General features: G+C 38.7%; 2 protein-coding genes and 2 non-coding genes across 5 annotated transcripts; 2 read left to right on the forward strand and 2 right to left on the reverse strand.

Annotated features, from left to right (window-relative positions):
• Window positions 1-47,561: 47,561 nt before the first annotated feature.
• On the reverse strand, window positions 47,562-47,666 carry LOC111762011 (small nucleolar RNA U13). The gene has a single exon (XR_002795229.1). It is a non-coding gene; the product is annotated as a small nucleolar RNA U13 (small nucleolar RNA).
• Window positions 47,667-69,517: 21,851 nt separating this feature from the next.
• On the forward strand, window positions 69,518-74,497 carry LYZ (lysozyme). The gene is made up of 4 exons (XM_004483849.3): window positions 69,518-69,699; window positions 70,912-71,076; window positions 73,693-73,771; window positions 74,285-74,497. Exons 1-4 carry the CDS (start codon window positions 69,564-69,566, stop codon window positions 74,349-74,351), a joined length of 447 nt encoding a protein of 148 aa, XP_004483906.1. The 5' UTR covers window positions 69,518-69,563; the 3' UTR covers window positions 74,352-74,497.
• Window positions 74,498-85,441: 10,944 nt separating this feature from the next.
• LOC111762012 (small nucleolar RNA U13) lies at window positions 85,442-85,548 on the reverse strand. Its single transcript, XR_002795230.1, has one exon. It is a non-coding gene; the product is annotated as a small nucleolar RNA U13 (small nucleolar RNA).
• Window positions 85,549-89,169: 3,621 nt separating this feature from the next.
• YEATS4 (YEATS domain containing 4) lies at window positions 89,170-120,953 on the forward strand. 2 transcript variants are annotated; one of them, XM_071218939.1, is made up of 6 exons: window positions 89,170-89,493; window positions 98,442-98,508; window positions 98,613-98,707; window positions 107,598-107,690; window positions 107,774-107,861; window positions 117,784-120,953. In XM_071218939.1, the coding sequence occupies exons 1-6, from the start codon at window positions 89,443-89,445 to the stop codon at window positions 117,813-117,815; spliced, it is 426 nt and encodes a 141-aa protein (XP_071075040.1). In that variant the 5' UTR covers window positions 89,170-89,442; the 3' UTR covers window positions 117,816-120,953. The 2 variants fall into 2 exon arrangements, with proteins under 2 accessions (XP_071075040.1, XP_071075039.1); XM_071218938.1 differs by having other exon boundaries at window positions 89,173-89,493; window positions 120,310-120,953.
• The last annotated feature ends 943 nt before the right edge of the window (window positions 120,954-121,896 follow it).

Here is a 121,896-nt window from a genome sequence, read left to right on the forward strand (position 1 = left end):
TTCTTGTTAGTCTAACTAAACATTTGTCAATTTTAATAATCTTCTCAAATAACCAGGATTTGGTTTGTTAAAATTTTCTAGTGTTTTTAATTCTCAATTTCATTTAGTTCTGTTGTAATCTTTGTTATTTCCTTCTTTCTATTTCCTTTGGAGTTAGTTTGTTGTTCTTTTTCTAGTTCCTCCAGGTATGCAATTAGGTCTTTGATTTTGGTTCTTTCTTCTTTTTGAATATGAGCCTATAAATTTCACTCTTGGCACTGCTTTAGCTGAATCCCATTGATTTTGATATGTTTTGTTCTCATTTTCACTCATTTCAAGGTAGTTACTGATTTCTCTTGAAATTTCCTCCTTGACCCACTGATTGTTTAAGAGTGCGTTGTTTAACTTCCATATCTTTGTGCCTATTCTAGTTCCCTGCCTCTTATTAATTTCAACTAGGCTAAATTGAAACTTAGCCTAGTAATATGTGTTACTTATGAGTTACTGCCTGAAGACCTCCTTTTTACTCAAATGTGGCCGGTCTCTAAGCCAAACTCAGCATATAGGTTCACTGCTTGCACTCCCCAGCCCTGGTGTGGGACAGGACTCCTGGGGATGGGCCTCCCTGGTTCTGAGGGATTACTACAGAGTGCAACTAGTGATGCATTTGGAAAAAGACCTTGACCAAAAGGGGAAAATATTAAATACAAAAGAGTCGTTATGACTAAGAGATTTCAAAATGAGTTGGGAGATCATTCCAGAGGTCATGTCTCAAGAGGGTCTCACTGACTGCCACAGTAAACAATGCCTCAAGCAGGGGTGCTCCTGGGGGCTCTAGAGACTTCTGGACACTGGGCAGGGCAGGCAACCCCAGGAAATTGGCAGCCCATTGGTAAGACTTACTTAGAATATGTGTTAACCTATCTCCCCAACATAACAGGGTTAGACTCATTTGAAATTTTCCTACACATGGTTCTTCTGCCCCTTTTATTTGAACCAAACATTCCAAGATAAATTTACTCTGATTCTGCTCAAACTCTTCCAAAATTCTGAAGGTAAGTGAATTCTCCCTAAGTCATCATATGGTTTGAGACCAACCATACCAAAGCCAGATAAGGATATCAAGAGAAAAGATAACCACAAGCCAATAGACCTTACAAATATACATGCTAAAATTCCCAACAAAATGCTAGCTAACTGACTCCCCAAAGCATATGAAAAGAATTATACACCATTATCAAGTAGGATTTATGCCGGGTAAGCAAGGTTGGTTTAGCATAAGAAAAGTAATTGATGTAATAAGTCACATTAGCACAATAAAGGGAAAAATAAACATGGTCATATTTATTGGTGCAGAAAAGGCATTTTTAAAAAAGCCAGCTCCCCTTCTTGATATAAACGCTTAGGATACTAGGAATAGATGGAAACTTCCTCACCATAATGGAGGGAATATGTGAAAACCCCACAGTTAAAAATCCCACATTATCATGAAAAATTGAAAGCTTTGCCACTAAGATGAGGAAAAGACAAGGATGTCTGCTGTTACCACTGTTATTCAATATTACACTGGAAGTTCCTACCATAGTAATTAGGCAAGGAAAAGAAAGAAAAGGCATATAAATTAGAAAGGAAGAAAAAAAAACTTTCTCTTTTTGGAGATGACATGTTCCTCTATACATGGAAAATCCTGATGTGGGACAGACTCCTAGGGAATATGTGAATGCTCATTTTGCCAGAGTGGGTTATATCATTGGGTAGAGACCCATATAATGAGGGTGAAGGTATACCCACATCCTAGGAAGGACTGATGCCATCAAATAGAGGGAACTGTATCTGTCAAGAGAAATGGTGGCTCCCAGGGCATTAGGGCAGTTGAGCATGTCAAGCCCTCATACTGTTGCAAGTATCTCTGAACACGGCTCTTCAAGAAATGAAGATTGACTGTCACTGTGGGCCCTAAGGGGAGGGGGAAATAGATATTGAATAGATGGAACCAATGTAACTGTGTGGGCAATAGAAGTGTTTCACAAGAGTACGCAAGGATGGATATAAAACATGTAATATTACACCAAAAACATATAGGGGCCGACAGACCTAATAATGTAAATCATAATGTAAAACAAAGGATAACTAAAAATTTAGAAAATTGTATAGCCTAAAGTATAAACCACAATGTAAACACAAATGTTACCTTGTTTGAAAGCTATTGTCTCAATATCTGTACATCAGTTTCAGTAAATATGGTATGAATATGTTCAAAGATTATTGCTGTGGAAGGGAAAAGGTTTTATATTGGATATGTGGGAGTACTGTATATTGTATATCTGAATTACTGTGATCTAAAACTCTTGTGAAGATAAGCTTAATAATTAGAAAAAAGAAAAGAAAAAGATAGGATGTAGAATTTCTCCAAATTAATATGTATTCTATATCTAACCTTTAAACTCATCACTATATTCCATTTTACTATTAAGGGAACCTGGCATTATATTGGACTTCACTTTTCAGGAAGTTTTGGATCACAGAGTGGTTCAACAATGGCAGTAGAGGAATACTGGTATGGGATGTTATTGACAGGGGACATATGGTTGACAGGGAGTTATACAGGGCATGTGTCCAGGGTGCATGGAAATGTTTGGATATATTCATAGTGGAAACAATTAAAAACAACAGCTGGGGGGTGCTGGGTTCCTGGCCGGGGGGCTCTGTCATGGTCCCTAGAGGAGCAGCAGCAGTCCCCCAGGTGCAACAGCAAGGACCAGGAAGGAATGAGGGTCCAACAGTGAGCCCTGATACTAATGACTATGCTTGTGAGCCTGTGCACCTGAAATAAGAACAAGGCCTAGAGCAGCACTGTGCCTAAGAGTTCCCTCCTGACAGCCTCTGTGTTACTCAAATGTGGCCAGTCTCTAACCCAAACTCGGCATGTAAATGCACTGCCTTCCCCCCAGAGTGGGACATGACTCCCGGGGATGAGCCTCCCTGGCACTGAGGGATCACTACCAAGTACCAGCTGATGACGTAACTAGAAAATGACCTTGAATAAAAGGCTCAACTTGGACCAGCAGAATATCCCTGTCTACATATAATAACAGGAGTTAAAAATGCTTTTTGACCTAAATCAAGGGGGAAATGGAAAGGACAAATGAGTTTATATGGCTATGAGTCTCTAAAAAAAAGTCTGGAGGTTATCAGAGGGGTTGCCCTTATGCACACCTGAGCAGAGTCTCAGAGACAGATAAAGTAGATACAATCCCAGGTATTGGTTCTTCTGAGGGCTAAAGAGACCCACAGGTTTTATGGTCATGGCAGATGGAGTTCACTGCCATGTCAGTTGGCCCTTCTTTGGAGTTAGTGTTTCTGCATGATGGAGCTGGACTCAGATGTGATCTCTTTTCACAAGTCTTTCCTGTTACTTTACTAGAATTGTAGTTGGTGCTGGGGTTTAAGATATATGTAGGGGATCTGAATCTCTGGACTGACCATGTGATAGCCAGGCCCTGAGCCTCAACAGACTTCAGCTCTTACACTCTGGTTTATTGGACTTATCCCACTCAACTAACATGGAGTTGAAGAATGTCAACCACCACACCATGGAGCCAAGAGTGCCTACAACTGAAAGCAGGAGGATTGCATCCAGTATCCATGTGGAATCTAAGCCCCCTCTTGACATAGATGTGGAATGGACACAACCAAGCCAAGGTCCACAGGATGGAGGAATACAGTAAGGATTAGAGTGGACTTACTGATATTCTATTCATGAACTATTGTGGTTAGTAATCGACAAAATGTGGCATTGGTGCGGAAAAAGTGGCCATGGTGGCTGCTGGGTGTGGGGAATGGGAGGAAGAGGTGAGATGTGGAGGCATTTTCGGGACTTGGAGTTGTCCTGGATGGTGCTGCAGGGACAATTACCGGTCATTGTAGATCCTCCCATGGCCCAGTGGATGGAATGTGGGAGAGTGTGGGCTATGATGTGGACCATTGACCATGAGGTGCAGTGATGCCCAGAGATGTATTCACCAAATGCAATGGATGTGTCATGATGATGGGGGAGAGTGCTGCTGTGGGGGAAGTGGGGTTGGGGGGGGTGTATGGGGACCTCATGTTTTTTGAATGTAGTATTTTTTAAAAATCAATTTTAAAAATTTAATTTAATTTAATTAAAAAAAAAAAAAGAAAAAGAAAAGACCAAGGGAAAAAAAAAAAGAAAGAAAATCCTGAAAATTCCACAGCAAAGCTTCTAAAGCAAACAAATGAAATCAGCAAAGTGGTAAGGTACAAGATCAACACCCCAAAAGCAGTAGTGTTTATATACACAATCAGTGAACAATTAGTAGAAATCAAGACAAAAATTCCATTCACAATAGCAACTAAAAGAATCAAATAGCTACGAATTAATCTAACCAAGGATGTAAAGGATTTATTCACTGAAACCAAAAAATCAAAGAAAATCTAAATATTAATAAATGGAAGAACGTTCTGTAGCAAATTATGAGTTCAGAAATAGACCCTCACATCTATGGCCAATTGCATTTTTTTTTCAAGATATGTTTTATTTATTTAATTCTCCCCACCCCCTCATTGTTTCCACTTGCTCTGTGCTGTGTCTTTAGGAAACACTAGGAACTGAATCCAGGACCTCCAATGTGGGAGGGAGGAGTCTAATCACTTTAGCCACCTCTGTTCCCTGCTTTGTTGTGTCTCTTATTGTTTTTCCTTCTTATGTATCTTGTTGCAGCATCATCTTGTTATGTCAGCTTGCCGCACCTGCCTGTCACATCAGCTTGTTGCCTTGCTCGTTTTTTCTTTAGGAGAAACTGGGAACCTCTGCTCCCTGCTTAGTTATGTCTCTCATTATGTTTTTCTTCTTGTGTCTCTTGTTGATCATCTTGTGTCAACTTGCCACGCTTGCCTGTCATGCCAGCTCAGTCTACTTTAGAAGGCACTGGGAACCAACCATAGACCTCCCATGTGGCAGGTGGAGGCTCAGTCAACTGAGCCATATCTGCTTCCCCCATTGATTTTTTTTTTAAGATTTATTTATTTATGTAATCCCCCCCCCCCCCCCCCCCCGTTGTCTGTTCTCTGTGTCTATTTGCTATGTCTTGTTTCTTTGTCCGCTTCTGTTGTCGTCAGCGGCACAGGAAGTGTGGGCGGCGCCATTCCTGGGCAGGCTGCACTTTCTTTCGCGCTGGGCGGCTCTCCTTACCCCCATTGATTTTTTATGAGACTGTCAAGACCACTCAATTGGGAAAGAATGATCTCTTCAACAAATGGTGCTGGGAAATCTGGATATCCATTTGTTTAAAAAATTAAAAATTAAAAAGAAGACTTCTCCTCACACTTTGTATAAAAATCAACTGAAGATAGACCAAAGACTTAAATACAAGAGTCAGAATTATCAAACTCCCAGAAGAAAATATATGGAAGCATTTTTAGGCACTTGCATTCGACAATGGTTTCTTATATTGTACACCCAAAGCACACAAACAACAAGAGAAAAAATAGATAAATGGACTTGGTCACGTTTTCTGGGTAGCTGTCATTAGGTCAATTCTCTAATCATAATCCACTATATAAATCTCCTCTCAAGGCTTCAGACATAACTAAAATTTTGTCAATTTCATCTAGTTACATAGCTGTCATCCTAGGCTCTTTCTTTCTGCATCATCTTGGGATTCTCTTATTCTCTCCCCATGCTTGATACTTATTGTTTTTTATATTCATTATTTCCTCTTTCTTGGCTTATTCCCTCATTTTCTTGGATCATGTTTCCAAGATTTTCCCGAGAAAAGGGTGCATGAAAGGTACACTGTTTTGGGATTTTGAATATCTGGAATTGCCTTCATTCTATTCACACACTTGGTTAATATGTAGCTGAGTATAGAACACTACGTTGGAAGTAACTTTCCTACAGAAATTTGAAGATGGTACTCCAATGAACCCTAGATTCCAATGTTACTATTGATCAATCTAGAGCAACTTTCATTCCTGAATCTTTCTGATTTCGAAGTTTGTAGGTTCTTGCCCTTATCCCTACAATTCTGAAAGTTCACAGTGATGTGCCTTGTCATAAATCTATTTTCTTCTTTATACTGGGGACTCGGTGGGATCTTTCAGCTTGTAGAGAAACATGTCATTCAACTCCGGAAAATTTTCTTGAATCATCTACTAACGATTACTTGTCTTTCATTTATTTTGTTCATTCTGGAACTTGTGGACTGGTCCTCTGATGGTCTTATCTTTTCTGTCTTATTTCCCATCCTTGTGCTTTTGATCAAAGTTTTGAGAGATTTATTCAGTTTATCTTCCAATATTTTATTAAGGTTTTTCATTATGTTATAATAATTTCTCTTTCTATAGCTTTTGTTCTCTGAATGTTCCATTTTCATTTCTTGTATAACATTTGTTATATTTTATTAGGGTATGCTAATGATTATGCTTTGCATCATTTTTAGTTTTCTACTCCCTATTTCCTTCAAGTTATCATTTTGTGTTTATTTATTTTGAATTATATAAATCATATTCCAGACTTTTCTCAGATGTCTGGTAATCCTTGTTCAACGACTTCAATTTAGATTTAACTTGAAATTCCAAGTGTATATGTGAATTTGACCAATACGTACGTTGCCATAGGATGATAAAGCTGGTTTTAGAGAGTTTCATTGAGGATCATTACAAAACTCTTCTGAGGCTAGTCAGCATCCTCAAACAAGCCTATCCCTGTTTGCTTCCTGAAAAAGAAGACCTGGTTGCCAGCATGTAAAGATCTAAATGAGGTGGTGGTCTCAGCAGCTGGTAGGCAAGTTTAGTTATTCTCCTTTTTTTCTGTATGGTATTCCTCATTCAACTCAGTCCAATGTTTCCTCAGTGCAGAAATCAGTTTTATTCTTTGCTTTATTCTTTAGAGTAGATAAGGGGCTATTGCTGGTCTTTATGGACATTGATGTTTCTAAAGCAAACTTTAAGCCAATTCTTCATAAGCTAGATCCTCCTTCCCTCATGTCCAGACATCCATAAATCACAGATTTTTGAGGCTTGGGGTTGGGCTGGTAGTGTTCTGCAATATAAACTGCGTCGTTCATTAGCACTGCCAGCTGAGCTCTCAGGTCTGCCCTTTATTGCTTTCCATTTGCATTCCAAATTTCACATTTTTCTTGCTCTGGGTGTTGTCATCATCATGGAGATGTAAGACATCCCCTGGAAAAGTCTCCCCTCAGAGTCAACTAATAAAAGGACAAATCCCACTTGCTTGGAACTCTAAAGTATTATAAAGTCTAAAGACAGATTCTACAAATGCTTAAGTGGAGAAAATGAAAAAATGAAAGCTAGAATCAGGTATGAGATTTACGACTGGGACTCACAAGTCTGGACCCTCTGTCACATAGAGGCTATATGGCCCAGGTACCTTCCATGGTAAATGGAGACCATAGAACTACTCACAGCAGCAAATTAGAATGCCACACTTAGCCAAGCACAAGGATTCATGTCCATAGAACCCCAGGGTGGAACACAACAGCTGAGGAGTACCATAACAAAGTGCCCCACCAGGTACAGGGGGACTAGTGACTGTACCGGAATTGTTGGCAAGAGGTGCACACATTCAATCCATTCTCTGTTTACTGGACTGCCTAAGCACAAAATGGACCTTTCTGGATTAACCTCATTTGGCTCACAGGGTGGGTTACCCTGCTGGGAAAAAAACAGAGGTGGAAAACCTCACCAGTTAAAAAGGGAGGGAAAATGAACTGTTATTAGACAGGATGGATCTCAGAACAGAAAAGCTTAATGAAAAGGGGGTTCTAAATGAGGGAGAGAATTTAAACCAATAATCAGAGCTGGGGGAAAATTTCTACATAAAAGCAAACAGAACACATCAAGATTCCAAGAGAAGGAAAAGAGGAAAGGAAACTATCTCTCATAAGTGAAACAATTGAAAGTAAAGGGCAGTCTTAAAAAGAGTACCAGAGTGTATCCATGGCAAGAATCAGGTGCAGAAGACCTGAGAAAACCTGAACAGTTAAACACAGGTGACTCTAAAGTCCAGAATAAGTTGGACCAAGTATGAAAGAAGAACCTTACACAAAGCCAATCAACAATAAACCCCTGGACAAGAGGGAGAAACTGACCTTTAGCATTAGCACATCAAAATAATTAGATGTCTAGACATTTTAACTGAGGGTTAAGAATTAACAAATAATTATGATTACTAAATGCTTATATAGATGCCTTTATATAACTAACAGTCAAAATTAATACCTGAAATTACTACCGCTGTCTAAACCAGTCTCACCCCTGTTTATGGTTACTCTAGACTTGGCCTTACCCTTATATATACTGGCTATTGCAATGGTCATTCTAAACTGGTCTTACCCTTGTTTAGAGACTTAACCTTACCGTGTGTATACTTACTATTTTGATGATAATTCTAGACTGACCTTACCCTTGTTTATGGTTATTCCAAAACCAGCCTCAATCATGGGTATGTTTATTATTGTGATAATAACCACTCCACCCTCCTCTGTTAATGTCCATGTGAAACACCTTGTAACTGTCCTACATTCTGTATCCCCCTATCCCAGAACTTTTTGACCTACTAGGGTTTGGTACCCACCCCCATCCTGTTCACATCTTAATGTTTATTAATGAAGGAAGCTGTGCCAGCTCCACCCCAATTACTCATTAGCATCCTGATATTATAAAATATCAAAATTACTGCAGTTCTGAGAGGCAGTTCTGGGCCATTAAAAGGAGCACTGTGCTCCTTTGCTTGCACAAACTCTTTCTATCTTTTAATCACTGACATCTCAGAAATTGGTCTTAAACATACATTGGGGAAGCAGATGTGGCTTACATGATTGAGCTCCCACATGTGACATGGGAGGTCCCCCATTTGGTCCCTGGTGGCTCTTAAAGAAGACAGTGAGTTGGTGTGACGGTCAGGAGCTACCAAGCTGATGCAACAAGAAATACAGGAAGGAAATCATAGTGAGAGACACAACAAAACATGGAGTGGAGTTTCCCAGTGCCTCCTGAAGAGGACAAACAAGACAGCGAGCTGTTGCAACAGGTGGGCCTGGAAGCTGATGCAACAAGATGACTCAACAAGAGACACAAGAAGGAAATCACAAGAGACACAGTGAAGCAGAGAACGGAGAAGGCTCAAGCAATTGAGCACCTTCCTCCCATACCAGAGGTCCCAGGTATGGTTCCCAGTGCCTCCTAAAGAAACAAGGAAGATGAACAGATACAGCAAGTGCAAACAATGAGATGATAGGGGAGAAGAAATAAATAAATCCTTTCATAAAACAAAGTGCATCGGGAGGAAAAGAACCAACTTTAGTTCAGTTTCATGGGTGAATTGGGCATTGAGGTGTATGTGTACAAACAGGGTCACCATGACAATGACCTCTAAGGATTCAGTATACTCATGGATGATGCTCAGGATAGGCCCCTAGACATCTGTGACAGGTGCCATGGTCAGTCCCCTGGAAACAAGGAGGAAAGGCTCTGTCAGCCCTCCAAGAAGCAGACCTGAGAGCTTGGGTACCCCCACCCGCTATGGCCATCCACATGCCCACTGCTGAGCACCATCAATAAGCAGGACTCCCCATCTCCCAAAGAAGCAGCTCTGCCAGCTAGAGCAGGCACTCTCTGCACCCAAGATCTTGGCAAAGCATCCTGGATAGGAGAGCATCATGGGAGAAGCATGAAATGACTTTCTGAGAAAGTGGTGAAACTACTTCATTCTTTTTTTTGCCCTCCTGCATTTTCCTACATCCTCAGGTACAGTTTGGGGTATGGATGCCTCTCTCCACACAAAAGCACTGTGTTGTATAAGGCTGAGAACTTGGTTCTTACCCAGTTCTTACACCCCACTCCCATCCCTTTTTTCTACTTTTCAGATGGTATCGCAGTTACCTGTTGGGTCAGAGAGACATGTGTGAGATATGCATTTTAAAAGGTCCCAATAAAAGGCTGGGACTGTGTCCTTATTCTTGGTGATAGAGTGGATTTTTCCCTCTGATTTTAGTTGAAGAGAACCTGCTATGTTCCATCTAGGAGGTGACAGATCTCAGCTCTGTATGAAGAAGGAAGTCACAGAGGCCCAGGGATAATCACTCTTGCCAGGGCCTGCAGAGCTAGAATTGGATTAATCATTTGAGAGGTTAAGAGCTGATGGGCAGTTGCGTGGTAGTCACAATAAGTGTGTTGATCTTTCAAATTCCAGGTGACAAGATTGATGTGCATCTTTGAAGGGTTTCTGTCCAGCAGGCACTGGCTGGCTACAGACTGGCTCAGGTATGGAGGAGTCTATACTACCTTCTCTTTGGCTTTTCTTTTAAAAAGCAAACAACAAAAGCAAGCTAAAAGCGAGAACCCTACCAGTGGGCAGGCAAGAATTCTGTTCTGTCAAAGGGAATTAGCTAATTCCCAAGGCTAATTCCCAAGTTGACCGTCAAAGAGGATGGCTGGGGAAGCAGACTTGGCCCAATGGATAGGGCGTCAGCCTACTACATGGGAGGTCTGCTGTTCAAACCCTGGGTCCCCTTGACCTGTGTGGAGCTGGCCCATGTACAGTGCTGACACGCGCAAGGAGTGCCGTGCCATGCAGTGGTGTCCCCCGTGTAGAGGAGCCCCATGGTGGGGAGTGCTCCCCGTAAGAAGAGCCGCCCAGGGCGAAAGAAATGGCAGCCTGCCCAAGAATGATGCTGCACACACGGAGAGCTGACACAACAAGATGATGCAACGAAAAGAAACACAGATTTCCCGTGCCGCTGATAAGGATAGAAGCGATCACAGAAGAACACAAAGCGAATGGACACAGAGAGCAGACAACTGGGGGAGGGGGAAGGGAAGAGAAATAAATTAAAAAATAAATCTTAAGGAAAAAAAAAGAGCATGGCTGCAGTCGAACTATGTGAATGCTGGGTGGGGCGAGCAGGAGACCCTAAACCTTGTGGATCGGTGAGGGAGTGGTTTCTGCATCTCTGCCCTTTTGCCTGGACCCACAGGTGCCAGTGACCTCCGTTATCCCAAGCACATAGCCTTTGGACTTCCACGTCTCACTGATTTATGTGAACAAACTAATAGAGGAGACTATGGACAACACCATAGACAGGCTTTCATAAATATTTCCTTTTGATTCTGAGCAAGTTTTGTTGTGTTTTTTAACTGACCACTTGGAAGAAATACCTTAGTTATCTGTGGTTTCCATGTCCTTTAACTGTCCTCCCCCTCCCCTTTTTAATGGGATAATTCCTTTTTCTGTAGCCTATGTGGAGTCTAAGTGGCCCAGGGAGAAGGCGAAGGCAGCCGGTGAAGGACACTAGGATCCTTGCCACTGCAGGGTGGCTTCAGATAACAAGCTGAGCTTTGGTAGAAACAACCCAAATGGAGAAAACAAATGGCTGAAACTAGCATTCCCTGTCCACACCCTGTTGATAAGGAGTGGTTGGTTCTTTGATCCTTGGAGGATCATATTAAGACTAGGCATTGAGGTTATGGTAAGAAAGGAAAATATATAATACATATACAAAAATAGAGCAAATCCAAGGCTATGAAAGTGAACAAGGATCTATTTCAGATTTCACAAAACCAAACTCTATGTTGAACAAAGTGATACTTGAATGCAATGACTTTTTGAATAACCTCTTTGTCCATTGAATATGAGCCCCAAGCTCTGTTTTCCTGTCAATATACTTTGAAGCAGCCGTTTTGCTCATGTTAGCCATAACGTTTGGAGCAAATACGGGCCTCTGAAGGTAACTTATTTTACACAATTACTGTTTACTGAGCAAATGTCTGACTGCGTACTTGGATGTATTCAACAGCATTGTCAACAGCAGTCCCGTGTTTGCCAGCAACCCTGTGCACTAAGCGGAGGTTTTGCACTACCCGTCACTGCAATTTGCAAACCTCTGGGTCCTGGTCCCTGTAAATGGCAAAGTACTCTGAACATGTCTGCCTCCTTTGGCTGCTCCTGGTCCTCAGTATCAGCCCCCAGGTGGTGTCCCCAGCCATTTGGGACAGAAGACAAAGGTACAATTTCAGACAGAAACTCAATTGGATCTTTAGCGGCAAGCTCAGACTAGCTGTTTCCCAGGCGTCAGCCTTGCCCAGAATTGCCAGGAAGGCTTGGCAGGTGACACAGGGCTTACCTCAATCTGCTGAGGTCCAATGCACAATCTTGGTTGTAGCCAGAGTAGGGTGAGAGCAAGTCGGCAGCCAGCAGGTGCACTTCCTTCCACTGTTTTTTTCCCTTAATCCCAAACAACTCACTGAAGTGTCTCAAAGGAGCACAAGTTTTACAAAAATGAATCTTTAACTGATCAAATGAATGAACTCTGGCCCCCTTAAAGTTTCCTTTCCCAATTAGAGAAGGGACTGGTCTGTATATTAACTGTTGGGTTCACTGCAGTACCTTACCCTAGAGGCATGAGAAGAAGAAAATGCAACTGATGGAACTGGGTTTGATTCCAGAGGTCACAGTCTGTCCTCTGTGTCAGGCGAGAGTGATGGCAATAGGAGTCGAAGAAAGAGTTTGGAGGCCAGGGAGAGTTGACTGACCTGGTTTTCCAGGTGAATGAGAAGGCAGGCCTTGGTCAACTACAGTCGGAAGATGCAAACGCTAACACATTCCTGTCTGAGGCGCATTACCATTTGTCAGTTATTATGAATATGTGTGTTTTAAGCAATCAGAGTTTTCTGGGCAGCCTCAGGGACACATTTCCTGGGCTATGATTGTTCTGAAGACAGAGTGGCCCTACCCACTGTAAGAACCCCAAATCCACCTGCTTTTTTCCCTGATAGCACTATGTTCTTTTGTCCTTCTTCCTCAGACTTCAGGGAATTGCACCTCAAAATGCAAGTGCTTTTTCCTCATCTACACCCAGACTGTAGCACAGCCATTGAGGACAGCATCCTTGACCAACCAGGGCCCAAGGGCAAGCTGCTGATCCACCCTTCATCCTGAGGCATTTTCCCCTAAACTAATGTCTGTCAAGGCTACTGTTTGGAATACTTTGTAAATCCCACAACAGTTTAAAATCAGAACCAAAAAAAGGCAGAAATAAGTTTTATCAGATGCCCCAGAACTAAAACATGACATCTAAAAGGAAGCAAGCCCTCCTGAGAGACTCGTTTTGTTGATCAGATAGAACGGGGATGACTGGTTAGCTTTGGGATTTAATACACAAACTATGAATTGAGTGGCCCACCTTGTGCCCAGCACTGAGTTGGATGCTCAGTGTAATGGAAGAGAAATGCGTAAGAAAAAGCCCCTGCCATCTCAAAGTTATAGTAGGGAAGACAAAACATACCCTTGTGAAATAACTGACAGTATAAATAAGGTAGGTTCAGAACACATTGATGTGGGCTATGGGTGGAAGGCTCTTTGTCTCTTCAGAGATAACCTAAGCTGAAGGCTGTGGGTGTGGAATGGTAAGAGGCTGCAGACCTGCCCTTAGGAACAATGGCAACAGGCTCCAGTCCCAGGAAACAGTTTAACAATGCAAGGGCTATAAACTTTAAGTATTTAGAGGAAATGCAAAAAGTAAATATGCTAAAAGCTTATCTAGAATATCTGGAGTCCATGCTAAAAGCTTACCTAAGATGTGGAAGATATATATGCTAATTGAAGCATATTGAGAACTGAAACAAAGGGACCATTTGGCCTTTCCTCTCTGTATAAAAGACTTTTGAAAATCTTGTTCGGCTTGGGATTCAAACAGAAAGCTCCCGAGTCCGGCTGGTCATCAATAAACCATTTTTCCTTCTCAAAATCATTCCTGAGTTCTGGCCTCTCTATACTCAAATAATTGAACTTCTCTCAAATTCTACAACATTTTTGGCGACCCAGATGGGACAACAAAGGAAGGCCAGAGACAGTAGCATTTTGCTGCCCCTTCCAAATCCCCGAGGAAGCCGGGAGGACTCGGGTGAACCCCAAATCTGGGTGCCCCTGGATTAAATTTAATCCAGAAAAGATGTGGGCTCCACCAGAATCTTCCTGACAAAATTCGAGGGCAATGGAAAGTCTGAAGAGAAAGATTCTGGGAACGAAAAAGAACTCCGAATTTGGAAGAAGGTAAGACTCCCCAGGTGAGCACAGTCTGGAAGGCCCTAGCTTTAATTGCTAGGAAGGGGAGGCTGATCACCTCCCAAGAGAACCCTAGTAGCCCCAGAAGGCTGGGGGGAAGCCGTTCTCTCTAGGCTTGGAAAAAAGAGAAAAACCGGGGAAAAGCCCTGGTGTTTTGGGTTTGTCTAACTGCATGTTAGAATCTGGTACTGGTCTTATATCCACTAAAGGAGTGGAGTCTCGATTTTAATAGGAAGGGCTATTTATAAGTTCAAGTCCTAATGTCCTGGAAATTGGTCTAGATTAAAGAAAACAAAACTTGGTTACAGGAAAATGGATCGGCTTTTCTGGTGGAGCTTGGTCTGGGTGTAAAGTTTAAACAGTGGAAAAGTCTAGCTGAAATCTTTTGTTATGGTGCTAATTTGTGAATGAATTCACTTTATACCAAATGTTAAGTGTTCTGAGGTTTGTGATGGCTGTGGGGGCAGCCATAGTGAAAATAAATATATAAACTTGTGGGTCAAATTAGTGACCTTTGTGCTTCTGTCTGTGTCAGCTCAATGCTAGTGTTGGAGTTGTGTCCTTATGTAAAGTAGAATTACAGCTGAGCTGGAGCCCTCCCTTGCCATTGGCAAGGGGGTAAAATGATTCTGGGGCAAAAGCTGAGGAGTCTGAATGTTTGCGGAGTCTAGATGTTTGTGCATGCTCTGCTGTCTTGTCTCTGGTCTGGCCCTTTGCCGGGGCTTGGAGGCCATCTGTGTCTGCGCCAAGCACCCAAGTTTGTTGGGAATGTCCCAGTCAGGGTGGCTGGGTTCCTGGGAGAGTTGCCAAATTTGAGTAGGTTCTGTCTGCCCATTTTGGCTGAAAGCTGGAAAGGGGGGAGTGACTTGCCCCTTTCCAGTGAGTCCACCCTTCTATTCATAAGCCGCATTCCTGTTTGTTGTGCACCCGACTGCCTAGAAGGGGGGGAAGTGAAGGGGGTGAAAAGCAGAATCAGAATAAATGCAGTAAAGTTCCCTCCTTAGGGTGTCAAAGCCAAAATACCTTTGCTTTCTGCCCAGGTTCTTAGAAGGTATTGTAGTAACTTTAAGTAAGAGAATGTGTTCTGTGAAGGTAAAATTTGTCTTAAGGGTATAAATAATTATAAAAGTTTTACAAAGCATTGTTTAAATTAAGGTATTTAAATGGCTAATTGCAGAAAGTCATTATTTAACAAAACTGAATTGATAATAATAACAATAAAAGGCAATTTTATAACAAACTTATTCGGCAGCCAATCTCCCCTGCCAACTTGCTTCCAAAAAAACTGTTTCTGGTATTACATGCTACTAAGTATTTAAAGTGAAGAAAAGTTCATTATTTTAACAAGCTTGTTTAGTATTAATGATAATTATATGTTGTAAGAAGTTTGCCTGGTAACTTAGTATGTGGGATATATGGAGTGTGTTTTTATTGTTAAGGAAACAGAAGATGATTTTGTCCTAAGATAAAATGATTGATTATTGGAAAGAGTAGAGTGTGGGACAGAACCTGAATGAATACTGAAAGTGTAGAAGGTTTGTGGAAGGAAAATTTTTATGATTAAAATTGAGTAAGATCAATATACAAAGAAAATCTTTTATCAATAGCTTCTTGTGCTTTAACCTCATTATTTCCACAGTGTTTAAAGAAGAGTCTTACCTCTTTTAAAAGAACATTTATGTTCTAGAAATCAAATCCTGAAAAGTAGCTTTTTATTTCAAACTAACTGCAAGAGATTTATTCTTTTACTTTAAAGGAAAAATTAAAGTAATGGTTAAGTTCATTTAATATGTTATAAGTCGAATGAAAGGTATTTAAAGGTGTTATAAAATTAATAGGTTTTTAAAAAAATTAATAAAAACTGTAACTAAGAGTTAAAATCATTTATAAATGCATTTATATTATAAAACAGTAGAAAGACAATAACTGAAATTATAGCTGGGTGAATTCAGCCTGAAACTATTATTTAAGTGTAAATTCTAAACTAACCTTTCCTTTGTTTATGGTTACTTCAAGGCTAACCTCACCCTTTGCCTTTGCCTATGGTTATTTCATAATTGAGAAGAACTGGGACATCACTGTCTCCTCTCCTGGTATTAGTATTCAAGTGTAACCTAAATAAATGGCTGCCTGATAGAATAAGGTTAAATGACCACTGGAGTTTTATTATCTCCAAAATCAAAAAGGGGGGTGGAGGGGGAGAAGTCTCCTGCCTTGACGGTCAGTGTTCCTAAGAGTGGCAATTCATGAGAGAAAGCAGTCTTTCTCCCTGAGGCTTCAAATAGCCTCAGTAAATATATATAAAATTAATCTTGTTGCTTATCCAAAATTCTGCTAAATTCAAAGTAAAATATAAAGTTCTGAAACAAAAAAATGGTGCTAAGGCATTGAGAACATTTTGGTTATTACAGTCCATTAAGTAAGAAAGAAAATTCTTGTGGTAAACTGCATGGTCATAGTGCAAATTAAGAAGAGTTTCAAGAGTCTTTGAAATGTTTGCAGTCACACTTGTTTTGTAAAGATTAGAAGTTTAAAGTAATTAAAGTTATGTTTTTGTCTCAAACTATTTATATCTGCCTATTTGCTCAAATTGTTGAAGTTAAATATGCAGTTATATAAGTAATATGTATTTCTAGACCCCTAATTAATTAAGCTAAACAGTATATAAAATAATGCAAATTATAAGTAATATCAATGAGTTGTGTTTGTGTCTAACTCTTTGTGTCTGCCCATTTTAAAAAAATGCTCAATGTATGTCTTCATACATCAGGATAATATCAAATTAACAAATAAAAATTCTTAAAAGAAGTCTATTCAAATTGTTAAAAATTAAATATGCAGTTATATTTATAAATATTCTTAAAGCCCAAATTAAACTAAGCAGGATGAAAAAGTCATAGAAATCTGATTATGGAAACAATTGGGAAAGAGCCTCCTCTTTGCAAGAGCTTTTAAGGCAAGACTAGGTGTGGCAGATTAAACCTATCTACTAGGCTAGGGAATTAAGAATCAGTTTGCCTGGTAATTTCCCAGTTTAAACCTTTGTCAGCCATAAAATGCAAAAAAAAAACACAAAACACAAAGATTAAGTTAACTTTCACACAAGAAAAATGTTGATGTAACCTGGCGGCCTGCTGCCTCAGTCTCCCACTCCCGGGTTGGACAGCAGTGGAGGAGACCAGTTTAGGCCAGTCCTATGGGCAGTGGAAGGATGCCCAAGAAGGAGCTAACTAAGTTGGTGCCATTTCAGCACTAAATTCTATTCCTTATTTGACAAAGGGAAGCAGGTAAAAACTAAAATAGTTGGAATGTGATAGAAGAAGCAGTTAAATCAAACTTTTGCGTGGGAAAGTTAAATCTCAGATAAGCTGTAACTTCTGAAGTATCCAATCTATGGAAAAACAGGAAGAGCTTGCATGCTAGGCTTAGAGGTATAAATTGTGTCATTTTTCTTTGTTCATGGCACCAGCCATATCTGGCTCTGCACCCCTTCTTGCAAGATTAAGAATAAATTATTTTCTTCTCCACAATCTGGTGAGCCTTATTTTCTTCCAGAAGATTTCTTTCCAACAAAATAAAAGTAATTAGTGGCTCTATTAACAAATTTCAGTAAGTAAAAGAAAGCCCATAAAAACTATAGAGAGATCTTTCCTGGGTTATGATTTTTAAAAAATTAAGTAATTGTGTAATGTGTTTTAAAACCTGGTAGTCAGTATGCATGTGTTTTAAAACCTGGTAGTCAGTATGCTTTTAAATTAATAATTTTCATAACTTAAAGAAAAGAAGTTTTTAGCTTCCTATAAGGGAAAAAGAGAACATTCCTTGCATAAACTATTATGGTTTCAATTTTATTTAACTTGAGTGTAATCTCCCATAGTTAATTTATAAACTAAATTAACATTATGTACGAAATCTTTAGAGTAATGAAAATTGTAAGTTCACATTAGTGAAATTAGGCTAAAGGAAAAAAATTGTAGATATGCTCTCTTAAATAAAGAGTGAATTTCTTTCATTGGTAATTGTACTTTAGTAAGTTTATTTAAACATGAGGTGGCTAGTCAATGTAGTTATAGTCAATTATAAAGAGTTTGTAAAACATCTTCCAAACTGAAAATGTTTAAATAGTTCTAGTTGTAGAAGTCATTGTTAACTAAAAAAACTTAGATTAGTATTGGTAGCAGAAATAACTTCATGATAATAAACCTGTCTAAAGGCCACTGCAAAGTACACATTTAAGTAAATAGTAATAAAAAGTTGTCTTGATTCTATTAGAAATATTCTGTTTTCATTTTAACAATGAAAAATAATATTTTTCCTCTATTACTAAAGTAAAGTACCTACTGTTATCTTCATAGTAAAATTGTGTAAGTAAACAGTCATTTGATATATGTGTTGCATTAAGTTGTTTAAAATATATATATAAAAACAAGGAATAAACTTTAACATTGTCAAACTCTTGTGCATTCAAACCAGGCCTTGAATACATTACAGGTGGCCTCTCCATGTGAGTTATTGGCTAGGCTGGTCACTGACCCCTCAATTAAAATATGCGCTATATCAGTCTCTGGTTCTGCTCCTGAAGTCGATAGAAACTATATTGCAGTTTCAAGCTCCTGCAGCAGCCAATAATGACTTGGTACAGCCAAGTGTACAATGGATATCGCCTCCAGACTGGCACTGTTCCATAGTGCCAGAGAGCACTATGCACCAGGCTAGTGGAATACTGGAAAATCTCTCTAAGATGAAGGATGCTGCAACTTGCTCACTGCGTTGAAGAACATGCTAAGTGGAGCCATGATACCAGGATACTGTAAGTGAAACTTAAACACAATTGGCATTATGGCCTGCTCTCATGGAGAGATAACATGTAAAGTATTACAAACCTGAAACTCAAAACTAATAATTGCAACTCTGAATCCTTATGCATTAAGTAATACATTAGGTAATATTAAGTGCTGTACTTTTATCCTGTACTAAATATATGTCTAATAATTGTAATGTTATCTTTTCTATTTTAGATCAAGTGCAGAAGTATATTAGACATGTTAAATTCCTGGTAAAATCATTTTCTAAACAGTTAATAACATGTCTATAGAATAAGGTGGCAGTCTCAGCCAGTCTCAGTCAACTTCTATATTCTGCTGTACTCTGCTGTGTAGCAAAGGTGAGGCTTGCTTGCTGATAGTGAGTCACCTATTGAACAAGTCAAAATTGCTAGAAATTGTACAATGAAAACCAAGGTGTAAAAATCTTTATTCTGTAGTTCTGATCACTCCCACAGGTGAAAACTAAGAGTATTTCCAAATTAGTGTTCTAATCCTGAGTGAAGCCAGTTGCCCAAGGAGTGCCAGTTCACCAGGAGCATCTGACAGAGCGAATGAGTGTCAATCATTGAACAGCTTGGAATGTGTCTTCAGACAAAGCTAAGTGTCTGTTGCAATTTCTCTCTAAAGATAGATAACTTAAAAATATATATATATGCTGTTCCCACCAGCTTTTAAGGAGTGCCATCTTTATAGGCATCTAACCTTGTCTACCTCTGTAATCCAATGTGTCCTCTTTTAAAAATGGGTATTCCAAATTTTTAATTAAGTTTGTTTCTTTCAGAGTGAACATCTTACTAACCATATGAAAACTTCAACTTCGTACAGAATGCCAGATCCATCTTCCTCCAGTTAGAATATATTAAGAGTTTTACACCTTATTAGGCAATAACTACAGCCCATGGCCAGCAGGAAGCAGTTACAGAAAAGAAATCGCCTCCCTTCAGCACCCCTTTTAAATTAAAGGTGTAAACTTTTTAAGAGTAAAATAAAAGTAATAGATGGATCTGGAACCTGACTGGAAATCCACGTGAGTGCCAGTGGCAGCAGAATAACTGCAGGAGGCCCCTGCCCAAGATTCTGCTGTCCAGAATGAAAAGTTCTAAACTTCTAAAAACAGTCCTAGATGCTGTACTAAAGACTGATAAATAATCAATCAAAACAACAAACAGCCATCCACCTCATAGCTCCAACAATAATTATGCCAAAGCTTAACAAGTTAAACTTTGGCAAAAGGGGGGGAATGATGTGGGCTATGGGTGGAAGGCTCTTTGTCTCTTCAGAGATAACCTAAGCTGAAGGCTGTGGGTGTAGAATAGTAAGAGGCTGCAGTCCTGCCCTTAGGGACAATGGCAACAGGCTCCAGTCCCAGGAAACAGTTTAACAATGCAAGGGCTATAAACTTTAAGTATTTAGAAAAAATGCAAAAAGTAAATATGCTAAAAGCTTATCTAAAATATCTAGAGTCCATACTAAAAGCTTACCTAAGATGTGGAAGATATATATGCTAATTGAAGCCTATTGAGAACTGAAACAAAGGGACCATTTGGCCTTTCCTCTCTGTATAAAAGACTTTTGAAAATCTTGTTCGGGGCTCGGGATTCAAACAGAAAGCTCCCGAGTCCGGCCGGCCGTCAATAAACCATTTTTCCTTCTCAAAATCATTCCTGAGTCCTGGCCTCTCTATACTCAAATAATTGAACTTCTCTCAAATTCTACAACAACATGAGTGAGTACTACAGAGTTGAAGACTCTCAATTAATGGGAGGTAGTTTGAGGTCTTTATGCCAGGCAAGGACCCTCAGAACTGATTTTCAGGCAGAGATGATGCAACCAGTGTACTGTCACCATGAGCTATTGTGGGGCAGTGAATGTTTCTCTGTTCATTTTACCCTCTGCTTAAGCGCATCCCCTTAGAAGTTAGACGTGCATCTTCATCAGCTGTAAGTCCCAGGTGGAAGACCATGAGATGGTACAGCCGCTACCTTTGCCAAGGAAGGGGATGTGAAATTGGACTAATAAGTACTTTACTAACCATCTCGATTTGCTTAAGCTTCCATTTTATCCAGTGAATGATAAAGAAGAAACAGAGGGTAACTAAAGTAGGCTGACATACCAAGAATCCTTTGCAGCACTGATAAAAAAAACCATGCCCCAGCTGGGGAAGAAAAACTGTAACAAAAAGTTCAAGTTGACACTGGCAAAGTCCGCTCATCATCACCAGATGGCCAGGACCTTACATCAACATCCCGCCTGCTAATTAACAAACTCAGCCTCAAGGACACCCTGTAGCACACGCGGCACACAGAACATGCATACTATGCAGAGATCATGTCCTCTTTATCCATCCCCCACACCTTCCCCTTTGTTTCAAGCAGCCATATAAGCTGCTTCCCCAGCTCACACCTTTGAGCAGAAACCTCTTTTGGTGCTGCTCCTACATTAATGCAACTTTAGCTCAAAAAACATGCTCTGCACTTCCCTTTTCAGTCTGTTTTATTATTAGCAGAACAGGAGATACGCCTTCCCAGAAAGACTTCTTTTTGGGCTAATAGCCTTGAAAAGAGGAAAGGCACGTAAACATTTTTATTTCCATGGGATACTTGGCTTTACCACACCAAAGCCAAGAAGTATGTGTGCATAGGATGCAAAAGAAGAATTAGCCCAAACCTGAGTTTCAGGCAGGTTTCCTGGAGTAGGTCATTCTAAACTGAGCTTGTCAAGTGGAAGGTGGAAAGGGAATTCTAGGCAAACATTTATTCAGCACAAAAAAAAGCGTGGGAGACCTAAAACAAGAAAGTATGTGTATTGTGTCTAAAACTGAAAGCAATTTAATCTTTCTAGATATTTGCATTCTGGGAATTGATAGGAGATGAAGCTAGAGAGGTAAGCTGGTAATAAAAAGATGTTCATCTATAGACAGAGAAAAGCACAACATACTCCAAACAGAATAAATCTTAATAAACCCACTCCAAGGCTTCTCTAATATATAATTCTATCTTTTAATTCCTGTAAGAGTCAGAATATGATTTTGTAAGAGTAAGTCTTATTTCCTAACAGTGGGCACTCAGAATATAAAGAGCTGATCTGAGACAAAAACAATATAGAGAGAGGAAACGGAGGGACATGGGATCAGAGACCAAGCATGCTATTGAGGCTAACCTGGTATCTTTTCAATTTACTTGGTTATAGACATAGGTCGTATGATACAAATCCCAAGATAACCACAAAGAAAATACTTTAACAATATGCAGAAATAGAAATGAGAAAGGCATCTGTCAGTTGCATCACGAAAGATTAACTACACAGAAGAGGAGGCTACAATAATGGAAAAGAGAGGGAAAAAATAGGACATTAAAAAAAAAGTGACTGAGGTATTGCCTTTACAATAATACAAGTGAATTCTAACAAACCCCCCAATGAAAAGAAAAAGATTGGCAAAGTGAATTTTTTTAAAAAGCATGACCCAACTTTATTTTTGTTAACAAGAGACTCACTTAAACCAAAAGACAAAACAGGTTGAAAGTGAAAGGATGGAAAAAGATAATCCATACAAATCAACCAAAAGAGAGCTGAGGTAGCTCTACTAATATAAGACAAAATAGACTTTAAGTTAAAAGGTGTTATAAGAGACAAAGAAGGACACTATATATTATTATAATAATATATTAAATTGGTCAATCCATCAAGAAAAAATAACAATCATAAGTATTTTACACCTAACCATCGTGTCCCAAAATACATGAGGTAAATACTGACAAATCTGAAGGGAGAAATAGACATCTCTACAATAATAGTTGGAGTCCTCAATACACCACTTTCATCAATAGATTGAACATCCAGACTGAAGATCAATAAGGAAACAGAGATCTTGAATAATTTGATAAATGTTATTCAAGACCTAGACCTAACAGACATATACAGAACGTTGTATTCCCAAAACACATGATATACGTTCTTCTCTCTTGTGTATGGTTCATTCTCCAGGATAGACCATATGTTGTGTTGCCGAACAAGTCTCAATACATGTTAAAAGATTGAAATTAGGGAGCAGGTGGTTGAGCGTCTGCTTCCCATGTACTAGGTCGTATGTTCAATGCCCAGTACCTTCTAAAAACAAAACAAACAACAATAAAAACAACTCTCACTGGAGAGTAGATGTAGCTCAGTGTCTGAGCACCTGCTTCCCATGTGCGAGGTCCTGGGTTCAATCCCCACCACTGCAAAAAAAAAAAAGATTGAAATTATATGAAGCATCCCTCCTTCAGCCTCCGAGGCCTCTGCTGGAATCAGGCACTGGCACCCAACAAGCCCTTTAAGCTGTCTGTCTCCTCCAATCATTTTGAAGGCCAAAGGTAAGTTCTCTCCAGATCTGAGTGCTGGTTTTTTTTCCTTTTAATGATAGAAGAATATAAAATAGTGAATGCACATTGGACAATTACATGAAAATGAATGTTATCAAAGATCATGAATCATTTTAAGCTATATAAAATGTTCAACCAATGTTAACCCAAATGTCCATCAAGATGAAAGGACAAACAAACTGTGGTATATATATACATATACTATGCAATATTACTCAGGGATAACATGGATGAATCTTGAAGACCTTATGTTGAGTGAAGTAAACCAGGCAGTGAAGGACAAATATTACATGATCTCACTGATATATATGACTTCAACAAATTGAGCAGACTCACAGAGCTAGAGTCTGGAAGATAGGTGAACAAGAGACAGAAAGACAGTAGAAGGTGGTGAGTCGATAACCATATGGGCAAAATCTAAAGTGTGTGGTTGGGCAGTGGATGGGCATGAGAGTGGTGCAGTGATGTGAGTGGGTTCGGCAGTGCTGGTCTGTGAGAGAGGGTAGGATGGAGGGACTAGGTTGAACTAACCATGGAACTGGGGAGAGGGTTGGAGGAAGGAGCAGGTGAACTGGGGATTTTCAGGTCTGTGGTTAATGTTCCTTTGGCAAATACGGCAGAGGAGGGTTACTGGTGTAGGGCATTGGGTGTGGGGGGATATGCAGGACAGGGTGCACCTGGGGCATGCATCTATAGAATATGTACGTGCTCATCTTGTCATAGTATATTATCTCAGTGGGTGGAGATCCATACAATAACAAGAAAACACCAAACTCCCATCCTAGGGAGTCCAGCTATGTTCTCAATTAGAGGGACAAGAATCCCTCAAGGACATAGGCAGTGCCTAATAAAAGAAAACAGACTGATATGTCAAGCCCTCAGTATTACTGCAAGTAACTATGAATTTTATTTTTCACAAATTGAACCTTAGTGTAAGCATAGGTTCTGAGAGGAGGGTGAAGGAAGAATAGAATTAACGGAACATAGGGCATTTTTAGGGTATTAGAATTGTTCAGCATGATCTTGCAAAAATGGATACAGGCCACTTCAAATTTCATCAAAATCTACAAAAGTGTATGATCCAAAATGTAAGTCATAATGTAAACCATTGACCATGGTTAGTAGCAACACTTCAATATTTGCACATCAATTTTAATAAATGTACCATCTGCACATAAAATGTTATTAACTGGGAAGAGTGGAAAGGGGAGGGTGTTGGTTATATGGGAATCACCTGTATTTTCCTATGTGACTTTTCTATAACCTAAAGCTTCTTTGAAGATGAAATGAAAAAAGTAAGACAGTGGAAGAATATAAGGAAGAAATTGTCACTGTACATACAACCAACAGATCTTATAGTGATGAAAGACAGAATGCCTAAAAAAATTTCCATTCCAAATTTATTTTTTGTATTTTGTTATTTTTAAAACTATCATTATTTCATTTTCTTTTTAATTTTATTTGCTTATGTTGGCTCCATTTTTGGAGAGATTTTGGATCACAGAAGGATGACAACTGTGGCAGGGGAAGATCACTGGTGCAGGGTGTCAGTGATGGGGGATGTGTGAGGAAGAGTGCACCTGCGGCATGCCTCTAAAGCATATGAATATGTTAGATTTCATTTATGCAATCTAAACTTTCTTTAAAAATAAAATTAATTTTTAAAAATATTCATTGGTGTTTTTTCTTTATTGCTGCTCAAATTCACAATAAAATAGAAGAAACCTCCTGTTTTGGAAACAATGTATGCTTCCAGTTTTTCCTAAGCCATATCTTTAAGCAATGTCATTTTGTTGCTGGATTTCTGCAGCATAGTGCATTCTGCAGAAATGAATTTCAAAAGCACGTTGGATGAGTTAGGCCAGTAATTTATTAAGGTAGGGAGGGACAAGAAATGGGAGAAAATAACACATCGTGGGTCCTAGACAGAAAGGAAGGGGCTGAAAAGTGATAAAGCAAGCTGATTTACAGACTACAGTTCCCCATTATAGATTATAAATGCCCAGGTTTTACTTGTGTGGCCACATGGCAGAGGAAAAATGTCGAGAGCGGTGCACAGCAGGCAGGAACAGGAGTCAAAGGCGAGACAGTGAGTTCAGGCCTTGTGCCTGCTTTTTGAACCATTAATTTTTCTGCCCCTTTGCTAATGTCAGGGGAGGCATCCCAGCTGTTTACTGTTTTAATTGATTACCCCACTCATCAATCCCCCTGGAGGGCCAATGATAAAGTCCTTGGGGGAATATCTGGGGCTTCTCCTGGCTTCTGGAAGAAATCTTGTTCTGAATGGCAGAATCTTGGGGGGGTGGGGGGGTTCCAGCAGCCATCTTGGGATTATTGGTGTCCCCGTGGACTTCTTGCCAGGTTCCAGATCCATCCATTGATTCCCTATCTTACTAGCTGGCTTCAATTTCATCATTTCTTATTGGTAATTTTAAAGATATCAATATATCAGTCACCAAAAAAAAAGCTTTTAAAACCAGTGTACTAATGAAAGGGAACCTCACAGATTCTCTGGGTTCTTACCCAGCACAAAAACTGAAATCTGCACTGTTGGAGAAAAATGGTGCTTACTGGGACACGGAGACCAATATGAGCATAGGCAGAGAAAGAATTTATTGAGAAGGTATCCCAACGGAAGGGGTCTGAAGAACAGACTTCAGCCCCCCCACCAGCATGGTGGGGGTCTGAAGAGAGACTTCAGCCCACTCCTGGAAGGGGGGAATTTGAATTTATATAGAACTTTCCTAGGCGGGGAAATGATAGTTGGTGGGAGGGGGTTGAGGGACCATTAGGAAGCCCTAGTGGTGAACATTTTTCCTGATAGTGACTAGAAGATAGTGGGCTAGGGAGTTATGGTTTCTTGGAATGTTGCAGGAGCAGATGTTTCTTTGTTCTGTAGGAATTTTATCTCCCTCTGATATGTAGGTAGGGAAGGTTTCCATTTCCCTTTACTCCCGTCTCTATGTGGTTTCTTTGTTTCCTGTGGGGAAGCGCCATGCCCTTGGACGCATAGGCTTATGGGGAATGGGGTTAGCCTTTCCCCAGTGCATATCAGGGGAACCTGAGCTACAGCTTGTTAATTAATGCAAACCTCTAACATACACTGAGATTGATCATACAAGGGAAAAAGTTTATTAAGAAACCAGAGGAGGACAGGAGAGCAAGTCTGAACAAAGGAGGCAAGGTTTTCATTAGAGCTAGACAAAGAGAGGAGGGGTCAGGGCCATCATTGGGCAAGCCCACCTGAAAACTGGGGTCTGCAAAGTGGACATCAGAGAAGGGGAAGAAAGGTGAGCTCAGAGTTGCTGTTTTTGCCGATTTTAATTGTGCTCATTGGAGTGTCCTTGGTTTCCAGGTTTCTGGTTTATAAGGTTTCAGATGAAGGGAGAAGGAAAACAGGAGCTGGTGAGGAAGTGAAAAACAGAAACCTGCTGAGAAGTGAAAGTCAAGAATTTGCTAGGGGAGTGAACAATAAGAACTTGCCTTGGTGACTAAAGATAATTTCATCAATAAGCAACAGTGAACAGCTACATGTGATAGAGATCACATGAGCAAATTCAAATATCTATATTTGTTAGCTAAATCTAAAATTAAGGCTATGATATAACATATATGTTATATGGCTACTTTAATATATGTCATAGTACTGTTTTTGCTCTGTCTCTCTCTTTCTCACTAATAAACAGTTTTGCTTTCCATATAGCTCAAAGGGTGAAGTCCCAAAATCATTAGGAGAAGGAGGAAGTTAACAGATGTTAAATCCTGGAAACCTTTTGCCTAGTCAACACAGAGTTCTGGCTGCTCAGTCAGCATGAAGGCTCTCCTCATTCTAGGGCTTCTCCTCCTTTCTGCCACTGTCCAGGGTAGAACTTTTGAAAGGTGTCAATTGGCTACAGTAGAATCAACCTGTCAAACTGTAAGCTTGCTCTCTTTTTTACTTCCAGGTAGTTATCCAGAAGGGGAAACGATATTAGAAGAGGAGGACAATAAAAAAGGGCCTTTGAGTGAATGGAATTTTTTTTTTAATTTGAGGGTCTGCATACTTACCGTGGTTAAAAAGATCAATTTGTTCCTATATAATCAGAAATACCAGATGCAGAAAAGGGGTATTGAAAGGCAAAATTCCTACCATTCTAAGTACAATAGGACCTTTTGTACTCCTCTAGTTTCACTGAATTTGCCAAGTGCCTCAGTCTCACTGATACACAGAGGCTGAATAAAGATACATTTGAGGGCCTGGAATATCTCTGTCAAGTCCTCAATACTTGAATCGAGCCATTTCCCATTTAGAAACCTGAGCACCTAGAGTGACAAGTACTTTATTTTATTCCCTCCCATGGTATGGGAATTTTAACTGTAAAGTTTTAAAAATTCTGTTGAACTCCCCATACAAAGGGCAGTAGGAACACATTTCCCCTCTGTAAATGTGTTAGATAAGAATCCCAGTAATTGAACATGAAATGATGTCTTATTATTCTCATTACCTGCTGGATTAACTATTTTTCCTTTTCCTCCACATAATTCAAGGTGAGCCACTTTATACTTTAGTCCATGTTTATCAACATAATCACTGTATTTCTCAGAATTAATTAGGGTGAAACAAAGATTTTGGGGAACTCATATAAAAATGAAATAATGTGGAATATTTAGTGCATACAATACTGGGTAAATACTGCAAGCTTGATAGGTACATTTTTAAATGATAAATTCCTAATAAAGATTAGTCTTAGAATATTCTTTTGTATAAACCCAGTTAATTTTCAAATACATAGTACTATATAATAATCTAAGATCATTGAATAAAAATGAGAAACTAAAAAAAAAAATCATTGTAGATTTATAACCTCCAATACTTATTTTGTACATATTCCTTAAGAATATATATCAATCATATATATGAAAATAAAGCAGTATCATTCACATATGATGTCCCCACATACAAATCTGTAAACAAATTATATTTTACAAAAATGAAATTTTATAAAATGTTCTGCTTTAACAATATGCCTTTTATGCATCAAAATTATTTCCATGACAACAAATATACATATCTGTCTTATTTTAAAAGCATGACTAGAATTCCACTATATGAATATTCCATACATTATTATTCACACCTACACATTTTTTCCATTTTTCCCTTTTATAGATTGGTATGAAAAACTTTGTACATATATCTTTGTGTGCATTTCTGGTTTTTTTCTTTCACTTTTTTATTTTTTAAAAGATACTTCAATTACATGTGTGCATTTCTTTTTACCAAATTTTTAATATAAATTCCTAGAAATGAAATTGCTAAGTAAAAAATTACTAGGCAAGTGTTTTTTATACCTCCTTGTATAAAAGGGTCTTTCCTTTATACATAATAATTCCAGAACTTCTTAATTATTATTATTTAATAATATATTACTTAATAATTCCAGAACTTCCAATTACTTCATTAAATAATAAACAGAATGCTTTATTTCATGCCCAATGTGATGGAATATTCTTGCCCAATATTCAGAGATACTTGGAATTTTGGAAAATAATTCCTAATATTCCTACATCAGCCTACTGAAGTAAAGCTGACTAAACCTAAACTTATAATAAAATTTCTAAGAAAATTGTTTTCATTACTCACTACTTTCTCAGTTTTGCTGCAAGATGACATCACACTGTGAAGTGTGCAAAGGGGGTTGTTCAGGGATATATAAGGCATTAGAGCATGGTATGTTTCCAAGTGTGAAAGAGGAAACTATTTTACCCTAGTGTTGATAAGTGCAGTGAGATGGATTTTCTAAGCCAAAAGTATGATACTGAAAACTAAATACTGCAATTTTAGATTTATGCTAAACAATGTAGTACATCTATATTTGAGGAAACAATCTCCCTTAACCACATCTGAATTTCACTCTCTTCCTTGCCAATTTACTTTAGAGGATTTCTGAAGATTTTAAGCTTTTCAACACTGTATCTTGTCGTATGTTGAAATTACTTTTAGAACAAGGAAATATGGAGTGCAGGTTGTAGTTGCTGTTGTAAGTGCATGTAATTCAACAGACAGGTTCAGTATCCTGGTGCACTTGTGAGGGCTTTGGGGAACACTGGAGTCCTTTTATATCTTACTTAATAAGGTATGGGCTTATGTATAACCTAGGCCCTATTGTTGATAAAATATATATTCCCTGAAAGAATTTGAAGTAGGTATACTACAGCGAAAATATTTTAACCTTTCTGCTGTTTGTTTTGCCTTTCTCTGTGTGGAGAAACCATTGTGAGAATATCTCACTCAGTATGTCCAAGACTGTGGAGTTTAACTGCATCACATTTTTACCTCTTTTCCACATAGGGAGTAGTAGTTAAATGACAGGTCACAATACCCTTTTTTCCCCTTGAGATAAATAAAGTTTTTACAGAAGGAGGAGAAAAATATGGTCTGTCTTCTCAGAGGCTTATGTTTATTAATGTATTCATTATTTCATATTAAACCTATAGCATTTTTCAGGTTGTTAATAGAACTAACACTGGTGAAAATATATCTAAAATCTTGGATATCAAATACATCCTCAATATATTCAGTTCTTAATCATAGAAATAACCTAGACTTAATCATGAATATTACAGGTACTCTCCAATAATAGGTAAAAATGTAACAAAAGACTGTCATTAAAAAATTCCTGGCAGGGCAAGATGGCGTCTGAGTGAGTACACCCTTGTCATCTCTCCTGCAAAGGACCAGTTGAGTGGGGATGGAATCGTGCTGGAGAAGGCTGTTTCAGGAACGTACAAAGCAGGTGTCTGGACATTGATCTGGAGAGACTGCAATAAAGGTAGAGCTTGCTCAAGGTAAAACTGTGGATTTCTAACACTAAGCTGGAAGCTGTGGAAAGGCAAACCCTGCTCCCTAGGGTTGAGGGCCCCAGCGTTCCCTGAAAACTGCCAGTCGCACTGCAGCATTCCTGAGCCCCGTGTTCCCCAGACATGTGATCCCCAAGCCCATGTTCCCTGAACCCCCATAAATCACATTACCCAGATACACATACCCTGAATCCACATTCTCTTAGACTTCAGTTCCAGAATCCCAGCACTCCCTGAACTCTGGAGTGAGAGGGTTTTGGTGGGGGACGCAGAGGGGCCGGAGGAGTGCAGGTTCAATTTTCTGGTCCCCCCGTTTTTTTCAGCTTGGAGGAGCATACAAGCTGACCTGGGGAGAGCCTAGGAAGAGAGGAGAGGTGAATCTGCTGAGAGAGCCAGATTTACCTAAATTCCCAGGGAAGGAAACTTGGTCTGGGAGAAGGTGGAGTCAGAAAATTAACTAGCCCCTCTGCAGCACACCTAATGGAGAGGGACAGTAGGAGGTGATTTGCAGACTTCCAATAGCATATTTAGGTTTCCTGGCAAGGTGTGAGTGGTCTCTCTCAAGAAACTAAGAGTCATTATTTTCTGTGCTGAGTTGGTCCATCAGGGTCCCATTTGAATCTCTGACAGGGGCCTTTACACAGCCTTCCTGCTGCTCTGGGAGAGAGAGAAGTAAGGAAGGGAGAAAGGGGGAAGGTCAGACTCTAAGCAGTTTATTCAATTGCAAAGAGGATTCTTTGCTTGAGGCCTTGTCTGGTCTTTTTTGTTGGTTTGTTTTCTTATTTTTCCTTCCTCTTTATCCCCCCATGGCCCTTTGTTTTGTTTTGTTTTGTTTTGCTTGCTTTTTTTTCTTTTCCCTCTTTTTTTTTTTTTCCATCTTTTTTCTTTTTTATATTAGGTGCTGCAGGCAGTGTATCTTATTTGCTGTGCTTCCTCATCCTCAATTTTCTATTTTCTGTGTGTACTGGTTTTGCCTACCAATGCTATCCCCTTTCCTTTACGTCTTTCTACCCTAGATTGTGTATTTTTCTGTTACATTTCACCTCTCTTTGTTTAGCCCCAGTTTTTCTTTTTATTTCTAATACCTCTAATCTGTTTTCTCATTTCATTCACTTTATAGTATTGTCCTTTATTTTCTCTTTCCCTCTCTCCTGAACACACTGGCCTTTTAATACATATTATATTCCTCCCCATATTCAGTTTACTAGCTCATTATAGGTACTCTACTTTTTTACTGTTACAACTCTACACAGCTTACATGAGTTTAATTCCATTCTCCTAAATTTCATATGGTTCTTCTGCTAATATTTACTATTATACTTTTTCCTTTCTTACCCCTTTTGCCTTCTCTGGCCCTAATATTTTCCTTCAAGGGAACTTAGATACAACAAGGAAATAGAATAAGAAGAACAAAGTGACAAAGAGAAGACTTAACACACAAACAAAAACAACACCTAAATAAACCCCAAGACCAGACAAAGAAGCTAATCAACTGAATAAACCCATCGAAATAAAATGATGACTAGACAGCAATAAAAAATTACAAACAATAACAATAATCAGGAAAACATGGCCCAATCCAATGAAGGAGGACCTGAACAAGGAGAACTAATCAAAGCTCTCAAAACAAATATCATAGACCAATTTAACGAAGTGAAGGAAGAGATTAAGAATATTAAGAAAACACTTGGAGAACATACAGAAGAAATTGTGATCACACACACAAAAATAATGGATATGATAGTGATGAATGGTGCAATCCAAGAAATCAAAAATACATTCTCAGCAAATATAAGCAGATTTGAAGAGGCAGAGGAAAGAATTAGTGATGTGGAAGATAGTACATCTGAAATCAGATTGTAGAATTGATTGATAAAAAGATAGAAAAAATCCAGCAGGGACTTAGGGACCTGAATAACAATGCAAAATGCACAAACATGCATTATATGCATCCCAGAAGGAGAAGAGAAGGGAAAGGGGATAGCAGAGGTGTTGGAGGAAACAATGGCTGGAAACTTCAAAACCCATTGAGGGACATAAAAGCACAATGCGCCCCAAACAGCATAAATCCCAATAGGCCTACACAAAGACATACTCTTGTCAAATTATCCAATGCTGAAGACAATGAGAAAAAGGTAAAAGCAGAAAGAGAAAAGAGAACCATCACATACAAAAGAGGTTCCATAAGATTAAGTGCTGACTTCTCATCTGAAACCATGGAGGCAAGAAGGCAGTGGTATGACATAGTCAATTACTAAAAGAAAAGAACTTCCAACCAAGAATACTCTATCCAGCAAAGCTAGCATTCAAAAATGATGGAGAGTTCAAAATATTCACAGATAAACAGAAATTAAAAGAGTATGCCAGCAAAAAAACCTGCCCTTCAAGAAATGCTAAAGAAAATGCTGCAGGAGAAAAGAGAAAAACAGAGGGACAGAGTTGGAAGAGAATGTAAGAACAACTAAAAAGACAAGAAGAGAAGAAAAATCAAACAAAATGACAAACACAAATAAAAATAAAATAAGGCTAATATAAATAATTCCTTGAAAGTAATAACACTGAATGTCAATGGATTAAACTCACCTGGTAAGAGACACAGATTGGAAGATTGAATAAGGAAATGTGACCCATCTATATGCTGAATACAAGAAACACATCTTAGACCCACAGATTCAAGGAGATTGAAAGTGAACAGTTGGAAAACAATATTACAGGCAAACAATAACCAAAAAGGGCAGGAGTGGCTATATCAATATCAGACAAAATAAACTTTAAATGCAAAACTATTGTGAGAGACAAAGATGGATACTACATATAAGTGAAAGGGATAATCTTTCAAGAAGAAAGAACAATCATCAATATTTATTCCCCTAACAAGGGTGCTTCTAAAATGTGAGGCAAACCCTGGAATAAATAAGTGACAGAATAGATGCCTCTACAATTATAGTGGGGGACTTTAATACACCACTATCACCATTGGACAGAACATCTCAACAGAGAATCAATAAAGAAACAAAGACTTTGAAAAACATATTGGACATATACAGAACATTACACCCAAATACTCAGGATATACATTCTTCTCAAGCGCACATGGATCATTCTCCAAGACAGACCACATGCTAGTCTCATTGAATTCAGAAATATTGAAATCATACTAAATAACTTCTCTGACCACAGTAGAATGAAGCTGGAAATCTGCAAGGGCCAGAGACCCAGATTTGGCAACAAGATATGGAAGTTAAACAACACACTCTTAGAAAAACAGTGGGTGAAGGAGGAAATTTTGAAAGAAATCAATAACTACCTTGAAACTAATGAAAATGATAACACAACATATCAAAACTTATAGGATGCAGCAAAAGCTGTACTGAGAGGGAAATTCAAAGCCATAAATTCATACATTAAAAAAGAAGAGGGAAGCGGATGTGGCTCAACTGATGGAGTATCTGTCTACTATATGGGAGGTCCAGGGTTCAAACCCAGGTCCTCCTGACCCATGTGGTGAACTGGCCCATGTGCAGCACTGCTGCACACAAGCAGTGCTGTCATGCAGGGGTGTCCCCCACATAGAGGAGCTCCATGCACAAGGAGTGCACCCTGCATTGAGCTGCCATGTGTGAAAAAAAGCGCAGCCTGCCCAGGAGTGGTGTCGCACACAGGGAGAGCTAACACAGCAAGATGACGCAACAAAAAGAGACACAGATTCCTGGTGCCACCGAGAATGCAAGAGGACACAGATGAACACACAGTGAATGGACACAAGAAAGCAGACAACAGGGGTGTGTGTGTGGGTGGGGGGAGGAGAAATAAATAAAAAAAGAAAAAGGGCTAAAATTGAAGAACTAACTGCACACTTGGAGGAATTAGTAAAAAAAAACAACAAACTAACCACAAAGGAAGAAGAAAATAAGAAATAACAAAGATCAGAACAGAACTAAATGAAATAGAAAATAAGAAAGTGCTCAAAAAATAAAAAAAGCAAAGAGCTTGTTCTTTGAGAAGATCAATAAAATTGATAAACCCTTGGCTAGATGTCTAACAAAGAAAAAAGGAGAGGAGATGCAACTACACAAAATAAGAAATGAGAAAGGGGATTTCACCACTGACCCCACAGAAATAAAGACTATCATAAGAGGATACTGTGAAAAATTATATTCCAACAAGAAGGACAATTTAGAGGAAATGGACAAATGCCTAGAAACACATAAGCACCCTACATTGATGAAAGAAGAAATTGACGATCTCAACAACCCAATCACAAGTAAAGAGATAGAATCAGTCATTAAAAACCTCCCAATTAAGAAGAGCCCTGAGCCAGATGACTTCACATGTGAATTCCACCAAACATTCCAGAAAGAACTATCACCAATCTTGCTTAAACTCTTCAAAAACATCAAAATAGAAGCAACTTTGCCTAACTCATTCTATGATGCCAACACTACCCTAATACCAAAGCCAAACAAAGACACCACAAGAAAGGAAAATAACAGACCAATCTCTCTAATGAACCAAGAAGCAAAAATCCTCAGAAAATACTTGCTAATCATATTCAACAACACATTAAATGCATTATACACCATTACCAAGAGGGTTTCATTCCTGGTATGCAAGGATGATTCAACAAAAGAAAATCAATTAATGTAATATACCATATAAACAGATTGAAGGGGGGAAAAATCACATGATCATATCTATAGATGCAGAAAAAAGCATTAAACAAAACACAGGACCATTTGTTGATAAAAACACTGCAAAAAAATTGGAATTGAAGGAAACTTTCAGAACATGATAAAAGGTATATATGAAAAACCCACAGCTAACATCATTTACAATGGTGAAATCCTAAAATCTTTCCCTCAAAGATCAGGAACAAGACAAGGATGCCCACTATCACCTCTCTGTTTCACATTGTGTTAGAAGTAATTGCTCAAGCACTGAGGCAAGAACCAGATATAAAAGTCACCCAAATTGGAAAGGAAGAAGTCAAAATTTCACTATTTGCAGATGACATGATCCTACACATATAAAGCCCTGAGAAGTCTACAACAAAGCTTCTAGAACTTATAAATGAATTCAGTAAAGTCACGGGTTATAAGATCAGTGTGAAAAAATCAGGAGCATTTCTGTACAGCAATAATGAGTAATCTGAGGAGGTAGTCAAGAAACAAATACCATTTATAATAGTAAATTGAAAAATCAAATACCTAGGAATATATTTGACTAAAGATGTAAAAGATTTATACATGGAAAACTACACAACACTGTTCAGGGAAATCAAAGAAAACCTAAGTAAGTGGAAGAATATTCCCTGTTCTTGGATAGGAAGACTAAATATAACTAAGATGCCTATCCTACCAAACCTCATCTACAGATTCAATGCAATCCCAATTAAAATCACCACAGCATTTTTTAATAAATAAATCTAACTATCAGATTTATTTGGAAAGGAAAGAGGCTTCAAATAGCCAAAGACATATTGAAAAAGAAAACTGAAACTGGAGGTTTCACACTATCTGACTTCAAAACATATTACAGGGAAGCTCATTTGGCTCAACAGATAGAGCATCTGCCCACCACACAGGAGATCCAGGGTTCAAACCCAGGGCCTCCTTACCCATGTGATGACCTGGCCCATGCACAGTGCCGATGTGCACAAGGAGTGCCGTGCCACACAGGGGTGTCCCCTGTGTAGGGGAGCCCCATATGCAAGGAATGCACCCTGTAAGGAGAGCCACCCAGTACAAAAAAAGTGCGGCCTGCCCACGAGTGGTGCTGCACACATGGAGAGCTGATGCAGCAAGATGACACAACAAAAAGAGACACAGATTCCTGGTGCCACTGACAAGAGTATAAGCGGAAACAGAAGAACATATAGCAAATGGACACAGAGAGCAGACAAGTGGAGGGGGGAGGGCGGGGAAGGGGTGAGAAATAAATTAAAAAATGAAATCTTTTTTTAAAAACATACTACAAAGCTACAGTAGTGAAAATGGCATGGTATTGGCACAAGGATAGACACACTGACAAATGGGACTGAATTGAGAGTTCTGATATAGATCCTCATATATACAGTCATCTGATATTCAACAAGGCCACCAAGCCTACTCAATTAGGAGAGAATGGCCTCTTCAACAAGTGGTGCCTGGAGAATTCAATATCCATATGCAAAAGAATGAAAGAGAATTACCATCTTACACTTTATACAAAAATCAACTCAAAATAGATTAAAGACCTTAATATAAGAGCCAAGACCATAAAGAGCATGATTAACAATGTTGGGAAACATCTACAGGACCTTACAATAGGAAATTGCTTCATGAACTTCACACCCAAAGCACGAGCAGCAAAATAACAAGTAGATAAATGTGTCTTCGTCAAAATTAAAGCCCTTTGCACCTCAAAGAAGTTTATCCAGAAAGTGAAAAGACAACCTACACAATGGGAGTAAATATTTGGTAATCATATATCTGATAGGAGATTAATATCCTGCGTATATAAAGAACTCCTATAACTCAAAAATAAAAGGACAGGCAGCAGACTTGGCCCAGTGGTTAGGGCATCCATCTACCACATGGGAGGTCCGTGGTTCAAACCCCAGGCCTCCTTGACCCGTGTGGAGCTGGCCCATGGGCAGTGCTGGTACACACAAGGAGTGCCATGCCACGCAAGGGTGACCCCCACGTAGGGGAGCCCCACATGCAAGGAGTGCGCCCTCTAAGGAGAGCCGCCCAGCATGAAAGAAAGTGCAGCCTGCCCAGGAATGGTGCCGCACACATGGAGAGCTGACACAAGATGATGCAACAAAAAGAAACACAGATTCCCATACCACTGACAAGAGCAGAAGCAGACAAAGAAGTTGCAGCAAATAGACACAGAGAACTGACAACGGGGGTGGGGGAAAAGGAGAAAAATAAATAAACAAATAAATCTTTTAAAATAAATAAATAAAATGACAAACAACCCATTTAAAAATGGGCAAGAGATTTGAACAGATGCTTCTCCAAAGAAGAACTACAAATGGCTAAAAAGCACATTTTAAAAAATGCTCAAGATCACTAGCTATTAGGCAAATACAAATCAAAACTACAATGAGATACCATCTCACTGCCATAAGACTGGCAGTGATCAAGAAAACAGAAGACTACAAGTTCTGGAGAGAATGTGGAGGAATGGGAACACTCATCCACTGCTGTGGGAATGCAGAAGGATCCAGCCATTCTGGAGGACAGTTTGGCACTCTCTCAAAAATCTAGCTATAGATTTGCCATATGACCCAGCAATTCCACTGCTGGCTATATATATATACCCAGAACTGAAAACAAGGACACAAACTGATGTATGCACACCAATGTTCATAGCAGCTTCATTCACTATTGCCAAAAGTTGGAATCAACTCAAATGCCCATCAACAGATGAATGGATAAATAAAATGTGGTATATACATACAATGGAATACTACTCAGCTTTAAGAAGGAATACAGTACAAACACATGGGATAACATGGATGAATCTTGAGGACCTTACATTGAGTGAAGCAAGCCAGGCATTGAAGAACAAATCCTACATGCTCTCTCTGATATGAAGTAAGCAAACCAAGCTGTGTCAGAGAGCTAGAGACTGGATGATAGACTTAAAGGAAGTTGCGGGGGAGAGGAAGCTTGTGAGCTAATGCCTACATGGGTGAAATCTATGATAAATTGGACGCAAGTATTTGTACAGGGAAGGGATAAGATCGGGGCATAGGGATAACTTTGGGTGGGGCTTTGTGGGCTTTAGGGGAGCTAGGGTTGGGTGGATGGGTCACATGGCCCAAGGAATTGGGGGGAGGGCTGGGGGGAACAGTTGAACATGGGAGATTGTCAGGTATGTAGTTGAAACTATAATGTTGAGAAAACTCTTCAGAAAATATAATAAGAAAGGATTACCTATTTAAGGTGCTTAAGGGGAAGCATCTGGCACAGAGGCAGGCTTCTAGGGAGTGTGTGAGTGCTCATTTTGTCATGGTGTGATATATCATTGGGTGGAGACCCATACAATGAGTGTGAAGATGTACCCACATCCTGGGGAGGCCTGATGCTCTCAGACAGAGAGAATTTTGTCTCTTTAGAGAATTGGTGGTTCCCAATGGGTTAGAGCAGTCTAGTATGTGGAGCCCTCAGCATTGTTACGAGTATCTGTGAATTTGGTCCTTCAAGTAGTGAAGATTGATTGTCACTGTGGGCCCTGAGGGAAGGGGTAAAGAGGTATAGAATAGATGGAAGTGGGTTAACGGGGGCAATGGAAGTGTTCCACAAGAGTATGTAATGATGGATATAGGATATGTTAAATTACACCAAAAATGTTTAAAAGTCTATAGGCTAAAATGGAAACCATAATGAATAACATAAGTTAACTAAAATTTTAGAAAATTGAACAGCCTAAAATATAAGCCATAATGTAAACCAAAATGGAGCCATGTTTGGTAGCCTATGCTTCAATATCTGTACATCAGCTATAAGCAAATATAACATGAATATGTAAAAAGATCCTTGCTGGGGAAGGGGGAAAGGGGTTTGATGTTGAAAATATAAGAGTCTCCTATATTGTATATGTGAATTACTGTGATCTAAATCTTCTTTGATAACATTAAAAATTAGAAAAAAATGAAGAAAGAAAGGATGTAGACACTGAAGAAGAAATGAAAGAAATTGCCTTGCCCTGTACATACAGGGCAAGATCTATTGCAGTGATGAAAGGTAAAATGTCAAAAACAAAGTTGTATAAAATTTTTCATTTTTTAATGCCCCAATTTATTTTTACTCTATTTAAGTTTTTCAAAATGAGTATGAATTCCATTTCTGATCTTTAAACCCACCACTATATTTCATTTTCCTATTAATTGACTTTGGCAATATAATAGGCTTCATTTTTTAAGAAGTTTTGGACCACAGAGAGGTTCAACTATGGCAGGGGAGGAACACTGGTATGGGGTGTTATTGATGGAGGGCACATAGTTGGGAGGGAGTTCTCCAGGGCATGAATATAGGATATATAAAAATGTTCAGATATATGTTGGGTATTTTCATATTAGTTACAGTTACAAACAACAACTGAGGGAGTGCTGAGTTCCTAGCCAGGGGACCTCTGTCACATTCCCCAATGGAAGAGCATCAATCTCCCAAGTGCAATGGCAAAGACCAATGAAGAAGGATGGTCCAATGATGAGTTCTTGATACTGATGACTATGCTTATGAGCCTGTGCTCAAAATATGAACTAGTACTAGAGTTGCAGGGTGCCTAAGAGTTACCCCCTGAGAGCCTCCATGTTGCTCCAATTTGGCCACTCTCTAAGCCAAACTGAGCATGTAAATGCATTACCTTCACCCCAGCCTGGGACATGACTCCCAGGCATGAGCCTCCCAGGCACTGAGGGATATCTACCAATCACTAACTTGTGATGCAACTAGAAAGAGTCCTTGAATAAAAACTCAGACCAACAGAATATCTCAGCCTACACATAGGATCATGTGTTAAAAACTGCTTTTTGACCTTGGATAAAAGGGGGAAATGGCAAAGACAAATGAGTTTATATAGCTAAGAATCTTCAAAAAAGAGTCAGGAGGTCATCAGAGGGGACACACTTACACACACCTCAGCAGGATCCCAGAGACAGACAAAGTAGATACAACCCCAGGTACTGGTGCTCCTGTGGGCTACAGAGACACACATGTTCTGTGGTCATGGCAGATGGCTCTGGAGTTCAGTACCATGTCAGTAGGCCCTACTTTGGAGTTTGTGTTCCTGAATGTGATGGAGTTGGACTTAGATGTCACCTTTCTACACATGCCTCTTCTGTCACTTTTACTGAAACTGTGGTTGGTGCCAAGATTGGTGTATACTCAGGAAATCTGAATCTCTGGACTGGCCATGTGCCAGCTGGGCCCTAAGCCTCAGCAGAGCAGCAACTCCTACTCTCTGGCTCCTTGGACTTACCCAGGTCAGCTAACAGGGAGGTGAAGATGGTCAACCACCACACCACCAAGGAACCAAGAGTGCCTACAACTGCAAGCAGAATTACATCCATCATCCATGTGGGATCTAAGTCCCCTCTTGATATAGAGGTGGTGAGGACATCACCATCCCAGGGTCCACAGGATGGAGGAATAAAATATGGATGAGAGTGGACTTACTGATATTCTACTATAGAACTATCATGACTAGTAATGGAAGAAATTGTAGTATTGATGTGGAGAAAGTGGCCATGGTAGTTGCTGAGGTCAGAGAAAGGAAAGATGAGATGTGATATGGAGGCATTTTGGGGACTTGGAGTTCTCCTAAATGATATTGCAGGGACAGATGCTGGACATTATATATCTTGCCATAACCCACTGAATGTACTGGGGGAGAGTGTAAACTTCAATGTAAACTATTATCCATGTGGTGCAGCAAGGCTCCAAAATGTATTCACCAAACGCAATGAATGTGCCACAGTGATGAAAGAGGTTGTTGATGTGGTAGGAGTGTGGTGGGGGGTGTGGGGTATATGGAAACCTCTTGTATTTTTTAATGTAACATTTTTTGTGATCTATGTATCTTCAAAAAATACAATAAAAAATGATGGGGGTGGGAGGTGGGGAGTGGGGTTTATGGGAACCTCTTAATTTTTTTAATATAGTGTTTTGTGTGATCTATTAACTTTAAAAAAAGATAATTACAAAATTAAATTTTCAAAAAACATTATGGAATAATAAAATATAATTTTTTTAAAAATTCCTCTTGGGAAGCTATATGGCTCAAAAAGCTCCCACCTACCACATGCAAGGTCCCAGGTTTGGGTCCCAGTACCTCCTAAAGAAGACCAGCAAAACTGTAAGCTGATGTGATGGGTTGGCATGGCAAGCTGATGCAACAAGATGATGCAACAAGAGACACAAGAAGGAAAACATAATGACAGACACAGCAAAGTAGGGAGCAGAAGTGGCTCAAGTGATTAAGCACCTTCCTCCCACATGGGAGATCGCAGGTTTGGTCCCTGTTGCCTCCTAAAAAGAAGACGAGCACACAGCAAACAGACACAGCAAATACAAACAAAGAGGGGTTGAGGAGAAATAAATAAATAAATCTTTAAAAGAAAAAATTCCTCCTCCAAATATTCCAGCTGTTTAGTCATATGATATGATGCCTTCATCATTTTCAAAGTAGTAATGAGGACCCCTCTTTGTTGTGTAATATAAATTTTAAAAAGAGCTGGATGCCAAATAGCTAAAAGTGCAGATGATCAATTAAGATTTTGGTTTTCATAAAATGTGTAATCTAGGTTTAAATATTTTCTTAGTTATCTTGATTTTATACCTCTATGAAGGTAGACTCATGGTTTATATATCAATCTATAATAGTCCTTCAAGAACTCTCTTATGCATCTTGCTGATAATGAAGGAAAACAAAGATTTAGATGAGCTCCTACTATTCCTTATTTTATTAATTTAGATTCATGCATCATGACTGAGCTCTGAGGAAGATGAATTTGCAAGTATTGAAATCGTGGCTAACTAACTATAGGTATGAAATTAGGCATGTTGTAAAAAAGGCAAACATCATTAAAGACTTTACAACTCATACTTGTCATTCTTTGTTTAAGATCCATCTAGTGTCTCTGAAGGAAATATATATACATATTTTTAAAGATTTGGCATTTAATATCTCCTATATCCTCACCTGTATCCAAATAACTGGACATAGCCCGAGAAAAATTCACAAGCCTCCTGACAAGACTCACTTTACATTTATAACTGCAAACTATGTCAAATGAACCCTAAAGCTCTGCTGGCCATGTCAGTCACTGCTCAGCAATCCTTCTGTCTTGGTGCCCCCACTCTCCAAAATTACCTTTTTAATACCCTTCCTCTCTCTTCAAAGCCTCGGCATCCCCACTGGACTCCCCACCCTCAACCACAACCTCTACTCTCAAAAGGTGAACTGGCCTCATAGTACATTGAGAAAATAGAAGAAACCTCATTCAAAGCTCTCGCCCCCTCACTGCCAAAGAAGCCAGCATGCTCTCCCCACCTGGGCCCATTCCCCGTGTTCCCTGTCATCTGAGCAAGGTCCATAGGTGGTGTCTCCACTCATGCCCTCAATCCCTTCGCTAACTATGAAAATTAGGTTGAATGTTTCCTTTATCCTGGGTTGTTCCCTCTTTGCCGGATCATTCCTATAAGTGGACATACTGCTCCAGTAACCTCTCAACTTCCTTTGACCCTCCAACCCTCCAACTACAACTGCATTCTCTGCTTCCTTTTACAGCAAGATTTCTGGGAGGAGATGTCTCAAAAGCCAAGTCCACTCCCTCACCTCCCATTCTGTTTTTGCTCATCTAACTTGGCTTTTATCCTCACTCAACTAACACTGCTCTTTTGACTTCTCCCATGACTCTTTGTTGCCAAATCCAGTGATCATCTGTTCTTATTTGATCTCCCAACAACATTTAGCAAGTGAACTACTTCATAGCTCTAGAAAATTTTTCTTTCTCAGCCTCTTCTGCCGTACATCATACTTCAGTAACTGCTCCTTTTTAGTATACCCTGCTGGTTCTTTTCTGCCATTTAATCTCTAAATTTGGGAGTACCCGAGGGCTCAAGCCTATAACCATTTGTCATACCAGATATTTTACTTATTTAATAATCTTTGGTTTCTCTCCCCTTGATGAAATGTAACTTCCCAGAGGACAGGAATTTTTTTCCTATTTTTAAAAACATTGAAATCATCTAACCTATTTATAAATTTTGCAAGTACAGTACAAACACCCTTTCTTTTTCAGAACCATTTTATTTTATTTTTTTATTTTTTTTTAAAGATTTATTTATTTTAATTTAATTACCCTCCCTCCCCCGGTTGTCTGTTCTCTGTGTCTATTTGCTGTGTCTTGTTTCTTTGTCCGCTTCTGTTGTCCTCAGCTGCACTGGAAGTGTGGGCGGCGCCATTCCTGGGCAGGCTGCACTTTCTTTCGCACTGGGCGGCTCTCCTTACGGGTTGCACTCCTTGCGGGTGGACTCCCCTACGTGGGGGACACCCCTGTGTGGCAGGGCACTCCTTGCGCGCATCAGCACTGCGCATGGGCCAGCTGCACACGGGTCAAGGATGCCTGGGGTTTGAACCGCGGACCTCCCATGTGGTAGACGGATGCCCTAACTACTGGGCCAAGTCCGTTTCCCCCAGAACCATTTTAGAGTAAGCTGCCAATATGGTGCCCCATCACCCCTGAACAATTCGGTGTGTAATTCTTAAGATGTTCTATATAGCAACATTGTGCCTGGGAATTTCCTCCTGTCAGCCTTCATGTTACTCAAATGTGGCCAGTCTCGAAGCCAAACTCAGCATGTAAATGCAATGCCTTCCCCCCAGCATGGGACATGACACCCGGGGATGAGCCTCCCTGGCAACGAGGGACCACTATCAACTACCAACTGATGATGCAACTGGAAAATGACCTTATACGGAAGGTTCAATGCGGATCAGCAGAATAGCCACGTCTACATAAAATACCATGACTTTAAAATGCTGTTTGACCTAAAGTAAGGGGGAAATGGAAAGGAGAAATGAGTTTATATGGCTACGAGTTTCTAAAAAAGAGTCTGGAGGCTGGCAGAAGGATTGCCCTCATGCACAACTGAGCAGAGTCAGAGAGACAGATAAAGCAGATACAACCCCCAGATATTGGTTCCTTTGAGGGCTAAAGAGACCCATGGGAGTTATGGTCATGGCCGATGGGATTAACTACCAGGGCAGATGGCCCCTCTTTGGAAATGGTGTTTATGTGTGATGAATCTGGACTCAGATGGGATCTCCCTTCATAAGACTTTCATGCTAATGTGCTGGAGGTGCAGTTAATGTTGGGGTTTAAGATATATTTAGGGGATTTGAATCTCTGGACTGACAATGTGATAGCCAGGTCCTGAGCCTCAATAGACTCCAGCACCTACAATCTGATCTATTGGACTTACCACACTCAGCTAAGATGGAGTTGAAGAAGGACAACCACCACACCATGGAGCCTAGAGTGATTACAACTGAAAATGGGAGGATTGCATCCAGCATCCATGTGGAATCTGAGCCTCCTCTTGACATAGAGGTGCAATGGACACAACCAATCCAATGTCCACATAGAAGAGGTGGCATTGGATTGGGAAAAGTGGACATGGTGGACGATGGGTATGGGGAAAGGCAGGAAGAGATGAGAGGTGGAGGCGTCTTTGGGACATGGAGCTGCCCTGGATGGTGCTTCAGAGGTAATCACCGGACATTGTAAATCCTCACAGGGCCCACTGGATGGAATGGAGGAGAGTATGGGCCATGATGTGAACCATTGTCTATGAGGTGCAGAGGTGCCCAAAGATGTACTTACCAAATCCAATGGATGTGTCATGATGATGGGAACGAGTGTTGTTGGGGGGGGGAGAGGGGGGGTGGGGGGGTGGGGTTGAATGGGACCTCACATATATATTTTTAATGTAATATTATTACAAAGTCAATAAAAAAAAATCTAAAAAAAAAAAAAAAAGATGTTCTATATAACCTTAAAATGATCATCTAAATCAAGAAAGTAACATTGACACATTACTACCACCTAAACCTCATATTCCATTCAATACTTTGAATTGCCCCAATAAGTCCTTTATAATAAAAAGATGCAATTCAGAATTACTTGCATTTGGATATCATGTTTCTTTGGTCTCCTTCAAGATGAACCTCAGCTTATTCTTGATTCTTATGACCTTGACATTTTTGAAGACCAGAGACCAGTTATTTTGTAGAATGTCCCTAAAGTTTTCTGATTTTTTTCCTCATGATTAAATTAGGTCATTCGTTTTGGTAGGAACATCCACAGAAGTGATGCTGTATTCTCACTGCATCCTCTCAGTTGGCACACAATATTGATTTGTTCCATGACAGATGATGTTCGCTTAAGATGATGTCAACAATTTGTCTCCACTCGAAAATATCTTGGGGTGAACTTTGAGACAGATCCTCATCAAATACATTTGAAAGCACAGATGGGACCTACCAAAGAAGAGACATGGTGGTCTAACAGAGCAGGCAGACTGAGGAAACAGCCAGACTTAGCCAAACTTAGTGGAAGTTGACTGAGAATGGAAAGCAGTGTTATTAAAGATTTTGCTTAGTGTTTTTGGTAAATATCTTTTTTTTTAATTATACCAGTTATTTTTAATACGATCAGCTCGTAAAACAAATTCCTACTCTTTACTGGGAACAATAAAAATCAGTAACAATGATCATTTTCATTAGAAACTCAATTCCTACACTGCTTGGCCCCGGGGTATAATTTGAAATGCCGAGTAATATTCCAAGTAGTAACTGACCTCTGCATCTGACACTAATTATAACTAAGCCCTGCGGTGTTTTCTTGCACTTCTATTAGGCAGAATAATTTAACAATATTTTCCTACAGGTTGCTAAAGAGAAATTACAAAATGTTATAATCACTAGTGGCTATAGTCATTAATAGAAATAATTTTTTCAAAAATCACTCATGAAGACTTTAATCCACCATTTTCAACAATAGACAGTACTTCTATTCAAATGATCGATAGGCTTGAACAATAGACTAAACCAACTAGAACAGAAAGCATATATAGAACACTTCACCCAACAAAAGCATAATACACATTCTTCACGAGTACATATGGATCACTCTCGGGATAGTTCATATGTTAGGTCATGAAACAATTCACAATAAATTAAAAAATATTGAAACCATTCAATGTGTATTTTCCAACCACAATGGAATGAAGCAAGAAACCTGACAAATACTTGGAAATTTTTTTTAAATACTCAATTTTTAAAAAATTTCTCTCCCCTACACTCCCTCCCCCCTGCCATTGTCTGCTCTGTGTCCATTCACTGTGTGTTCTTCTTTGTCTGCTTACATTCTTGTCAGCGGCGTTGGGACCCTGCCTCGCTCTTTTGGTTGCATCATCTTACTGTGTCAGCTCTCCATGTGTGCGGGGCCGCTCCTGGGCAGGGTGTGCTTTCTTCGCGAGGGGTGCCTCTCCTTGAGGGGGGGCACTCTTGTGCGCGGGGCTCCCCTACATGGGGGACACCACTGCATGGCAAGGCACTCCTTGCATGCATCAGCACAGCGTGTGGGCCAGCTTACCACACAGACCAGGAGGCCCTGCATTTGAACCCTGGACCTCCTACGTGGTAGGCGGGTGCTCTATCAGTTGAGCCAAATCCATTTCCCTACATATACTCTTAAACAACCAATGGGTTAAAGAAGAAATCACAAGCAAAATTAGGTAATAACTTGAGATAAGTGGTAATGAAAATACAACAAAGTATTAAAGGAACTGCTGAAAGGAAAATTTATAGGTATACATGATTAAATTAAAAAAGAAGAAAGCCTTCAAATCAAAGGCCTGACTTCAAAATGTGAAAACCAGAAAAAGTAAAGCAAACTAGTCTAAGACCAGAAGGAAGGAAGGAAATAACAAAGATGGGGGCGGAGATAAAAGAAATAGAAAGCAAAAGAACAACAAAGAACTGGCAAAACTAAAAGTTGGTTCTTTACTTCTCTCTCCATGTGTGCTATTTATTGTGTTTCCTGTATTTCACTGTGTCTTTTTTCTTGGCTTATTCCCTTGTTTTCATGAATCACATCTCCAGAATTTTCCTGAGAAAAAAGGTACATGAGAGGAAATTGCCTTTATTCTGTTCACAAACTTGATAGAGTTGCCTGGCATAGACTACTAAATTGAAAGTAATTTTCCTACAGTATTTTGAAGATGGTACCCGAATGCTCACTAGGCTCCAGTGTTGTTATTGATCACTCTGAAGTCACTTTTATTCCTGTATCTTTATAACCTGAAGTTTGCAGGATCTTGTCTTTATCCTTTCAGATCTGAAAGTTCACAGTGATGTGCTTTATCCTAAGTCTGTTTTCTCCTTTGTCCTGGGGACTTCGTGGGAACTTTAGTTTGGAAAGGAACATGTCCTTCAGTTCTGGAAAACTTTCTTGAATCAATTATTGATGATTGTGTGCCTCTCACTTATTTTCTTCTTTCTGGAACTTGTAGACCAGTCCTCTGATGTCTCATTTTTTCAATTTCTCATCTTTTGTTCTAATTTCTGGGAGATTTCTTCAATTTTATCTTGTAATTTTTTATAAAGTTTTTTTTATTCCTGTTATCATATTTTGATTTCTACAATTTTCATTCTCTGAATGTTCCTTTTTCGTGTTTTTGTGTTACATTTGTTACATCAAATTTTATCAGGGTATATGAATACACTTGGTTTCTGTCATTTTTAGTTTTCTTCTCCATGTTTCCTTCAGTTCACCATTTTGTATTTATTTTGGATTATATCTTTCAAATAATACCTTTTCTCATATGTCTGGTAATCCTTGCTCATCTATTTAAAGAGTGGAAGCCTAAAATGTTATTTTTTTTTTCTCATCAGACAGGTCATGTGCTGATGTTGTAACAAGATTGGAGGGAGGCACATCTCACAAAAGCACATGAAACACCCATTCATCATGCTTATGAACCACAAAAGGTTCTAAAAAGTTAATTTGGGGAAGCAGAAGTGACTCAAGTGATAAGGCCTAAGCCTACCATTTGGAAGGACCTAGGTTTGATCCCTGGGTCCTCCTGGTAAAAAAGAAGAAAAGAAAGTGTGCCTGCACTGCAAGCCAGTGCCCGTGTGGCGAGCTGAGTGCCGTGCGGTGAACCGAGTGCCCGACTGACAAGCTGAGAGCCCACATGGGTGCTCGTGTAGCGAGTCAAATGCCCACATGAGTGCCCATGTGGTGAGACAGTGCCTGCATGGCAGGTCAGTGCCCACGTGGTGAGCCAAGTGCCCACACAGCAAGTCAAGTGCCTGCACAGTGACCCAGTGCCTGTGCAAGTGAGTCAAGCAGCAAGATGATGCAACAAAAAGAGAGACAAAGGGGAGAGTCAAGGTGAAGCGCAGCAGAGACCAGGAACTGAGGTGGCACAATTGACAGGGAACCTGTCTCCACATCAGAGGTCCCCAGGATTGAATCCCAGTGAATCCTAGAGGAGAAAGATGAGTGGATAAAAAGAGAAATCGATACAGAAGATCACGCAGTGAAAGGACACAGACAGCAGCAAACAGCAGGGCAGGTGCAGGGGTGGAAAAAAATACAATAAAGCTGTAATCTATAAGGGAAAAAAAGTTAATTTGAAATTCCAAGTGCCTACGTGGATTTAACCAGTATGTACCTTGCTATAGGATGATCAAGCAAGTTGGCTCGGATTCATTGAGGAGCCTTAGGTTCCTCCTCTAAGGAAAGTCAGCTTCCTCAGAGAAGCATCTCTCTATTCTCTGCTAGAAAAAGAAGGCCTGGCTGGACTCCTGTATGATGTTATGCATGTTTGCTTTGTAAGTTCACAACTTTACTATACACTTAACTGTTTATGTATGTTCATATATAAACGATATAAAGCTAATAATAATCGGATTGGTTAGGAGAAAAATACTTTGTTTAGTAGTAATATTTTGACAATGCTCTTTAATCATTAGTTAAAAAGATTGAAAAACAAGGCAAGTTTTTGGTGGTAGGGTGAGATGTTATATGTGTGTTTTGTAAGTTCACAACTATTATACATTTATTGTTTATGTGTGTTTATGCATGAGTGATATATTTCAATAATTTTTTTAAAAAGCTAAAAAATAAAAAATAAATAAAAGAGTTGATTGGTGGGGGAGGGAGGGTCTCAGCAACTGGTAGGCATATGTTTGGTTCTGTATGGTATTCCTCCTTCTATTTTGCCGAGCATGTCATCAGTGCAAAAACCCTCTTACTCTTGTTTTATCCTTTAGAGTATATAAGGGACAATTTCTGAGCTATTTGGACCTTGTTTTGTTTTTTTTTAAGATTTATTTTATTTCTCCCCACCCCCTTGTTGTTTTTCACTTGTAGTGTCTGTCTTCCTCATTTCTTTAGGAAGCACCAGGAGCCAAACTCAGGGCTTCTGAAGTAGCAGGAAGATGCCTAATCGCTCGAGCCACCTCCGCACCCTGCTTTATTTGGTCTCTCATTATGTTTTTTCTCCCCACGTCTCTTGTTTTGTCATCCTGTTGCATCAGCTTGCCGTGGCTACAGGTCGCATCAGCTGGCTGTCTTCTTTAGGAGGCACTGGGAAACCCTGCTCCCTGCTTTGTGGGATCTCTCGTTATGTTTTTTCTTCTTTTGTCTCTTATTGTGTCAGCTCACTGCACTTGGCCATCACATCAGCCTGTTGTCTTCTTTAAGAGGCACCTGGATCTGAACCAGTGACCTCCCATGTGCTAGGCGGGATTCTCCCCTGAGACACATCCACATCCCATCTTAATATTTCTTTTTTTTTATTTCCACCAATAATGGATGAGTGATCTTTTTTTTTCTTTTTCTTCCCTTTATTTTTTTTAAACGTTACATTCAAAAAATATAAAAGGTCCCCATATACCCCCAGCCCCCTCACCCCACTCCTCCCACATCAACAACCTCTTCCATCATCATGGGACATTCATTGCATTTGGTGAATATATTTTGGAGCACTGCTGCACCACATAGATAATGGTTTACATTGTAGTTTACACTCTCCCCCAGTCCACCCAGGGGGCCATGGCAGGATGTACAATGTCCAGCATCTATCCCTGCAGTACCATACAGGACCACTCCAAGTCCTGAAAATGCCCCCACATCATATCTCCTCTTCCCTCTCCCTACCCTCAGCAGCTACTGTGGCCACTTTCTCCACATAAATGCTACAATTTCTTCCATTACTAGACACAATAGTTCCATAGTACAATATCAGAAAGTTCACTCTAGTCCATACTCTATTCCTCCATCCTGTGGACCCTCGGATGGTTATGTCCACTCCACCTCGATATTGAGAGGGGGTTTAGATTCCACATGGATGATGGACGCAATTCTCCTGCTTGCAGTTGTAGGCACTCTTGGCTCCCTGGTATGGTGGTTGACCTTCTTCACCTCCCTGTTAGCTGGCCAGGGTAAGTCCAATAAACCAGAAGGTAGGAGTTGTAAGTCTGCTGAAGCTTGAGTATACACCAACCCCAGCACCAACCACAGGTCCAGTAAAAGTGACAGAAGAGGCATGTGTAGAAAGGTCACACCTGAGTCCAACTCCATCACACTCAGGAATATAAACTCCGAAGTAGGGCCAACTGACATGGCCCTGAACTCCAGAGCCATCTGCCATGACCATATAACCTGTGGGTCTCTGTAGCCTTCAGAAGCACCAGTACCTAGGGTTGTATCTACTTTGGCTGTTTCTGGGACCCTACTGAGGCGTGCTTAAGCACAAACCCTCTGATGAACTCCTGACTCTTTTTTGGAGACTCATAGCCATATAAACTCATTTGTTCTTGAATAGAGTTTCAAGCAATCCTTTTTTATGCTAGATCCTCCTTCCTCACTTCCAGAGATACATATAACCACAGATTCTTGAGACTTGACGTGGGATTGGGGTTCTGCAGTCTAGGTGGGGTTTTTTATTAGCTCTACCTATTCCTCAGCTCTCAGGCCTGTCCCTTACTGGGTTTTATTTTGCATTCTAGATTTCAAATTTTTGTTGCTGTCTTCTCTCTCATTCTCCCTATTCTTATGTGTTTTTACTTTTATAAAATCCCTTGGGGAACAGATGTAACTCAAGTGGTTGAGTGCCTGTTTCCCACATATGAGATCCTGGGTTCCATTCCCGGTACCTCCTAAAAACAAAAACAAACCACAAACAAATGAAAAAAAAAATCAACTCAGAGGAGTCAGTATGACTCAGTGATTGAGCACCAGCTTCCCACATATGAAGTCTTGGGTTCAATCCTCAGCCCTGGTACCTCAATTAAAAGTAAAAATTCATTTACTTGTTTTTGGAGGAGGCAAATGATATATGTTCAATCCATTATTTTTCCCCAAAATTCCCAATGTGTTTTACATATTTTTAAAATGTATTTAATTTTATTAAATACTACTTTATTTTTAAAATACTTAGGGTAACATTTTAAGTAAAGAATAAAAAAAAGAAATAAATAAAAAATAAATCTTTATAAAAAAAGAACAAAAAACTTCTGAAAAACAGGAGGAAAGAATAAATAGGAAAGGTGGAGAAGTAGTTATAAAGAGCAAATTTGTTGTCCCAGCATCACATTCTGAAAGCCATTATTTTAGACATTGAAATCCAAGAGAGGGTACAGGGACAAAAAATTCCTATATTGTGTGTAGAGTCAGTGGCATGACAGAACAATTTTACAGATCTCACTGATTTCAACCACCCAATGAAATACAGCCTCAAGCCTTGACTTCTCCATTTTTCATTCATGTATTTATTCAGCAAGCATTGGTTATCTCCCACCGCAAATGCTCACTAGGGACTGAGCACACTAAGTTTCATAAGATTTGGTTACTGACCTCACTGAGTTCACAAATAATTAAAATATGTGATAAGTGTTACAACATCCCCCATCTCCCATACCTCCATCTCCTTCCCAGTATTATGGGACCCTAGAGGAGAATGTGACTAAGCACCTGGAAATCAAGAGCTGCCAGACAAGTAGGAGGAAAATCAAGAAAAGTGGCCCAAAAGGAAGTGCTGAACAGCAGTGCCAAATCCTGCCAAGAGGTCAAGTCAAGCAGATTCTTTGGATTTGCTGAGACAGAAGTCAGCAACTTTGGTCAGATGAAAGTCAGCAGGTGATAGAAAGAAGCAAGATGACATCAAAAAGAGACACAGAGGTGAGACAATCAGAGACACAACAGACCAGAGAGCTGAGGTGGTACAAGAGATTGAGTGCCTCTCTCCCACTCCAGAAAGTCAAAGTTTTCTGTGCCACCTAAACAGAAAACAAGTAGACACAGAAGAAACACAGCAAATGGACACAGAAAGCAGACAGCAAGAGCAAAATAACAGGGGGCAGGGAGAGAAATATATAAATAAATAAATCTTTTTAAAAAACTGCTTAATAAATAAATGCATACATAAATAATTTTGCAAGAAAAGCCAGAAATAGCAGCTATGTACAACAATGGAAGCACAGAGAGATTGAGAGATGAAGAATTTCCTTGTTTGTCTGTTTTTTGTTTATTATTGCTGTTATTGTTGCAATAATGAAAATGCTCTAATTATGATTGGTTTGTGATTATACCAAATACCATTGATTATATACTTTGGATGAATTGTATGTTTTATTAATATGTATCAATAATATTGATTTGATTTTTTTAAAAAGCAAAACAAAAGCAAGAGAGCATTAACAAAACCAGAAGTTGATTCTTTGAAAAGAAAACAAAATTGATGAAACTTTTACAAGTCTGACAAAGAAAAAAAGATGAGAAGCAAATAAATAAAACCAGTAATGAGAGGAGGAATGTTATTACTGACCCCATGAATATAAAAATCGTCTTAAGAGGAGAAAATGAACAACTGTAGGCCATCACATAGACAACCTAGATGAAATAAACAATTTCCTAGAAAAACATGGACACCCTATACTTAGTATAGAAGAAATAAAAGATCTCAACAGACCAAATGCAAGTAAAGAGATTGAATCAGCCATTAAAAACTTCCAGAAGATGGGGGATTAGAAACGTAAAAGATGGAGGATTAGAGAGTTACATGGCTCACTGCTGTCCCAGAAAATAAGCTAAAGGACAGGAAGAAAATGTCTGAAACAATGGTTTTAGGGATCTGGAGACTGAAGGAGTGCTGAGTAGTACCCAGGAAAGAGAAGGGTGAAGAGAGGGAGAAACTGCTGTGAGGAGATGTGAGTAACTCGGGCTACTACTGCTAAAGGTGCCCAACCCCCACTCTCAGGACAGAGTTTCTGGTCCTCTAGGGCCTGGTGTGAAGCTATGGACTGAGAGGGCTGCAAGGGTTCACTTCCCCAGGAGAGGGGAGAGGGAGCAACACAGCCCACTGCTGCTGATCCAACTTTTGCCTGGCAAATTTGGACTGTGGATCCACAGTTACCACCCATCCCCGCCAGGCACTGCATCACCATTATTTCTAGTGGCAGAGAGCTAAAAAGAGCCTGTCTTCTCAAAGACCCTCCTTAGTGACCAGGACGGCTGCTGCTAACACAGAGGGGAACCGTGATTTCTTCCTCCCTGGGAAAAGGGAGGGTGTGGCTGAGAGACGAAGGTAGCTTCTGATCAGTGAGTGTGAACTGCAAGACTAGGTTCTGAACAGTGAGCCCAGAAGCATAACTCTCCCAAACAAATGTTTTGGCGCTGCCTGCCCAATATGGTTCCAGTGAACATATTCCCTCCTAGGGCTGACTGGAAAAGGGTGCCTTCAGGGCACCATCTGCTGACAGGTCAGGAAAGTATATTCCAGAAAAAAAAGTGAAATAGGCTTTTGGAGCCTTTGCTGCCCCTCTCCCGAGGACCCTTGCAAACTGGTCTGCACCCTCTTAGTAAGCCCCTGGCCCTGTTTTGATCAGTTAAACAGGAGAAATTTCAAAGACTAGAATAAGCTGAACCAGGTGTCAAAGAAAAGCCATAATACAAAACTTGTCAATAATAAAATCATAGAAAGAGAGAGAAACCGACCATCAGAGTAAACTAAACATCATAATCAGATGCCTAGACATCAGCAAAAAAATTACAAGCCATACTAAGAAATAGGAAGATATAGCCCTGTCAAAGGAACAGATAAAACACCAGATGAGACACAGACTTTGAAAAAATGATGTTCGATCAAATCTCTTAATTCAAGTTGTTGAAGGAAAATATGGTTACAGAGATAAAGGATATTAAGAAGAAAAAAGGAAGAATTTGAAGCTTGAACAGAAGAATAGCAGAGCTTATGGGAATGAAAGTCACAATGGAAGAGATTAAAAATACATTTAGAAGGCAAGCGGCTGTGGCTCAATTAGTTGGGCTCCCGTCTACCATATGGGAGGCCCTGGGTTGGCATGCCAGGACCTCCTTGTGAAGGCAGGCTCCCCTGCACACTGCGGAGAGCCACCAGCCTGGGCGCCGCGGAGTGCCACCCAGCCCGACAGTGCTGCAGAGAGCCAACTCAGCAAGGTGATACAGCTAAAAGGGACACAAGCAAAAATGCAAAAGAGTGCACAGTGAATGGACACAGAGCACAGACACAAGTAAGCCAAAAGGTGGGGAAATAAATAGATACAGACATAGGAGAATGCACAGTGAATGGACACAGAGAGCAAACAGCATGCAAAAAATACCACAAGGGAGGGGATGAAAAAAAAATACATTAGAAGCATGCAGCAACAGATTTGAAATGTGAGAAGAAAGAATTAGTGAGTTAGAGGGAAAAACATCAGAAATAGAAAAGACAGAACAGGTAGAGAAAAGAATGGAAAAAATTCAGCAGGGGTTTGGGGAATTGAATGAGAGCACGAAGTGCAACAACATATATGTCATGGGAGTTTCAGAAGAAGAAGAGAAGGGAAAGGGAGCAGAAAGAATATTGTAGGAAATAGTTACTGAAAATTTCTCAACTCTTATGAAAGACATGAAAATCCACATCCAAGATGTGCTACATACTCCAAGCAGAATAAATTGAAACAGACTTACTCCAAGAAACATACTTATCAAAATGTCAAATGTCAAAGATAAAAAGAGAAATCTGAAAGCAGTAAGAGAAAAGTGGTCCATTACATACAAGGGAAGTTTAATAAGACTTAGTGTGGATTTCTTATTAGAAACCATGGAGGTGAGAAGACAGTCATATGATATATAAGGAACTGAAAGAGAAAAACTTTCAGTCAAGAATTCTTTATCTGGCAAAACTGTCCTTCAAATTTGAGGGTGAGTCTATAATAGTCACAGATAAACAGAAAATAAGAGAGTCTGCAAACAAATCTGGCTATAGTCTAAAGGGAATTCTATAGTCTGAAAGGAAAAGACATGGGAGACAAGCTTGCTGGAGAGTGTAGAAATGAAGATTATCAGAAGGGATAGCCAAAAGGGTAAAAAGATGGACAAAAAGGAGATGTGACATATGAAAACCAAAAGATAAAATGGTTAAAGTAAGAAATGCCTTTACAGTAATAACACTGAATATTAAAGGAATAAACTTCCCAATCAAAAGACACGGGCTGACAGAATGGATAAAGAAGTATGAGCCATCCATATGCTGTCTGCAAGAGATGCATATGAGCCCCAAGGATACAAACAGGCAGAAAGTGAAATTTTGGAAAAAGATATCCCACACAAGCAGTAACCAAAAAAGAGCAGGGTTAGCACCTTCAATATCAGACAATACAAATTTTAAAGGCAAAAATGTTACAAGATACAGAGGTCATTGTGTATGAAAAAAAAGGGCAAATTTTCAGGAAGAAATAACAATCATAAATATCTATGCAACTAATAAGGGTGCTTCAAAATACATGAGGCAAACTTTGGCAAAATTGAAGGGAGAAAGAGAACTACAATAAGAGTTGGAGACTTCAATACACTACCCACGTCAATAGAATAACCAGACATGGACACAATGAACTTGAACAATATGATAAACTAATTAGACCCAACATACATATACAGAAAAATGAACCCCAAATCAGCCGATATACATTCTCCTCAAGTGCTTATGGATCCTTCTCCAGGAGAGATAACATGTTGGGTGACATAACGGGTTTTAATCAATTTAAAAATAAAACTTATATAAAGCACCCTTTCTGATAAAAAATGGAATTAACCTGGAAATAAGTAATAGACACGAAATGGGAAAATTCACAAATATATGGAGACCAAAAAGCATATTCAAATAATCAGTGGGTCAACGAAGAAATTACAGAAGAAATTAGTAATACCTGGAGATGAATGAAAATGAGACGAAACATTGAAACTTATGGGATACAATAAAGGCAGTGCTGGGAGGTAAATTTATAGCTCTAAATGCTATAAGAAAGGAAGGAGCTCAAATCAGAGACCTAACTGAACATCTGGAAGAACTAGAAAAAGAAGAGTGAAATAATCCCAAAGCAAGCAGAAGGAAAGAACAAAGATTCGATCAGAAAAAAATGAAATTGAGAACAAAAAAACAACAGAGAAACAACAAACCAAAAGTGGTTCTTTGATAAGATCAATAAAATCTACAAACACTTAGCTAGACTAACAAAGATAAAAAGAACAAGAAGATGAAAACAAATAAATAAGTCATGAAAGGGAGGCTATTACTACTACTGATCCTACAGAAATAAACAGGATAATAAGAAGATATTATGAAAACTGTATGTCAACAAATTAAACAACCTAGATGAAATGAACAAATTTCTAGAAATGCATAAACAACCTACAGACTCTAGAAGAAATACAAGACCTCAATAAACCAATCACAAGTGAAGATATTGTCTCATTATTCAAAATCTCCCAACAAAGAAAAGCCCAGGACCAGATGGATTCACACGTGAATTCTACCAATCATTTAAAGAAGAACTAATACAAATCCTACTCAAACTCTTTCAAAAAATTGAAGAGGAGGGAAAATTACCTAACTCATTTTATGAAACTAACATCACCCTAACAACAATGCCACGTAAAGATCCTACAAGCAAAGAAAATTACAGACCAATCTCTAATGAATATAGATGCACAAATTTTCAACAACATACTTGCAAATCAAGTCCAAAAGCATATTAAAAGAATTACACACCACAATCAAGTGAATTTTATCCCAGACATGCAAGGGTGGTTCAACACAAGAAAATCAATTAATATAATACAGCACGTTAACAAATCAAAAGAGAAACCATACGATCACCTTGATTGATGCAGAAAAGGCATTAGACAAAATCCAGCGTCCTTTCTTGGTTAAAAACACGTCAACAGATAGGAATAGAAAGAAATGTTCTCCACATGATATAGGACATATATGAAAACCCACAACCAAAACCATACTCAATGGTGAAAGGCTGAAAACTTTCCCTCTAATATGGGACAAAACACAAGGTTATACTCTGTAAACAAAGTTATTCAAAACTGTGCTAGAAGTTATAGCTAGAGCAGTTAAGCAAGAACAGGAAATAAAAGGCCTCTAAATTGGAAACGAAAAAGTAAAACTCTCACTATTTGCATTGGCATGATTCTATATTTTTAAAATTCTGAAATATATACAAAAAAGCCATTAGAGCTAACAAACAAGTTCAGAAAAGTGGCAGGATACAAGAGCAACATGCAAAACTCTATACATTATTAGTATATAGTATTTCTATACACTAGTAATGAATAATCAGAGGAAGAAATGAAGTGAAAAAAATTCCATTTACAATTGCAACTGAAAGAATCATACATCTAGGAAATAATTTAACCGGGATGCAAAGAAGACCTAAACAAATGGAAGAATACTCTATGTTCATTGATTAGAAGACCAAATATCATTAAGATGTCAATTCTACCCAAATTGATTTATAAATGTAATGCAATCCCAATCAAAATACCAACAGCCTACTTTACAGAAATAGAAAAGTCAATCACCAAATTTATACAGAAGGGAAAGGGGCCCCAAATACCCAACATCGTAAAAAAGAACAACAATTCAGGGAACTCACACTTCCTGACCTAAAAGTGGATTACTAAGATACAGTGGTCAAAACAGCATTGTACTGGCATAAAGACATGCACACTGATGAATGGAATAGAATTGAGAATTCAGAAATAGGCCCTCACCCCTATGGTCAACTGATCTTTTTTTTAAACATATCTTTTTTAAGATTTACTTTTTTTTTAATTTCTCTCCCCCCAGTTGTCTGCTCTCTGTGTCCATTTGCTGTGACTGCTTTTATCCTAATCAGCGGCACCGGGAATCTGTGTTTCTTTTTGTTGCATCTTGTTGTGTCACCTCTCCATGTGTACAGCACCATTCTTGGGCAGGCTGCACTTTCTTTCACACTGGGGGCTCTCCTTACAGAGCACATTCCTTGCACGTGGGCTCCCCAACATGGGGGACACCCCTGCGTGGTAGGGCACTCCTTGCGCGCATCAGCACTGCGCATGGGCCAGCTCAACACGGGTCAAGGAGACCCGGGGTTTGAACCGCAGACCTCCCATGTGGTAGGGCTCATTGGGCCAAGTCCGCTTCCCTAAATATATCTTTATTACAGAAATTGTGAACTTACAAAACACACTTTTGGCAGATATAGGCCTTTATATATCTTGTCATAACTTACAAAATTGTGCAGAAGAGAGTGTAAACTACAATGTAACCTATAACCCACACTCAGTGGCAATGCTGCAAAATGTGTTCATCAATTGTTAACAAATGTACCACACTAATAAAGGATGGTGATAATGTGGGAAAATGTGGGAGGGGTAGGGATGGGGTATATGGGAATATATTTTATGTAACATTTATGTAATCTAAATATCTTTTTAAAAATTAGAAGTATATTTAAAGAAACCACGCATGTACAGGTGTAGAATTCCCACACAATATCCTTTCATCAACACACCACACCATTGTGGAACATTTGTTATATTAATAGATAAGTCATTAGACTTTATCACTAACTATGGTCCGTGGCATGCATTCAGCATATTTTTTTCATACTGCTCTGTTATTAACATAGTACATCTGTAGGATGCAAAAATATTACAGTATTGCTGTTAACTATAGTCCATAGGTTACATTAATTGTATTTTTCCCATGCTTCTCCACATTTCCACCACCCTGCAATAGTGACATACATCTATTGTAATTCACAGAAGGGCATTCTTGCATTTGTACTGTTAACCCCAATCCTCCACTCGACTAATTTTTTATAGGAATACCAAGTCCATTTATTGGGACAGAACAATCTCTTCAAGAAATGGTGCTGGGAGAACAGTATATCCATAACCAAAAGAATGAAAGAGGACCCCTAGCTCACTTCCTATTCAAAAATCAACTCAAAATGGATCAAAAACCTACACATGAAATCCAAGACCATAAAATTCCTAGAAGATAATGTAGGAAAACATCTTCAAGACTTGGTGGTAGGAGGTAAGTTCTTAGAACAACAAATGAAAAAAATAGATAAATGCAACCCCAAAAGTAACATTTTGCAATTCAGAGTACTTTGTCAAAAGGATGAAAAGCCACCCTACCCAATGGGAGAAAATATTTGGAAACTACATATCCAATAAGGGTTTAATATCCATTGTATAAAGAAATCTTACAAATCAACAGTAAAAGACAAACATTAAAAAATGAGCAAAAGAATTAAATAGACATTTTTTCAAAGAGGAAATACAGATGACAAAAAAAAACTCATGAAAAGATGTTCACCATCATTATTAGGAAAATGCAAATCAAAACTACAATGAGATATCATTTCGTACCTACTAGAATACCTACTATTGAAAAACAGAAAACTACAAGTGTTAGAGAGGATGTGGAGAAATAGGAATGCTATTCACTGCTGGTGGGAATATAGAATGGTACAGCCACTGTGGAAGACTGGCAGTTCATGAGGAAGTGGAATATAGATCTGCCATGTGATCTGGCAATACCACCTAGGTATACACCCAGAAGAATTGAGAGCAGGGACATGAACAGAGACATTTGTACACCAATGTTAATAGTAGCATTATTCGCAATTGCCAAAAGTTGGAAGCAACCCAAGTTTCCATCAGTCAATGAATAGATAAAGAAACTGTGGTACGTACATATGATGGGATACCAAGCTGCTGTGAGAAGAAATGAAATTGGGTCACATATAACATGAATGAATCTTCAGGACATTATGATGAGTGAAATAAGCTAGACACAAAGGACAAATATAATATTGTCTCACTAATATGACCTAAATATGAAGAGTGAACACTTGGAGTTAAAATCTAGACTATAAGTTACTAGGAGATAGGATGGGTGCTCAGAAGCAGTATTGATGCTTAAAGAATGTAGAATTTTAATTAGCTTGATTGTAAAAATAAATAGAGTTGATGGCAATACATTATAGTGATTATAACTAACACTGCTGATTTATGAATTTGATTGTGGCTTAAAGGGGTAGTCTAGCGATGTAAATGACAATTGAAAGCAAGCTATAGAATAATCTAGGGACTCTATATAGAGAATTCAATAGTGGATGAGAATTGTGGTTAATAGTACAAATGCAAGAATATTCTTTTATGAATTAGAACAAATGTATGTCACCATTACAAGGTGGTAAGAATATGGTAAATACATGGGGAAAACACAATTAATGAAACTTATGGACTAATATTAACAATACTGTAATATTCTTACCTCAATGTCAAAGAAGGTACTATATCAATGCTAAGGGTCAATAATAGGGGAGTTTGAGATTGTTTCCTATTGGACTAACAAAAACCTTCCTAAAATTACTGAGGTGATGACAGCACAACTCTGTGATGAAACTGAGAGCCACTGAGTAAACATTTTGGATGAACTGTACAAGGCATGGGACTGTTAAAACACAATGTGGTGGATGATGGATTGTGGTTAACAGTACAAATATGAAAGCATTTTCTCATTAACTATAATGAATGTACAATAGTACGGCACGGTATTAAAAGTAGGGGAGTTATGAAAAAACACACCAAATTAAGTTATGGACCATAGTTAGCAGTAATATTTTAATGATGTTCTTTCATAATCTGTAACAAATGTTCTACAACAATGCCAGATGTTTCTGGAGGTGTGATATATGGGAATTCTGCATGTTATGCATGGTTGTAAGCTTATATCTCCTCATAAAATAAATAAGTAAATAAATAAAAGATGAAACATGAAAGTGTATAGCATAGTGACATGCTATTATTTCTTCTGGCCAATGAATATGGTTAATAGTGCATATGTAAACATATTTTTCTCTTACAAAACAAATATATGTTAATGTTACAAGATGTTTGGAGTAGGGTGCTATTTGGGCAAAAATACAATGAAAGAAAACTATGGACTGTAGTGAATAATAACATATTAAAATTCTTCCATCAATGGTAAAATAAAAGGAGTTATGCTAAGTGAAAGAAATAAGACACAAAGTACTACATAATCTTTGGCTTCATCTATACAAAATGCAAATAAACTTACAAAGATGGAAATAGATTAGCAGATATGTATGACAGGGGAAGGATAGAAGTATTGAGTGGTGACTACAAAGAGGTATGGGTTTTTCCTATTGGAGTAATGAAAATGCTTTAATATTGATTGCAGTAGTGAATGGATGGATTGTTTGATTTGTGAAAATGTTTCAATAAAATTGATTTTTTAAAAACTCCCAACAAATGAAAGCCTAGGACCAAATGGCTTCTCAGGGGAATTCTATCAAACATTCAAAGAAGAATAAATACTAATCCTGTTCATACTCTTCCAAAAAAATTGAAGGGGAGGGATGACCCCCTGATTCATTCTACAAGACCAAAATCACTCTAATAAAAAATCAGATAAAGATGCTAGGAGAAAAGTGCTTACTAATTTCTCATATGAAACTAAATGCAAAAACTTGAATATACTAGCAAATCAAATCCAACAGCACATTAAAAGAATTATACACCATGATCAAGTAAGATTTATTACAGGTATGCAACATAAGTATATCTATTAATGTAATACACCAATACACCACATTAACACATTAAAGGAAAAAAAACAACATGATCATCTCAACTAATGCAGAAGAGGCATTTAACAAAATTCAGTGATGGATGTAGAATGAAATAACTGAATCTCTGAAAGTAACTTGTTTGTTCCCTTTTCTCTCCCTGTTGCTAGGATGCACAGAAAAGAATTATATGTAAATTAGATGGTAATGAGATGCAAAGCTTTCTTGGTGCTGGATTCCATTTTTGTAGAACATCCTGCTGGAGCAACAAAATATGAAAACCAGCTTCAACCGATGGCCAGGTCTGTACAAAAGAAACCCCTGGCTGTCCTCACTTAAACTTGCTTAATTAACATAGTAAATTTCTCACACTCCAGGGCGGAGTTATCCATCCCTTTTGTGATCATGAAATATATGTGCAAGCGAGATTTTCTGAACATACTAATCATGTAATTATATAACTAGCTATGCATGTTCATCCCTATGCATAAAAAGCTAATGCCAAATCAAAACAGGTATTAAATAGCAACTTATACATTTAAGCAAGAATGAAACTGCAGCACTGGGTGTCAAGTCTGAGTCACTTTAAACTGACCTTGGCTCCTTGCCTCTGTATATGCAATAAATGTAAGTTCTGCCTAACTCTCATGTTAAAGGTTTTTCTCTACATCTCTGGTTATCCCCAAAGGCCCAGATTTGGTGCCTAATACCAGCATCCCTTCTTGATAAAAATACTTAGGAAAATAGGAATAGAAGGAAAATTCTTCAACACGATAAAGGGTACACAAGAAAAACCCACCACTAACATCTTACTTAATGGTGAAAGACTAAAATCTGTTTTTTCCTCTAAGATCTATAACAAGATAAGTATGTTCAGTGTCTCTACTCTTATTCAATATTGCACTGGAAGTTCTAGCCAGAAAAACTAGACAAGAAAAAGAAAGAGGAGGCATCCAAATTGGAAGGGAAGAAGTAAAACTTGCTCCATTTAGAGATGATATGATTCTATATAAAGAAAGTCCACAACTATCTACAACAGGGACTCAGACTTGGCCCAACCGATAGGGTGTCCGCCTACCACATGGGAGGTCCAAGGTTCAAACCCAGGGCCTCCTGACCCATGTGATGAACTGGCCCATGCGCAGTGCGATGTGCACAAGGAATGCCATGCCACTCCCATAAGGAGAGCCGCCCAACACAAAAAAAATGCAGCCTGCCCAGGAGTGGTGCCACACACACGGAGAGCTGACACAGCAAGATGACGCAACAGAAAGAGACTCGGATTCTGGATGCCGCTGACAAGAAACCAGGCAGACACAGAAGAACACGCAGTGAATGGACAGCGAGAGCAGACAACTAGGGTGGGGGCGGGGAGAGAAATAAATAAAAATAAATCTTTTTTAAAAATCTACAACAAAGCTGCTAGAATTACTAAATGAAATCAGCAAAGTGGCAGGGTACAAGATCAATATACAAAAATGAATCGTGTTTATACATATATCAAGAAAAAATTCTACTTACAACAGCAACTAAAGCAATCATATGTCTAGGAATAAATTTAACCAAGATGTAAAGAACTTATACATGGAACTACAAAACTTTCTTAAATAAATCAAAGAAGGTTTCAGTAAATGGAAAGACCTTCCATGCTCATAGATTAAAAGATAAATATTAAGATGTCAGTTCCACCAAAAACAATTTACAGAATTAATACAATCCCAATAAAAATCCCAGCAGCCTACTTTGCAGAAAAAGAAAATTCAATCGTAAAATTTATTTGGATGGTGAGGGACATTGAGTAGACAAAACCATCTTGAAAAAGAATGAAATCAGAGGACTTACATTTCCTGACTTTAAAACTTATTACAATGTTGCAGTGGTCACAACAGCATGGTACTGACTCAAGGACAGATACATCCACCAATGGAATTGCCCTGAGGTGGGCCTGCTGCCGGGCTCTGCCCCTCCCCACAGAGCCCCAGGCCTGGGCCACCTGGAGTGGCGCTGCCTTCCAGGCATCTTGCAGTGCCTGAGGTTGTCACTGTCTGTAATTCCTGTCAAGAATTCCTATTGATTGGATGTTTGGTCTCATTATTCTTTAATTTTCTCATCCTTTCTCTCCTATTTTTTATCTTTGTCTTTTTATTCTGTTTCTAGGAACATTTCTCAAATCTTTCTCAATTTTTCCATTGATTGTTTTTATTAACACTTCTATTTTCCAATCCCAAGGACTCCTTTTTATTCTCTTATTTCTTTATTATAATATCCCTCCTTGTTATAAGACTATGATATATTATCTATGTGAAACATTCATTATACTTTTTTAAAAATTTTTTTAATTAAAGTGAATACTCTGAGTTCCTTTTCTTTAAGTGTTTATTTTGACCTCTGTTTTGGCATGAGTGGCTTTCAGCAGAGTGGAAAATCTATGGGTCTGGGTGGGACATCCCATAGGCCATTGGAGAAGGCTGGTCATTTCTTGGAGGGCCCCAATATTAGGACACTATTTTTCCTGTTACAGACACTTCTCTGGAGAGGAATCCTATGGCTCCTGCCTGGGAAGTGATTTTGGCAGCTCAAATTCAAGATGTTGCATAGGGGGAGGCTTGGAGCTCAGGGCTTAATATTCAGAATGCAGAACTTTATTTACTCACCCTATTTTCCACATGGGATTGTGCCCCTGCCTTCATATGTGCGTTGATACCCAAGTCCAGAGTCTCTGGTTTATCCTCTCCAAAGAGTAATCCTCTAGTTTGCAAAACGTTTATAATTCTTCACCTTACCTACCCCCACCACCCATTTTTCTTCCAGATCTGTAACTAGACTAAAATCATAACAAGTTCCAAAAGTGAGGTAGAAAGTGTGACCCATTTTCCAATTTATACAGACAAAAATCAGGGGAATATGTGTGGTAATGGAAATTAAAAGTATGGGATAGTGGTGGAAGGGATACAAAGTTAGATCAGATTGAATTTATTTTATATGGGCCCATTAAGAGATTTGGGATTCAACGCTGTAGCTCAAGGGGTTCGAAAGGGCTCTAACAGTGTGATCGGTGGCTGGCTTAAACATGGACCAAAAGATAGCCTAGAATATCTGAGGTTGAGATGCCTGATTTACCCTGGTATACTGTAGGTAAGGGGATTTAAAGACTTAAAGAGATTGGGATGCTAGGATGAATTCACCATTTAAAACCTGCCCTTCTACCCCAGAAATGTCCAGAGGACACACCTTTAACCAGGACCATGAGGAATAAATTTGTGAGACTATCTCCATCTTCCTTGAAGAACTCTTCCTTGAGTCCAGATATTACTGTGGGAACTGTTGTCATGGAACTAGAATCCTGAAACACTATGGGGATTATCAGATCTCAGTCTAGTAGAAGCCAACTAGCAGCAGTTAATCACCAAAAACAAGGTGGACATGGGTACCACAGTGAAAGGCATGTTGGAGTTGCAGACCCGAAGGGTATCGGGAATGAAAGATAAAGAGAGATTGGGATCAGGGGATCTGAGAGCATTGAAGCCTCAAGCTCATCAGACAAGTTTATTAATATTAGGGGCTTCTTTATATACCCCAAGCAACTAAATTCCTACTTGATCTATATAAGCATAAGAGTTGTAGGTCCAGTGAACAAAACCCTAACTTAAATTACAGAAACAGAGTCACGGCCCCTTAATCAATTCCCAGGCTTGAGACAATTTACAGACCCTTTCAGGGATGTCTCTGAGGGATAGTGGGGAGGTAAAATCCTCCCAGTGGGCAGAACCAGGGCAGTGCAACTGGTTGATCATTTTACTTGCAAGGAGAAATGGACAGAGGTGTGTGTGTACACTGATTCATGGGCTGTTGCCAATGATTTGGCTGGGTGGTCAGGGATTTGGAAAGAATACGATTGGAAAATTGGTGACAGAGAGGTCTGGGGAAGAGGTATGTGGACAGACGTTTCTGAGCGGGCAAAAAAAAACATGAAAATATTTATGTAATACATGAATGCTTACCAGAAGGTAACTTCAGCAGAGGAAGATTTTAACAATCAAGTGGGTAAGATGACACACTCTATGGCTAGCACTCTGCCTCTTTCTCCAGCTACTCCTGTCATTTCCCAATGGGCTCATGAACAAAGTGTCAATAGCGGTAGGGATGGAGATTATGCATGGGCACAGCAACAAGGAATTATCCTCACCAAGGCCAACTTGGCTACAGCCCCAGCTGGGTGCCCAATCTGCCAGCAGCAGAGACCCACACTGAACACCTGGTATGGCACCATTCCCCAAGGTGACCAGCCTCTACCTCATTGCAGGTTGATTACGTTGGACCACTTCCATCATGGAAGGGGCAACAATGTATTCTAACTGGAATAGATGCAAAGTCCGGATATGGGTTGGCATTCCTCACATGCAGTGCTTCTTCCAAAAGAAGTAAGTCCATCCATGGACTTACTGAATGTCTTATCCACCACCACAGCATTCCACACAAAATGGCTTCTGATCAAGGAACCCATGTCACAGCAAATGATGTGCAAGAATGGGCACATGCTTATGGAATTCAATGGTCTTACCATGTTCCCCATCATCCTGAAGCACCCGGGTTGATAGAAGAGAGCAATGGCTTTTTGAAGACTCAGTTACAGCACCAACTATGTGGCAATACCTTGTAGGGGTGGGGCAATGTTCTCCAGTAGGCAGTATATGCATGAGCTACTGTTCTCATATTTGTACTGTTAACCACAGTCCATCATTCACCATGGGTTTCATTGTGTTATACGGTCTCCTGCCTAATACATTCCAGCTAAAGTGTACACACAGTGGCTCTCAGTTTCATCACAGAGTTTTGCTGTCATCAGTTTAGTTCATTTTAGAATGTTTTCATTACTCCAAAATGAAAGATACCAGACCCCCTTTAACCCTCACCCATTGTTCACCCTTGGCATTGATATAGTACTTTCTTTGCCATTGCTACAAAAATATTATATCACTGTTAACTAAGTCTCTAAGTTACATTGGTTGTATTTTTCCCAAGTATCACCATATACTTAACATCTTGTAATAAAGAAACAGACTTGTATTTGTACTATTAACCACTAACCTCATCCATCCCTTCGTTATACAGTCCTAGATAATCCTCTAGCTTCATTCAATTGACAGTAACCTTCCTTTACTACCCCTTCAGCCACAATCACATTTATATGAAAAAATTTAGCAAACCTGGAATCTTCCATTTACCAACTCAAAAAACATTTTAGATCTAAGTGGGATACTATGGAATACAACCAATCAAATGAAAAGCCTGGTATAGCCTGGAAATTTTTGAGAAATATATTTTGGTTTCTTGGATTTTCTCAATTTGAAAAAGTCACCTAAACCATGTCAAAAACTATTGAGGTCACCTTTAATAACACAATCATGGCTTCAGAGAACTTACAGCTTGAGGTAGATAGCATAGTGAAGGTTGTCCTACTAAACTGTAGAGCACTAGATATCCTCACAGCTCATCAAGGAGGGATGTTGACACTGGGACAATGTGGGCATGCTGCCCAATGAACATGACAGAAACAATTCTATGACATCAGAGTTTCCAAGACACAAAGATTCTTTAGTACAGAGTGTAATGTAGGAGAACAGGTGGCTTGTAGGCTTCATATCTGTCTCTCCACGCTGGAGAAATGCTGAAAGTTTTATAGTAATCTAACAAAGGCTCCAGGCATAGGATGAGTATAATGGCTAGAGAGGGCAAGGTTAAAGATAGTCTAATTGCTAAGAATGTGCAGATTGAATACATGCTTAGTCACAGGACACATGTAAGAAATTAGCGGCATTAACATGATGGCGGGTGTGATTTTTAGTATTATAATAAGGTATAGGCTACCTACAGTTTAAGGTTAAGCTCCTGTGCATATTAGGCAGGCCAATTCTGGTTAAAACTAGCAAGATAGCTTAGTTTGGAGTGGTTAGCTCTGGGCTAACTCAGGTTCCTTCATTTGTGAACATTTAGGGAGCTGCCTCCAAGATCACAAAACTTTAAAGTTGCAAAACAAGATAAGGGGATACAAGCTGGGCCAGCCACAACTTAATATATGACTGCCCAATCACAAAGTAAAGATTACACAGCTACACAGTAAAGCGTCTATATCAAAGCATCAAAGCCTCTGTGTTACTGTTCAGTGAGTTACACAATTACAAATATTTGCATCTGACTACATCAAAAGGTTAGCATACATCAAAATTACAGTTCAGAGAGTTACAGCAGTTATTGGCATTTACTTTGGTTACAGTACAAAAAATACAGTTCAGTGAGTTACAGCAGTTATTGGCATTTGCTTCGGTTACAGTACAATATATCAGAAAGTTAACAAGTCTCAAAAATACAATCTGGCCAACTAAAATTCGTTAATTCTCCTTTACAGCATGTACCCTCTGGGGGTAGCAATGGCACTGTTATGTAAAACAATCTGGTAAAATTGAGCAAAATATTACAGACTTCAAAGAAAAGATTCAGATACTGCAAGAACTAGCAACTCTCAGGACTTGGGATTCTAAATACTGGTTGAATATTGCATATTGGAGAGACTGGACTAGGGGCATATTCCAAGCACTATCAATCTTTTACCTCCTAATAATTATCATAGTACCTTTAAATCATTGTTTTATTTCCAGAATAATGGCTATACTCAACAATCTCTCATTTCACTAATCATGCTGTTGTATCAGGCTTTCAATCTCCAGGCCTGCACATATGGTATCTTATAGGACAAAACCTCTAATAACTACCTTCACTTACCTCAGAATATTGTTACCCCAAATAATTTTACTCTTGTGTCTTTCAGATATCTTGTCATTGACCGTTGATGGAATCCATTTTCCAATGTTGCCTCAACTGGCTATCGTTCCATAGTATATTCCTTCCTCCATGGGGAAAGACACTGGAACTTTCCAACTTAATGGGTCCCCAAGCACTACAGGATAGCAAACAAGAAATCTTCATTAGTGATGTTTTCTTTGACAGATCTTGATGAAAAGGCTGTAATGTTAAAAGAACTCTCCATTGACCTTCACGCCCCAAGTTACAAAATGGTTCACAGCAAGGAGGCACATAAGGTGAACACCCTAGGCTACCCAATGAGATTTCAGAAATGTGCAGCTTGGAGAAAGACTTACTAGAAATAAGACAAGAAAATGGGGAGTATTTCTGACCAATCAGTTTCAGACAAGTCTCCTTCTGCCTCAGTGTTCCAATAACCCAGGAGAATAGAGCTTGCCTGATAACAACCATTTCCATTCTTCTTTTGGACTTTACATTCTCAGTGTTCCCCAATCACACTGGAATAACGACTTTTATTTGTTGCATAATTCACAAATTGTGTAAATGTTAATAAAGCTCTCTTCTTTCTATTTGCGGTAGTAATACTTCTGACAACTTGTTAAAATGTCAGGCACATGGGTCATGTCCATTCATAAAAATTGTATATAAAGAAATTTTAAGTGAAAAGATAAATACAAAATAGCAAACGCACCCAAGACAATTTCATGAAAATGAATGTTAATCAAAGATCAGGGCTCATTTTAAGCTTTATAAAATGTTCATTAGTGTTTTTTTCTCTTTATAATCATTCTATTCATTTAAAAAAACACAGAAGAAAGTTTCTCTTTGGGAAACAATACAACTCCCCCTTCTTCCCGAGCCATATCTTTAAACAATGTCCTTTCATCATTTTATGGCAGGTAATTTTTACATATCAGGTTATCTATCTTCAATTAAAAAACCTTTTAATGTCAGTGGATCAATAAACAATTCTTGCTTTCCTGTAAAGCTCAAAGGGTGGAGCCCACAAACGATTAGGAGAAGAAGGAAGTTAACAGGTGTTAAATACTGGGGTCCTTTGCCCTAGTAGCCTAGAGATCCGTCTTCCCAGACAGCATGAAGGCTCTCCTTATTCTGGGGCTTCTCCTCCTTTCTGCCACTGTCCGGGGCAAGAAGTTTGAAAGGTGTGAATTGGCTAGAACCCTGAAAAGACTTGGACTGGGTGGCTTCAAGGGAATCAGCCTGGCAAACTGTAAGTCTGCTCTCCTTCACACTTTGAGAAAGTTATCCAGGAGGGGATAGAAAACAGAAGAGAAGGACAATAAAAAGGGGCTTTGAAGGAATAGACTTTTTTTTGCCTCTGAGGCTTTGTGTACTTACAACAGGTAAAAACATCAACTTGTTCTTGTATATTCAGAAACACCAGATGCAGAAATAAGGGCATGGAAGGCAAAATTCCTACCATTCTAAGTACAATAGGACCTGTTGTACTCTTCCAGTTCCACTGAATTTGCCAGGTGCCCAGACTCAATGGAATGCAGAGGCTAACTAAAGATACATTTGAGGACAAGGAATTTCTCTGTTAAGTCCTCAATACTTCACTCTAACCTTTTCCCATCATTTAGAACTAAGGTTCTAAGAAACCAGAGCAACAAGTACTCCCTTTTTTTTTTTTCAAATTCCCTGCCACGATATGGGATTTTTAACAGTAGCAATTTAAAAATTATATTGAACATTCCATACAAAGGGCAGATGGAACTTATTTCCCCTCAGTAACTCTATTATAAAGAGATCCCTGTAACTGAGCATGAAATGATGTCTTATTATTCTTATTCTCCCTGCTATATTAACGATTTTTCATTTTCTTCCACACAATTCAAATTGTGGCCCGAGTAAAAGGCATTACATATTTTAGTCTATTTTTGTCAACATAATCACTTTACTTCTCATAATAAATTCAAACACTTCCTCTGAATCCTTATTTTTGGATGAATGAGTGGATGAATGAAATATTCTTTTCTATTCTCTAACTCTTGTCTTCCAGAGTCTGATTATTGAAATCTACCTTTAGCCATTCTAAGGAACTTCCTTTCTCTTAGAGAAAGCCTCATTCTTCTGATCAAAAAGTTTTCCCAGCAGCCTAAGTATCAACCATTAATTTTCAAAACCCCCCTAACAACTCACCTTTTTTTCTATTCTAGGCTGATATTGCCAAAGGGATGAGTAAGGTAAAAGCAATAAAAGAAGCATGCATTTAAATTTTTAAATGCATTTTACCTTGCTTCATTAGTGTTACAAAGTGCTTTGCATCACAAAAGGATTCTCTCAGTGGCTCTTAACATTTAAGTGCTATAATATTTTGCAAAAATATATTATTTATAAAATAGAATTAGCTAAATTGAAGTGATATTGGTATAAGTGATTTGGTATTGCATCCTTATGACTGAAAATAAATTCTTTTCAGGGGTATGTTTGATCAAATGGGAGAGCAATTATAATACACGAGTTACAAACTACAATCGTGGAGACAGAAGCACCGATTATGGGATTTTTCAGATCAACAGCCGCTACTGGTGTGATGATGGCAAAACCCCAAGAGCAGTTAACGGCTGTGGAATATCCTGCAATGGTAAGAAATAAAATGTATAAGTGATGGCACAGGGCCCATCTGCTTTTCCTTACAAGAATAGAGATTCAACCCAGATGTGACAGCCTGGAAGGGCTCATCAGGCACCTAGACACCCTCCACCTCAAGTTCTAGGTACTCAGTGCTACCTGCCTCATAATCCTCTAAGAAAAAAAATTAAAGGCCCAGATGTTTTCAATATACAAAAGTTTTTGCAAGAGCCCATTTATTTACTATAAATGACCTTATCAATGCTTTGTCTAGAACAATGCCATCTTTCCATATACTTTGGGAGATTTAGGGATAATTTGTTTATGTGGTCTCTTTTAACTTGCTTTTACTTTTTACTATTAAATGTTCTGAATATATAAACCATGAAAGACATTGGTATAATAAAGTCGTATGCCCTCATGTATTTTTAACATACATTATCATTTTGCCAATTTGCTTCATATATGCATTTGTATGTTAAAATATGCAGATACATATGATGTCAGTGGAACCCTGGTAGGTCTTAGTGAAAGACCTCAGCCTAGAGTATGAGGCTCTTGACAGTCATGAGAAAGACTTCAAGTCCTAATCAGGTAATAGCAAGAGAATTTAATGCAAAGCAAAAGTACACACTCAAGATGGGGTGCGGGTGTGCTCCTTTGAGTTGTGCCTGGGGTGCTGCTTTCTAAGGCTGGTCTCCCCTCTCCTTCCCCCTCCATGAAAATGAGGACTTCTGATTTCCACTGTCCTCATTGGCTCTACCTTATGCAAAAGAAGGATTGAAAACTACAGTTTAGTTGGAACTGTCCAGGGGAGGGGTCAGCAAAACCTGCTGTGGTCAGGTGATGGGTGGGCCTCCCATAATCTGGAATCTTGCAGCACAAGGTCTTGGGCAGGTGGGTCTCCACAGTGGTTAGGACTATCTGATAGTAATTTTCCATTGGTCCTTAGCCCCTGCTGAGCTGAATCCAGTTTTCACCTCACAAACATATACATTTTTATTTTCTTAAGGATTTTAAAGTGAACTAGAAACATTCTGAAATTTCATTTCTCAATTCTTTAGTTTGCATCTCCAATAAAAACAGTTCCTATATAATCATTAATATACCTAACAAGTTAATTTTTAATTTATGAATTTGTTTATTTGGAGTGGAGCAAGTTTTTTGTTGTACTCATAAAAAATGGAAATAACATGGAATCTTTAGTGTATACAATACTGAGTAACTATTTCAAGTACTTACATGCCACAATATCACCGCTTCCCCTCGCCCCTGCCACTTACTTATCACCGTTCATTGCCTTTCTGTCCCTTCAACTCCCTTCCAAACAGCCTAAAGTTGCCAGAAATCAGCCCAGACTGGTCTTGAGAGAGAACACGCCTTATCACATTTGTTCTCTGTGCAAGTCATAACCACAAAGCGTATTTAGCAAACTCCTCCCTTTACCCAGCTAACGCTACCATGAAGGGGCGCGCATGCTTACCGCCAACTTGCTGCAATGTAACTTTTCCCGGTCTCATTCAGCCCCCTGGCATTTAGCTACAGTACAATCAATCGAAATGTGCCAACCTGAATCCCCGTCTCTGACTCACCTCCCTTTCTTTCCATCGTATTAATCGCCCTTAGTTCTTATATCAGGAAGACAGATTTGAGCTTGCCTCTTATTTCCTTCATAGTTGACCCAGCAAAAAAACTCTTCTCAAAATCCTAATGTCACAATATTGGCTTCCGTGAGCATCAGACCGGAGCCTAATACTCGCTCAGTAACGCAACCTTGGTGTTAAATTTTTAAATGATAAATTCCTGATAGAGTAGATTAATCTTAGAATATTCTTTTTGCTTAAATCCAGCTAATTTAATTTTTAAAATACTTTGCATTATATAAAAATCTGTGGTACTTGAATAAAAATTAGAAATTACAAATGAGAAAAAAGTCTTGCATTATCTTACTATCCAGAGAATTATAACGACTGTACTTTTTTGGTACATATTATTCTAGAATATTTATCAATCATGTATGTGAATGTAAAGCTGTATCATGCACATATGATGTACCCACAACAAACATCTAAACAATGAATACTTTTCCAAAAATGAAATTGTATCATATGCACTACTTTACATTTTGCTCTTTATGCCTCAAAATTAATCCATGTCAACAAATATAGATATATTTGTATTAACATTCTAAAAGCATGATTAGAATTTGAAATAATAGAATTCCATAATTTATGATCCACTCCTACTGATAAGCACTTAGGTTTTTTCCATTTTTCCCTTGTAAAATCATTATGAAAAGCCTTGTACATACATCTATACCTGCATTCATTCTGTCTCCTTATTTTTTATTGAGGTTTTCTTCTACAGCACCTTGTACAAAGGGGATTTTCCATCAGATTAGTTAATAATTCCAGAATTTCCAATAACTTCACTAAATAATAAACAAAAGGCTTTATTTCGTGTCCAGTGATATGGAAGGAAGGGAACATTTCCTCCCCATATTCATGGATATATATGACTCTTGGAAAATAATTTCCTACCTCATTCTAATAAAGTAAACCTGATTCAACCTAAACTTCAATAAAATTTCTAAGAAAGTTGTTTTCATTCCTCACTGTCTCTTTCTCAGTTTTGCTGCAAGATGACATCACACAAGCTGTGAAATGTGCAAAGCGGGTTGTCAGTGATCCACAAGGCATTAAAGCATGGTATGTTTTTAAGTTTAAAAGGGAACAATTTTACCATAGTGTTGATATGTGCAGTGAGAGAGATTTTCTAAGCCCACCGTGTGATGCTGAGAATTTAAAAATCTCAATTTTAGGTTTATGCTAAAACAATGTATTGAATTGATCCTTGAAGAAACATTCTACCTTAACAGATTCAGAATCTTACCCTCTTCCTCACCCATTTATTTTAGAAGATTTCTAGAGTTTTAAGATTTTCCACACTGTTCCTTGACATATCTTGTAATTACTCCTGGAACAAGGGAAAACGAAGAGCACGTTGTGGTTGCTGTTGTAAATGTGCAAATTCAACAGATTGATTCAGCATCCTGGTGCTCCGTAAGGGTTTTGGGGAGGAGTGGAGCCCTTAGTATACATATCTCACTTAATAAAAACAATGCCTGGATCTATGTATACTTTTCCCACAAAGGCACTGAGTATGTATTTACAGTGAAGGTATTTTAACCTCTTCATGGTTTGTTTCACCTTTCTCCACAGGGTGGCGTGGAGAAACCGATGTCAGAACAAAAATCTCAGTCAGTATGTTCGAGGCTGTGGAGTCTAACTGCAGCTTTTTCCTCTGCACCTCAATTTTGGCTCTTTTTCACATACGGGAGTAGTACTAGTGACAGTTCAAACTACCACTTTTCCCTATTGAAACAAATAACAATTTTACAGAAGGAGGATTAAATATGGTCTGTCTTCTCAGAGGCTTATGTTTACTAATGTGTTCATATTTGATGCCTACAGCATTTTTCAGCTTGTTAATTGATCTAGTGCAGTTGAAAAGTTATCATTATCTTGGTTATCAAATACATCTCCAATATATTCAGTTCTTAGTCCAAGAAATAACTTAAACTTAATCTTGAATAATACACATATTTCCCAATATTCAGTAAAAATGTAACAAAAGACAATCATAAAACAAAATGCTCTTAAGAAAATCCCAGCTGTGTAAGCATGTGATAACTTCATCTGTTCAGTTATCTCCAAAGCAGCAAAGATGTGCACTCTTTGTTAGGTAATATAAACTTTTAAAAAGAGCATGATGCCAAATGCCTAAAAGTAGAGACAGTCTGAATTAAGAACTTGGTTTTCATTAAGTATGTGACCTTGGGTTTAAATATTTTCTTTGTTTGCTTGATTTATACAGCTGTAAAATTATTATCACACTTTACATATCAATCTATAATAGCCCTGTAAAGAACTATCTTATATATCTTGCCGATCATGAAGGTATACAAAGGTGATTAGATGAGCTCTTGCTCACCTAATTTAATTAATTTAGATTCATGCATCATTATTAAGCCCTGATACAGATGACTGCAAATATTGAAATAACTGCTAATTATCCCTGGTGTGAAAATATGCATGTTGTAAAAAATGCAAACATTATCATTAAAGGCTTTGCAACACATACCTTGTCCTTCTTTAAGATCTATCTAGTGTCTCTGAAGAAAAAAATTGTAAAAAGATTTGGTCCTCAATATTTCCGATGTCCTCACCTGTTCCTAAACAACTGAATACAGCCTGAGAATATTGCACAAGCATCCTGACAGGTCACTTTATATTCAGACCTGCAAATAATGTCAAATGGACGCTCAAATCTGCCTTACCATCTAAGTCACTGCTCTGCAATCCTACTGTGTTGATGTCCCCACTCTCCACAATGACTGGTTTACTTCTCCTCCTCTCTCTTCAAAGCTCCAGCACCCCCATTGGACCCATATTCTCTGATATTCTTAAAATGTTTCTTCAATACATTTGAACAGTTGCCCCGCATTTTATTAATCTCCCAACACTACCAATCCATGGAAGAAATGGCTTCGTCAATCCTCGTTGGACTATCCCCTCCCAACTCCCCACCCATACACATACTTGGATGTCCTCCTGACTGTTTTGTAGCCATGCTGGGTCACTGTCATGATAGGAAGGACTCATGCTGTATATTTAGTATATTCCTCCATGTTGATCATTCCAAGACAGTTCATGGTCTTCAATTCCACCTCCTTCCAAAGGACAGCTTCTGGGACACCAGGGGACAGACCTCAGGTGTATATGAATGCTGTGGCCTTGAGCAGCCATGGATGGCATGTGGTAAAGGGGGCAGCAGCAGAGGTCCCAACACAGGGGGAGCTTCATTCTCTTGGACTAACCATGTAAGCAGAAATCAGAAAGCTTAAACAGTATTCTCAGAGGTATATGAAAAATGGATCAAGCTAGGGAAGAAAGACTTGAAGCCTGAATGCTGAAAGCAGGATACCATGAACAACTGTGTATTACTCAGGGTTCTCTAGGAAAACAGAATCAATAGGAGATATCTCTAAATAGTATGATTTTATAAGATTCTCTCATGTGATCATGGAGATGCACAAGTCCAGGTTCCGCAGGCAGGCTGCAAACCAGGGGCTCAGATGAAGTCCAGTGAAGGTCCTAACGAATTTCTGGAGGCATTGGCTGTCCAAAGACAAGCTGGAAAATTATCTCTGAATGCTGAAATCATTTCCCCTTTTAAGGCATTCAACTCTTTGGATAAAGTGTCACTCATTGCTGACAGCAATCTCCTGGACTGTTACAGATGTAATCAACTCTTTATGCACGAAACTCGCTGGTGACAAAAGTCCATAAATGTCCTTGTATTACAATTAGCCCAGTGCTTGCTTGACCAATCAACTGGGCATAATTACCTGGCTGTTCGACATATTAGCCTAACCATCACAAACTGTATGCGAACAGACTAGATAACCTGAATGACATGGACAATTTCTCAGAAACATACAAACTACCTATACTGACTAAAGAAGAAATAGATCTCAATAAACTAATTACTAGTCAAGAGATTCAATCAGTCAAAAAAAACAAAACAAACATCCCACAAAGGAAAGTCCCAGACAGGATTGCTTTGCAGGGGCATTCTACCAATATTTCAAGAAGAATTAACTCTGGATCTGGGGAAGTGGATTTGGCTCAACAGATAGAGCATCTGCCTACCACATGGGAGATCCAAGATTCAAACCCAGGGCCTCCTGACCCATTTGATGAGCTGGCCCATGTGCAGTGCTGATGCATACAAGGAGGGCCCTGCCATACAGGGGTGTCCCCCACATAGGGGAGCCCCACGAGCAAGGAGTGCACCCCGTAAGGAGAGCCACCCAGTGCCGAAAAAGTGCAACCTGCCCAGGGTGGCGCCGCACACACGGAGAGCTGACACAGCAAGATGACGCAACAAAAAGAGACACATATTGCAGGTGGCCACTGACAAGAATACAAGTGGACACAGAAGAACACACAGAGATCAGAAAACTGGGGGGGCAGGGAAGGGGAGAGAAAAAAAAACTGAATCTGCTCAAACTCTTCCAAACTAATGAAGAGGAGAGATCACTCCATAATTCATTCTATAAGGGCATGTCCCTCATACAAAAGGCAGATAAAGAGACTACAAGAAAAGAAACCTACAACCAATATCTCTTTGAATACAGATGCAAAAATCCCCAACAAAATACTAGAAAATGAATGCAATAGCATATTAAAAGAAATATATACCATGATTAAATGGGATTTATCCCTGGTGTGCAAGGTTGGCTCAACATAAGAAAATTAACTGAGAGAAGCAAATATGGCTCAAGCAGTTGGGTGTCTGCCTATGACACGGGAGGTGCTGGGTTTTGTTCCCAATGCCTCTTAAAAAAGAGAAGCAAGACAGCAAACTGACAAGATGGACTGGCATGGCAAGGTGATGCAACAAGATGATGTAAAAAGAAAACACAATGAGAGACACAACAAGCAGGGGCAGAGGTGGCTTAAGCCACATGAGAGGTCTAGGTTTGGTTCCTGGTGCCCCCTGAAAAGAAGATAAGCACACAATGAACAAACATAAGAGACTAGACAGTGAGCACAAAACAACAAGGGGTGGGGGAAGAAATAAATGTATTAAAAATCAATTGAGGAGAGGCGGGGCAAGATGGGGTCCGAGTTAGTACACCCTCATCATCTCTCCTGCAAAGGACTGGCTGAGTGGGGACAGAATCTTGCCAGAGCAAGATGTTTCGGGAACCTACGAACACGAGATGTTTGGTCATTGATCCGGAGAGACTGCAACAAAAGTAGTGCTTGCTCAAGGTAAAACTGAGGGTTTCTAACAACTAAAGTTGGAAGTTGGAAGATGTGGGAAGGCAAAACCCTTCCCCTAGGGCTGAGGGCTGCAGAGGTCCCTGAAAACTGTTGGTCACGTGGCAGCGTTCCCAAGCCCCGTGTTCCCCAAATGCACGATCAACAAAGAGCTGGTTCTTTGAGAAGAACAATAAAATTGATAAACCCTTAGGTAGACTAACAAAGAAAAGAAGAGAGAAGATGCAAATACACAAAATAAGAAATGAGAAAGGTGAAATCACCACTAACCCCAAAGAAATAGACTATCATAAGAAGATACTTTGAAAAACTATACTTCAACAAGAAGGACAATTTAGAGGAAATGGACAAATTCCTAGAAACCCATAAGCATCTGACATTGATGTAAGAAGAAATTGATGATCACAACAAACCAATCACAAGTAAAGTGATAGAATGATCATTAAAAATCTTCCAACTAAGAAGAGTGCTGGGCCAGATGGCTTCACACGTGAATTCTATCAAACATTCTGGAAAGAACATCAATCTTGCTTAAACTTTTCTGAAAAACTGAAACAGAAGGAAGACTGACTAACTCATTCTATCATGCCAACATTACCCTAATACCAAAGCCAAACAAAGACAACACAAGAAAGGAAAATGACAGACCAATCTCTCTAATGAACCTTGATGCGAAAATCCTCAACAAAATACATGCTAATTGTATTCAACGACACATTAAATGAGTTACACACCATGACCAAGTGGGTTTCATTCCTGGTATGCAAGGATGGTTCAACATAAGAAAATCAATTAATGCACTACACCACATAAACAGATTGAAGGAAAAAAAAATCACATGATCATATCTATAGATGCAGAAAAAGCATTTGACAAAATACAGCATCCTTTCTTGACAAAAACACTGCAAAAGATTGGAATAGAAGGAAACATTCTGAACATGATAAAGGGTATGTATGAAAAACCCACAGCTAACATCATTTACAATGGTGTTAGGAAATCCTAAAACCTTTCCCTCTAAGATTAGGAACAAGACAAAGATGCCCATTATCACTCCTTCTATTTAACATTGTGCTAGAAGTAATTGCTCCAGGACTGAGACAAGAACCAGACATAAAAGGAATCCAAATTGGAAAGGAAGAAGTCAAAATTTCACTATTGGCGGCAGACTTGGTCCAGTGGTTAGGGCATCCGTCTACCACATGGGAGGTCCGCTGTTCAAATCCTGGGCCTCCTTGACCCGTGTGGAGCTGGCCCATGCGCAGTGCTGATGCGCACAAGGAGTGCCATGCCATGCAGGGGTGTCCCCCGCATAGGGGAGCCCCACACGCAAGGAGTGTGCCCGTAAGGAGAGCCACCCAGCACAAAAGAAAGTTCAGCCTGCCCAGGAATGGTGCCACACACACGGAGAGCTGACACAACAAGATGACACAACAAAAAGAAACACAGATTCCCATACCGCTGACAACAACAGAAGCAGACAAAGAAGAACATGCAGAAGAAAAAAAAAAAAGATCAATGTGCAATAATCAGTAGCATTTCTGTACACCAATAATGAGCAACCTGAGAAGGAAATCAAGAAACAAATACCATTTACAATAGTAAATTTAAAAATCAAATACCTAGGAATAAATTTAACTAAAGATGTGAAAGACTTATACACAGAAAACTACACAACACTATACAAGGAAATCAAAGAAGACCTAAATAAATGAAAGAATATTCCCTGTTCATGGATAGGAAGACTAAATATTATTAGATGCCTATCCTACCAAAAACTGATCTACAGATTCAATGCAATCCCAATAAAAATCAACACGGCATTTTTAAATGAACTAGAAAAACTAAGTCTGAACTTTTTTGGAAAGGAAAGAGGTCCCAGATGGCCAAGGACATATTGAAAAAGAAAAATGAAATTGGCGGAATCACATTACTTGACTTCAAAACATACTACAAATCTACTGTAGTGAAAATGGCATAATATTGGCACAAGGATAGACACATTGACCAATGGAACCTAACTGAGATTTCTGGTATAGATCCTCATATATACAGTCATATGATATTCGACAAGGCCACCAAACCCACTCAAATGGAAGAGAATGGCCTCTTCAACAAATGGTGTCTGGAATTGGATATCCATATGCAAAAGAATGTAAGAGGATTATACAAAAATCAACTCAAGATGGATCAAAGACCTAATTATAGAGCCAAGACCATAAAGATATGGAAAACAATGTAGGGAAGCACCTAGAGGACCTTGTAATAGGAAACGGCTTCATGAACTTTACACCCAAAGCACGGGCAGCAAAAGAACAAACAGATAAGTGGGACTTCCTCAAAATTAAAGCCTTTTGCACCTCAAAGGAATTTGTCAAGAAACTGAAAAGACAGCCTACCCAATGGCAGAAATACTTGGCAAACATATATCTGATACGAAACAAATATCCTGCATATATAAAGAACTCCTATATCTCAAAAATAAAAAGACAAACAACCCATTTAAAAAATGGGCAAGAGATTTGAACAGATGCTTCCCCAAGAAGAAATATAAATTCTAAAAAGCACATGAAAAAAATGCTCAAAATCACTAGCTATTAGGCAAATGCAAATCAAAACTACAGTGAGATACCATCTTACTCCCATGAGACTGGCAGCTATCAAAAAAACAGAAGAAGTGTTGGAGAGGATGTGGAAGAATGGGAACACTCATCCACTGCTGTGGGAATGCAGAAGGATCCAGCCATTCTGGAGGACAGTTTGGCACTTTCTCAAAAATCTAGCTATAGATTTGCCATATGACCCAGCAATTCCACTGCTGGCTATATATATACCCAGAACTGAAAACAAGGACACAAACTGATATATGCACACCAATGTTCATAGCAGCTTCATTCACTATTGCTAAAAGTTGGAATCAACCCAAATGCCCATCAACAGATGAATGGGTAAATAAAATGTGGTATATACATACAATGGAATACTACTCAGTTATAAGAAGGTATACAATACAAACACACAGGATAACTTGGATGAATCTTGAGGACCTTATGTTGCGTGAAGCAAGCCAGGCATTGAAGGACAAATACTACATGACTTCTCTGATATGAAATAAGTAAACCAAGCTGTCTCAGGGAGCTAGAAACTGGATGATAGACTTAAAGGAAGTTGAGGGGACAGGAAGGTTGTGAGCTGATGCCTACATGGGTGAAATCTGATCAGCTGAAGGTAAGTATTTGTACAGGGAAGGGATAAGATGGGGGCATAGGGATATCTTTGGGTGAGGCTCTGCAGGCTTGAGGGAAGCTAAGGTTGGGAGAATGGGTGAGATGGCCCAAAGAATTGGGGGAAGGGCTGGGGGAATTGTTGAACCTCTAAGAAAGGGGGAAAAGGTAAAAGCAACAGAATATGTTTTAAAGTATATTATCTTGCTTGATTAGTGTTATTAAGTGATTTGCATCACATAAGGATTTTATTAGGGGGCATTAGTATAATAAAGTCATATTCCCATCACAGATTTTAATACACGAGCTACACACTACAATCATAGAGACCAAAGCACCAATTATGGGATGTTTCAGGTCAATAGCCACTACTGGTGTAATGAAGGCAAAACCCCAAGGGCAGTTAATGGTATATCCTGCAATGATAAGAAAGATACATATGAGTGATGGCACAGGCCCCATCTGATTGTACTTAAAAATAATAGAGATTCAACCCAAATGTGAAAGCCTGGAAGGGGTTATCAGGTACCTAAACATAATTCATCTCAAATTCTAGATATCCAGTGTTATCTGCCTCATAATTCCCTAAGTAAGAAAATAAAAGTCTTTGTTCATAAAAGTTTGGTGTTTTTTAATATATGAAAGTTTTCAGAATGGCCTCTTAACCTAATGTAAATGTCCTTATTGATGTAATGTTTTGTCAGGAACAATGCCATCTTCTCATTTAACTTTGAGGAGGTTTAGGGAAAATTTGTTTATGCGGTCCTTTTTATTTTGGTTTTACTTTTTATTATGAACTTTCTAAATATATATAAAGTTGGAGACATTAGTATAATAAAGTCATATTCCCATCACAGGTTTTTAGCATTTGTTAATATTTTGTCATATTTGCTTCACGTTTGGATATGTATGTATATATACGCACATATATTTTTGCTCAAAGATTTTAAGTTAAATAAAGACATTATGACATTTCATTTCTAAATTCTTTAGCTTCCATCTCCAAAAATTAGTTTCTGTAGAATCATTATTACACCTAACAAATTAATTTATTGATTTGTTTGTTTAGGGTGAAACAAATATTTTGGAGAAGTCATAAAAATGAAATAAAATGTGGAATATTTAGTGCATACAATATTGGATAAATATCACAAACTTGATAGCAACATTTTTAAATGATAAATTCCTTATAAAGATTAGTCTTAGAATATTCTTTTGTCTAAACCCAGTTAATTTTCAAATACATTGTATTATATAATAATTTAAGGTAATTGAATAAACATTGAGAAACTACAGACAATAAAAATATCATTGTATCTTCCTACCCAGAGATTTATAATCGACAATACTTATTTTGTACATATTCCTCAAGAACATAAATCAATCATATATATGAATATAAAGACATCTCCTCCCAGAAATCTTGCTGTAAAAGGAAGCAGAGAATGCAGTTGTAGTTGGAGGGTTGGGGGGTCAAAGGAAGTTGAGAGGTTACTGGAGCAGTATGTCCACTCATAGGAATGATCCGGCAAAGAGGGAACAACCCAGGATGCAGGAAACACTCAACCTAACTTTCATAGTTAGCGAAGGGATTGAGGGCACGAGTGGAGACACCACCTATGGACCTTGCTCAGATGACAGAGAGCACGGGGAATGGGCCCAGGTGGGGAGAGCATGCTGGCTTCTTTGGCAGTGAGGGGGCGAGAGCTTTGAATGAGGTTTCTTCTATTTTCTCAATGTACTGTGAGGCCAGTTCACCTTTTGAGAGTAGAGGTTGTGGTTGAGGGTGGGGAGTCCAGTGGGGATGCCGAGGCTTTGAAGAGAGAGGAAGGGTATTAAAAAGGTAATTTTGGAGAGTGGGGACACCAAGACAGAAGGATTGCAGAGCAGTGACTGACATGGCCAGCAGAGCTTTAGGGTTCATTTGACATTGTTTGCAGTTATGAATGTAAAGTGAGTCTTGTCAGGAGGCTTGTGAATTTTTCCCGGGCTATGTCCAGTTATTTGGGTACAGGTGAGGATATAGGAGATATTAAATGCCAAATCGTTAAAAATATGTATATATATTTCCTTCAGAGACACTAGATGGATCCTAAACAAAGAATGGCAAGTATGAGTTGTAAAGCCTTTAATGATGTTTGCCTTTTTTACAACATGCCTGATTTCATACCTATAGTTAGTTAGCCACGATTTCAATACTTGCAAATGCATCTTCCTCAGAGCTCAGTCATGATGCATGAATCTAAATTAATAAAATTAAGGAATAGTAGGGGCTTATCTAATTCTTTGTTTTCCTTCATTATCAGCAAGATGCATAAGAGAGTTTGAAGGACTATTATAGATTGATATATAAACCATGAGTCTACTTTTATAGAGGTATAAAATCAAGATAACTAAGAAAACATTTAAACCTAGATTACACATTTTATGAAAACCAAAATCTTAACTGAGCATCCTGCTCTTTTAAAAATGTATATTACACAACAAAGAGGATTCCTCATTACTGCTTTGGAAATGATGAAGGCATGATGTAACTATACAGCTGGGATTTTCCCAAGATGAATTTTTTCTTTTAAAGATTTATTTACTTCTTTCTCCTCATTCCCTCTTTTTTTACATTCTCTGTGTCTGTTTGCTGTGTGCTCGTCTTCTTTTTAGGAGGCAACAAGGATCAAACCCGGGATCTCCCATGTGGGAGGGAGGTGCTTAATTGCTTGAGCCCCCTCTACTCACTGCTTTGCTGTGTCTCTCATTATGTTTTCCTCCTTGTGTCTCTTGTTGTATCAATTGTTGCGTCAGCTTGCCATGCCAGCCCATCACATTGGCTTATTGTCTTGCTCATCTATTTAGGAGGCACTAGGAACCAAACTCAGGACCTCCCATGTGAAAGGCGGGAGCTCAATTTTTTGAGCCACATCAGCTTCCCAAGAGGAATTTTTAATGATAGTCTTTTGTTACATTTTTACCTAATATTGGAGAGTACCTGTAATATTCGTGATTAAGTCTAGGTTATTTCTTTGATTAAGAACTGAATATAGTGGAGATGTATATGATATCCAAGATTTAAGATAAATTTTCACCAGTATTAGTTCTATTAACTACCTGAAAAATGCCATAGGCTTAATATGAAATAATGAATACATTAGTAAGCATAAGCCTCTGAGAAGATGGATCTTATTTTTCTCCTCCTTCTGTAAAAATTTTATTTATTTCTGGGGAGAAAATGGTATTGTGATCTGTCATTTAACTACTACTCCCTATGTGGAAAAGAGGCAAAAATGTCACACAGAAGGAAAACTCTGGAGTTAAACCCCACAGTCTAGAACATACTGAGTGAGATACTCTCACCATGGTTTCTCTATGCAGAGAAAGGTGAAACCAACAGCAGAAAGGTTAAAATATTTTCGTTGTAGTATACCTACTTCAAATTCTTTGGGAGAACAACATATTTTATCAATCAATAGGGCCTACGTTATACATAAGCCCATATCTTATTAAGTAAGATATGTATAAAAGGACTCCACTCCTCCCCAAAGCCCTCACAGGTGCACCAGGATGCTGAACCTAGTCTGTTGAGTTATGTGCACTTAAAACAGCAGCTACAACCTGTGCTCCATATTTCTTTGTTCTAAAAGTAATTTCAACATATGACAAGATGGTGTTGAAAAGCTTAAAAACTTTAAAAATCCTCTAAGTAAATTGGCAAGGAAGAGAGTGAAATTCAGATTCAGTTAAGGTAGATTGTTTCCTCAAGTATAGATGTACTACACTGTTTAGCATAAATGTAAAATTGCAATATTTAGTTTTCAGTATAATACTTTTAGCTTAGAAAATCCTTCTCACTGCACATATCAACACTGGGGTAAAACAGTTTCCTCTTTAACACTTGAAAACATAACATGCTCTAATGCCTGTGGACTGCTGACAACCCTCTTTGCATACTTCACAGATAGTGTGATGTCATCTTGTAGCAAAACTGAGAAAGAAGTAGTGAGGAATGAAAACAATTTCTTAGAAATTTTATCATAAGTTTAGGTTTAGTCAGCTTTACTTTAGTAGGGTGACATAAGAATATTAGTAAATTATTTTCCAAGAGTCCAAATATCTCTGAATATTGGGCAAAAATATTTCATCACATTGGGAATGAAATAAAGCATTCTGTTTATTATTTAATGAAGTAATTGGAAGTTCTAGAATTATTAAGTAATATAATGAAAGACCCCTTTATACAAGGAGCTGTAAAAAACACTTGCCTAGTAATTTTTTACTTAGCAATTTCATTTCTAGGAATTTATACTAAAAATGTGATAAAAAGAAATGCACACATGTACTTGACAATATTGGAGGGAGGCACATCTCACACAAGCACATGAAACACCCATTCATCATGCTTATGAACCACAAAAGGATCTAAAAAGTAATTTGGGGAAGCGGATGTGGCTCAAGTGATAAGGCCTACGCCTACCATATGGGAGGAACTGGGTTAGATCCCTGGGGCCTTCTGGTAAAAAAGAAGAAAGCCTGCCTGTACCATGAGCTAGTGCCTGCATGACAAGCTGAGTGTCGGCGCAGTGAGCTGAGTTCCCACGTGGGTGCCCACGTGGCAAGCCAAGTGCTTGTGCAGTGAGCCAAGAGCCCGCATGGTGAGTCAAATGCCCACATGAGTGCCCATGTGGCGAGCCAGTGCCCATGTGGCGAGCCAGTGCCCATGTGGTGAGCCAAGTGCACACACAGCAATTGAAGTGCCCACACGGTGAGCCATTGCCCATGCAAGTGATTCATGCAGCAAGATGATGACACAACAAAAAGAAAGACAAAGGGGATAGTCAAGGTGAAGCACAGCAGAGACTAGGAACTGAGGAGGCACAATTGACAGGGAACATCTCTCCACATCAGAGGTCCTCAGGATCAAATCCCGGTGAATCCTAGAGAAGAAAGATGAGAAGACAAAAAGAGAAATAGATACAGAAGATCATAGTGCGAATGGACACAAACAGCAAAAACAGCGGGCAGGGACAGGGGGAAAAAAAAGACAATAAAGCTGTAATCCAATCATTAAAAAAAAAAAACCCCGATTAATTTGACATTCCAAGTGCCTAAATAGATTTAACCAGTATGGACCTTGTTGTAGGATGATCAAGCAAGTTGGGTCAGTTTCACTGAGGAGTCTTAGATTTCTCCTCTATGGGAAATCAGCTTCCTCAGAGAAGCATCTCCCTATTTTCTGCTAGAAAAAGAAGGCCTGGCTGCCAGCATTTAAAGAACTGATTGGCAGGGTAGGGAGGGTCTCAGCAACTGGTAGGCATATGTTTGCTTCTGTATGGTATTCCTCCTTCTATTCTGCCAGGTGTTTCATCACTGTAAAAATCATTTACTCTTTGTTTTATCCATCAGAGTTGAAGGGGCAATTACTGGGCTATTTGGACCTTGATTTTTTTTTTTAAGATATATTTTATTTATTTCTCCCCACCCCCTTTTTGTTTTTCATTTGTGGTGTCTGTCTTCCTTATTTCTTTAGGAAGCACCAGGTATCAAACCTAGGGCTTCTGATGTGGCAGGAAGATGCCTAATTGCTTCAGCCACTCTCTGTTCCCTGCTTTATTTGGTCTCTCATTATGTTTTTTTCCCCACATCTCTTCTTGTGTCATCTTGTTGCATCAGCTCACCACACCTGCCCATCACATCAGCTGGCTGTCTTCTTTTGGAGGCACTGGGAACCCCTGCTCCCTGATTACTGCATCTCTCATTATGTTTTTTCGTCTTGTGTCTCTTGTTGTGTCAGTTTGCCATGCCTGCCCATTGCATCAGCTTGTTGTCTTCTTTGGGAGGCACTGGGATCTGAACCAGTGAACTCCCATTTGGTATGTGGGATTTCCCCGAGCCACATCCACTTCCCACCCTGATATTTCTTAAACAGAGTTTCAACCGATCCTTTTTTATGCTAGATCCTCCTTCCTTCGCCCAGAGACACATATAACCACAGATTCTTGAGACTTGACATGGGTTTAGGGTTCTGAAGTCTAAGTGAGGGTTTTTATTAGCTCTGCTTATTCTTCAGCTCTCAGGCCTGTCCCTTACTGGGTTTTTTTGCATTCTAGATTTCAAATTTTTGTTGCTGTCTTCTCTCCCATTCTCCCTATTCTTATGGGTTTTTACTTTTATAAAATCCCTTGGGGAACAGATGTAACTCAAGTGGTTGAGTGCCTGTTTCCCACATATGAGGTCCTGGGTTTACCTCCTAAAAACAAAAACAAACAACAAACAAATGAAAAAATCAACTCAGGGGAGCCAGTGTGGCTCAGTGGTTGAGCATCGGTTTCCCACATATGAGGTCCCGGGTTCAATCATCAGCCCTGGTACCTCAATTAAAAGTAAAAATTCCTGTACTTGTGTTTGGAGGAGGCAAATTATGTGTGTTCAATTCATTATTTTTTCTCAAAATTCCCAATTATTTTATGTATTTATTTAATCTATTTAATTTTATTAAATACTACTTTATTTTAAAGATACTTAGAGTAACATTTTAAGTAAAGAATAAAAAACTTCTGAGAGACAGGAGGAAAGAAGAAATAGGAACGGTGGAGAAATAATTATAAAGAGCAAATTTGTTTTCCTGGCAACACATCCTGAAACAATTATTTTAAAAAATGAAATCCAAGAGAGGGTTCAGGGAACAAAAAATTCCTACTGTGTGTGCAGTCGGTGGCATGACAGAATGATTTTATAGATATCACTGATTTCAACTACCTCTATATGAAATATAACCTCATACTATATGAAATATAACCTCAAGCCTTGACTTCTCTATTTTTCATTCATGTATTTATTCGGTAAACATTGGTTATCCGCAAATGCTCATTAGGGACTGAGGACACTAAATTTAAAAAGATTTGGTTATTGCCCTCACTGAGTTTACAAATAATTAAAATATGTGATAAATGTTACAGCATCCCCTATCTCCCATACCTCCATCTCCTTCCCCAGTACTATGGGACCCTAGAGGAGAATTTGACTAAGCACCTGGAAATCAAGAACTGCCAGACAAGTAGGAGGAAAACCAAGAAAAGTGGTCCAAAAGGAGGTGTTGAACAGCAGCGTCAAATCCTGCCAAGAGGTCAAGTGAAGCAGATCCTCTGGATTTGCTGAGACAGAAGTCAGCAAATTTGGTCAGATGAAAGTCAGCAGGTGACAGAAAGAAAAATTAAAAGGGAAAATTTTTAGCTTGTTTTAACTGTTCTGGGTAAAAGTCAAAGAAAATGGAAAAGTTGAAGTTACTGGGCCAAGTGGGGATGGCTGATAAGACAAAATCTTTGAGAGAGCAAAAAAGAATGACCTCATGAACACGGAGGGATTGGTGTGAAACTGGGAAAAGATTCCCTTTTCGACAAAAGATAAGAAAGGAAGGGAGGGTTGACGACGAGCAAGCCAAAGGTTGCTTTTAGGTCTGGTGTCACGGGACCTGTTTTTCTCTATGAGGTAGGATCACCTGACCTGCAAAATCATATGATAAGAATGAAGGGTTTGGTCTCACGGCTTTTTCAGGGTTTGAGATTGAAATTAAAAAAAAAAAAAAAAAGCTACTGAAAAGAAAAGAGAGGACCCTAAGACTTCAATTAAATTAACTTTGCACAACACTAACCTACACAACAGTTGGTGCTATAACAGCGAAATGAAAGGGGAGAACTGTGTCAAGTTATGGGCCTTGGACTCTTAGCTAAGTAGGAGAGAAAGGAAAGAATAGGGTTTATAAAAAGAAATTAGATGGGTCAAGGTGGGAGGATGCCTGGATGAGGACAAGTAAGTTGTGGCTGGGGTTTGTAGTTAGCGAGATTTCATGAATTTGACTTCAGAATTGGAACATTTTACCGATGACAAGAGATCGTCTCCAAAAAGCAAGTTCTCCTTAATTTCTAAGCCGTGTAAAGGCGGTGCGCTTTCACTGAAGACATCCAGGATCCAGAGGACCAGGGCGAAGCCACCCGCCCCGCGTCAAAGCAGTGTCCAGGCGCGTGCGCAGACCAAAGGCGTGAGCGTGCCCACCGCGCCTGCGCACGGCAGCGCCGTCACCCCTCGGGTTCCGTTCGCCCCCACCTCCCCACCACGCCGGGCTGAATGGACTTTGGAGACTACACCATCCGCTAGGAGTTGGCGGTTGTTCCGCGCTGAAAGCTGTGATTTGCCTTCTCACGGCCAGAAACCCTTTGTTTGGGCCCGCGCGGGTGAAGAGGAGCCTCTGAGGGGAGCGGCGATCTCGCCGGCCCCGGTCTCTTTCCCTGGTGGCAGCGGCTTCTTCCAAGGGACAATATGTTCAAGAGAATGGCCGAATTTGGGCCTGACTCCGGCGGGAGAGTGAAGGTCAGTACCTGGCCCGCGTCTCCCTTGCGGGGGTGGCTCTCCACGGCTCCTTCCTGCGCTGCACTGGGAGGGCCGGTTGTTTCCCTTTCGCGCCTTCCCTCTTCGGACTTGAAGCGTGTTTAAACGCGGAAGGCGAGTCGAAGCCACTGAGCGAAAAACCGGTGTTTCATTGGGTCCTAAATTCACCGCGTTACAACCCACCTCTATTCCCCGCCCAAAAAGAAGGATTATCAGTGATGATTTGGGGAGAGCGGGACATTGTTGCAGGGGAAATGAGCCACTTGAGGGCTGGAGAGTCCTGGCTTGGTGCTTACCAGCTGCCCGCCCAGGAAAACGGGGGATGCCCCACCAGGTAGGATTGAGTGTGAGGATAATAATAACGGAAGCTAATTTTCGAAAGCGCTTACTCTGTGCCAGACACACGAATTCTCTCTTTTAATTTCCGCAACAACCTTACTCGCAGTATTTACAAGTGTGGTAACCGAGGGGGTAGAAAAATGAAGAAACTTGCCCAAATTTATGGTGTTCTCAAAGCTGCAAAGCTATGGCCAGGATATTAATCAAGGTATGTTGAGAACCTAACCCTGTGCCTGGCACCTAGGGAACGTTCTGTAAATGTTTAGCTTCTCTTGTCTCTGCTAAAAGTTATAGAGCTTAACATAATGCTTGCCACCACGACATTTATTTTTCTTCCACTTTTCCGCATCCTCTGGCAAATAACTAGTTTTTAAGGCAGGAATTACTGGTTCCTGATGTAAAGCTCTTTTTATCCTTTTTGATTTTTATTTATTACAGAAAGGAAATTACTTTTTAAAACGAAATTAGCCGCTGTTGTACCACTTAGCAGCTATAGTTCCTTAGTCCTTATCCATGTGATAATTATATTTACATAATTTAAATTATACTGTGTATTCAGCAGTCGTACACAGTGTTTTAAATCACATGTAAAGTGGAAATTCTTTGAAAATTTCAAACGCTAAAGTTTCATGGAAGGGGAAAGAGATGCCAGCTATAAGTTGTCAGTAAAAAAAGTTATCAGTTCTTGCCTAAGCTTTTGGGCAACGTTCAGACCAACAGGAAATTTACAGAACAAACGCTAAAACATTAGATTTGGGGGAAGAAGTTACAGAACTTTTTCTACTTACATTCATGTTAGGTTCAAATAGTTTGTAAGTTTAAATTCAAAGTGACTTGCGTTCAAGCCTGCCCTCAACGAATGTTATTTTCACACAAAATAGATGTGAATTAGTCACAGAAAACTTTAAAACAAGGAATTTATATCTCCCTTTGCTGTTTATGTGCTCTTTCAGGCATCTTTTTCCAGATGAGTAAATTTCATTTCATCCAGGTAAATCTGTAGGCAGGTTTGCCCTCTTTTCATCATTGACAACCTCTGCATATTCTTAGCAACACCATAGCAATTGTGCAATCTGTTATGCACTCACCACATCATCATTCCCTGTAACTCATTCAGTCAGGCCTTGAACCTGAGGCCCACCTATGGTTGTCACAATAGCAGCCAATAGATAGCAGGAACTATAATTAAGTTCTTGAATTTAATTGTTAAACAGCCACAAGGAAATGTTTTTCCATTTCTTCATTTCTTATTAATTATTGTTGATTACTTTGGCACAGCACTTTTCACATATGCTATGATTTGTTTTGTGCAGACCCAGATTCATGTGCAACATACAGTATTTTCTCCTCACTTGAAATTTTTTCTGTCTCCATTTCTATCATAATATGTCGAAACTCACTGCCTTTACATTTGTGATGAAAAACATGCATGTACATTTCAGAAATGAGCACGAATGTAGCAAATACGCTACAGGTTAGTGCTTACTTTCCATCATGCAAGTGCCACTTTATCATTTTGCCATATACAAGTCCAACTGCAATATTTATTTTGACATTTGGAAAGTCCCTTCCTAAGCATTAATATTTTTGAAATGTTGGTTTGATTTGCTATTTATAGTTATGTGTTTTCTAATGCTGATTAAAGTAAACATGTGTATTAAAAATGAAAAATATTTGCCATTAGTGTACCTAAATTCCTTTCATGACCTGCCTTTGATATTTGTACCATGCTTTGGGAGACACTTCATAGGCTGATTAGTAAGGTGATGATTGACTGAAATGTCCACAGACTATTGACATAACTGTCAGGTGATGGCAGTCAATGTTGGCAGTTTTTTTATTTTGGAGCCTAGCTTTGAAGTTCATAGGTAAAATACCTTTTGTGTTTCTTTTACAAAATCCTCAAAGTGTTTTACATGTTGATTTTTAACCTGGTTTTTAGTTTGTTGCATGAATACACAAGAATAAGTGTCTGAAATTGATTTGTTGATATAACCAAACTGTTGTTAGACAGCTATGGTAATCCATTCCTTAAAACAAGCTTTCAGAGCTCTTATTCTTTTGATTGAGGTAATAGTACAATGTTTATAGTTTTTGTTTTTTAAATTATTTTTCTCTTAGGGGGTTACTATCGTGAAACCAATAGTTTATGGTAACGTTGCTCGATATTTTGGAAAGAAAAGAGAAGAAGATGGGCATACCCATCAGTGGACAGTATATGTGAAAATGAGGTAGGCACTTATTTTTCTATAACTTTTTTCAAAACTACACTTTTTTCCGCGTGAAGAGAAAGAAGTAATATTCTTTCATAGTAACATTCTGATTATAAAATTGGTCTGTTGTAGAAATTTTGCAAAAAAAAAAAAAAAAAGGTAAAAGAATTTTTAAAAATCTGCTTTTCACTAAACAATTTTTTCCTTCCAGGCTGTGCATATAAATCTGTATGTGTATTGAAAGCATACTATAAATAGACTCTTGTGTCTTAGTTATCCCACTTTCTGTTATATGTGAACATGTCATTTAAAAACTATTTAAATAAGATTCTTTAAAAAATAAAAATAAAGGTAAATTCAACTACATAAAAATAAAAACTTATAAATAAGTCAAATACAAATGATAAACTAGGAGAAAATATTTGCATTCCCAGCAGTTTCTCTTAAAAGAATTTATCCTGTATGTATCCTTGCACTAAAAAACATGTACAATGATATTTATTGCCACCTTGTGGATAAAAGCAAAAGATTGGAAACAACCTAATAATCCATCAATAGAGGAGTGGTTAATAATTATAGGACACTGTTTTATAATGTATCAGTATGCAGGTACTAAAAGTGAGGATACATATGAAAGAGCTCCAAAATATATTTCTACGCTTAAAAAGCAGAATAGTGTATCATTTGCTTAAGTTTATATAAATATGTTGGGAAAAGAGTAGTCCCACCATGGACGTAAATATTTCTGGAATGATGTCTAAATGTAGAAGAAAGTGATATCATTTTTACCTTATATACCCTGTACACCCTCACTCTTTTTATTATCATGGGGGGAAAACCTTAAATATTTGAGGTGTATGCTATCTGCCTCAAAAGTGTCTTTTGTATTCTCTGGTGATCTTATTAAATTATCACTAAAAAGGTGCTAGCTGCTATTCCCAAAGCACCTGATTAAATTCTATGCTAACTTAATTTATGACTTTTAGAAGGTGTACTTGCACTGTGTTACCTTAATTTTATATTAGAAAACATTTCTTGAAAATTGATTTCTAGTAATTATATGAAGATGACAACTCTCACTTCAGGAAAATCTTCTATAACCAGTTCTTAGTTTATAGGGATTCCCATGACTGGGCATTATAAACCTATGGTATCGATTTATGGCATTCATTATTGGCAGATCACACACAAATGAGATAATACAAGTTTATATAACATATCAGGTTATATATGTTTTATTTTTCAGCTTCTGAACATAATCAATATGGCACTTTGAGGATTCATGGAAGGTGGCCCAGATTAATTTTATAGTTGTACATCATATTTAAGCCTTAAAAATTCTTTAAAATGGTTGATAAAAAGAAAAGGTGGTACCCTAGCAGTAATTGTAGTCTGCTGTTAAAAGATGTAACTTGAAGTAGAGATACTGAAATTTAATTTTGTGGTGTCAGAGTCCAGCATCAGCAGTCTGTCCATTAGAGTTTGGAAACTTTTCACACCAAAACTTTTAGGTTTTTTCCCTTCCACATTATAAAGCAACAATTTGGAGTGGAAGCAAAAGAAGATAAAGAGTAAAGCAGCTGGTGATCTAACTTGCTGTTTTTAAAGAAGCAGTTAGTGATCATTTGACCTCAAATTCTAAGCTTCCTACAAAGAAATCTTTAAAAGGGGGGAAAAATGAAAGAAAGACAGACAAATAGTTAAGATCTGTTACTCAAGAAGCTCATTATGCATTTAGCTGGTATCTCTCTGTACCTGAATTCTAAACTCAGGTATCCAATTTAAAATAAGATAACCAACTTCAGATTCCACTTATTTATCTATTAGACATCACAAAATTAACTAATGTTTCTAAATCCAGATTCCTGATAGCCTCTTTCCCAAACCTGATCTACCCATAGTCTTCTCCGTCTCATAAATGGTAACACATTTTTCTAATTGCTTAGGTTTTATCCTTGACTCTTTTTTACTTGCACTCCATGTCTCATCTATCAGCAAATCTTCTTGGCTCTACCGGTATAAAATAATGAGAATATGATTCTTCATCACTCTCACTGCTACCACTCTAGTCCCAGCCACCATCATCTCTCAGCTGGACTATTGCAATAATTTCCTAATCTTTGCTGCCACTTATTATCCCTACATTTAATTCTCTACACTGCAGCCAGAATGTAGTCGATTGAATTATGTAGACTAATTCAGACATGTTCTTAATCTTAGTCTGCCTTCCTGTGGGTAGAAACCCATTGTAAATATGACCTCTTGAAGATGTTATTTTTAGTTAAAGTATGGCCCACCTGAATGAGGGTAAGTTTTAATCCTAGAAACCAACAGCCAGAAGTTGGAGAGGGCCACACAGGAAGAAGCTGGAAGTCAGCGGAAACCGGAAGAGTCAATGAAAGGAGAGAATGGGAGGCAGAGATAAAAGCAGTGGAACCCCAAGGATTGTGACAAGCCAGCACAAGAATGCTACAGATTGTAGAGAAAAAGCAAGTCCCACCAATACCTTGATTTTAGAGTTCTAACCTGCTAAACCATGAACCGATAAATTAGTATTTTTACACCAGTACATTGTTTGGTACTTGTCAAAGCCTCATGGCAAACCAAGAAACAGAGTGAGCCTTTTAAAATGTTAATCAGATCATGTCACATATGCTCAAGACCCTCCAATGGTTTCTCAGTTTTCTTTAGTAAAAGCAAATTGACCATAAGATCCTATATGAGCAGGCTATTCTTATTTTGTTTGCTGCTCAATCTCCAATGCCTGGAATGCAAGTCAGCACATAGGAGGTTTTTAATAGATATTTATTGAATGAATAAATTATTCCTCTATTTAAACCCCTTTAAAACCCAGACAAAAACATGCAAATGTTCATAACAGCATTATTCAGTATAGCAAAAAGTTAGCAACAACCGAAAAAGCTATCTGATAAATAGAAATAAAATGTGGTATATTGCAAAATGTGGTATATTCGTACAATGGAATATTATTGGATAGTGTTTAAAATGAAGTACTGATACATGCTACCACATGGGTGAACATTGAAAATATGCTAAGTGAAAGAAGGCTCACACAAAAGAGTGCATATTATATGACTCCATTTATATGAAATGCCCAGAATCTGTCGAGGCAGAAAGTAGGTAAGTGGTTGCCAGATGCTGGTGTGAAGAGGGAGTTGGGAGTGAGTGCTAACGGGTAGGCATTTCTTTCTTTTTTTTTTTTTTAAGATTGATAGATTTATTTATTTCTCTCCCCTTCTCCCCCCTGCCCCAGTTGTCTGCTCTCTGTGTCCGTTCATTATGTGTGCTTCTGTGACCGCTTCTATCCTTATCAGTGGCACCGGGAATCTGTGTTTCTTTTTGTTGCGTCATCTTGTTGCGTCAGCTCTCTGTGTGTGCGGAGCCATTCTTGGGCAGGCTGCACTTTCTTTCTCACTGGGCAGCTCTCCTTATGGGGGCACTGTTTGGGCGTGGGGCTCCCTATGTGGGGGACACCCCTGCATGGCAGGGCACTCCTTGCGTGCATCAGCACTGCATGTGGGCCAGCTCCACACAGATCAGGGAGGCCTGGGGTTTGAACCGCGGACCTCCCATGTGGCAGACAGATGCCCTAACCACTGGGCCAAGTCTGCTTCCCGAGCATTTCTTTTTGTGTGATGAAAATGTTCTATTAATTGTGATTCACAAGTCTGCGAATATGGAAAACCATTAAATTGTACCCTTTAAAAGGGTGAATTATGCTATGAATTATAATTAAATAAAGTTAAAAATCCCTCAGTGATATTGTTCTCATTTTAAAGTTAAAAATTTTGTCATGGAAAGCAGATGTGGTTCAATTGATAGAGCATCCACCTACCATATGGAGGGTCCAGGGTTCACTCCCCAGGGCCTCCTGACCTGTATGGTAAGCTGGCCCACGTACAATGGTGCTGAGCACAAGGTGTGTCATGTCATGCAGGGGCGCCCCTGCGTAGGGGTGCCCCATGCTCAAGGAGAGCCACCCCACACGAAAAAAGCCCAGCCCGGTCAGGAGTGGTGCCTCACACACAGAGAGTTGATGCAGCAAGATGATGAAACACAAAAGAGACACAGTTTCCCAGTACTGCCTGATAATGCAAGCAGATGCAGAAGAACACGCAGCGAAAGGACACAGAGAGCAGACAATGGGGGGGAGGGGGGAGAATAAATAAAATCTTTAAAAAAAAAACTCTTTGTCATGGTTTAGAAGGCCTGCCCTGATCTTTCCCTATCCTACCTCTGCAGCCTTATCCTTTGTCTTTGTCTGCATCTTTTCCCCATACCCAACCATCTACTCACACTAAATTATTGTTTCCCAAAGGAACACTCTTAAACCTTTTAACTCATTCCTTCCTTCCCACTCAATTCCTATAGATCGGGAAGCAGACTTGGCCCAATGGATAGGGCATCTGCCTACCACATGGGAGGTCCGCGGTTCAAACCCTGGGCCTCCTTCACCCGTGTGGAGGTGACCCATGCGCAGTGCTGATGCGCGCAAGGAGTGCCATGCCATGCAGGGGTGCCCCCCGCGTAGGGGAGCCCCACGTGCAAGAAGTATACCCTGTAAGGAGAGCCGCCCAGCACGAAAGAAAGTGCAGCCTGCCCAAGAATGGCGCAGCACCCACGGAGAGCTGACACAGCAAGATGACACAACAAAATAGACACAGATTCCCGTGCCTCTGATGAGGATAGAAGCGGTCACAGAAGAATACGCAGCGAATAGACACAGAGCAGACAGCTGGGGGGGGAGAAGAGGAGAGAAATAAATAAAATAAATAAAAATCTTTTTGAAAAAATTCCTATTGATCCTTCAAGTCTTAGTTCAAGTGTCATTTTCTTTGGAACCACTTTCTTGACCTCCAAAGACTTAATTAGGTGCCCCTTCTGTGTGTACATGTACCCAGTGCCCTCATAACAATGCATTGTGTTGCAAGTGCTTATTTTCTTGTCTGTCCCTCACTCAGACTGAGCTCCTTGAGGTCAAGATCCTATTTTATTTACCATTATAAATTTAGTGTCTGGTACAGCATATACTACATGGCATTCACTTGTATATTTGTAGAAAATTTGAAAAAAAATGTTCCCCAAACATTCTTCACAGATGCTTAAGAAAATTTGCCTCAGAAAAAAATGCTCACAATATAATGTTGAGTAACAAAAGTAAGATATTAAGGTCATTACAGTATGATTCCAATTTTACTTTTTAAAAATATATAGATAGATATAACCAAATAGAAATATCTCCAGAAGCAAAGAGAAATGTTAATAAACATTTACTGCTTAGTATGATTTACTGTTTTGCTTTTTCCTGTGTTTTTTAAATAATGAGTTATATATTAAAAAGCCACTTCCACTAGGAAAAACCCTTCATGTGTTACAACACCAATGACTGTATTCCTGTGTTTAAAAAAATAAAATCAAGAAAAGGAGTTTTTGTATCCAACAGCTTTAGGTTATAATTGACCTTAACTTAATATAATTTTGTTCTTTGTGGTTGACTATAGATTTACTTTGGTTTATATGCTTATTTCTATAACGGAAGTTTACTGTTGTTGGATATATTTTTAGAGGTATATAAAACGATTTGCAAAACAAATGAAGTTAGGGACATATGTATTCTTATATATTATAAATTATGAGAGAATTCAGCATAGGCTTCCTTTGTGTAAAGAAAAAAATCTCCAAGTATACTGTATGATTTTTAGAAATTTGGATTCCATAAAATTCTAGGAGAAATTTGCCTAATAAAATTAGGTACAGGGAAGCAGATTTGGCTCAACTGATAGAGCGGCTGCTTACCACATGGGTGAGCTGGCCCATGCACAGTGCTGATGCACACAAGGAATGCTGTGCCACATGGGTGTCCACATAGGGGAGCCCCACACACAAGGAGTGCGCTCTGTAAGGAGGGCCACCCCACACAAAAAAAGTGCAACCTATTCAGGAGTGGTGCCACACATAGGGAGAGCTGACACAGCAAGATGATGTAACAAAAAGAGAGACAGGTCCCCGGTACCGTTGACAAGAATACAAGTGGACACAGAAGAATACACACAGCAAATGGACAGAGACAGCAGACAACTGGGGGGAGACGGGGAAGGGGAGAGAAATAAATAAAAAATAAATAAAAATAAATCTTTGGGGAAAAAAAAAAGACACAGATTCCCGGTGCCACTGACAAGAATCCAAGTGGACAGAGAAGAACACACACAGTGAATGGACACAGAGAACAGACAATGGGGGGAGGAGGGAGGAAGGGGAGAGAAATAAAAAATAAAATTAGGTACATGTATGCATAGTGTAATTTTCTAATATTTATGTAGATGGCAGAACTAATTAATTCCTCTAATTATACTCTAGGATATGTCAGCATATGTGAAGAAAATCCAGTTTAAATTACATGAAAGCTATGGCAATCCTTTAAGAGGTATAGTTCTGGTTTTGTTTGTTCTTTATTTTGTAATATACAAATTTAAAAAGAGGAATAATTTACAGTGTTGTTTTTGTTTTGTTTTTTTCCCCCCTCTCTAGTCGTTACCAAGCCTCCATATGAAATTACTGAAACAGGATGGGGTGAATTCGAAATAATCATCAAAATATTTTTCATTGACCCTAATGAAAGACCTGTGAGTAACTTTAATCTTTGCAATATAAAACAGATTTTTTAGTAATTATGGAAATATAAGAATATTTAGTGACTAGCTAGTTAAGTGTTGACATTCAGATGTACTTTATGTAAGCTTATTACATGGTATCTTGACAAGAGTTAAAAATGGAAACATTTTTAAATGAAGTGCTTTTCAGACCTCCACCACCCCTTTTATTCCCAACCGTAGAAAGAAGGAATATGATGTGAACATTATTGGAAAGAAATAGGGAAATCACATGTTTACTGCAGAAAAAAAAGTATTTAAAATTCATTACTATCATTTGATTATTACTATTAAATAAATTGAGTCTGTATGTTGTCTGGAGTGGGAGTATCCAGTTTTAATAGGAAAAAGCCTTAGAGCAATTGTTTTGCTTTCTCAGCTTATCAGTATTAGCAGCTTTATTTTATATTCTATTCATGAATCCTTATTTACAGTCACATAATTTTTTGTCTTTTAATTTTTTTTTTAGAAGATTTATTTATTTATTTATTTCTCTCCCCTTCTCACCCCCGCCCCAGTTGTCTGTTCTCTGTGTCTCTCTGCTGCATCTTCTTTCTCCCCTTCTGTTGTTGTCAGTGGCACGGTGATCTGTGTTTCTTTTTGCTGCGTCATCTTGTTGTGTCAGCTCTCCGTGTGTGGGGCACCATTTCTGGGCAGGCTGCACTTTCTTTCGTGCTGGGCGGCTCTCCTCAGGGGGCGTGCTCCTTGCGTGTGGGGCTCCTCTATGCGGGGACACCCCTGCGTGGCAGGGTACTCCTTGTGCGCATTAGCACTGTGCATGGGCCAGCTGCACACGGGTCAAGGAGGCCCGGGATTTGAACCGTGGACCTCCCATGTGGTAGACGGATGCCCTAACCACTGGGCCAAGTCCACTGCCCATCTTTTAATTTCTTATCAGATCTTTTCCTTGGGAATCTCAAGTAGCCCTTAAAGCTTTCTCTTTGATTCCCTCAGCAACTCCGTAAGTTTGGTGACATATTCATTTCTTTGTGAGGATACTAAGGCTCAGGCCAAGTCACATGCTTAGGAATACTCAGTTAATTTTGGCAGAGCTAGATTTTGAACCCAGATACTTAAATTTAGATCTCACTTTTTCCGCCCTATTTTACTAAAACCATGAAGCCTTTTTTTTTTTTTTTTTAATCTTGAGTCATAACTCAGTAATGGCTCTCTCATTCCATGTTTGTGTGTCAGGTTTAACTACAGTTTCAGGGTGTTTCATCTTCATTAGTTTTCATCTTGTTAGATCAGCTCATTGCATCACCAAACATTCTTGCTTTAATTATTAGTCATACTAGATTTTTAAAACTTTGTATATATGCTTTCAAAGGATTTGAGTTGACTATCACCTGGGTCAGTAGTTCAGAAAACTGATTTCTAACTGACTACATCAGAAATATCTGAGGAGCTTTTTAAAAATACAGATTCCTACCCTACCCCCTGTAGAGCCTGATTCATTAGCTTTGGAGTGGGGCTAGCATCCCGGGCGATTAGGGACCCACTGATATAGGCTATATTCTCATCTCATGCAGGAATTCTTTTATGCGGTCTCTCCAGTGAGCCTCTAGTTTGGGTTTGAATATCTCCAGTGTGGAAGATAGTTCTATGATTAATTGAAACATCCTGTTCAGGTTTGGGGTTGTTCTAGTTTTAAGAAAGGTCTACTTTATGTTGTGCTTCCTTGAACTTTTTACTAATAACTGTTCGTACATTAGTTTTCTTTTCTCCTGAATAAACATCCATAGCTCATTTAAGTATTTTAAATGTAATGGGGTTTCCAGATCTCCTTCCATCCTTGTTGCCCTCCTGGAATACTCTCACAGACATTTTATTCTGTTTGGCAAGAAATTATTAAATATCCACTTTGCAAGGTATTGTTCAAGGGATTGTGAAGGATACAAAGATGAGACACTGTGCCTAACTCTAGTGAGAATAGTCTATTAGGGTGAATAGAGCACAGGATTTAGCAGATGTTGAGAGGGAAGGAGAAAGAAACTGATGTTAAGAGCAGAAGCTCTTTATAACTTTGTAAGATTTCTTTGGATTCATTTTTATTCTGAGAACGTGCTGGCTTAAGTCTTTATCTCAAAATCTATCACTCCCCTCCCACCCCCATTGTAGAATATATCTCTGAAGGAAATCATTGTATCTTATAAAATTATTATGAGAAAGCTCTCAAAGTCCATTCTTGGAAAGGTAAAGTAATATTGTCTATTGCACTTTAGTATTGATTAATCTATTAAATACCTTCCCATATAGATCTACATAGAGCTGAATTCTGTTCCCTAAAAAGCATTCTTTTAGTATAATGAGACCATTATACTATATTTAGCTCTTAAAGAAAATAATTCATATGAAGATTTATTTTAAAACATAATATAAAAGATATGAGCAACTTGTGATTTACTTCTGTTATACAGTAACCTATTATGTCATAAATCAAGTCATTGTAAATGGAATGCATGTTTTGAAAATGCCAGAATTTGATTTTCATTCCTAAAAATATCTCTGGTAAGTATAGGCATTCTCATTGCTCTAACAACCTTCAAACACAATTAGGGATCTCTGTCTTGAAATTTTTCATTGCCTATATGTGCATGAATGTCTTTGGAAGTTTGAATAATAAATTTTAGGGAAGGGCAGTTCTTAAAATTTCTTGAATTATACAAGTCAGACATAAACACGTTTTTTTAAAAAAGATTTTTAAAATAAAAAGTGAAAGTCCCTCTTTCCACCATTCCTAGACCCTTCCTAAGAAAACTACATATTAGTGGTTACTGTTTTCTGTTCCTTTGGAAATTATCCCCATACATCTAATATTTAACCGATCATTTTGGATTTCTCAATATCAGATAGTGTCTACCAACCCCCAACAGTGGAAGATAATCCTTTTTCTTCTCTTTTTGGTTTCTTTTTTCATCTTGCTGGAGGAATTTTTTTTCAAAAATGATGCCTAAGATAACCCTAGGAACAGCTGGGGTGTGAATCTGTCCAAGTCTGAAAAAGGCAGGTGGCTGCCATTTTGACTCCACCCCCAGCCTGAGGGGAAGCGGGCCTGACCAAATACCACAGTGACAATAGGAACTGTTTCTTTCACCCAGAGCAGCCTGTAGCCCTAGCCTAGGCTTCAGTCCCACCTCTGTCAGGGAGGAGACCGGCTAGCTCAGCAGCAGTCTATCCAGGTAACTGAGGGTACCTTTGGCTGGCACAAACTGAATAATTAAAAGTCTGCTGGGGCAACTCTGGTCATAGATTGCTGCCCACACCTGCAGCTCCATCCATGCCCCAGGCAGGGGAGAAAGGGGCGTGAACCTTCATCAGTCTCTCTGGGCAGGTATAGTCTAGGCCTGTACAACTTGGATTATTCCACAGAACTGTGACTCTGTCCCTACCTCTGGGAAAGGAGAAAGTTGGGAGAAGCTTCATCTGTCCCTGGGGCAATGAGGGCAGCTTGAGCCTTCACAGTTTAAAGCACCAATTATATCCTTGGCTCCTACTGCACAAGCAGCAAGGGATAAAAGGCAGGAAGCCCTACACTAAAGAGAAAAACTGCACCCAGGGAAGCGGATTTGGCTCAATTGATAGAGCATCTGCCTACCATATGGGAGGTCCAGGGTTCGAACCCAGGGCCACGTGACCTGTGTGGTGAGCTAGCCCATGTGCAGTGCTGATGCTCACAAAGAGTGCTGTGCCACACAGGGATGTAAAATTGCACCCAGAAAAAATACTCTAGTAATTCAGATGCCAAGATACCAATGAAAAATTATGATCCACACCAAGAAACAGGAAGCTATGGCCCAGTTAAAGGAACAAGATAAGCCTCTAGATGACATAAAGGAGTTGAGACAACTAATCATAGATTTTCAAACAAATCTCCTTAATAAATTCAATGAGATGGCTAAAGAGATTAAGGATATTAAGAAGACACTGGATGAGCACAAAGAAGAATTTGGAAGTATGCATAGAAAAATAGCAGATGTTATGGGAATGAAAGGTGCAATAAGTGAAATTTAAAAACATTGGAACCATATAATAACAGATTTGATTAGGCAGAAGAAAGGATTGATGAGCTTGAAAAAATAGCCTCTGAAAGTGAACATACAAAAAAACAGATGAAGAAAAGAATGGAAAAAATTGAACAAGTTCTCAGGGAATTAAACGACAGCCATAGATGTGCAAACATACTTGTCATGGGTGTCCCAGAAGAAGAGAAGGGAAAGGGGCAGAAGAAATATTTAAAGAAATAATGTTAGAAAATTTCCCAACCCTATTGAAGGACATAGATATCCATGTCCCAGAAGCACAACATACTACCATCCAAAAAAATCCGAATAGACCAACTCCTAGACGTATACTAATCAGAATGTCAAAAAACAAAGACAAAGAGAGAATTCTGAGAGCAGCAAGAAGAAAGCAATGCATAATATATAAGGAATACCCAATAAGATTAAGTGCTGATTTCTCACCAGAAACCATGGAGGCAAGAAGACAGTGGTCTGATATATTTAAGATACTATGAGAGAAAAACTTCTAGCCAAGAATTTTCTCTCCAGCAAGACTACTTTCAAAAATGAGGTCGAGATTAGAATATTCACAGATAAACAGAAACTAAGAGAATTTCTAATGAAGAGCCCAGATTTTCAGGAAATACTAATGGGTGTGCTAGACCCTGAAAAGAAAAGACAGGAGAGAGAGACCTGGAAGAGAGTCTAGAAATGAAGATTATATCAATAAAGGTAACTAAAAATGTCAAAAGAGTGGTAAAAATAAAATATAACATAAAACTCAAGTAGTCAGGAATAAACTTAACCAATGATGTAAAGTACTTGTGTTCAGAAAACTGCAACCCAATGTTAGATTTAAAAAGTCCTAAATAACTGGAAGAAGAGTCTGCTCATGGATTGGAAGACTAAACATCATTGAGATGTCAGTTCTACTCAAATTGATATACAGATTCAGTGCAACCCGGATAAAAATTCCACCAGCATTTTTCTAAAAATTGAAAACATATTAGCAAATTTATTTGGAAGGGTAAGGGGTCCTGAATAGCCATAAAAGGAAAAAGTGAACCCTCATCTCTTGGACTTTAAATCATACTACCAAGCTATAGTGGTACTGGCATAAAGACAGATATATAGACTAATGGAACCAAACTGATGGCTCTGAAACAGACCCTCAACATGTATGGTCAAGTGATTTTTGACTAGCCGACACGGGCCCACGCAGCTCTGGCAGAACAGTCCATTCAGCAAAATGGTGCTGAAAGAACAGGATATCTATAGCCAAAAGAAGGGAAGAGTACTCCTATCTCACACCTTATCCAAAAATTAACTCAAATTGGATCAAAAACCTAAAAATAAAAGCACTTCTAGAAGAAATTGTAGGAAAATATCTTCAAGACCTGGTAGTAGGTACTGGATTCTTAATGGAGATAAGAGAAGGACTGAGATGAACTACAGATGTTTAATGTTGTAGAAGTTTTAATTAGCTTTACTGTAAAAGTGTGGAAATGTATAGAATGGATGGTGAAAATAGTAATAACTAGTTTGTAAATAGGGATGTGGCTGAAAATGGTAGTCTAGGGATGTAAATGCCAGTATACAGAATGCTAGAACTGAATAGAACAGTAAACTGAGAGGTGGATAAGGATTATGGTTGATGGTACAGATGCAAGAGTGTCCTTTGTGAGCTAGAGCAAAAGTATATCACTACTGCAGGGTGTTGGGAATGCATGGGAAAAATACAACTGGAATGACCTATGGACTGTGCTTAGCAGTAATAATATAATATTCTTGCATCTATGTCAAAGACATACTGTGTTGATAATGAGGCAGTATGGAAAATGTGAGCCAAATGTGTACTATGGACATGGTAACAATCATGATATTATCTTATCTGTAACAAATGTTCCACCACAGTGTGGTGTGTTGATCGAGGGGTGTTGCTTGGGAATTCTGCATATGTGCATTATTGTTTTATAAGTTTACAACTTCTGTCATAAAAAGTATATTTAAAAAATAATAATAGTGTGGGTTGGGGGGAAACACAACAAATGTAACATAAGAACTATAATTAGTAGTAAGATTTTGACAATATTGTTTTGTAATTTGTAACAAACATCTCACGACAATGCACGGTGTTGGTGGAGGGTTGATGTATGGGACCCGTGTATGATGTTATGCATGTTTGCTTTGTAAGTTCACAACTTTTATTATACACTTAATTGTTTATGTATGTTCATATATAAATAACATAAAGATGATAATAGGAAGGGTTGGGGGAAAATACTTTGGTTAGTAGTACTATTTTGACAATGTTCTTTAATCATTAGTTTAAAAAGTTTAACAACAATATAAGGTGTTGGTGGTAGGGTGAGCTATGAGAGTCCTGTATGATGTTATATATGTTTGTTTTGTAAGTTCACAGCTATTACTATACACTTATTGTTTATTTTGTGTGTGGGTAATATATTTCAATAAATTAATTTTTAAAAAAAGATGCCTAAGAAGTATTCTAAGGTTTTGCCTGTCTAGAAATGTCTTTTTTTAAAATATAATTTTATTGAAGTATTCATACATGCAAATACATGAACAATAAGTGTATACTAAAGGTTGTGAACTTAGAAAACAGATATGCATATAATCATACAGGGCTCCCATATATCACCCCACAGAAAATATCTCTATTTTGCCCTCATGCTTGATGAATTACTTGAATGTAAAGTTCTAGTTTCCAAGTGAGGAGTATGCTGCCTTGTTAATGAGTGAAGGGAGAAGTGGCAGTCAACAGGCCCTAGCTGCACTCTTGATTTGGATACCTGCCAACTCTGAGCCAGGAGCCCCTCTGGGGCTCCACTGGGAGTGCTGGCTTCCACCTCTGATGCAGGTTTCTTCTCTAAGTTATCAGGTTATGATATATCCATCAGTGAAGTCTCATCTGTTTTCTTTCTATTCCAGAAATTTGTCAGATTATCTGCATTAGATATGTTACATACAGCCTAACCCCTCATTTTTAAAATTTCAATCTTTTACTGTTATTTTCCTGGAATTCTGTGCATTTTCCTCCTGCTTTTTATGGAAACACAATCTGAATCTGGAAGATGTCCTTTAAATAGAATCCTTCCTCTGGCTGAGCCTTGCCTAGGGGAATCTGATATTTCTATAAATTGAGCTGGGGGAATCAATAATGCTTATTAGTCAAATTGTTCATCTCTCATTCAGTTGCAACGATATTATGTTTTTTCCTTCTTCAAGGTGCCTTTGCCCTCTATTTCATGAGTGTGTTGAAGAGTAGCCTTACCTGATAATATTTTAGCTAACTCTTTTGGAAGTCTTTGTGGTCCCCAATTGGTTTCTATAGCTTCTACCTGAACTCTGATATTTTTGCTATCTAGCTTTTGTTTGTGTGTTTGTTTTCCTAAAGTAATCACACATTGTGCTACAGAGCTTTTCCTTTGATGTCCCACTACACCTGTTCTTTTCCTTAAAGAGGTTTTAGTTGGAAAATGGATGTGGCTCAACCAGTTGGGCTCCTGTCTACCGTATGGGCGGTCCAAGGTTCAGTGCCCCAAGCCTCCTGGTGCGGGCAAGCTGGCCCGTGTGGAGTGCTGGCTCATGGGGGAATGCCGCCCTGCACAGGAGTGCTGCCCTGTGTGGGAATGCTGCCCAGCACAGGAAAGCCACTCTGCACAGTAATGTCAGCCGACACAGAGAGCTGGCTCAGCAAGATAACACAGCAAGAGACACAGAGGAGAGAGAATGAGAAGACGTAGCAGAACAGAGAGTTGAGGTGGTGCAGGGGAGTGACTGCCTCTCTCCTACTCTGGAAGGTCCCAGGATCGGTTCCTGGAGCCGCCTAGTGAGAATACAAGCAGACACAGAAGAGCACGCAGTGAATGGACACAGAGAGCAGACAACAGGAGGGAACAGGGTAGGGGGAGAAATAAATAAAAATAAATCTTAAAAAAAAAAAAGGTTTTAGGTGACTACATCTGTTTTTTATAAAAGTGTTGTTGGTTTTTTATTTATTTCTCCCCACCACCTCGTTTGCACTTGCTGTGCATGTTCTCTGATGTGGGAGGAATGTGCCTAATTGCTTGAGCCACCTCTGTTCCCTGCTTTGTTGTGTCTCATTATGTTTTTCTTGTGTCTCTTGTTGTATCAGCCTGCCCCACCTGCCTGTAGTGCCCGCTTGCTGTCTTCAGGAAACACTGGGAACCGAAATTGGGACCTCCCTTCGTAGGCGGAGCTCAATTGCCTGAGCCACATCTGCTTCCCTGTTTTTAAGTATTTTGAAGCCCTGTTGTTTTTGCCAAAATAATTATTGCTGATCACCTTTTTGCTTATTACATGTCATTTACGTAAAAATCTTACAGATCACCAAAGAGATTATCTTGCCCTCACTGAGCACTTTAGTATTGGTCATTCCTTTTGAAAGTACTACATTTTTTTTTTCCCCACAGTAGATTTGTCACATTTAATCTTCACAAAACTGTTAAAATTGATCTAATTGCCATTTATGTAAGTAAAGGAATTCATGTCTTGGTGATTTTCCAACTTAATTTCCATACCTGTATCTTATGTTGTTTTTAGAGAGTCACTCTATAGAGAAACTTGAACAGATCCTTACTTACTTTCTCTTCACAATATTCATATTAAGTAGATATGGATGAATAGTGGTACCTCATAGGAAAATAAAAGGACAGAGTTTTGGTGATTTCTAACAGTGAGTTGCAATTGAAACAAGATCCTGAATATGGTATGTTTACCAACTCCAGTCTCTAATTCAGTTACAAAAATAATGGTATCTCATGATGATAATGAAAACTATTATACAGATGTAACTACCTTTTTTTATTTCACAGGTAACCCTGTATCATTTACTAAAGCTTTTTCAATCAGACACTAATGCAATGCTGGGAAAAAAGACAGTGGTTTCAGAGTTCTATGATGAAATGGTAAGAGACCTTTATAATGAGTTTTAAAAACATTTTAAGTTGGAGAACTTTGAAGTTATTGAGTTCTTATTCTATTCCATTAGATATTTCAAGATCCAACAGCAATGATGCAACAATTATTAACAACATCTCGTCAGCTAACATTAGGAGCCTATAAGCATGAAACAGAATGTAAGTGCCATGTGTTCATAATTAATCTTGAAGAAATAAAAAAACAATATATATATCTTAATTGTAGAACTATGCACGAAAGATGTTTTCAGTTGTTCCCAAAGTAGGCCTATTTTCAAAAAGGTGAAAGATCTCACATTCACTGAAATATATGTCTATTTTGTTCCTTATTTCATGTAAGCATAGGTTTTCCTTAGTCTTGCTTAGTCTGTCACTCAATTATTTTCTCTTTACTCGTCTTTCCTAACAAAATCTGTGTATAGAACCTTGAGGAACATAATTATATGCATGTTTCAGAGATATTGCTGATTTGGTTCCAGACCACCACAACAAAGTGACTATCACAATAAAGTAATTTACATGAACTTTTTGGTGCATATAAAAGTTATGTTTACTCTATACTGTAGTCTATGAAATATGCAATAGCAATACGTTTTAAAAAATCAGCGTACATACCTTAATTAAAAAATACTTTATTGCTAAAAAATAATAACCGTCTTTTGAGCCTTCAGAGATTAATACTCTTTTTGCTAATGGAGGGTCTTGCCTCATTGTTGATGGCTGCTGAAGTTTAGGCTGTGGCAATTTATTAAAATAAGACAACAGTGAAGTTGGCCTCATTGACTCTTCCTTTCATAAAACCTTTCTTTTAGCATGCACTGTTGTTTGATAGCATTTTATCTACAGTAAAACTTCTTTTAAAATTGGAGTCAATCTTCTGAAACCCTGCTGCTGCTTTATCAACTGTTTATGTAGTACTCTGATTATATAAATAATCAGAAATTACTGAGTTCTTCTATCCAGAGCACTAAAACTTTTTACATATCAACAATAAGGCTTTTTCACTTTCTTATCATTCGTTCACTGGAGTAGCACTTTTAATCTCCTTCAAGAACTTTCCTTTTGCATTCACATCTTGGCTAAATGTTTGGTACTTTCAGCCTATCTTGACTTTTGACTTGCTTTCCTCAAGAAGCTTAATCATTTCTAGCTCTTGATTTACAATGAGAGAGGTATGACTCTTCCTTTCACTTTAAAACTTAAAGGCCATTGTAGGATTATTCAATATTGTTGGTCTCAGGAAATACGGAGGTCAAGGAGGAGGGAGAGAGACAGGGAATTGGTCAGTTGGTAGAGCAGTGAGAACACACACATTTATCAGTTAATTTTGCTATTGTATATGGTGCAGTTTGTGGAGCCCTCAAACAATTAAAATGGGAACGTCAAAGATAGTTGATCAGAGATCACCACAGCAGATATAATAATAGTGAAAAAGTTTGAAATATTGCAAGAATTACCAAAAATGTGACACAGATGCAATGTGATCACATGCTGTTGGAAAAATGGCACCAATAGACTTGATCAACATAGGGTTGCCACAAACCTTCAATTTGTAAACAAAAAAACAACACAAAAATGCAGTATCTGTGAAACACAATAAAATGAGGTATGCCCATTTACTTTGTGCATAGTCAACTCATTTATCTCATATTTTTGCCTGTCACTTAACCTAGTTTCAGATCAATGCTGGAACAATGAATTCAATATTGATAATCAGGGAAGCGGACCTGGCTCAACTGATAGAGCGTCTGCCTACCATATAGGAGGTCCAGGGTTCAAACCCAGGGCCTCCTGGCCTGTGTGGTGAGCTGGCCCACACATGGTGCTGCCATGCACAAGGAGTGCTCTGCCACGCAGGCGTGTCCCCCATGTATGGGACCCCCACGTGCAAGGAGTGCACCCCTCATTGAGCCACCTGCGGGAAAAAAGCACAGCTTGCCCAGGAGTGGCGCCATACACAGGGAGAGCTGACACCACAAGATGACGCAACAAAAAGAGACAGATTCCCAGTGCCACGGAGAATGCAAGTGGACACAGAAAAACACACAGCAAATGGACACAGAGAGCAGACAACCAGAGTGGGGGGAGTAAATAATAAAATAAATCTCTAAAAAAATATATATATATAGATAATCATGGTACATTTTCCCTCTGAGCTGAAGTGACCTCAGAATCCTCTACACACTACTCCATGCTACCAGTCATTTGGAGTTGGCATTTAAGATGAAACCTATTTGCTATCCCTATGTTAACATGTATGTCCCTATTCATTCAGTCATTGTTATAATCCTTCCTTTATTCATTTATAGTATATATTGAGCACCACTTATATGCCAGGCATTGTTTTAGATGCTGGGAATAGAGCAGTGTCCAAAACAACAAAAAGCCCTGCCTTCACGGAGCTTCACAGAACCCTGCATATAGTTGTTGAAAGACAATAATTATTAATAGATAAAGTATAAGGTAGTAATTGCATGCTATGGAAAAAAATAAGGTGAGGGATTGCCTTTAGTGGGAGAAGATGATTGGAGTTTTCAATATGGTTAGGGAATGCATTCTGAAATTGTAATGTTTGAACAACAGCCTAAAGGAGTAAAGGAGTCAACCATGTGACTATCTGAAGGAAGAATGTTCTTTGTAGAAGGAGCAGCAAGGGCAAAAGCCCTGCGATAAGAGCATGCCTTCATCTATGAGGAACTGCAAGGAAGCTAATGTGACTGGAATGGAATGAACAAGGGGATGAGGAGTAGAAGATGAGGTCAAAGAAGTTAATAGGGGACCAGGTTATATAGGGCCTTGTGGATAATGAGGACTTCAGATTAAACTGAGAGAGATGGAAACTCATTGGTGGGTTTTGAGCAGAGGATTGACATTATCAAGCTAATGTATTTAAAAGATCACGCTGACTGCTGTGTTAAGAATAGACTGCAGAGGAGTGGATGTGGCTCAAGCAGTTGAGTGCCAACTTCCTACATGGGAGGTCCTGTGTTCTGTTCCTGGTACCTCCTAAAAAACACAGACAAGCAAACATGAAAAAGCCAGCTCAGGAGCAGGGAGCCAGTGTAGCTTAGTGCTCAGTGGTTGGGTGCTGGTTTCCCACATACGAGGTCCTGGGTATAATCCCCAGCCCCAGTACCTCAAAAAAATAAAAAGAATAGATTGCAGAATAGAAAGGGTGGAAGCAGAGAGAATAGTTACAAGGCTATTGCAGTAAACCAGATATGATAGAATGGTGGCTTGGACCACAGTGGTAGAAATGGAGGTGGTGATAAGGGGTCAGGTTCTGGATCCATTTAAAAGATAGGGACAAATAGGATTTGCTGATGATTGGAATAGTGGAGTGTGAGAGAATGAGGTGAGGAAAAGATGATTGTTAAGGTCTTGGCCCTGAGGAACTAAAAATATAGTTTTATAGAGATGGGAAAGCCTTGGAGGAGCAGATTTTTTGCAAAAGATGAGGAGTGCAGTTTTGGACATGTTAGATATGGAATGCCTGTAGACATCTAAGTGGAGTTGTTGATGGGAGTTGCACCCAAAAGTCTGGTATTACAGAAAGGTTTAGGCTGAAGATATAAAATGGAAATTAATGGTGTAAAGATGAAATTATATGTACTGACACAGAATGGTCTTGAATGAAGATAGAAAAGAGGTCCAAAGACTGAGCCTTGTGACTCTAACATTTAGAGTTGGAGATAACCAGCAAAGGAAATTTGGGAAAGAATGGTAAATATGGAGGAACCAAAACCAGGAAATGTGTTATGTCCTGAAAGCCAAGTGAAGAAAGTGTATCAAGAAAGAGACCATAATCATCAGCTGTGTCAAATACTGCTGATAGGTCAAGTACGCTTGAAGGCAAGAAATTGTATATAGCAAACTGAAATTCTTCGATGACCTTAATAGGAGCAGTTTGATGAGAATAATGAGGACAGAAGATCAGTTGCTGTGGATGAAGAGGGAATGAGACGTAGAGAAATCTGAGACAGGCACTATAGAGGAACCCCTCTCTCTTGAAGCACCACTAAAATGGGGAGAGGTAGCTCTGAAGCAGTAGCAGAAGTGAGATTGTGGTCAAAAGGGTATTGTTTTCAGAGAGAAATAAACCAGTATATTTGAATGCTGAAAGGACAGATCCAGTAGAAGAAGGAGTCAGAGAATGCTAATACAGCAATACAGCAGAGAAGAGAAGGTTGCTGTTTAACAATTACTGGTTATAGCATAGTTAGTTTTTGGTTTATATTTTCATGAAAAAGCCCATAACTAGTAGTTAAAGAGCTAGACACTAATAATAATTTTGCCACTTGATAGTCATTTAAAATTTTTATACTTCAGTGTCCACATTTGCAAAAATACTAACCTGGCCTACTTTGTATGAACATAAAGTAGCTAAGTGTATGATCACTTTGAAATGGTAAAAAGCACTACTTACATGCTATTTTAATTTGTTATTGGTCATTTATTTCCCTGTATAAATCATCTTCCTCCCTCCCCCCCCACCCATATCTTGAGATGTAAACAATTCATGGAGGAAACATCTCTTCAGATTCAAGTGCCCACATTTTTGTGTTTTCAACAAAAGTCATCATTAGTTTATGTAAAACAAGGTAGATACAAATAATATATTTTATAAAAAGGCTTTTGTATAACTAATGTGCTAAAACTCATGGAGTTGTTTTTTATCATTAAATTACACTTCATATTATCTTCAGTTAATTTTCTTATACACAGTATAAAATCATTATAGAAGAAAAAGATAATTCAATAAATGTTGGCACAATTAGTAAGCTTTAGGGAGGAAAACTTAATTTAGGTAATTGCTTCTTTTTCTTTGTTTTTATTTTTGTTTTTGTTTTTTAGCAAAATAGTAGCATTATTAGGGAACTCAGAGACCAGGAAACTAGTCCTGGGTAGCTGCAAGATGTTCATAGTAGCACTTTGTGCCTCCCAGGGAGTTACAGGAGGTAATATGGGGCAAGAAGAAGGAAGGCACAGCCAAGTCAAAATTTGCAAGATCATAAACATGATATGTAGCAGAAGTGATTCCAGTACAGATAGCTATCATGTTTAGGAATGTGCACATGTGCTTTAAGATGCACCTACTGAGGGTGGGGGTGGGGTGGGATGGTTTGCCTTGTCTAGGCATTTATGACTTCTCTCGTTTATGAGGTCGTGGTACCATAGGTTTTTTAGAAACATGAAATAGAAATTAGCTTGACTCTATTAATTGGACAGTGGTTGGTCTTTTGGGGGTGGGTTTAGGGCAGGTGGGCTTTATTTTGTATTGGGCCAAACATAATGAACTAGGGGCTTGATTGGCTATCTGGGCCAGCTGCCTTGATGGGGATTTCAAATTTGAGAAGATATCAAGAGGAAACTCAAGGGGGTCATGGTTTTTTTGGTCTTGAGGGACCCCAGGGCTTTCTCTACACAGTTTTATCAGTTTTTTCCCCTTTTGGTCATCCTCTCAGTTATGAATACTTGACCAAAGATGTTAGTCCCTCATTCACCACTAAAAGTCTTTCGTGTTTCATCTCCAGTTTCACAGGTTAGCCGAGTTTGAGATTTACTTTGTCCCATTCATGCTGGTTTTGTATCCCCAGTTGTATCATTTGTTGAGTAAGTGACTGTGTTGTAGATTTAAGAGGAGAAAGATCAGACAGTGAATGAGGAGAAAGATCAGACAGTGAAAGGTCTATCAGATGGTAAAAGAGAAGAGACAAAATTTTAAAAAAAGAATAACATGAGGAAATTCAGGCGTGTGTTGATCCGTGATCTTGGGCATCTAGTTGTTCTGACATCTTCGGTAGAAGACTCATCAGACAATGAATCATACTCAGTGTGAATAAGATTAAGAGGGTAACAAATACCACTATAAGGACATCTCTGAGCCAAGGTCCCTGAAACTTTCGAAGCCCACCAAAAAGTGACTCAGACCAATCAAATTTAGGAGGTATATAAGCTGATTTTGGCTACTTCTGTGCCTCTTCTGCTGCCACTACCTCCTAGTAAACTTCCTCTTGACTTTCATTTACAGATTGACAGCACTGGATACCCACTAGTGCACACATACTCCTTGGGAAGTTGGAATATAATCTAATGCTAATCAGTTTTGTAGAGTCATTTTGCAAAATTCCAATACTTCATCAGCTAATGAGCTGATGGGCTGCCATAGCTTTAACTCTAAAGGTACCTTTCCTAATACCGACATGAAGATAGCAGCCCTAATGACACAGGGAACAATATCAAGAACAAAACACCCCGCGAACTTTGCCTGGGTTAATGACTTTTCCCATGATCCGTTTAGAGCTGTCTCTAGTCTGGCAATAGTCTCTTCACAAGTTTCTGTAGTATGGGGAGAGGTCATTAGAATCCTCATGTTTCTAATTTTCCCTTTTGGAAGCTTATAGCCATTTGGCACATAAACTATGTAACAACTAATCTTATTTACAGGTAGTCCTTTGTATGTCTTGTGCCCACATGCAAAATAATGTCCCTGAAGAACTTAATAAGGGTACTTACTGCCTTTAAGGAATGGGATAATGGAGTGTAGAGTTAATTAGGTGTAAACTCCAAAAGGAAATTCATAACCATAATCATCTTCAGTGTATCTGATACCTTGATCCCATTTAACCAACAATTTCCTTGTTCTGACCTTTTGGCCCACCAGAAATTTGTGTTTTGTGTGGAGTAAGTTATTAAAACCTTGGGTTGTTTGGAGGAAATGGTGTCTCTAAAGGGGATCTGGCCCAAGTGTACTCCTGGCTCATGAAAGTAAACAGTCTTGCCATAAAGAAACTGAACATTTACTATGCCTTACAGGGTACCATTTTTATCTGTCTAGTTTCTAGTAAAATACCATATTCCTTGGGTAGGAGAGGCCACATTAGAATCCCAGTCTCAGGGGTTCTTGGGGCCCAGAGTCATTCCAAAAAGATTTATCTGATTGGATACCTGATGTTTCCTCTCAGGGACAAGACTACAAGTGTAAGGGGTATGGTTACTAGAGGAATACTGTTTTGGGACTAAGGGTGAATGGGTACAGACCCAGCAATGACTCTGATTGATTTCATTTGGTAAATGGTATGCTAGAAGGACAAAAGAATTGTGTTCAAGATAACAGTTCACAGAGCAGAAATAGGGTAAAAAGGAGATAAAAGAAAATCACAGTGAAGGTAGGGTATTATTGGAGATAGAGATTGGGCATTGTAAGGGGTATAGGATGAATAAGAGAACATCTAGACAGATAGTGAAAAAGAAGAGAGAATAAAATAAGGAAATTCAGGCGTGTCTTGATCTGTGATCTTGGGCATCATCTATTTGTTCCGACATCTTGAGTAGAAGCTATCTGTATCAGAGACCTTCTGGTTCTGGAGTCCTCCTGTCAGTTTTAGCTTGAATCTAAAATGGGAGTGAGCTCCCAAGGGCAAGCACATTTTAGTTGTGACAGATGAACACAGCAGTCAATCCTCTTATAGTTTTAGTGCCGTAGTGGTGGTCATTAAGACCTTTTTTTCATGTGCTAAAGGTCATAAAGACCTTTCCTTCATTGATGTCCCTTCAGTTTACAGGTCTCTGGGTTGAGGTGATGTAGAGTCTGTTGTAGAGGAGTCTCTGGAAAGGCAGCCTAGTCAGTGAGTGGTGGAACTGATTATATTCAATTAGTCCCTTAGAATAATTAGCAATTACGCATTGTAATAGTTTGGAGTCTGGTAAACTAGGAGAAATAAGCCTTATGGGTCTTCCCATTATGATTTCATAGGGGTTAGCTGGTGTTTTTTTGATGGGATAGATCTTATGGACATCAGGACCTAAGGGGAGAACCCTAAGCCAAGGTAGAGAGGGATTCAAATAATTAGTTACCTTTCCTAATGATCGAGGGTGGTAGTGAAGCTTTTGTTTGATGGATGATACCTCGCAAAATTCCTTGATTACAGTTCCAGTAAATTGGGAGCCTCTGTCCCTTGAGAGAATAGCATGAATTCCTAGGCGGGGAAGACAAAATATAGATTTTTTAGCTACTGTGAGGGCAGTAGCCTTGTGACCAGGAAAAATCTCTACCCATCCAGATCATTGCTTCCTAACATTTACCTAAACAAAATCCAGTTTAATTAAAGATAATTAAATGATTTTTTAAAGATCAGCCTATTGTTTTCAAAAAAGAGAAGAATATCTACCCTGATTAGGAAGGACTTTGTAAATTTAAGGTTTTAAATCACATTAAAAGACAAATTTGACTTCATAAAAATATTTATTCATTTCAAAAGGGCAATGAAGAAAAATTTTCAAGCCATATGGGAAAGGAGTGATATCTTAAGGACTCCTATAGATAAAATAGAGTTTTTTTAAAAAACTTCAATAGATAAAATGAGCAAAAGGCATAAACAGACTGATGGAAGAAAGAGCTAACTAGTAAGTAAAATGGGAAAATATTTGGCCTTGCTAGCAATTTTTAAAATGTGAAAACCATAATGAGTGACCTTCCCTATCAAAGTAGCAAAAAGAATTTGTAATATTATAGTTGTGCCCAGTACAGTAATCCCATTTGAGATAAGGAAATTGAGGCACAGGGAGCTTATGAAACTTGCCTAGGGTCACATAGCCAGTTAATTAACTGAGCCAGCGTTTGATCCCAGGCAGTCTTGAGAACTTGGACTCTAAAGATTTAGAGTAATTTTCAGAATCAGGATTGCCCATTATGGACAGCATTTAATGTTTATATAGATATTTGTACTAGTGAATTTAAGTACTAATCTAGCTTTTAATAGTAGTAATTGCTTTTCTAAGGAATAATAATGTTAGCTAATAAATCAGTGGGCCATTGAAATAGACATACAATACTGGTGGAATTATAAATTTGTAGAGTGTTTTAGTTTGCTAAAGGCTGCTAAGATAATATACCAGAAATGGGTTGGCTTTTTTATAATAGGAATTTATTAGGGTAAAAGCTTAGAGTTCCAAGGCTGTGAAAGTATGTCCAGATCAAGATATCATCAGAGATTCTTCTTACCAAATTGCAGCTGAAGGTGTTCAGGCACATGTTATCATCTAAAGAAGCTTTCTCTTGGAGCTCAGCTGTGGGCAAATACAGGCATAATGGCAGCCTGCTGGTTTCTCCCATCTCCTCTGGACCTGTCTTTGAGCTTTGGGCTGCTCTGTGGGCCTAGCCTCTTGGGGGCCTCATTGCTTCAGCTTCAGCTTCTCCACTGATTCCAGCCCCTGGCCTCTCTCTCAACCTCTTGGGATTTCTCTTTCTGTGGCTCTAGGGGATCCTGGAGTCCTCTCTTTCTCCATATGATTCTGTCAGTTCTCTGTTTATATCCAGCAAGGGGCTGAGACGCACCCTGGTGAAGTAATCCAATCAGAGGCCCTAAAATGATCTGATCAAAAGTGATCTAACCAAAAGCTCCTTTATAAAGCAGGTTTATGTGCACAGGAATGGGTTAGCTTAAGAATGTAATTTTCTGGGATCCACAAAAACTCAGACCAGGACAGGGTCACTTGATATTCTTTCAAAATTACAAATACATATATCCTTTGACCTAACAATTCTACTTACAAGAATTTATCCTGTATGTATACTAATTATTCTACAAGTAACTGAAATAATGCACATCATATACATTATAGCAGGGGTTCTTAAGGGGTCCATGAGCTTGAATTTAAATTGAAAAAAAAAAACATTCTTGTGGGGATATGTTGGTGCTGGTGTGTTATATTTATTTAGGTAATGCACAGTATAGTATGGACTTAGTAAGGGATCCATGGTTTTCACCTGACTGGCATAGGGGTCCATGGAACAAAAAAAGTTAAGAACCTCTGCATTTTAGCATTGTTTATAACAGAAAAAACTAGGAATACTTGAATATACATCAGTAGGGGACAGGTTAAATTAATTACATATATCCATTCAAAGAGGTCCTCTGTAACCATTAAAAAGAACACAGCAGTGCTGTGATATAGAATGAACTTCCAGTAGAATGTTAAGTGAAACAGTAAGATGCAGAAAAATATGTATTATGATACCATTTGTATCAGGGGAAATAAAAGGAAACTCAGACTTCAATTTATGTCTCCATATGAACAGACTGTTTCTGGAGGGATATCAAAGAAACCTAACTGATCATCTTTGGGAGAAAACTGATTGATGGAGTGACAAGAGGGAGGAGACCTTTTTTCCTGTCTTCCACCTTCCACTTTTAGTTTTATATCATGTGTATATACTGTTTTTCAAAATAAAATAATTCAAAAAATAAAAGCAATGAAAGAAATTGCAAAGGAGAATATGGATTATTTTGGCATTTACCCGTGTTATTAAACATATTACAGTAGGCAGATCACCAACAATGACCAGCAAAAGTACTCATTAACAATTATTGCATGTTTTTCATGTTATATATGCTTTATATTTATTTAATCCTCATAAATCCTCTGGGAAATCCATTGTTTAATCAGTATTATATAGAAGAAGAGATTGCAGGAGATTTAGAGATGTCAGCATTCAAGTAATAAGGGTCCAAAGGTACAATTTGAACTCAGATCTTTCAGATTTCAATATTGATATTTTTTTCCCACCAAACTGTGCTGCTTAAAATTAGTGACCATCCCATATTAGTGAAAGTTACAACTGCATTTTAATAATCATCACTTGTAGTTACCAAAATGTCCACAAGATGGAAATGTAGGGTGAAAGTAGGCGTTTTTCTTTGTAAAATCATTATGCTGCACTATACTAATGGATATTTAAATAGGTGTATTCTATTTTGTAGTAATGCCATTTTTTTTAGTAATTTGATAGCCAGTTGTCATGTTTTAAATATTTCATGTTCTTCTGTCATCTTCATAGTAGTTAATCTGACATAATAGGGTTTTTTTTTTTTTTTTTAAGATTTATTTTTATTTCTTTCTCTCCCCCCCCAGTTGTCTGTTCTCTGTGTCCATTTGCTGCGTGTTCTTTGTCCGCTTCTGTTGTTGTCAGCGGCACAGGAATCTGTGTTTCTTTTTGTTGCGTCATCTTGCTGCATCAGCTCTCCATGTGTGCGGCGCCATTCTTGGGCAGGCTGAACTTTGTTTTGCACTGGGCTGCTCTCCTTCCGGGGCACACTCCTTGTGCGTGGGGTTCCCCTACACAGGGGCACCCCTGCATGGCACAGCACTCCTTGGTGCGCATCAGTACTGTGCATGCGCCAGCTCCACATGGGTCAAGGAGGCCGGGGTTTGAACCGCGGACCTCCCATGTGGTAGACGGACGCCCTAACCACTGGGCCAAGTCCGCTTCCCTGACATAATAGTTAATCTGACTTTCTAAGAGCTATATTTTGAGTACTTTCTGTACACTGATATCCTGAGTTTTTTATATACCTTAATTCACTTAAAGTAGCCTTAATAAATAATATTATGAAGTATTCGCATTTATAATCTCTGTTGTACAAATGAAGAAATGATCATAGAGAGGTTAAATAACTTAATCAGGATCTCGCAGCTAGTAAATGGAAGAGCCAGAATATAAATCTAGGTAGTTATTGTTATCAGGTATTTTTTAAAAGATTTATTTATTTATTTATTTCTCCCACCCCTGCAGCTTGTTTTTGCTTTCTGTTCTCTGTGTCCATTCCCTGTACATTTATTCTGTGTCTGCTTGTCTCCCTTTGTTGTGTCATCTTGCTGCATCAGCTGTCAGCTGTCTGTGGCACGGGTGTAGGCCATCAAGCCATCAGCTCTCCGTGGTGTGTGGGCAAGCCTGCCTTCACAAGGAGGCCCTGGACGTGAACCCAGGGCCTCCCATATGGTAGATGGGAGCCCAACTGATTGAGCTACAGCCACTTCCCTATTGTTATCTCTTTTGAAGAGGTATACATATTGTTTTGACAGTATGATTTTGGTTATGTAAGGTTTACCTATACATATATATAAGAAAATTTACCTGTTAGCTGGATGTCTTCTGTATCTATATGCTCCCTTATTTTCAAATTAAGACCTGTATGTCTCCCCCATCTCCCAAATAAATTCTTTTTACTGGCCTAACTAAAAAAAAAAAAGAAGGGTGAGTTGTGGTAAAAATACACTGAATGTAAGATAGGGACTATAGTTAGTAGTAATATTTTGATGATGCTCTTGCATAGTTTGTAACAATTGTTTCACAACAATGCAAGGTGTTGTATGAGACCTTGGTATGATGTTATACATGCTTGTTTTGTAAGACAGTCTTTACTATATACTTAGTTTATATGTGTTCATGTATGAATGATATACTTCAATAAAAATATATTTTTTAAAAAGGAGGAGGAAATGGAGGTATATTGAAGCAAAGTTTATAATTTTTCTTACATTAAATAAACATCTGAAAAAAATTTCTATGGAGAATTATGTTTTAAAATCATAATTGTGAGTTAAAATATTAGTAGCCAGATTTTCACTCTTAGTTGTAGAATTCATCATAAACCCTCTCTTTGGGAGGTCAAGACTTTCTGTATTTAATACTGTATATCTTTAATTGTACCATTTCATCATGGACATGTTTCCCAAAGTAAATACCTTGTTTATTACTCTGTGGTATGTCATAGACATATGAGGGAAAAAATGAAGTAATTCATAAAGTGTTTGTTTTCTGTAGTTGCAGAACTCGAAGTGAAAACTAGAGAAAAATTAGAAGCTGCCAAGAAAAAAACAAGCTTTGAAATAGCAGAGCTTAAAGAGAGATTAAAAGCAAGCCGTGAAACTATAAATTGTTTAAAAAATGAAATCAGGAAACTTGAAGAAGATGATCAAACCAAAGAGATATAAATTGTTCTGAAGAGAACTTGGTAGAAAGCTAATCTGAAGATAAGTGGACTTTAATGGTTAAATGGACTTAATGCAAATGCTATTATGTTTCTTAAAGGAACTGTATACATAGTTTTCAAACCGTGGATTTCTCAGCAGTGAGTCAAAGTATTTGTACTTTTTAAGAAACGTTTAATGTAAAATCTTTGTGTGTAATGAGAATGGATGCTGTGTAGGCATTTTACCAACCCATTTTAGGGTAATTCTTGGTTAAGCACAATTTTTTTAAATGTTTAATTTCATTAATATGTAACTTACCCTTTCAACAAACATCTCAATATAATGTATAAGTTGGACAAATTTGTATTTCTCCTGTAATTAGAATTAAACTAATGTGTATATTTAATTTTTTCAAGTTCTTCCATGCCCCCATCCTACCTCTTTTGATTATAATATACCCATTAAGTGTTCAATAAATGTAGTTTACAGATCCTGTTTCTGCCTCTTGATTTGTCTTCTTTTCTGAATTCTTCCTGGCGCTCCCGCATTATATTTAATGTATCTCCATAGCACTATGACCACAGATCTCTTATTGCCACTCATTGCAGCATACAGAAGCTCTTTGATGGCAAAGATTGTATCACAGTGCCCTTATTCTTCACATAGAAAAATATTTAATCCCTCATGAATATTCCAAAGACACATAGGAAGCAGCTATGCCTAAGTTTCTCCTGCTATACCTAATTTTTCTCCCTTTTCCTCCTTAGCCAATCCTGATCACATCCACATGGTGAAAACAGTATGTTTAGACTTGTCTAATTTGAACATTCAGTAATACTTCATCTTTAAGGGCATGTTGGCTGAACCATCATTGGCAAACTAGGAATAATAATAGGTAGAAAAGTATTTTGGAAAACATATAACATTAACAAGTTATATAGTTGCTAAAGAGTGACCACTATGCCAGTGTCTAATGCAGGGATTCTGAGTTCTCTGTAGAGTGGCAACTAGCTACTCCAGCACTTTAAAATACTTTTTTTCCCCCAAGTATATCTGACTGGGTGGATTAGTTACCTTTTACTTCTTTGCTTTTTTTATTTTTTAAGATGTGACATTATATATATATGGAAGTCTGCAAAGATTTTTATGGTCTGAGATTTCTGTCAGGGGCCATTTGAGAGGTGGCAATTCTAGCTGTGCCAGGCATCATCCAGCTTTCCCCCTCTTCTTAGCCCAATGCCAGGCAGACCCATTAAAATGAGACTCCTCACAGTAGGGTAGGGCCTGGGGTTAGATCAGAAAAACGTTGATGGGGGGAAAAAGTTCCATTCCACTTGAAGAAGCCTCACGTTGAAGATCATTTTTTCATTCTTACCGAGAGTAGCCTTCAAGAATGTTTTCCATTGGTGGCGGACTTGGCCCAGTGGTTAGGGCACCG

Source organism: Dasypus novemcinctus, chromosome 12 (assembly GCF_030445035.2).
Source record: "Dasypus novemcinctus isolate mDasNov1 chromosome 12, mDasNov1.1.hap2, whole genome shotgun sequence".
Classification (NCBI taxonomy): domain Eukaryota; kingdom Metazoa; phylum Chordata; class Mammalia; order Cingulata; family Dasypodidae; genus Dasypus; species Dasypus novemcinctus.

Excerpts from the sequence above, each read along its gene's own strand:
- LYZ (XM_004483849.3), top strand. The coding sequence starts at position 69,564 with ATGAAGGCTCTCCTTATTCTGGGGCTTCTCCTCCTTTCTGCCACTGTC. Across the intron at positions 71,077-73,692 it reads CTGTGGAATATCCTGCAATG|TTTTGCTGCAAGATGACATC; the intron begins GTAAGAAATAAA and ends TCTCTTTCTCAG. Across the intron at positions 73,772-74,284 it reads CCACAAGGCATTAAAGCATG|GGTGGCGTGGAGAAACCGAT; the intron begins GTATGTTTTTAA and ends CTTTCTCCACAG.
- YEATS4 (XM_071218938.1), top strand. The coding sequence starts at position 89,443 with ATGTTCAAGAGAATGGCCGAATTTGGGCCTGACTCCGGCGGGAGAGTG. Across the intron at positions 98,509-98,612 it reads CTATGGCAATCCTTTAAGAG|TCGTTACCAAGCCTCCATAT; the intron begins GTATAGTTCTGG and ends CCCCCTCTCTAG. Across the intron at positions 107,862-120,309 it reads CTATAAGCATGAAACAGAAT|TTGCAGAACTCGAAGTGAAA; the intron begins GTAAGTGCCATG and ends TGTTTTCTGTAG.